The 128,686-nt window shown below is 43.8% G+C and overlaps 3 protein-coding genes across 5 annotated transcripts; 1 reads left to right on the top strand and 2 right to left on the bottom strand.

Moving 5' to 3' along the window:
• Window positions 1-19,619: 19,619 nt before the first annotated feature.
• Window positions 19,620-25,608, bottom strand: LOC128571728 (uncharacterized). Its single transcript, XM_053571357.1, has 3 exons — window positions 25,595-25,608; window positions 25,220-25,399; window positions 19,620-21,295 (listed from the first exon to the last, which is right to left on the bottom strand). The coding sequence occupies exons 1-3, from the start codon at window positions 25,606-25,608 to the stop codon at window positions 20,800-20,802; spliced, it is 690 nt and encodes a 229-aa protein (XP_053427332.1). The 3' UTR covers window positions 19,620-20,799.
• A 24,870-nt stretch (window positions 25,609-50,478) lies between these two features.
• Window positions 50,479-58,036, bottom strand: TIMM21 (translocase of inner mitochondrial membrane 21). The gene is made up of 6 exons (XM_053571951.1): window positions 57,449-58,036; window positions 53,614-53,676; window positions 53,418-53,515; window positions 51,190-51,263; window positions 50,999-51,104; window positions 50,479-50,891 (listed from the first exon to the last, which is right to left on the bottom strand). The coding sequence occupies exons 1-6, from the start codon at window positions 57,753-57,755 to the stop codon at window positions 50,787-50,789; spliced, it is 753 nt and encodes a 250-aa protein (XP_053427926.1). The 5' UTR covers window positions 57,756-58,036; the 3' UTR covers window positions 50,479-50,786.
• Window positions 58,037-58,661: 625 nt separating this feature from the next.
• FBXO15 (F-box protein 15) lies at window positions 58,662-109,631 on the top strand. Of its 3 annotated transcripts, none has more exons than XM_053571925.1 (10): window positions 58,662-58,837; window positions 71,821-71,925; window positions 75,953-76,057; window positions 80,100-80,342; window positions 81,205-81,414; window positions 85,568-85,709; window positions 87,164-87,246; window positions 88,181-88,323; window positions 105,017-105,141; window positions 109,262-109,631. In XM_053571925.1, exons 1-10 carry the CDS (start codon window positions 58,701-58,703, stop codon window positions 109,526-109,528), a joined length of 1,560 nt encoding a protein of 519 aa, XP_053427900.1. In that variant the 5' UTR covers window positions 58,662-58,700; the 3' UTR covers window positions 109,529-109,631. The 3 variants fall into 3 exon arrangements, with proteins under 3 accessions (XP_053427900.1, XP_053427904.1, XP_053427901.1); XM_053571926.1 differs by lacking the exon at window positions 58,662-58,837 and adding an exon at window positions 70,861-70,929; XM_053571929.1 differs by lacking the exon at window positions 80,100-80,342.
• Window positions 109,632-128,686: the final 19,055 nt, after the last annotated feature.

Genomic DNA, 128,686 nt, shown 5'->3' with positions numbered 1-128,686 from the left:
AATTATGATTCTGAGCAACACCCAGCTCAGCTCAGCAAATAGGAGTGGGTAAAGCCTTGGTGCCCACTTCATGTGGGCTGTTCCCTTATCTCAAACATTGTATGACCTAAAACTAATGCCTTTCCATAACTTTATTAGGTGGAAAGGACCTCAGGTTGCAAGCAAATATTTACTTTGTTTTTTCTTTAAACTTTGTGTTGGGGAATGGCTAGAAGGGATTTGGCTGTGATGAGGGGAGTAAGGCTAATGTCAGTTCTGTAGGCCAGAGGGTTTTTCTAGGTTAGAATATATGAGATTTAAACTGTTGATCTTACCTCCACGTGTTGCTTAACTGGTTTCTCTTTCTTTAAAAGAACTGTAGGCTAAGCTTGAAGCCATAATTAAATAGTATTAACACATCGTGATTCATCAGGCTTCTGCCTTCCTGAGAGAAGAGGAGGCCTGGTGGAGTCTGTGTGTGGCGTGGATACCAAGAGCCTCTTTCAGGGAGCTCTCGGGCAGCACAAGTCCCCTGGCAGGTGGCAGGGCCCCACGGCCCTCTCCAGTCCCTGCTGGAACAGGCTCAGTCCCTTCACTGGAAAACCACCTGCCTCAGGCCCCAGTAAAGGGGAAACTCTGGCCTTTCTGATTTGGACAAAGGTCAGCAGAGGCCTGTAGGCGTCCTGCTTTCCCAGTCTTCCCAGGGGTCCTTAGGGCCCAGGGGTCCTCAAATTGTGGCCCACAGGCCACATGAGGCGGTGTGATTGTATTTGTTCCCGTTTTGTTTTTTTACTTCAAAATAAGGTATGTGCAGTGTGCATAGGGATTTGTTCATAGTTTTGCTTTTTTTTTTTAAACTATAGTCTGGCCCTCCAACGGTCTGAGGGACAGTGAACTGGCCCCCTGTTTAAAAAGTTTGAGGATGCCTGCTTAGGCAGTAGTGTGATGAAACGTGGGGACAAACTCAGAGGCCAAACCTTTTGAACCAATGCACCTGTTGTGGTTCTACTCTGAAGGCAGGAGATTCATCTCAGCTCTGCTAAATAGTTAAACATTGCCACTTCTGTTCTCCCACTGGTCTGTCTGTTCCAAACTCTGACCCCAGAAAAAAAGTTCACCTGCTTCTTCCTGAGCCAAACATGCGAAGGACTCCTGTGCTTGTTGATAGAACCACGTTAGGTAATCACCTTCGTAGCTACTATCCATGCCCCTCATTTCTCAGGGGTGCAACATAAAGGCTTGCATGGGGTCTTGCTGTGGAATCAGATTCTGAGAATCTCTTAGCATTTGCCTTTCTGAAGTGGAAATTAGATTTCCATAATCGTGATTGTGGTATTCATGTGAAGACAGCCACTTTTGTCCCTGTGTGCGCATGAAGGAAAGAGGCCACGTGGCCCCCAGCGTACCTTCCTTTAAGGGATAGCCTTAAAGTATCACCAAAGGATTACATGACAAAGATTTATATTGTCATTGTGCGTGTTGCCACCAAAAGTCAACATTATGACTTTTGCCTTTCACCAGTTGCTATCAAGATAGAACCTGCTGAGCTCTTTTTTGAAGGACATATGCTAGGAAACCCTTCGGGAGAACTTTTCTCTAGACCATGCACACTAGTGTGGCAACCTGGAGTCTCCTTTATTAGATGCCACCAGTTGGCAGTAGAAAAAGACACATGTAATAAAGTGGCTGATAACTAAGAAGGGCTGTGCTACACCCTTCTTAGTTGGGTGGATGGATTTAGTCAGGATGGATTTAGTCAGATGTTCGGAGATCTGAGTCAAGGCTGACCCATGTCACCGTCGACTTTCCCCTGGAACTCCAGGAACGGAGGACAAGAGGGCAGTGTCCGGTATTGTATTTGTTGACATGGTACACCGTGTAGTTAAACTGCAGTTGTTTTGGTCCACTGGTTACATGGGGTCAGAGTTTGCATCTGCTCAAAATATACTTGGTGGGGGCGGTGTCTGTGGCTCAAAGGAGTAGGGCGCCAGTCCCATATACTGGAGGTGGCGGGTTCAAACCCAGTCCCGGCCAAAAACTGCAAAAAAAAAAAAAAAAAACCCAATGAGCACATGGGGGTCCTGAGGTGTCACACCTCACTTCTGACTTGTCAGGGCCCAGGACTGGCCAGTTCTCAGCCCGGCTTAACTAAGTTCCTGACGCGGACTGCTAAGTTCCCTTGCTCAGGTCTGTTAGGTACCTTCACATGCTTTAGCTGGAGAGAGTGTCTTAGAGAGGGTAAAGCAGTCTTCTCAGAAAGATCTTAGTATTTAGCAGAGCTCGGTAATCTTCAGCAGAGAGACGCCATGCTGGCGTTCTGCAGGCAGGAGAGGAGACAGAGTCAGAGTCAGCGGGTCCGTGATAGAATGCGCATGTTCTCGACTGCCTTCTCCTCCAGCCTAATATAAGGCTGGTCTCGTGCCTCTCAACACCACAGGTGTAGAGACTGCCAATTCACCACTGCTCTCATCTCGTGAGCTCTCATGCTTGTTAGGAGAGCTAAATCCCTCTCTCCATGCCCTTTTCACTAAGGTGTTCCATTGAGCCGTATCGGTATTTCTTATAACTCTCACTCCTCCTAGCCATAAGCTATATGGGCTGCTACACTGGGGTCTCCCTAGAAAGGAACCTTACTGTGATGTATGAATCGTGGCTGGGGTTTCTGGTAAACGATACTCTCCTTTAAGTACAAGTTACAATCATTGTGGTGAGAAACGGCTCTCATTAGGGATTTTATACATTAAATATTAATAATTTGTTCTAGTTTACCAAATGGACAATATTTAAATTTTAAATTAAAAATTCTATTTAAAGAAATGTATTAGTCTGCTAGGGCTACCATAATAAAGCGCAAGGAACTGGGTGACCGAAACAGCAGACATTGATTTTCTCACAATTGTAGAGGTGGAAGGCTGAGATGCAAGTGTCAGCAGGGCCGGTTTCTCCCAAGGCCATGAGGGAGAATGTGTTCCTTTCTCTCTCTCAGCCTCTGCTGGGTGCTGGCAGCCTTTGGCACCCCTTGGACTATAGGAGGATCAATCAGATCCCTGCCTTCATCTGCACGTGGTGTGTCTGTGTCCGAATCTTCATTTTTTAAGAGGATACTGGTGGTACTGAATTAGGGCCCACCCTACTCCAGCCTGACCGCGTTTTACTGATTACACCCACAATGACACTATTTATAAATTGGATAATGTTCTGAGATCCTGGGGATTTGGACTTCAACGTGGGGTTTCTGGTGGGGCAGGGACACAGTGCAACCCATAGCAATAAGTATGTAGGGCCAGCTATTCAGGGGCAATGTGTCCCGAGGCCCACTTTTAAAATGAATTATTTTTTAAAGCACAAAGGTGCTGTTCCAGAATTGGCTCCACCACTAAAAGGGGAAAGAAAAAACAATGAGAATGGACAGGCCACCCTGACACACGATGATCTTTCTGTTCTGGCCAAGTGGTGTTGTACCAGCAATCTGAGCCTGCCCAGGCCCTGCTCATAGGGCGTCGTCTCCAAGGACACAGCACAGATCCACCTAAGAACAGGAGATTCGGGGGCCACTCAGCTCTATGGGCTCCAGGGGGGCCTGTGTGGTCCTCACAAAACACAGGTAAACGAGCAGGCGGGTATCCAGATGAAACAGGTTAAACACAGCTCGGCTGCCCTGAGGGTGTGCCTCATGGCTGCAGACCCGGAAGCCCTGGAACTTCCTTGACTGAAACCAGGACAAGATCCCTCATCTCTACACTGTTTAGGCTTTTCATGGAGATTTGGGCCAGAGGTGGTTTCCCCCAGCGCTGCTGTTCCTTTTAAGTCAGAAACTCCATACCTGCTTGGCAGTCTCCAAGGTGACTCAGCACCTTGGCTGGGAGCAGAGTGTTGTTAAATGTACCATGTGAAGAATGGGCAGAGTCTGGGGCCCTCTCTCTGTGCAGAGTGGGCACGCAGGGGGAAGCTGCTGCAGCTCCCAAGGTCACCAGCTGTCAGGTGAATTCAGACTTTCAAGTCGTTACATGAGGGAAGGTGCATTTGCAATGAATGGAATGTTATATGTGGTAGAACCTCCGTGGTAGGCCACCTCTCCACACTAACCACCTCCCTGCACTGACCACCTCTTTGCACGGACCGCCTCCCTGCACTGACCACCTCCCCACGCTGACCACCTTCCTATGCCGACCATCTCCCTATGCTGACCGCCTCCTTACACGGACCACCTCCCTACACTGACCCACTTTTCACAGACTAGACATGCACCACAAGACTAGTTGCTCATGTTGAGCTCTTGTACATGTTGACCAGCTTGTTACTGTCCCTTGAGTGGTCATCTTACAGAGGTTCTACTATATTTTTGCCTGTACTGAGTTTGTGAAAGGCAGAGAATTAAAAATCACAACTTTGGTGCCTATTTCCCTCTTGCAGTCACTTCTCAAGACGATGACGGGTCAACTTTCTAATAGCTTAAAAAGAAACTCATCAGAATTTCCTTTTCACTTCCAAATTTTGAACACGTTGATTCTACGGCACACAACTTGAATCAGGGCATCTCAAAGAAAAGGTAGGGAAGTGGACAGTGGGGAAGGGGGAATGGAACTGGACCTGGAAGCCGCAGGACCAGAGCCAGCTCTGAGCACGTCTCCCTGTTCGAACACCCTTCTGTCTTTACTGTGACACTGCTTCCTCGGAGACTTCCCCACCTCCCCCCTTCACTTTTGTCTTGCCAAGAGGGCTGTGCATTGTGCAGCACAGCTGCTGGCTAATTACCCCCTAGGTCTCTGGATGTGCCGCTCCTAGGCAGGGAGTCCCTGGGGCCCAGTCAGTGGCCTGTCCCCAAGCCCTGGGCTGCTTCTTGGTGGGGTGGCACTGCCTTCTAGAGGGTATTTTAGAAATGTGTGGTGACCTTTCTGTCTTCTGCTGAAATTGTATAAAAGCATTTACATCATGAAATAAATAGTATTATTTAATTACAAATTGCCTTCATTTTATCTTTTCCTTACATTAGATTTAGTTATTATTGTTTTGAAAAGTATATGTACATTGTATCATCTGTGAATCTTATTTTACAGGAAGCTGGTGTTCCAGACATTAATCTTGAAAGCATAGGCAAGTGGCCTCTCAGCCTTGTGAGAGTCCGTGACTGATGTTTCTGTTTTAGGTGAACAGGAAGTATTTTCTTCGAAGGATGACATCTTTGTTTTGGGTGTTGGCCCTTAGCTTTTTCAAAACCTATAGCATTACGAGAGACTCTTCCACTAGACTCCACGATAAACCTGTAAGTTACAGGTGCTGAGTGCAAGGTGAACTCTGCTAACCCCTATGCAAAACTGAACTGGGGAAGAGCGGCTGTGAGCTCAGGTGTGTGTGAAATTACTCAATACTGACTATCTGTTTTCTGGCTATTTCTTATCAAGGTAGTGGTTATTTCTTTGCTCCTGATTTCTGCACCGTAATTTAGACCTTTGATACAAAGGTTGGTCACATTATCGTAAACTCCAGTTCAGGGCAGGTGCAATTTGTTGGGCAGGGAAATAGCCCATGAAGAAACTGGTATAAAATTGGAAACAACTCTGTTACACACTGGCCTGAAATCTGTCATCTTCACAGCCTCCTGGCTCATTTCTGCATGTATGTGGGGCATTATGCTGCGGGGTGGTGTGCTTCACTGCCCAGAAATATTGAGAGTGAGCTTCCCTTTGTAGCATCCATCTGAGTGCACCAATGGCCAACCACACCATCCCTCTTTTCCTCATATACATGGCAAGTGTTAGTAAAGTCTCTTACACCTTCATATTTAGGTGACCAGGCGTTTTTCCTTTCAGAAACATCTTGCCCACACACTGGCTCCTATCTCACCTCACTCACGGATGCCACAGATGTACATCTGTGTACATCTTTGGTGGTCTTTTCTTTCTGTGTCTACCCAACAGAGCAGAGTTTAAGTTTAAAGTGAACTCTGTGAACACCTGAGTGAGGTGCTTAGGGCTATTAAGGTTCCTACAACAAACCCACATCAGAGTCCTTCTCTGAGCCCCTGGTGACGGCTCCTGCTCTCTGCTCTCCTGCGGCAGAGCTTCCTGCTGGCCCACCTGCAGGGCACTCGCCACCCAGCGAACCCAAAATGCCTGGGAGGAAGCAGGCGTCCAGACATACCCTGCGGGACTGTATCACCTGTGGGCCAGTCTCCAGTCTTTGCTCTGTGCCTTTCTGGGACTCACAGGTAGGCAACTACCTCCTATCTCCTGAGCACTATGTGCTGACATCATCACTGAACCCTCAAGACAGTTCTGCAAGGTTCATGTGGTTAGCTTGCCCTCAGAAGTGAGTGTGGAGAGAAACAGGATGTGTCCTCTCGGAAGCAGCTGGCCAGGGGGAGCTGAGCTGACGTTTTCCCACATAATCGCTGGGTCATCAGCCACTTCGTGCCTGTCCCTGAGGATCTCCCTTTAGCATGTCTAGATATTAAGAAAATAAAAAGATTAAGATAAAGGTGTAAATTAAATGAAAATGAACACAAAAAAGACAGGTGATTTTAAGACGTGTTTCATTTTGTCTAAAAGGCTGTAAAATGAAGTAAGGATTGTTTTTTTCCTTGATAGGAATGGTGGATACTGTTCAGTAACACGAATCATTGCAGAGAGAAGGTTTATCAATACTGAATGCTGGCCAGGCAGAATGAAGGAGGCCTCTGAGAGACTCTGTGAAACTTTCCCCAGCCTTGAAAAAGGATTTTGGTTTCCTTACAATAAATGTACACCGGCTCATTGGTGCCAGCCCATTACAGAAGCCTGGCCTGTGTCCTGGTCCTAGAGATTTCTCCTGGGTTAGAAATGCCATCTGCCCTGCCCTGTCTTTCTGCCCATTCCCTTGGATTTTTATCACCTGCTAAATGCCACCCTGGAATATGCCCTTTCTCTCAAATTTCTATTTTTTTTATTTTTTATTTTTTTGAGACCGAGTCTCATTCTGTTGCCCTGGGTAGAGTGCTGTGCTGTCAGCCTAGCTCCCAACAACCTCAGACTCCTGGGCTCAAGTGGCCTCCCGAGGCAGTGGGACTCTGAGCACCCACCACCATACCCAGCTAGTTTTTCTAGTTTTAGTAGAGATGGGGGTCTCACTCTGGCTCAAGTTGGGCTGGAACTCCTGAGCTCAAGCTATCCACCTGCCTCGGCCTCCCTGAGTGCTGGGACTAGAGGTGTGAGCCACGGTGCCTCATATTTCTCATTAATGCATCACCCCCCAGGTTCCCTGTGCATTGGGCACTGGGCACTGGATGATTTTTCCTGAGCGAAACATGCTTTGTATGTTGTGAGCTAACTGACAACTAGTTGCATCCAGGATGTGGGGAATTCCATAGGCAGCCCAGGCTCTTCAGGATTACAAACAAGGGGGAACTCTGGTGGGCTAAGTATTCTTAAGAGAGCTATTCATCAAGTAGAGTGCAAAGCCTTGTTGCTTAGCTCCCCATTTAAGCAAAGTATAAAAAGACATTTTTAAGATAATTGAAGAAAATTAAGCATAGGCTGGTTACCACAAGGTGATGATAGATAATTAGGTCATTCTTTTAAATTTCATGGGATGTGACAGCAGTGTCGTCCTTAGCTGTTAGATGCATATTGTAGTATGGTTACAATCAGATTTAGAATTTTCTTGCCAAAAGCATGGGGGAGCAAGGGGCGGCAGATGAAATAAGAATCATGGGTGAGGCCATGCAAAGTTCTTCCACGCTTGTGTATGTTTTAAATTTTTCACAATAAAATGTCTTTAAAAGAAGGAACATGGCTCAGCACTCGTAGCACAGTGGTTACAGCACCAGCCACATACCCCTAGACTGAGGGATTTGAACCCAGCCTGGGCCAGTTAAACAGTAACGTCAACTGCAACAAAAAATAGCCGTGTGTTGTGGCGGGTGCCTGTAGTCCCAGCTACTTGGGAGGCTGAGGCAAGAGAATCTCTTAAACCCAAGAGTTTGAGGTTGGTGTGAGCTGTGCCACCAGAGCAGGCACTCTACCAAGGGTAAAAAAGTGAGACTGTCTCAAACAAAAAGAAACCAAAAGAAGAAACAAAGGTGCTTTTTGGCACCATCCTAGCTCCAGGTTCAAGCCTGGGAGTGCGTTGGGGTACGAAGTGTCCTGGGCTGGCACTGATGTCATTCATCCACTCAATGGCAGATGGGGGGTCCAAGCAGCCCCCACGACTCCACGAGTGTCCCAGAAAGTGCAGTGGTCCATTTCCTGGTTTACATAACCTGGTGGCTTGCTGTCCAAAACCACCAGAAGGACGGAAACTAAGTAAGCAGGGCCAGGGATCAGACTTTGAATCCTCTGTCCTGGCAGAGCCTCAGCCATGTGGCCCCCTTCACAGATAGCACGTCCCTCTGTCCCACTTTGTGCAGGGAGCCACAGTCCCTTATCACAGATCTTGGTCAGTTTTCTTCACTTATCCCACTCTCTAACGCTCTCTGTTCTGGAGAGAGAACACAGAATCTTGTTTCCGAACTCTGGTTCAGATACAATTGAGCCTTGTAAGGGACATTTCTCTCAATGGTAGAAATGCACCAATTTTTCATTCATTCAAGAAATTGTTGAACACTGTGTCCCCTGAAGGGCCGAGGGACAGACACACCTGAGCAGCAGTGAGTGTGCCCAGCGCCCTGCCTTGGCCTCTGGTACTAATTCCTACTAACAGGAGCCAGGACTCCTCAAAAATGATAGAAGTGCACCAATTTGTTCATTCATTCAAGAATTTGTTGAACATAGTGTTCAACACAATGGGGCTAAGGGAGTGTAGGTACAGCATGAACATTTGGTCCTTATTAGGCCACAAACCAAGGACAAGGATGGAGCCTGTTGAGAGGGCACAGGGCCCAACCCAAAGGGCCTGCTGTTGACTAAACTGGCACAGTTTGAGCCTCTAACCATTTAAAGTAAAGACTATAATGTGCTGGAAAAAAATTAGGAATCCCTTGGCTTGAGCCCAAGAGTTTAGGCCTGTAGTGAGCTGTGATTGCACCACTGCATTGCAGCCCAGGTAATAGAGCAAGACCCTGTCCCTCTGAATGAATGAATGAATGAATGAATGAATGAATGAATGAATAAAAGGAATCTTTGAGTCCAAATATGCTTTATGGGCACATAGCACACGACAAAGACAAAGGGTAAAGCTGCTCAGAATGCACAAAATATAAGAATACACGAAGGAAAATACATAAAACAGCTGCTGTAAGCGGGGCGCCTGACTCCAGCTCAGGTGCAGGCTCCCACACCCTCACACTTGCTGCAGTGGGAAGAGAGGGACTGGTGGTGGGGTGCAGGCCTGCACAGGCCCCTCCTGAGCACAGTCAGGCTTCTCCCTTTGAGGTTACCTTCGAGTGTCAGGAGATGCAAAGTGCTCTTTCCCGGCAGGCTGGCGCACAGGAGATGAGATATTTTTTCTAGTACAGTTGACATTATTTGCAGCAAGTAGGTAATGAGCAGCTTTTCTTGTTTCCTGTTTGTAGGAGTGAGCCTCTTCTTTTGATGTCTTACATTCTCAGTATATCCCTGTTCCTACAATTGCATTTCTGATAGAGAAGTATATGTAATTGGGATGCATGGCTTTCATTCATAATAGCATTGCAAGAACATTGTGAGACCATGACCCATCTCACTCGGGTGGCCAGAACCATGTGGTGAAGCCGAGCCCCATTTAAGTCCTAGAAGAAAAAGCCCTGGTGCAGTGCTGTGTTCTGGATGGCTGGATGACGCCTGAGCTTGTGGAGCTGCTCCGGCGCTCCCAAGCCTGGTTGGGCGCCCCAACCATGTCCTCTCTCAGCCAGGAAGTCACCCTGGGCCATTCCTGTTGGAACCATTGCCTTCTCATGCCTCTGTCCCTGCGGGTATTCTCTGATTCTGCTTCACTAGTGGGGCAGGCACAAGCACCAGGGAGGGGACACTGGAAGAGACTCTCAGTTGGTGGGTAAACACCCCAGCTTCCTCCTCTCTCCCAGGGCACTGCTGAGGATCTAAAGCCCTCTCTGGAGCTCCTCTGCCTCTTTAACACAAACTTGATTGCCTCCTTTCTTTCCCCTGCTTCACTTCCCCACTCTGGGGTCACCTCCAAAATAAGATATTTGTACTTGTAGACTTGCCCCAGGGTCTCCTTTCAGGAGACACTTAGCTGGGGATGCTCAGATTTGTCTGGCACCAGCTCCACCTCATTTATTTAGGCCCCTGAATTCTGTATTGGTGCTAGGGCTCTCATTGACATTTTTTATTTATTTTAAAATAATTTTCTAAATAAATTACTTAATAACATCTTAGTAAATTGAAAACAGTATATCAAAGGTCATACTAACATACTTAAGAGAAATTTCAGAATTAAAAGCAGTAAGACTTTATTCTGTATTAAAACCATACATATTGTCCCCCTTATCTTGTATCTTTTATCCATGAAACCCCAGATAAGATAGTATCAAACCATACATATGCTGTGCCTCCTTCTCACTCCAATAAGCAAGACAGCAGCTAAGTGACTAGTGGGGGCAGGTGGGTATACAGCAGGCCCGTGGGGCACAGAGATGAGTCACATCCTAGGCAGCACAGAGCTGGATGGCCAGAGATTTCATCACACTCCTCAGAAGGGTGTGCAATTTAAAACTTGTCAATAGTTTATTTCTGGAACTTTTCATTTATTTGCAGGCCATGGTTGACTGGGGGTAACTAAAACCACAGAAAGAAGAACCATGGATGAGGGGTACTAGTGCACAGAATGTCCCATAATACTTTATGATGACAAACCATCTGTAAATGTGCTTCAAACAGGTATTTTAGGAAGTATACGTGTCCGTTCTTACCTTATTGGAAATTTGTATTGATCTGATTTGTTGCTGATTTCACCCGGCTGATGGACTCTATCAACACAACAGGTGCCCATGCTGTGTCCCACAGCCTCAGAGGTTCTCAGGAGTGATCTCTGCTCGTTGATTTCTACACATTCTTCTATTCATTTATTGAGCAAATATTGATTGGGTGCTACTGTGTATTAGCATCTGTGTTAATTACTAAAGATACAGAGTTGTGAGCTTGTGGGCCAGGAAGGCAGGTGCATAGAGAAAATGTCAGGTGGGCTATGGCCCAGGCTCGCACCACAGTCTAGGAACGCCCAGAATGAGAGGTAGTATTCAGTAGAGTTAGGGTCTCCCTTTTTTTTTTTTTTTTTTGAGACAGATTCTCACTCTCCACTCTGGGTAGAGTGCTACGACATCATAGCTCACAGCAACCTCAAACTCTTGGGCTTGAGCAATCCTCTTGCCTCAGCCTCCTGTGTAGCTGGAGACTATAGTCGTCTGCTTTCTAAATTGCGTAGAGACGAGGTCTCACTCTTGCTCAGGGTGGTCTGGAATGCCTGAGCTCAAGTGATACACCCACCTCGGCCTCCCAGAGTGCTGGGATTTCAGGCCTGAGTCACTGCTTCCAGCTTAGAGGGTTAGTATTAAATGTAATGTGGTTTCTTTGCAAATGAGAACTGGAGTTGGCTGGACTCAGATCTTCTCATACAAATTTTTTATTTGAACTGCAGTGTCTTACAATTTTAATTGCTAGTTGAAGCCATCTTCCAACATAGGTTTGATTGGTCAACCATTGGCAGGGCTGACCTCAAGGGATATTTTGGAAAGCAACATGCAGTCACCTCATGTCAAGGTGATAGCATATCTCTCATTCTTGGCAACCATCACTTGTTGAAACTGAAGGAGTGCTGGATTAAATGCTGGGAAACAGGTTTTAAATTTAGGTTTTGCCTTTAATTCACTTTAATTCACTGACGTTAGGCAACACATCATGTAATGTCTTTGAGACTCAATTTCTTCAAAGTAAAATATTGTACCAGGGACAAATAAGCAACATTTTGTTGGCTAAGAGCCAGTTTAAGAAAAACAAGGTTGATAGATCCTTAAACAAAAAAAAAAAAAAAAGGAAAGAAATGCCAACCTTTGAAATCAGTAATTGCAATACTAAATCTGCTCTTGAACTTCAATTAGTGATCTGTTTCTCCTAAAATTAGTGCGTTGTATTTAGATGGCTTGTTAATAACCAAGTTAATCTCTAAGCCTTCTTCCAGCTTTGTAAGTTTGGCTTCAACTCTTTTAACCCAATATAGTACCTAGGGTTTAATTTGACACATCTCAAGATACTTGATAGGTCTTGAAAATAATAAAGATGTACAGTGTTGCAGAGAGGTGTTTCAAGTCTGTGATCTGTGTTTACCTCTGTGCAGTTCTCAGTATAACCACCAGTCCTCAAAGGTGTCTTCACATGAGTGAAACCTGCTTTGCTCGAAAAGGAGAAAAACCTAGCAACACAGGGTTGGCAGAATGGGAATCCGGTTTCTAGACTTCATGGAGTTTCTTCCAAGGTCTCTTTCCTAAGTGCCTGGATTCCCTATCTTCACCACTTGTGCCACAAACTTAACATAGGAATTTAGTAAAGTTGACATTTTTATATAATACATAATTATCAATTGAGCCTGAGCCCCAGCCACATCTGCCTTGGGGCTATAAGAAGTAAATAAATGTTTCAGGCTGATTTATTTTTGGCCGAGGCTGGGTTTGAACCCATCACCTCCAACATATGGGGCTGGCGCCCTACTCCTTTGAGCCACAGGTGCCGCCAATATCTGGATATATTTTTATCTTGAAACACAACTTCCAGCTCTGAGCTTATTACTGTCTTTCTGAAAACCTTCCAGTACTATCACCATCAGATACCCCACAATCCTTGCAATCATTATTACTGGCTCACCAGTCAAGTCCTTCTATTTAATGTCCTATAGCCTTGAACCTGGGCAATACTTCAGCACAAACAGCAATGTGTCCATTTAGCAATCTTGATGCTACTTCATGGCACAGGGGACTAGCATCCCATCTCCATCTGCACGACAACAGTCATTACTATGTGCTTACAGATCGGAATCTCTCCTTAAAGACCTGATTCTGACACTACTTCTCTCATGTTAGTCTGCTGGCCTCAAGACCTCTCATTGTGAACCCAGAATCAGAATTATCATTTCTCTTCACTCTCTGAGGAGGATGGGGCAGGGCGAGGAATTTGAATCTTTGCTTCCTGAACAAGCAGCTTCTACCACAAACAAGCCTGCTAAACCCTAACCCTGGGGTGTGTGTGAGGAGTCTATGGGTAGTGCCCAGGGTAAAACAGAGTATGACTTGGGGCTGGGCCACACAAGTTCCATGACTGGGTGCATTTACTTAAGACTCGGGATTTCACATGTTGGCTGCAATAGCTGGAGATAGTTGTCACTGCTTCCTCGGTTGGGGCACTAAAACTTGGTCATGGTGGTGGCAGTGTTCACTGAGCTCAACAGGGACTGTTGCACCATTTAGCCCCACACGGGGAAGTCCCTGAAAGTTAAAGGTAAAAGGAAACCCTCCCAGGGCAGTGCTCCAGGGGAGTGTATCTGGTGGTTCACTTTGCACAGTAGGACAAATACACAGAGGTATGAGGAATTTTTCACGATTCAGGGCCGTGGCCCAAAGCCCTGTAGTTTTTATAGATTTTCAAAGAAAAAGGTTAGCGGTCAGAGAGGGACTATGTGGGAGCCTTTTGGAGTGGGCACGGAGGAGTGAGTATTCGTATTCCACGTGGATGCCCAGCAAAGACCCCCCCACCCTGTTCCCCGCCGAGGATATGGCCAGTGGACTGGATGACCCATTCTGTGGAGGGCAGCGTCTTCTACTGGCTACCACGGTGCTTGTGCGATGGGCCACAGTGACAGGCTGGAGGCCATCCCCAGGCTCAGTAGTGTGGACATTCCCTATCTCAGGTCAATCTTGGTAGCACCATAGTGGAGGACCCACTCTGCCAACAGCAAGGCCAAGGCCAGGCCCTGGAAGGATGCTGCTGCCTAGTGGCCCCAGGTGGGGTGGTGCTTCCAGAAACCACGTATTGAGTTGATCACATTGCTCTCCTCTCATCATGAGTGGAAAGATGTGTTTTCAGTGTAGGGATTTGCCCTCCCTAACTGGAAGCTTCTGTGGACTTCAGGTGTGCCTTGTCTGTGGCAGTGGCACCTGAGCAGGGAGCCAGTCTCTGCACACTCAGAGAAGTGCAGTGCCAGGCTGAGCAGATCATGCCACACACCCCTGGAGGTGGTCTGAGAGAACAGAGGAGCGGCCTGTGCTAGCTGGGAGGCACCCCCCTGAGAAGTTGGGGTGCTGTCCACAGGGTCTATGTCTCAGGCCAGTGACACACTGACGGTGCTCCTGTCACCACGACCGGAATTCCTGGACCTGGAAGCCATGGGGTGGAGCCTGATAACACACTGGAAGGGATTTTGCTGTGACTCTGCTGGCTTAGATTCTTAGTTCTCATTTCAAGAGAGGATTCACGGGGGACCACAGCAGTGGTCCTGAGGAAGTGCAAGTTAAGAGGACGCTGGGCTGTCTGGTTCTTTTACAACTATCACAAGTCGTTGTCATGACCTCCTCCATCTGGGAATTCTGGCTCTCCCTGAAACCAGTATTCAAGATTTAAAAAATTAAGTAAAAAAAAAATTTATTAAGTCACTGATTTCACAGCCATATTACACTATCTCCCTATTTTCAGTTAGGCAGCATTTTCCTTCTTATTGAGCTGGGAAACATTTGCTGGGTTAGCTCTCAGCTCTAACTTGCATGCCTTATTTGCTTCTGAAAATATGTTTTGAGCTCAGAACAAGGCGTTTGTGTTTTATGAATCCTATGTGTGCCAATTTTCAGTCTCTAAAGCTCTCAAATAATGTTTTGTTTTTTACCTTTCAAGAACACTCTATGTCAAAATAAAAACAATCTTGCAGTTACCAGATGTAGCAAATTAAAATATAGCCTTCCAGTCCAAGTTGAATTGCAGATAAATAAGGAATATTTTTTAGCATGTTATATGTAATGTTTTTCTAATATATAGTATTAGGGAAATACTTAAAATATTATTTGTTGTTTTTCTACCATTAAATTAAACTGAGCTTCCTGTATTTTAGTTTAATCATGCAAAAATCATCCCAAGTTATTTTTTAAAATTATTATTTCTTCATTGAACAGGCCTCTCAATGATAGAGCTAATAAGAACTGTTATACTCCATTGAAGATGCTCTCTTTTAATTTCTTTTGTTCATTCTCTGATTAAGAAGGTTTTGGAGACCAATTTCATGGCCAAAAAAGTCTTCGTAAGGCAAGTATTCACAATTGCATCACTTTATGTAAGGCAAAAGAGATTTTGCTAAATTAACAGTTTTAGAGCAAAGGGTCAACAGTAAATCAAGAAGGAAAAGGCAGTTTCCAACCAGGCTCAGTAGCTCACGCCTATAATCCTGGCATTTTGGGAGGCCAAGGTAGGATTATTTAAGGCCAGGAATCTGAGCCCAGTCTGAGCAATATAGGGAAACCTTGTCTCTCCAAAAACATTTAAAAATTAGCTGGGAATAGTGGCATGTGCTTATAGTCCCAGATGCTTGGGGGGCTAGGATGAGGCAGTTGGTTGACTTGAACCCAGAGGTTTGAGGCTGTAGGGAGCTCTGATAGTGCTTACAAGCTGGAGCTCCCTATTGTTCTGCCCCTGGGGCCAATGGCACGTCCAGTACTGCTGGAGCCAGTCTAGTGTGTGGTCACTCTGGAGTCAGGCAGTGCTCGACATTGGTACTGGGGGCCTTTGTACAAATTCATCTGCTACAGGGGCCTCAGACCTGTCTAACCCTGGAACAAGTCAGTCCCCTGGAGGCATTAGGGGTATGAGATGTTAGTGAGGGTAGTGGCGCAGCTGTCCTGGGGGCCATTGATCACGCAGTTCGTTTTGCCACCTAGTTTATGGTGAGCTTTGAGAGGGCGCGCAGTGCTGCAGAGACATGGCCAGAAGTCCACTGAAAGGCTCCAGGAGGGCTCTGATTGGGGTGACAGAGTAAGCCCAGGCCCTGGGCCTTTAGTTCTGGGCTGCCTTCACCCAGACCTGCGCCTCAGTAAGTTCTGCTGACTTGTGTCTTCACTTGGAGCTGCGTTTCCTGAGCCCCGACCCTGGCTCTGCCCCTGTGTGACCTCTGACAATTTATAGAAATTCTGTGTCCTGGTTTTCTTTTAACTAGAGGAGAGAAAGTAATGGTATCTACTTCTAGGTCATTGCGAAATTAAACGAGTTAGTTTATGCAAAGGGTTTCGGAAATTTCATGGTACTCAGCGTTCAGTGAATGTTAGCTGTTATCAGGGTTTTGGTAATAAGCTGGTGTTTATCTAGCTACATGTTCTGTGCCAGGATTTTAAAATGTTTGGGTTGGTGAAACCTAAATAATAATCCATAGTCTGGGAACACTCTCTGAATTTGACACGCTTTATCTGGGACTGTACATGCTGTACTTTTATTGAGATACGTGTATAGTTCATATAGCAATAAAATGCTCTGGGGAGTGGAAAATATTATAAATCTGGAATGCTGGCTAAACTTGAAATAATACAACCATTACTGGATGTGCAAATCTAAAAATAGGATTTCTTTAATACATCATTTCCCATATAAAAACTATGTCTGTTTATTTCGATATAGCAAATGAATTATACAAGGGAAATTAACTCAAGGTAAATATTTTGCAATAATTCTATTATTGGCTTATGCCTGTCCTATGGAGATACCAGTATTTAATTAATTCTTAGTGCACACGGCATAATAAAATCATATCACCTTACTGATGATTGTTTACAAGGAAGTAAAATTATTGCAAAACACTGAACATTTCTATTACCTATGTGAGTATTCATTATCTTTATCTGCTGTTGCTTCCAAAGTGGAGTCTGAATGGGCAGCTGTGAATTTCACTGCTCACTGAGGTCCTTCTCTTTTCCAGGCCTTTAAGTTCTTCCGTGGACAGCACAGATTCTTGGATCACACAAATAGTGTAATTTTTCTGGCAGAATGCCACTTCTCATTTGTTTATACTAATTAATTTCAGGTTGACAAGACTCAGAAAGACCTGAAAATATTTATTCTTTGGGGGAAAAGGAAAACACAGGCCATATATCTCACACCTCACTGTTAGCACTGCCTCCTGTAAACGTGTGCTTGGCTCTCTCCAATCCACTCCCTCCCACGCTGCCGGCCCCAGCTGCCACTCATTGCCGCTGCCTGTCTGGAAAGAGGAATTTTCTGTAAGAGGCTCCCAGGTGCTCAGTCACAGCTAGGGAAAGACCAAGTTCTTACCAGTTTCACATTCCTGAGAGAAAGTGAGTTATTCTCTCCCCTTCACACTGAACTGTGACAGCTTTCAGTCTCCAGGAAGTTCAAAGTTTGCTTAAAACCTGAAGTACATGATCAATCACACCTCTAGATTTGATTAAAATCTATAATAAAATAAAAATACATCAATAAGGTCAAGGTTTACCTCCAAGTATCTCAAGTAGATTTTCTCATATGTGAGTGACATTATTCAAATAAAAATATTTTAAATATTACTTTAAAACTCCCATTTTTTTTTTTTTTTTTTTGTAGAGACAGAGTCTCACTTTATTGCCCTTGGTAGAGTGCCGTGGCCTCACACAGCTCACAGCAACCTCCAACTCCTGGGCTTAGGTGATTCTCTTGCCTCAGCCTCCCAAGTAGCTGGGATTACAGGCACCCGCCACGATACCCGGCTATTTTTTGGTTGCAGTTTGGCCAGGGCCGGGTTTGAACCCACCACCCTCGGCATATGGGGCCGGCGCCCTACCCGCTGAGCCACAGGCGCCGCCCAAAACTCCCATTTTTTAACTTCATTTCTAAGGACTTAATTTTTCTTGCCATGCCATAATTATAATAAGCCCCTAATTATTCAGAGTGGTTATGGCATGATATTTTTGATGAACTATTAACCACTTTAATTAGAAAATGTCCCAAACTGCTAAGGGCAATTCAAATTTATGTATTGTGATTATTGCTGTGATAAATTAAATATTGAGAGTGAAAGTAAATGATATTTGTCATAATTGAGTTTCCAAAACTAAAATAAATTAGGGCAATGCACGTTTTACCCTAAAACATGTTAAAGTCATGTTTAACACTGAGGAGATGAGACATAACCAATCTTAGAGATTTTATTGACAGAGTCTCACTTTATCGCCCTTGGTAGAGTGCTGTGGCGTCCCAGCTCACAGCAACCTCCAGCTCTTGGGCTTAGGCGATTCTCTTGCCTCAGCCTCCCAAGTAGCCGGGACTACAGCACAACACCCGGCTATTTTTTTGTAGTTTGGTCGGGGTCAGGTTCAAACTCACCACTCTCGGTATATGGGGCTGGCGTCCTACTCACTGAGCCACAGGTGCCGCCCAATCTTAGAGATTTTAGAAAGTGGCGGGTACTAACCCTGCTGTGTCCCCTTGCAGTTGGCAAGGTGGGTGTTAATTATCTCAATTATTCTAATGAGGAAACTGAGGTTCTAAAGGGTGTAGTGATGCGCAAAAGGACATCTTAAGAGGGCTCCCTCAGAGGAGATGGAGAGTATCTGTCCCTGAATCCTCAGCCCTCGTACCAACACTGAAATACCAGGCATCACCTTTATGAGCAGTGGAAGGAAAAATGTTTGTGAACAGCTGGTCTCAGAGTCAGGTACTCTTGATGAAAAAGGCACAGAACACAAAGTTATGCATGTTCTGACCCTGGGAAGTTGTCTTTAAAGTTAAGCTCCTCAAGCCAGTGTACTGACTTGTCATTTGGATACAGAATCACAATGAATTTTTCACTTTTGGTGGTGAAATTGGGAGAAATGATATTTGGGTAACATATGACAGGCAAGGCTCAGAGGCATTCTGAGACCGATTTGGGTGATATATTGTTCCCTGGGAGATTTGACATTATCCAGAGTCTAAATTTTTAGTATTTAAGACCTGTGACATCACTAATTAGCTTCCTCGGGCTTTGAGGAAATAACTTGAGCTACCTGAACCTCAACGCAAGGGATGTCTCTTGTGTTATTTGCTGGGAAAATTCCCCGCTCCTGTCCTGCCTTCCTCTGACAAGGAAGGATACCTCCTTGGGGGGATACCTCTTGTCCTCTGCTGCTCCTGATTCTAACCATGTGGCTTCCCGGGATCTCAGGGCTTCTGCTTGATCCTACGTAGACCACAGCTGGCCAGTACAGGGTGGCGTCTCCTAGGACCGCCTGCCCCCTATCACACAGGCTGTGGGTGGTGAGGCAGAGCTTCCCAGCCTTGTTTTGGGCCCACCAAAGGCGCCAGCTGCACTGACAGTGAAGGGGGCTCAGGGAAGATTCCTGGTGGGGCCAAGGCCAGCTGTCCTTGAGGGTCAGCTGCCTCTGCAAACTTCTCACATTTGGCTTTCAACCTTTTTTTATTATTTATTTATTTATTTTTAGCTTCCAGGGGCTGTTATATTTCTTTTCTTTTTTTTTTTTTATTAAATCATTGCTGTGTACATTAATGTGTTCATGGGGTACCATACACTGGTTTCATAGACCGTTTGACACATTTTCATCACACTGGTTAACATAGCCTTCCTGGCATTTTCTTAGTTATTGTGCTAAGACATTTACATTCCACATTTGCTAAGTTTCACATATACCTTTGTAAGATGCTCCGCAGGTGTAAACCCACCAATCATCCTCCCTCTGCCCACCTCCCCCCTCCCTCCCCTCCCTTTCCCTCTTTCCTCTATTCTTAGGTTATAACTGGGTTATAGCTTTCATGTGAAAGCCATAAATTAGTTTCATAGTAGGGCTGAGTACATTGGATACTTTTTCTTCCATTCTTGAGATACTTTATTAAGAAGAATATGTTCCAGCTCCATCCATGTAAACATGAAAGAGGTAAAGTCTCCATCTTTCTTTGAGGCTGCATAATATTCCATGGTGTACATATGCTGCAGCTTGCTTGAGTTGGGTTTCTGACACTTGACTCGTATGTCGAGTTTTCAGGGAATTGCATCCAGACCAGCTGTCTGCTGTGTTTGACCTGAGAAACAGAGTTGGCAACTGGAAGATGAGAAGGGGTCTGCGCTCTGAGGGGAGGCACAGTGCTTGTGTGTGTGTAGGGGTGTGTGGGGGAGCGTCTCCTAGCTACTGTCCCACCTTCCTGCGAGTCTCCCTCCTGCTTGGCCCACAAGTGTCTTCCCAGGAGGGTGTGCTCAACACTGGCCATTCTTCATCTTCTGGTTGTTTTTCCTTCAGATTCCATGTATTCACCACTTTTCTGTACACAACATGGCTTAGTCATGTTTTTAAAACATACATTTTTTTTACACTTAACGATTTAACCACATTTCAGGGTGAGTTGATTGTTTTCTGAGAATACAGGGAGATATGAAGCTTATCTTTCTTAGTTTGCTTTCTAAATCTTCTCAGAATGTCCTTAAATCGCTTCCTGGTATGCAGATTCACCCTGACTTTATTCTAAAACGCCAATAACTTAATTAAACCATGTAAAAGCTTAAAAGGATTTAAAACCCCAACTTATGTTGGTTTTTTCCTTTTATAAAAAACTGGATTGAACAACTCTTTCCCCCCAGCAATGCCTGGACCCTACAAAGCTGAGGAGCTCTGATGGGAATGTCTGCTGCCCCCAGTTTCAGTGAGTGATCAGTGTGTTGCCCTCCCGAGTCTCCCGTACGTGGGGCAGATTTCATTTCTGGGAACATCTCACCACTTTACATTGTTTAACTATTCAATTGTAACAAACTAGAGTTTTTCCTTGATATATTAATTTGCTTCACGAGTACCTTTTACACCTGGATATGCCTCACGTTTTCAAATATGTGGTAAGTTGGCTACTTTCCCTTTAAAACTGGAGGTTGATGTACGTGACTCTTGGAAGTCCTGTGCTCACATGGCTGTGAAGTTCACAAAGAAACAGTGACAGGAAGTAAGAACTCAGGGAAGCAGGCACAGTTCCTACAGTGGGACCTGAGTTTCCCACACTGAGCAGGACAAAAAGCTGATTCTGTCTGGTCAGAGCCCGAGCCCCTCCTGCCTGACCCTGCAGCCCACCCCAGGCCACCGGCATGGTTCTGCCTGTACCCTGTGAGTGACCTCTGTTCATACTGCATGCACGTCCCTCCACAGTGGCTGTTATAACAACTGTCTCTGTGGGACAGCAGTGCCCAAAGCGTGAGCACTAGCTGGTGGGCACCTCTCTGCCTGTCGGCCCTCGGGTGCTGAGGGAAAGGACGCAGCAGGCCACGGCTGAGTCGCAGTCTCCAAAGGGGTGTGCACTTCTGTCCCAGCACTTGAGAAGTGGAAGAAACAAGATCCTTGGCGTTGGCACTACTGGTCGGCCACCTGCCCAGGTGTTCCCACGTGCAGGGAGAGTTTAGGCTGTCTGAGCAGAAAGAGAATCTGTTTGCAGGAACAAAAAGACCAAAAGATTGTTAAATCAAGATCCTTTTGTTGTGTGTTATGTTTAGCAAAGTAGGAGAAGAAATTGAAGGGCAGACTGTTTAACTTACTTTAAAAACTGCCTTAGCCAGCTCCACTCTCTGAGGCATCCTCAGCTGCTGCAGAGAAGCCCCATGACCCTCCCCGTCGGGAAAGGCAGCAGGCAAACTAAGTTTTACTCCAAACAACAAAGTAAGCAGGGGTTCCCTGATCAGCTTCCCATTGATTTTTCTGTTCCTCATGGCACTAATCTGATCAATTTACAGATACCATATTATTACATAATGTTTCTTTTCCTATGGATTTTTTTTAAAAATTATTTTCTGGCATGGGTTGTGGCTAAACTGAACATTCTTTATCTCTTGAACCAGTGTAAGGAAGGAGAAATAACCTGAGTGGAAATGGTGGGAAATTAGAGAGAAAGACAGACAAGATGCAGAAGATAGGATGGGGTTGGGAAGCTGATGGCTGCACCAAACAGTGGAAGCAGCTTTATTTATAAAGCATCTTTAACACGGTAGATCTTAATACCCGGGGTAATGATTAATGTTAAGGAGGAAAAGCTGTAATAAGGAAAGTATGTAGGGGCCTATGTGACTTCTGGCAGGCGAAAAGAATGTTGTTAAAGGACAGCAGCTGGGGGGTTGCTCCCCGAGCATCTCCCAGGCTGTGGGGGCCCCTGCCACCTCTCAGCCCGTCCCCCACATCTTTACATCAAGTACTTATGAAGAAACTGAGTTTTGTGGGCAAAGACAGAAGTGCTGCCTTTTCTCCATGACCCACCCTCCCAGGCCTAGCCCCCAGGGCCCAGGGAACACCCTGCAAGCATCCGGCTCCCACTGGACACAGGGCTGCACCTGTAAGCCTCTGTCTAGACAGAGTTTATAGGGTTCTTCTTCGTCCAGTCTACACATCTCGCACCTGCCCTCCCCAAGGACAGGGGCTCATCTCCCTTACCACCTTGCCGAGGGAACAGGGAGCCTTGGCACCATTGGCACAACCCCCGATGGCGGTGAGACATGATGATTATACCAAAACATGTTTTTCTTGTTGCAAAGTCAATTACTAATTGCACTAACGTACTGTGTATAACGGGCCTGATTTGACCTCCTTTTCTCAGGGAGAAGAGGTTGCTAAGAACAATCTAGCATGTGCTAGGCTGTGCGCCTGGCTCAGTCTGAGTGCTGAGCATCTGCTAACTCTTTTCATCCTTTCGGTAAGAGCCTGAGGAAAGGAATGTAAATATCTTTGGCTACACACAGAAAACAGAGCTATAACATCCAGCAGTGAGTCTAGAGCCCCAGAGTTGTAAGCACTCCAGGTTTCGTGGTCTCAACCACTACTAGGCTGTGTACATAGGAAATGTTCTGGTTTTTCTTTTCCTCATCACCCAAGTGAAATAATTACGAACAAAATATTTGAAAGTGTCTGTAACTCTCAGACCTCCTGGGATGGCTTGTCAGCCAGGCTTGACAATCCCTGGGCCGTGAAAGCAGTTTCTTGCGTCTCTGCAATGTGGCCAGAGACGTGTCCTGAGGATGGCACCCGGGCCTCCCTCGTCCTGTCCCTGTGTGCAACGATGTAGGCCCTCCAGCCCCTCAGATCACCCAATCCTGGGGGCAGATCACAGTCCTGTGGGCAGGCTGGTGACCGCAGGGGAGCCCTTGATGTCTTCCTTCCTGGCTCTGCCCCTCTCGGCAGTGTCTGCTGGCAATGTGGTCACATTTTCAGCATCCACCCAGGAGCCACTTCCTGACAGGCCCAGCCTCTGCTTCCTGAGCACGTCAGTGTTCAGTGTGTGTGGAACGGGGGCCCCCTGCCTGCTGCCACCACCCCCCCACCCCCGCCATTGGCTGGGCACTGACATGCTGTTCCCTGGGATTTGGAGATAAGGCCTGGAGGTACTCTTGGGGTTGGGTGGGTCATCCAAGTCTCACCTGGGGGTACCCTCATTCCTTGTTTCCTCTCTCTTCCTGGTCGTCCCCCTTCCTGCCTGAGAGCTGAGCAGCACCGCCTGGCCTGTGCTCTCAGCCTCTGCCCCCCCTGCCCAGGGGCTATGCACGTCCCCGCTTGGCCAGCCCAGCAGCTCCCAGACATGTGCCTGTCTTCACCCCACAGCCTGGATGGCTCTCCCTCCCTCTGCCTGAAACCCCCATGATGCCCAGGGACAAGGAATGGAATCGTGACACTCCCCTGGGTAATGCTACCTCTCAGCTCTGACTACTGAGACCAAAACTTGGATGAACGTCACCTACAATTTTCCAAATGACAATCTCAGGAAGCTCCTGGGGCAGAAACAGCTGAGCCAAGGTCCAGCTCAGGGAAAGTCCCAGGAACTTCTCCCTGATTTGAGTTCGGTTAATTTAGTTTGAGTTCAACACCTAGGGCAGAGGAAAGTGGCACACAGGGCAGCCTATAGATCTCTGGCCTGGCAGGAATGTCCACATGTACAAATGGTCTTCCTTTGTTTAATGTCTTTTTCAGCTCTTGATTATGTAAAACAAAGTGGGAAGACCCACAGGGCCATAGCTGTCTTGCCTCAGATCGTACTGGCTTCTCAGGGGGTGGGGAGGCACATTTCCTGTACCAGGCTGCACAACAGGACTTTTGGAGAAAACAGACTTTTAAAAAACTCTTTTCAAATTTAAGAATACCTTTTGAAGGATCTTACAAAATTAAGTTTAGGCACGTGCAGTGGCTCATGCCTATAATCCTAGCAGTTTAGGAGCTAAGGTGGGAGGATCATTTGAGGCCAGGAATTTAAGACCAGTGTGGGCAACCCAAGAAGTTAAAAAATTAGCTGAGAGTGGGAGTGTCACCTAAATCTCAGCTACTTGGGAAGTTGGGGCAGGAGGATCCCCTAAGCCCAGGAGCTCGAGGCTGTAGGGAGCGAGGAGCCTACTCTGGCCTGGAGACAGAACGAAGCCTTGTTAAAAACAAACAAACAAACAAAAACCCAAACAATTAAAACCAAATAATAAAGTTTCTGATGGGGGCGAAGCATTATGGTGGAGTTCCATAGGTGCCGTTAGATGCTGAAGGCAGTTAGGTCTTGCGGCTTCTGTGCCCCCTTCTTTGCTTTGTTCCTCTGATAAATCCAATGATGAATAAACTCTTCCTCTGGCAGAGTGTGGGGTGATTTCAGACTTCTTAAATTTCGAGTCTAAGCACTTTGATGTACAGCCTGCCTCCCTTTTGGTTTTACACACGGGTTACTCCACACCCACAGCCCCCTGTGCTCAGTGTCTGGCCCACCGCCCTCCTCCGGGCTAGACCCTCCCCACCGCGCTACCTTCTCTCGCAGGGGGTGGCTCTCAGCTTGTAATTTGTTTTTTTTGTGTGTGTGTGCTCCCAATTTGTCTCTTGGAAGGACTGAATCATTAATTTTGTGGTTTCACTGTCTACCACAGAGGTGTTACAAAATGCATGTTGTTTATTTAAGTAGTATTTGTTGAATACATGGAAGCTATGTAAATAATTGTGGAGAGACCTGTAAGACGACAACGGCCGCTGGCCTAAAATGGGGGAGGGTTGGGAAAAACCTAACCTGTAGAGATAGCTGCTCCCCAGAAACAGATGACGCGCTAACTGCTTGTACTACATTAGGAGCCCCTTCCCTAAGCCCGGGGGCCCCCTCCTCAGCCGGTGAGACTCAGTACAGAGGCGTCCCTCCAGGAGGGTTTTAGACTCTGTAGGGAAGATGAGACAATTAGGCTTTCTCGCCTGAGGGCCACGAGGAGCCAGATTGTTTTGAGTAAGGATGATTAGTCAGGCAGGTGTCCGTGCTTTCTTAAGTAATGGTCATTAGGCGTGATTCAGAGCCACTGTTGTTCTGGCCACTACTCAAGGCTTCCCACCCGGGGGGACGCGTCGGCGCTTGCTCACCTGTCCTCCGCAAGCTGCCTGCAGGGCGCCCCACGGGTCTGTCCGAATCCCGTGTGAACCTTCCTGCACCAAACCCTGGCAGTACAGATTCCATTACAGGAGGAAGGAAGAGGAGAGCTTGCTTTTTTCCGAGCTGTATCATTTCTACAACAAAGTGCCCTTGATCCTTCCGTTGGTGTCCTCGTCCCTGCTGGTCAGCGGCCCTGCGACACCGACAATAATTTAGGATTTTGATTGGACTTACTAGGGGATCTTGAAATGTAAATACATACTATATCAAACGAACCTTAAAGAAACAAAAATATTTAAAAGACTACTCTAAAGAAACAATTGTCTTAATAAAGAATGCCTTTATATCGTTGAGTAATGACCAACTTACTGAATTTCATAACTCTGGTGGGTCAATGTATTACGCTGGAGTCAGTGGCCCTCTGGTGGTCACGAGGGCTGAAGCAAGAGATTTAGGCTCCGGAGACGTGAAACTTCTCAGGACGGCAGAGGAGAGGAAGAAGGTTTTCACCTTTCAGAAGAAAATCAAGTCAACAGGACTTCGGCCCTTCATATAGAATCTTTAATACCTTCTTCTATTTACAAAACAAAACAAAATAAATCCCGAAGGGCTTAGATGCTGAGGAAACAAAGGCTGGAGCTCCCTCTTTTGGTCAAACACATTAATCTGAGCTCCTGAGTTTGTTTGGCATCATTTCTGAGACAGTTAAACACCCAGGATGAGCCCATCTTCTCCATCTTCATTGCACATCCTTCCTTTGGACCAATGGAAAACAAACAGGTAAGATTCTTGACTCTGCACATTGCAGAATATTACGCTCAGTTTAGTTTCCATTCCCCATTTTGAGTCATGGGGAATCAACTTATTATTTTAAGCAGCTCATGAATCTGGATGTGGGGAAGTTGCTTGTATACCTGGATTCACTCAGCGATGGGCTGCTGTCTTTTAGGAACCAAGAGAGGAGACAGAGGCACTCACTTTGGACACATAATTTAAGGGATGCCCCAAACCCAGCTATCAAGATAAGTAATATTTTTACAACATTTTTTTAAAATCAAAATTAATGCAGAATATCCATGAAAAACAAAAATGTCAGCACTGCCAGCAAAGACAGGACGTGATGCTGGTTTCTCCTCCGCCCATCTCCAGCCAGCTTTGCACAGCAGCTCTGTTCTTTTTGCCCACAGTGAGATTTATAAGGAAATCAGTGTCTCTGAGGGGTTTGTGGACCAGCCTCTATAGCAGGAGAGCCTGGATTTCAAATACATGCTGTTTACAAGGTACCTGACACTTGGCCAAGGTCTCACCCTGCCTCCTTAGAAGTAGAGAATCATTCCTGGCTGGGTCAGACAGAAGAGATGGAAGGAGGAAGGAGATTTGAAGTGTGAGCGACTCAATCTCTGCTGTTGGCTTTGATAGTGGATGAGGGGGACCCTGAGCCGGGGATGGTGGTGGCCTCTAAGAGCTGGGAATGGCTCTCAGATGACCATCAGGGAAAAAACAGCCACACTGACTCTACAGTGTCACAACCCCTATGGTCCAGTCTCGGTTGCCGCTCGAAGGAACCAGGATTAGAAGTACAAGCTTGCAGGAAGCAGGTTAACCTTAAGTGCAGGGTAGCCCAGAGCCTCCTACACAATGGCTGTTTATTAAGGTTACACACAACAGGCGTGGAGAGTTAAGGTAATTACACACGAGGGCTACATGCTAAGGATTGCCATGTGCTCTTTCCCCACGTGTTCTTGCCCCACAACCCTCACGAAGATACTAAGCATCAGTGTTTAACACATGCTTACTAGTGAGTGACCGATCTTAGCTCATTCCAGAACACTGAGTTACTTGGGGGACTGCCCCCAAGTCACAAAACTTAGGCTGCCAGGAGACTGTCCTGTTCTCAGCGTTTCCTTTTCATGTGATAAGAATCAGTAACTATGCTTTGCAAGCCTAGTGTCCATTCCTCTACACTACAAACTTGAGGAAATGAATTTACCTCCTATCCAAATGAGCAAGGAAACGGATGAGGTCCTTCCCCAGAGCCTACAGAAAGGACCCTGCCTGGTAAGAGCTGTGCAGGGCTTTGGACCTACAGACCTATCTGTAAATGACAGCTCTGCACTGATGTAAGCACCGAGTTTGCAGTCATTTGTTTCGGCAGCAACAGAAAACAAACACCGTTACCAGGGGGCAGTAGAGGAGCACAGGTCACTGGTGGTTTGCCAACTGACATGTTCCACAGGGAGCCCAGCCTGACAGTGGATACACAGATGGGCTCACTTAGCACACACTCCGCCCAGGGTCAGGCTGTCTGGTTGGAATCACATGGCTTGCTTTTGGACCATCTGTTTAAAATTCAATTTATCACTTTCTTCATCTGTAAAATAAGGTAATCATGTGGCCATTGGGCGCCTCTGTTTTCTCACTGTGCTGGTGGAGGGTCTCTCAGCTTCCACCCCCCTCCCACCCTCAGCTGTGTGACAATCATCTTTGTCAGCTGACTCTGAACTCAGTACTGATACAGTCAAGCAGGAGACTGGGGCTGGGACACGGTCCTCTTTCCTCCATGGTCCTCTGGTGTCAGGACAACACCACTTCACCTCAGTAACTTCCAACATGGAGTTCTCCTCCACGTAACAGCACTTGGAGGTGGTGCCCCATGAGGGAACCAGCACACAGCCAGCCTTGCCCTCTTCCCAGAGCTCTGGGTCCGGCCCAGGGGGTGTCTTCCCCGAGCTCCTGCAGGAGACCACAGTGCTGTAAGGTTCAGCTCTGCAGCTTCCCACCTCCCAGCCTCCTCCAGTCAGTTCCCCAGTGTTGAGGGGAGTAGCTGTTGAGTGACTGTGTGCTATTTTCTTTTGCACTGTTATTTGAGACCTGGTTTGTAATTCTGTATATGACATCTATGTGTTCTCTGTCTTCTGACTGGACCGAGGTTGACACAGTCATCAATAAATGACAGCACACGTATGTTCCCTAGCCAGTAAAGTGTGTGGCAAAGTCGCCTGCGTCTGCTTTGTCTTTGTCCTTGTTTTGGCTGTAACTGCAGTCCTGATGCCAGAGAACCAGGAGGGAACTTGACACAAGCTTACCTGGGAGGTGAAGGCAAACACTGGGAGGGCAGTGGGCCTTTGCCATGGGACGAGAATGCTATCAGAAAAAGAGAATGCTAAAATCAGTGACGGACCCCTAGAGTAGCCTGGAGCCTAATCTTGCCAAGGAGACTCTGGGAGCCAGTGTAGACATAAGCCTCGCCAGTGGGGAGGCAGCTAGGGCTTTGATACCCTAATCCCCATCAATCCGTGGCTGGGGCTACTCTGGGGGCTAACTTCTGACCATGTCAGACTTGCCATGTGGGCAGCACAGGAGGTCCTGATAGCAAGAGACAGATCTTGTACGGAAAGGTTGGCAGGTGCCAGCAGTTAATATCCAGTTGTTAGCTGAATCGGTGTGAGCTGTGGACACCAGCAGTGTACACCAGAGTTCTGGATGGATAGGATGGAAAAGCACACACCCAGGCAGGCAGGGACTCATGTCAAGCAATCAAACACGTTCTTCACAAGGGAAACCAACTAAGAATGATTTCAGAATTCACAATGGACCACAATAAATAGATCTCTTGTCTAAGCCCCTAGGATGTGTTATGAGGGCGGTTCCAGCAGCAAGTGGGAAAGGGTGGCCTCACAGACACCCTGCCTCGCCTATGTGCTTGACTGGGCCAAATTCCAAGTGTCGCCTCTGTAAGACATGTGCAGTGATGCTAAATAATTTCATATTGATTTCTTTCTCTGCCTAGAGGTGGAAAGTTTGATCTATTTTAAAGAGTTGAAGAAACTGACAAAATAGAAATAAGAGCAAGAATAAATCTTTACAGTTGTGAAATGGTAGTGCCAGACACCAGCCTGGAAAGAAACTTTCTATTTCCCATCCAGAAGCTCCAGGTCATTCAGTATCTCGCCCTTATTATTTATAGGACCTTCTCTTTTTCTATTTGATCTTACTCTTTTCTTGCCACCATCTCCATAAGTAGTCATCACTCCCATAGTGTTAATATTTATATGCCTTTCCCCAATATTTTTGGAAGAAAAGATTCTCCTAATCTGTGTCCAATCTATGTATTGTTCTTTATTCAGTATTTCTAGCTGGATATTCTATATGTATATCAGAAATTTTAGGTCTTGATAAAAATGGAAAAAAAAAATTAGCCAGGTGCAGTGGCACATCCCTGTAGTCCCAGCTACTTAGGGGGCTGAGCTGGGACTGCAAGGGGGCTTCGGTCTAGGTCCAGTTGCTTGTCCCACAAAGATCTAATTATTGTAACAATAAGGATTGCCAAGGAAGAAAGGAGTGTGTAATACAGGCATCCTATCAGGAGTAGACAGCTCCCTCAGATCCCGCTCCTCACCATGGGCTTTTGAAGGAGGGGCTGTGCCTTGGGGCAGGTCCTGCTGTAACTAACCAGGGGCTGCCAGCACTGGGGGCAGGTTGTGGGGCATGGAGACTCTTAGCATCAGGAGGGCTGCCCAGGGGCCTTCAGAATCTCTGCTCCTTCCTCTTGCAGAAAATCTACCACTTCTGGGAAATAACTAAAAAGGTCAATAAATAAGAGGATTATATAGGGATCATTGCAATTTGTTCAGTGGGGAGCTGGTTAGCTACTATGATCGTTCCACTGCACTTCAGCCCGAAAGCAAGACCCCTTCTCAAAACAAACAAACAAACAAACAACCCCACAAAATTCTGTTATATATTAGCTCTTAGTTCTGCTTATCTCCACTGGCCCACCTCCCCCTTTCCTTTCTATCATTTGAAGAAAGACTTAAGTCACTTTACAAAAATACCAACCAAGGAGAAAAGTAGACAGTTGGATGTGGTCTTGTTGAAGAGGGTCCACTGCCTGTCACTGTCAGCTAAATGCGCAGATGGGGCTCAGGTCCAACAAGCGTTATTATCAGAAGGCCGGCAGTTCTGGAGAACAGTGAGAGGAGCGTCTCCAGGACAGTTCTGCATAGTAATGTTTCCACCTCCAGGCTTCTGTGATCTTGGAAACAGAAGCATCTATTCTCCACACCACTGCCCAGCTCTGGATGATTTATAATTCAGTCTTGTGGATAGTGTGCGTGTATTTGTCTTAGACATTTGGGATGTGTGAGTTGTGTGTGTGTGTCTGTGTGACAGGCACGGAGACTTTCTGCAGGCATGTGTGCTGACATTGTTGCTGTAGACACTGGGACACTTCCACACAAGTCCACCAGCGAGTGTGTCTTTTGAAACATAGATTTAAAGGTCAGAATGACTTTAATTTTTTAAAATGCAGTGGGTGTGATCAGTCTGGTTGAAGGCATGGTGTTCTGGGATGGAGAAAAGTGAGTTCTACTGAAGGGTTAGAGAGACCCCTGAACACAATGCTTCATGCTAGCTGGCTCAGAGGGAGGGTATTATGGGAAATACACAGGTGTGCATGGGAGAAGGTGTTAGAGATTTTAGAATTATGAGCTAAAGGGTTGCAATTTGACTTTGAGAGGCAATCTGGAACCACAGCATATTTCTGAGCAGGGTAATTACATCGTCAGAAAGAAAATAAGCAAGTTGTTTATATTTTGGGACCCACCAGAAAATGCTTAAAGTTTATAGATTCAATTACAATCATACTGAAAATTACCAACTCCTGAGGCTCAACCAATAATGACAGTTTGAATCTGAGAATATTGCTTGAAGGTAAATCTCCACTCATAGAAAATATTTTGTTTTGTTAGATACAGATAGAAACTCAGAAGTAGGTCAAACAGGGGAAAATAACATACAGCCAAGAATTCAGTGGAACACAAACCTGGATGTTTGACTTGCCCAAAGCTGCACTAGGAATAGGGTTTTAGCAACTTAATTTTTACCTAATGAGAACCAATTAGGTGCTCCTCAGAGAGGGTAAGGAGATAAACTGTAAATTTGCACAGGGGGCTTGTGGACAAGTAGCTGGTGATTAGGATGCTGAGCTGTTACTCTGAGTCATTACTGAAGAGATCTGTCCAAGAATTTTAAATCATCACCTGAAGCTCATCAGAGAGGCAGACAGACTGTGATTTCTTTAGTTGTTTCTGTCTTCTTTAAGTGGAGAGTGATGAGCTGATTCACATTTTGAAAATATCCCTTCTGATGTTGTGTGGAGACAGATGATATAAGGGAAAGAGAAGTCAGGGCCTGGGGAGGTGGGGTCCCGGCAGGTGGGGGCCATGCAGAGGGCAAGGGCTGCTTTAGCTGCAGGCCAAGAACATTGGTAGTTTGGCCCAGAGATGTCACAGTGGAGGTACTGAGAGGGGAAGATATTTACAGGTGGTAACATTTGTTGAATAATTAGATCCAAGGTATGAACAAGGGAGGATGGTGAAGTACCAATGCAGGGAAGGCTGGAGGAGGAACTTTTTGAGTGGTAGAAATTCAGGAATTTTGTCTTGCAAAATGTTAAGATTGAAGATGCTCATTAGATATCCAAATGGAGATGTCATATAATCTCCTGAAAAAGATGTCCTCAGTGCTGAAAGTAAAAAAGATTCATATACTCATGTTATTAAGAGCCATGGGACCAAAAGAAGTCAACTAAGGAGAGAGGGCAAGCAGAAAAGAGAGAGTGGGGTGCTGGCCAAAGCATGGGCTTTTCCAGCTTTTAAAGGTCAGAAAGAAGAGAGTAAAACATCAGAGGCAATGAAGAAAAGACAGCAGAGAGGTGGAAGCCAGTGGTGAGGACACACCACGGAGACCGAGAGAAGACAGTGTTTCAAGAAGTCATCCCCAACCGGTACCATGACCAGTAGATGAAGTACAATGTGAACAGATGGGTGACGAGTGAATTTCTCTATGCTGAGGGTGGTGACAACCCTAACAGGAGCTATTTCTGGATGGGAATGGCGAGGAAAGAAAACTAAATGGAGTGGGCCAAGAAGAGAAGGGGCTCAGGAACAGTTTTCTTATTTTTATTATTTTATTTTATTTTTTTTGCAGTTTTTAGCCGGGGCTGGGTTTGAACCCGCCACCTCTGGCGTATGGGGCTGGTGCCCTACTCCTTTGAGCCACAGGCGCCACCCTTATTTTTTTAGTTTTATTATTTCTTAAACTGGATGATGGGCACGTTGGGTATTTATTGCAAGAATATTTTTGTATCTCTGAAGAATTTTATAATGAAATCGTTTGAAAACAAAGACTGTATCAATCACCTATTCTAAAACTTTATAAAAATTGTGTGAAATTCCAAGGGTTAGAATTAATGTAAAAATGTATACCATGAATTTCCCATCAGTGAAACAGTGAGATGAGGATCAGAGGAAAAGAAGTAGGGGGTGAGAGAGAGAGAGAGGGAGGCAGGAGGTGAGGATGTGGAGAGAGCAGCTATGGGAACTCTGAGACCAAAGAGAATGTGTTTGGCAGCCTATAATGATTTTTTTTTTTTTTTAAGAAAACATAAATGTGCATAGGTGGAACAGCAGGGCTAAACAATGGGCTCCTTATTTAAGGTTATTCATATTATAACCAGGTTATCTGCTGTGAAGATGGTCTCTACCCTTTAGAGAATCGACATGTTCATTTTATGACTCAACTTTAATGGGCTTGAGCAAATTCTTGAAAGCTGTCAAAATAATCCCCAAGAGTTAGGACAGGAGAAACATTGGAAACAAAACCAGGAGAGATAAATAAGAAGACTGGAGTGGATGTATTAATGTAAGACAAAGTGAGGCTTGGTGTCTGTAGCTCAGTGAGTAAGGGTGCCAGCCACATGCACCAATGCTGGTAGGTTCGAGCCTGTCCCGGGCCTGCTAAACAACAATGACAACTGCAAAAACAACAACAACAACAAAATAGCCGGGCATTGTGGTGGGCACCTGTTGTCCCCGCTATTTGGGAGGCTGAGGCAAGAGAATCGCTTAAGCCCAAGAGTTGCTCTGAGCTGTGACTCCACAGCACTCTACCAAGGGTGACATAGTAAGACTCTGTCTCAAAAAAAAAAAAAAAAAGATAAAGTGATACAATTTCAAAGCAAAATGTACCCCAAGGGAAAAAAATAAAGGCACTTGATGAGAAAAGGGTGAATTCAGCAGGATGTTATAACAATATGTGCTTGATAACAGAGCTTCAAAATCCACAGGGTGAAAACTGATAGAATTAAAGGGAGAAGTAGACAATTCCACAGTCATAATTGTAGGTTTATTTGTTTGTTTATTTATTTAAAATTTTTTGTAGGGATGGAGTCATGCTATGTTGCTCAGGCTGGTCTTGAACTCCTGGGGTCAAGCAATCATCCTGCCTGAGCATCTCAAAGCTAACCTTGGGTTTTATCCCTCTTCTCTCAAGCAATGGAAGGAATAACTGGACAAAAGTTCAGCAGAACTCACTGCACTGTCAGCACCTTGGCTTATTTGATTTTTATAACAATTGTGAATGCAACAAGGTTGGTTCCTGGCCCTCTGTGACACAGCCATTTTAAGGCCCTGGGCTATGTTCTGAAATCAATGCCCCATGACTTTCTGTGGCTGCCTCATCACCCTGCACCTCGATTTCTCCTTTATAAAGTGAAAAAGACCATGGTGCTGACGTCAACTATTTTTAAAACATATGAGATGATGAATAGAAACTACATTAACATAATGCCTAGATTATATTAAATGTTCAATACATGCCAGTTATTGAGGTAGAATCAAATAGATACCCTTTGGCTACCTGGCAGAATCTGAGGGGATTTTAAAATTATTTAATCAAGACCTTTACATCAACCTGCTGCGGGAACATGTCCCTCCCAAGCCTCATTTGAAAGCTTGTCCCTGATCCCTGCACGTTGCTGTTTCAGGTTCCCTTCCAAAGACAGGGTAAGCTCATGAAGGTGCAATATTTGGAAGCGGCATAGGTACTCCAGGCCAAACCTCAGACATTGCAGCTTTTCTAAATTTAATATCCCTCATAGGTCATGCCTGTTATTCTAGCATTCTGGGATGCCGAGGCGGGTGGATTGTCTGAGCTCACAGGGTCGAGGCCAGCCTGAGCCAGAGTGAGACCTCATCTCTAAAAACAGCCGGGCGTTGAGGTGGGCACCCGTAGTCCCAGCTACTTGGAAGGCTGAGGCAAGAGAATCGCTTGAGCCTAAGAGCTGGAGGGTCCTGTGAGCTATTACACCACAGCACTCTATCAAGGGCAACAAAGTGAGACTGTCTCAAACAAAACAAAAAAAAAAATCCCTCAAAGAAGGGAACATGTTTTCCACCTTTCCCACCCTTATTCTCCCAGGCCTGAAAGGGACCCTAAATCACAACCCCCAGACCCTTCTCAAGTTTTCCACTGCTGCCTGTACCATCTGGATGATACCAGGTCAAACTGAATTTCCTGCCTTTCATGTTACTCGGGCTTTTAAAATTAATACCCTGCCTCTGTATGATTATTGTTATATAATTAATATTACTCCATGGTATAAAAATCATAGCTAAATTGAGTCCAGGGTCTTGCTCTTTAAAAGAAACTAAGATGAAATCTTTGGCGAAGAAAAGATTCCTTCCTGTTACAAATCTTCTCTCCCTAATTGGCCCATTTGTATTCCCATAGAAAGAACAGTGAATAGAAGTAAATAAAGTAGCATATGTTGCCCTTTTAGGTCTGCCAGCTGTCAGCATCCCACAGAGTGTTTTCTTCATGTTCTTCTAAGAATCAAGGCTCATTTACTTGTGGGTATATGCTAAAGAGTAATGAGGCAAGCTGGAAAAGGTCTTCCAAAATACTACCAGTAAAACAGAACACATTATTGTTATCATTACTAAAGACTTACAAAAATTTAAAGCCATTTTCTTTCATTGGAAAATATGAGCAGTGAAACCTGCTATATTGGCTTTCCACAAGCCAAAGTGAAGAACGCTGCTCTGCTACGCTTCCGTAAGACAGAAAATGCCTGGGAGATTGGCCTCATTAAGTTGGGTGGCAGCTTGGCAGGGTGAGCCTCTTACCCCTTTGGAGGTGGTGCTGGTTCCCACATAGCCCCAAAACTTCCTCCCCGAGGGCTTGTGCCTTAGAAGCATGTATCCCATACACTAAGCTCCAGCTCTTTGGTTTAAGACTTTAATTTCCCAGACACAAACACTATAGTCTTCTTAAACAGAACTGTCAATACAGTTGACTATGGAATGGTGACTGATAAGTAACATGGAGAAGGGGGTATAATTATAGTTGTGAAGAGGGATTTAAAAATTAAAAACAGGTTTCAGAGGAAATAAAATAGAAATTTTAAAAATTTAATTATTTAATTTAAATTTGATTTTAATTCATTTTATTAAATTTCAACTCAATTAAGTTTACTTAATTTAACTTCACATTATGACCTTAAAAAGAAATACTTTCCCCAGTTTTATCAGCAAATGTGCCCTAATAAGAACAGCAGCATCACCAGTGCTGCCTCCCTGTTTTCCGTATGTACCCCACTGCCCCCCAAATAGTGCTCTGTGAATGGCAACACGTTCCATAGCTGGGGCCTTTCAATGCTATCAGGACAAAGGAACTAGCATAAAGGGCCTTCTGATGGTCTAATGATTTGAACTTGAAAGGAAAATGACAACCTTAATTTAAGTAAAAGTTTTGAAAGCCTACGAATTTGTAATGCTGCTGCAGAGGAAAGGAAATCTAATGCCAAATGTACCATAAAAGTAGTGTGAATGCATCAGGGCATGCCTGGTTTTTATTGGTTTTGAAAAGTAGAGGAATGTTAGTGTACACATACACGTGGGGTTTATCATTTTATAATAAGTTCATGACTATTTATGAAGTACAGATGTGTTAGAAAAGGAGGCTAAGAGTCAGGGCTGAGACCGAGTGTGGGCGCTGGAAGATGAGGTGCAGGTGTTAAAACAAACAGCTCTTAAGCAGAAGCTCACTAAGCGGCTGATACCCTGACGTGAACCAGCTTTGACCGGCTTGTCAGCTCTCTGCCACCTTATGTGAACTTCAGCTATTTACAGTGTCATTACACTGTGGTTTTAACATGTCTCTGTCCTTGAAATCACCATGATAGTTCTGAGACAGCTGTATAAAATATGAAAATAGGGAGGGAACCCAATTCTAGGAATTACTGCTCAAATTATTGTAAAAGCCAACCCCTTGGCCTTCAATCTCCTTCCCCTCAGTTGGTAAGATTACAAAAGATCCAGTTCAGCTGCTCTCTGTGGGGCCTGCCACGTTCCTCCCTCAGAGTGGACTTTCACCTTCAGTAAAAGCTGCTGCTTGCTTAGTTGGTGGTGTGTCCTGAAATTCTCCCAATAAACAAGAACTTGGAGAAACCTCCACTTGGAGGTCAGTAACAGGCGTGTTCTTGTTTCCTCTGTGTGAGCTCAGGATGCTCTAGTGACCGCAGGACCTGTGTGTGGAAGCGGAAGTATGGCCTGGTGCAAGGGTGCAGCCTGGAGGGGTGTGGTGGGGACAGGGGGGCAGGGAGGGGAAGCGCAGGGGTGAGGGTGCAGCATCCTGGGCATTGGCACCCAGAAAGATGGGTGGGCAGAGGGCCTGCTGGTTGTCTTAAAGCAGAAAGTGCAGACCCTTCTCCATTACCACACGGATCGTAAGGAGATGGTGACGAGGCCATCATTAACCCCTACAGGGTGACATGCCAGGACAATGTATAATGGTGGCTGAACCAAGTATAAGCAGGAAATCTGAGAGTAAGCCCACGTCATCACCCGCTCAGTCCCCAGCCCGGTGGAGGCAGCTGGGGCCAGTGACATTGGGAGCGTTGAAGGACACGTTCCCTGGCTGTGCCCTGGGCGGGGGCACCTCTGAAACATGAGTGGCAGCCTCGTCTCTTCCACACCCTGGGGTGCCCTCCCCTCCTTTTCGTTCTCACTTCCCTGCCCTTGCTATGTGGGATCACCTCCCAGATAACCTTAGGACCTCTCTCAGAGAAGCTTGTCCATGTGACAAGTCACGTTGCAGAACACAAGGACACTCGTGGCAGGTTTGAAAGGCGGTCCCTGTTCCCCCACCTACGGGGAGGCGTCGCCAGGTGGGTGAGCCTGTGAAATCCCCAACGAAGCGCGTGACTGGGGAAGATTGCCGTGGGGCCCTCAGGTCAGAGGGGCCCAGGAAAAAGAGAGGAGGAGGAGGAGGTCTTAGAGCTGGGGTGTGGACAATTCCCAGACCGAGGAGGGAGAAGAAGCCTGGGGCGCAGCTGGACGTTCTCCGAAACGCGTGGCCTCTGCGCTGGAGTCCGTTTCCCCTGGGGTGCAGGAGCCGGATCAATAACGGCGCGAGGACAGCATGGGATTCTCACGAGGACAGTATGGGATTCTCGCGAGGACAGTATGGGATTCTCGCGAGGACAGCATGGGATTCTCACGAGGACAGCACGGGATTCTCCCGAGGACAGCACGGGATTCTCACAAGGACAGTATGGGATTTCCCGAGGACAGCAGGGGATTCTCACAAGGACAGTATGGGATTCTCGCGAGGACAGCACGGGATTCTCTTTGGTGGCCCCCCCCAGGAAGGTCCAGCTTGCGGTGACTGGTTGTTTTCCAGGTAAGGAGCGCTGGGCAGGGGCGGAAACCAAGAGGAGTAAGGGACGGACGGGCTGAGCCTGCGGGGTCAGTGGGGCCTGCGGCGCAGGGACAGGGACGCACCCCCACAGGGCGCTGGGGACGGGCCTCGGCTCCGCTTCCTGCTGTCTCATTTCTCAGTCTTTTTATTACTCAACACCATCTGTTCCCAAAAGCTGAAGAACATTTGTGTACAGATGAGAATTTTCCTCAAGTGAGGCAGAACAGACAGCAGGCTGTAAATATTTTATACTTTCCAGGATCATTTTCTTTCAGAATATTAAGAATTCATGCCAGCATTTGGTAATGGATCATGGGAGGAATGCCTCGCGCAGTGAAACATTTACCTTGGATACAGGCAGAGAGCAAAAGCTCGAATAAATTCAGAGCTGAGATTTCAAAGCTGCGCATCATTTAATTAAGTGTGGTTGAATTACTTACCCAGGGACAAAAATTTTAAATGCCCCTCGCTGATTATTTTGCTTTAACAGTTTTTTGGGCAATAATCTTCAACTTACAGAAAAACTGCAAGTGCAATATAAAAACTCTTTTCCTATACCATCTAGGAATAAGCTCCTGGTATAAAGCCATATTTGTCCCCCCCACTCACTGTTTCCTGTGACCAGGGCTTCCCCCCACTTTCCTCACTGGCATTATGCCCCCCCCCCCTTATGTGCGGGAAGGTCTGACCCTCAGTACCTTGTGACTGTCCTTAGAGATAGTACTTTAAAGAGGTAATTAAGTTAAATTGACTTTAATATGTACAGTGGGAGTCTTTTTGTTGTTGTTGCAGTTTGGCCGGGGCTGGGTTTGAATCTGCCACCCTCGGTATATGGGGCCGGCGCCCTACTCACTGAGCCACAGGTGCCGCCCTACAGTGGGTGTTCTTAAAAGATTAGGACACAGATGCGTGCAGAGGGGGACCATATGAAGGCACAGCGGGGACATCGCTGTCTACAGCCAAGGAGAGAGGCCTGGGAAGAAGCCCACGCTGGTGACAACTTGATCTCGACTTGTAATCTCACTGCTCACTACCAGTGGGTCTGCCTTCACACTCCCTTCAGGCTTTACCGTGTTCCAGTATTATCTGTCATAATCAGACCTCCCAGTTGGGGACCAGGTGCTGCACTGGTTGTTGTGTCTCTTTAGTTTTTTTCAGTCTGGAACAGTTCCTCCGTGTTTTTATTTTTCGCTTTTTCCTTAACATTTATGACCTTGATCGTTTTGAGGATCACAGGGCAGTTACTTCATAGGATGTCCCTCACCTGGGGCTTGCCTGAGGTTATGATGCTGTGTGTTCCTTCTCCATCCAGACTCCGACACCCTTGTGCTCAGTGCACGCTGCTGCTGCTGCTGGCTTGAGCTGCGACACCCCTACACCCCTACTCCATAGACACTCTCCCCATTCCGCCTGGTCTCTGCCCTCCCCACCAGGCCACATGGGGTCATCCTGCTCACCGTCACCCTGCTACAGGCCACACCACTCTCTTCCCCACCCCAACTCATGGAGAGGCTGCTTTGATTGGTCACGGTCAAGGGCTCTTCCCTCTACACTGATTTGGTTCTGCAATAACAGAGCTAAGCTTCCTTGCACAAGAATCATGTGTAAGCTTGTGGAATTTCGCCTCCCCACGTCTCACTCAGAGCCGGGGCACTCAGAAGGTGTGAATTGTTAGGTGGCATCCATAGAGCGCGCTGGAATGCACCTGTCAGAGGCTCCTGCAGCGGTAAGGGCTTCCTCGCTCTCCACTGACTGCAGTTGAAATAAAGAGCCATGAACACCTTGTGGGCAGCCTGACCTTATAGGTGAGAGGTCAGCACTTCAGTGTAACCCTTCCGGAGACTGAAATGAATACCTGTGCCCACTTGGTGAACTGAGCTCTTGGTTTATGACATATGGAATTTAAGTTATAGTAGAAAAGTGTAAGTTGATCTCTGCTTCATTGATATAGTCATCTTAACCACCAACTCTGTGAGTGCTACAATCCTTAGGGCAGGTATATCTGTCCTTTGCTGCCTACAAACATACCAAGGTCTCCTCTGCCTTAATATTCCATTCCTGACTCTCCCAACTATTTCTGCAGTGTGTGTATGCCCATTCTACTTCCTCCTTGTCGTTGCCTCGATTGTCAGGAATATGGTCTTACTGGGCTGGCACCTCTGCCCCCATCCCTCCTACCAACCTCCTCCTCCCCTGGAAGAGCCCCCTTGCAGGTCTGCTGTCCCTCCTGCTCTTCTCTCCTTGATGCCTCTGGGGCATAACCCACTGCCTGATGTCAAGCCTGTTTCCGTTTCTGTAGGAGTTTACTGCAGCTGCTGTAAGAAAAATAATGCTTGAATTTGAAGAAGGGTCTCCCTGGAATTGTAATGGACTCTTAGTTTTTATGAATACTTAATTTCACAAATTTCCATAAAGAACCGAAGGGTATTCCAAAGTCTGTCTCAGGTAAGCAGAAAAAGCACATATAGGATTTCCTTATGGTAATGATGTCAAAAGGAGTTTGTAGCAACATCTTTAAAAGGCATTAAGTTGAACAGAGATATGAATTATCTTTTTGAATAAGAAATTTACTGAAGTTTCCACTCTGAGCAGGTGGTGACCATGGCTGTAACAGACTGATGAATCCCTTTGGTCGTTTCTAACCAGGCTCCTAATGTCTCATCAGGTGTCGCAAAGCACCGTATTTGTGGAATATTATCAGCTTTGGTTTTATGGTTTTCAGGAGAAAAAAGGAGCAGCTCTGTGAATAAGATTTTTTTTTGTCATACTTTGTGAGCTATAGCCTATTCTCTTTTACTTCTTAAGACTTGTCTGGAGATGGCTTTTCTGTGCCTCTAGCTCAGCAAGAGATTAGCTGGAGAAAGGGGAGTCTGGTTTCCTTGCCCTCACCTTCACCTGCCTCCTCCCTTTGGGACACTGGAGCTCAGCAAAGCTGCGTTAAGGGCATCTTTCTTTGTTCTCACCAGGCAGAGTCAAATAATTTACCCCTGCAGCAGGTTAAACATTCTCTGGAAACGGAGCTGCCTTCTGTGTGCCTGTGTTTATTAAATGATTGTAGATGCCATGGGAACAGATGGGAGGGGCCCTGAGCAGCGTCGCCATGGAGGGGAGTAGAACTGACCAGCTGGATTCTGGAGAAAGAGTAGTTTCTGCTCAGCGTGTGTGGCGTCCTTCAGAGCCGGGGCCTTCTTGAATCCCTGCTAGGCCCTGTCCCTCCTGAAAGGACAGTCGGATGGAAGCCGAAACCAGCAGCAGGGAACAATGAGAGAATGAGAGTTTGCTGAAGCAGTTCACAGTCATCTGTATTACATGAGGAGTCCATTAAAATAGAGATTCTTGGGCCCTGTCATGGGTTATAGGCTAATATGCTGTAATATCCCCACCCTCTGTGAATGTGACCTTATTTGGAAAAAATGGTCTTTTGAGATGTAATTAAATGAAGGATCTTGAAATGGGATCATCCTGGATTGTATGGCAGGCCCTAAATCCAGTGACAGGTGTCCTTAGAACAGAAGTGGTAGGGGAGACAGGCTGAGAGGAGACAGCCACGTGAGGAGGGAGGCAGAGACTGCAGGAAGGACCCTCCCCTGGAGCCCTCAGAGGGAGTGTGGCCCTGCACACACTTTGAGCTCAGACTTCTGTGCTCCAGAACTGAGAGGAAATAAATTTTAGTGTGAGCCAGGCTGTGTATGTTTCAGTAGTCTCAGGAGGCTAATGCAGGCATTGCTCCAAGCCCACTGAAATCCAGTTTTAGAAAGCTCTTAAGCACTTCTGATGATCAGAGAGGTTGGGAAATATCACCCGCTTGCTGGTCTGGCTTGGAAGTTTTTGACCAGTGCACACTGAATTACTTGGGGAGCTTAAAAAGTACGGATGCCCAGGCCACATCAGAGGTCCTGCCTCAGTGACCTGGGGCAGATGATTCCAGCTGCAGGAAGTCTGAGAACCACCTGAGGCTGGAGGGCTAAGCTGACAAGCTGTCTATCCTTCAGGCAGAGTGCTAGTTCTTCTTGGTCCTTGACCCTGACTTCTCCAGAGGTGAGCACTGTCCTTTGCCTCTGAGGTTCTGCCCACGTTCCTCACTCCCTTTTTCTTGACCTTTCCCCTTCTGCTGATACCTTGTGATTTAAACCGAGGCATTTACTACTGAATGCGTGTGTCTTAGGGATGCACTGCTGTGTGTGTGTCCCTGCCATCACCTTGGAAGGTTCCCCCTGCCCTTCTAGTCAATTCTCCAGCACACAGATGTGAACAACCTAGTAATTTCTATCACTAGGCATTAGTTTTGTTTGCTTGTTCTAAGTGGCTCCTCATCTTAGCCCTTTACTGTCTTTTTTTCCTTTGGCTAAGACTTCTTTATTTTTTCGTTTTCATCAGTTTGACCCAGACATGCCTCGGTGTGGGTTTTTTGTTTCTAATCTCTTATACCTGGACAAAATACAGGCTGAGAGAACAGAGGTCTTCTCAAGGAAACCCCAAGAATATACCAGCAAGGTCCTTCCCATGGTGACTCAGCTGTTAGGAATTTGTAAAAACTTAACTTCCTGGGACCTAGAGCAACTTTCATTTGCTTCTGCTTCTATGAAAGCCGTGGTTCTGTCAAAGCTGGAGCCAACTTCTCCAGCTTGATTCAAACTGACCAGTGAGACAGGGACCCTGGTCCAGAATTTTTTGACTAGGGATAAAAAGGAGAAGACGGAGCCAGTCGGGGAGTGCAGCCATTGAGTCCTTCTGTGCTGTCACTTGGCTGGCTGAAATAAAGCCCTTCCTCTTTTAAACAAGGTGTTTGGGTGTTCCTTCTCTCCATTGGGCCTCATCTTCCTGCAACATCTCCTTTCCTGACCTTTCCTCTGAGTTCTGAACCTCCTCCTGAGTGTGGTGAGTCAGGGCTAGTGGCATTTCAGATTCCAGAACTGAACTTCAGGGTTCTGCTTCTCACACCTGTCCCCGCTCTGTCACATGCTGCTACAGTCACTCTCCTCACCTGTGACGTGAGACGTGGGAAGGGGGTACTTTCCAAGCTGCACTCCTTGTGCTTAACTCGTGGGGTATAAATACAGATTCTGTGTGTGAGGGGGTGCTGGGGGGGCAGGGGAGGAAGGTTCTGTGGTCAAATTAGGCGGTGTCTGTCCTCACTCCCCAACTTGGACGCTGACTGTTGTAAATTGCTGCGTTGGTCACCTCGAAACCCTGTAGTCAAGAAGCCTTTTTAACTTAAAAATTAAAATATGATTCCATGTTTTTAAAAATTATTTGACCACAAAACTTTTTTTTTTAATGGAAAGTCAAATAAAATCCATGGAGTGAATTTTATTATAGGGAAATACTACCCTAGACCCGCCTTTGGCTAACTTTTCTCCAACACGTCCATCCAATCAGTTTTCACCCACATGGATTCTACTTTCTCACATCTCCCAAATGTTTCTGCCTCTATCCCCATTTCCACAGCTTGACCCTGAAGCCTCCATCCCCTTTCAGGATAGTGCGTCGTCTCTGGGCTGGCTTCTCTTTTCTTAATTTCTTGCCTTTTAAATCCAGTTTACAGTTGGCTGACCCATAATAATCCTCTTAAAGTCATTTTCCCTCTTAAACCTTTCTGTGGCTACCCACTCCTTGGAGCAGGAAATCCAGACTCCTCAGTGAAGGATCGCTCCTGAGGAGGTCGTCCACAAGCAGGAGGAAGGAACTGCAAATCTCAGGCAGGTGAGGTGTTGGTGTCACCTGGAAGGCCATCCTTGGAACTACAGAGCAGGGCTGAGAGGAGGAAGGGAAGAGCAGCTCCAAAGCTGGGAGCTGAGAGGAGCAGCCCTATGGCCAGTAGTCATGTGCCCAGCAGCCCTGAGTCCGGCAGTCCTGTGTACATCCAGCAGCCCTGCTTCTGGCAGCCCTGTGTCCCGCAGTCCTGTGTACATCCAGCAGCCCTGCTTCTGGCAGCCCTGTGTCCGGCAGCCCTGCGTCCAGCAGCCTTGTGTGTGGTAGCCCTGTGTCTGGCAGCCCTGTGTCCAGCAACCCTGTGTGCATCTGGCAGCCCTGTGTCTGACAGCCCTGTGTGTGGCAGCCCTGCATCCAGCAGCCCTGTGTGTGTCCAGCAACCCTGTGTGCGGCCAGCAGGGCTGGATGGGCAGAGAAGGGGGTTGGGGAGGGAAGTGGGGTGGACAGGCTGTTGGGGAGGCATAGCCTGGCTGGGAGGAACTGAGTGCCCTGCTGGGCACTCCTTGGTGCAGAATTCAACCCTGTCATTGGGCTGTAATGTGGTGGCAGGCCAGGCATTCTCTGCCTCACCGTCAGCACCTTCCTGCCGTGGACCTCATGGTGTAGCCTGGGGATGGCTTAGATCTTCCTGCCTCCCACACGGGAACAATCCTGACCTGCAGTAAGAGCTCCTTCTTCTTGGTTTCACAGAATTGGTCTTCTCTGTTACTGAAATTTCCAAACAGTACTCTGTTTCTATTTTTGTTTCTGCTTGTTGGACCTTGCCCTGGGGCCACCCGGGATAGTGGGATCTGCTGCCTACGATCTGCTTTGTTCTCCAAGCCTCTCTTACTTGCTAGGTGTGTGCAGGCACAGGGGGTGATCTATGCTAAGGAATTCATATTTTTCCCCAAGAATAGCATGTGCCTTTTCCTTTATTCAAGTCTTTTTTTGGTCTTCCTCTATAGAATGCTCTTTATGAAGTTCTTGGCTGCTTCTTGATAGGTTTCCTCCAGGGCGTTTTATCTCCTAAGCACTTTGCATGCCATTAATTCTCAGAAGTAGGAGATAAGTACTACTATTATCCCATTTTAGAGATAAGAAGAGAATCCTAGGCAATTTACTGAGAAGTGAATTACCTGTCCACAGTGGTAGTCTGGGACTTTAACTCAGCTAAAGCTGCCTGGGTCCTGATACCAAATGCTCCCTGTGAAGCCCTACTGTTTAAGAAAGGTTGAGTCTTGGGACCTGTTCATTGCAAATAAAAAAAGGAAATATGAGGAGCTTGTCTGAGAGTGAGATGGGGCCCAGCTGCCAACAGTGGAGAGGCGGGGGAGTTTCTGGCCCCTTTATGTGACTTGATGAAATGGTGGTTCTCAGTCTGTGCTTCCTCCAATTGGTGAGGCCCAGTCCTACCGCTCCTGATCCTGTGAGACCTAAATTATTTACCTTGCCTGATTTTAAATAAAGAAGAAGGGATGTAAACTTTTGTTAAACGGTCTGCAAGTAGGCATCAGTTTTTTTCAGTCTCTAAAGGAGAGAAAGGTGGAGGTGGGAGGAAGAGGGGAGTTGACACCAGTGATTCAGGATGGCAGGACTTGGCGGACCCAGGCTGGATAGGGTTTAAACGGCTTAGTCAGAGGCTATACTCTGCTTTTTCCTTGGGACGTGAGCGTCTGTGAGAAGGCACTCGGATTTTGAAGTGCTCTGTCTCATTTTAACTACTGTTCAATGCTTTCTACACACTGAAACCCCCATTCCCTAGTAGGCTCTAGAAGTTGGCAGGGGCCCTTTGCGTAGGAGGAATGCAAGTTACTCACTTGAAAAATGTCCCCAGGGTTGCACCACAGGAGCCAAGTCAAGAACATGTCAACACTGCATGCAGTCAAGCCAGGCGGTGAGCTTGTTTCCTCCACCAGACTGCTTCCCTGTCCCAGTGCAAGGACAGCACTACCGCGCTACGGGTGTCATCATTAATGACAAACTTCTGCACGGGTCTCAGCAAATGTGTCGGGGGGTTCTGGATTAGATAAAGTAGAAATAAATAATGAGGCAAAACATTCAATAAAGACAAAAATGAACATTTCTAATAATTCTTTGTTATGAAAAATGAGTCTATTAATATCCAATTATAGTAACTGAAGCTACTTGGAATGACATTGTTATTATTTTATTCCATTTCATATATCTATAGGCTAAATAAAAATTGATATCAATGACTGGGTTTAGCTTAATCATCTGAATCTGAAAGTTCACGACTTTCATCTGAACTGTCCTTAAATAAAACTGGCAGCATTTTCTGTCCTATAACACATAGCAGCCAGTGGCTTCCAGGACAAGCAAGTTATTTTTGTTCACTTGTGCTAAAGACCAGGGGTCCTGTTTGGTTCATCTAGAAATCAATACAGATTCCTGTAGAGTTTCCCCCATGGGCAGAAAGCCATGCGCCCCACTTAGCATTTATTTGGTAACAGCAGTTACTTCTCTTTAAAACAATGCTGACAATCCTGCTTAAATAAATGAACATTCCCATTTCCACCTTCTCTGTGGCAGGAACAATAACTGACCATAGTCCTCATATGTTTGGACTAGAAGGTCACATCACTCTTAACTCCTCCACATTGGCTGTCTGCCCCCCACCTCCCACCCGAGAGTCCCCACCTGTCAAACAGCAGTAACCGCGAGCAGGAAATGAGCTGTTGATACCAAGCTTGAGAATGACATCAGGACTCTAGTTAATGGTTTACTCTTTTCAGCCAAGCTTTAATTTGGGGGTGCTTTTCTAAAAGTTTTTATAAATTCCTCAGATCTGAAAATAATAAACATGTCAAGTAAAGCCTGTTATGCATCTTGATATATTCGCATTTCTGTGAACTGTTTTTTTTTTTGAGACAGGGTCTCAGTCTCTTAATGCTGACATCTCAGTGAAGGTCAGTGACACTGAAACTCAACATTCTGCTGGAAAGGAAACAAAGTTTAGGAGACAAAGCCCAAGTTAAAAGTCACTCAGTCACCTGACGTGTGTTGCTGTAGGGAGAAAAGGGAATTTATAGTGGTATTTTCTACATGTCCTAAATGGTTAACATTTTTGTAACTGAAATTAAAGCAGAACAGGCTGTTAAACCAAAACATTAACTAAATAAGCAGGGAGATAAACTAAACAGGGCAGACTGCTTTTGTCCTGTGTGGGGTGAGAACTCTGGGATTGGAAGGCAGAGTGTTTAGCGAGTTTGCCAGGGTGGGGAGCACCTTTCCGACCAGTGGCACTTGAGTGAGGGACTGTGGGCAGCATCATGTTTCACCCAGGGAAGAGCAAGGAGGGGTCGAGACACCACGGGGGATTAACAGAAAATCATGGACTATCCGGTGCATCTGATGAATACAAGTGGTCATTTTGAGCTGTTAACGGCATAACTTTTCATTTAAATGGTTACACCACTTTTACTGTAGTCCAAGAAAAGTTTTCTAAACGTGAGCAAAATCTCTAGGATCAAATCAAAGCATTTACTGTGGTTCTAGTAACTATTTGATCAGAATATGAGTCTCTTCTCTGCCTTCTCACCCTGACTCCATTCTCCCAGGCAATCCCATTAGCCCTGGGGCTCCGCGGGGGACTCCTACCTCTCCTGGGAGGGCTCCTCCTCTAGTCCAGGCAGCCCCTGAACCCCAGAACTTCACCTGACTCAGAGGCACCTTGAGTTCAGTGCAGAACTTCAATGTTCTCGTGGTCATAACCCAGTCCCTTCCGAATTTTAATACTGTCACTCTGATCCAATGATTTTCAGCCTTTTTAATCTCATGGCATGCTTGAACCCATAGCTAAACTTCCGTGGCACACTTCAATTGTTGATCAGGAAAAAAAAAATAGTAAAAAGAATATACTGTGCTTTGAACTTCTTTTGAAAATAATTAATGATCTTTAAAAATATTCCCCCTTGCACACCTAAGATCTTCTCAAGGCACACCAGTTGAAAATCACTGCTCTGATCAGAGGCCTGAGTTATTCTAAAAGCCTGTATTACTTCCCATGCCCACTGGTTACACGTTCCCCCTGACCCCCCGGGTATTTACCACACATCCTGCCTCTTCCCCAGCTTCATCACCTCTCACCTGGACTTCTGTCCTGACCTCCACCAGCTCTAACCTAAGCCATGCTTCACACAGCTGCCACACATGGTAGCTCAGTTCCCCCTCGAAGTCATGCTGCTCAACAGTGCCTACAGGATAGAATCTTAGCCTTGTGACAGGACACACAGCTGCCCGTGCCCCACATCCCTCCTTCCACTCTGAGCACTTCAGTGGCTCCGGCCTACTGTCTGACAGGAGTACAAAGTTGCTAAATGAAATGAACGACATGTAACAGGAAGTATAGCCTGGACTGGAAATGCAACCCACCTGCCTACGCCTCCCAGAGTGCTAGGATTACAAGCCTGAGCCACTGTTCCAGCAAAGTAACTTAGTTTTATTTCTGATTATAAAAGTAACTTACTGATAAGCTCAGATCTTAAAGGGACATGGGTATATCATAAAATGGAAGGTACATAAAAATGAATATAGAAAAAGCAAATGGTCTTAAATCAAGGAACAGGGTCAGAGAGGGCGGCTACTCCCCGCCTGAGTCCAGATGCCAGGTTTTCTCGTGGAGCTGCAGTCCCAGCAGGCCCTGGGAGGGGGCGGTGCTCTTCCACGTTTAGGGTGGCAGGGACCTCTCAGTCTGTTAATGGGGGACATCTCAGTGAAGGACAATGACACTGCAACTCAACATTCTGCTGGAAAGGAAACAATGTTTAGGAGACAAAGCCCAAGTTAAAAGTCACTCAGTCCCCTGAAGTGTGTTACTGTAGGGAGAAGTTGGTATTTATAGTGGTATTTTCTACATTTCCTAAATGGTTCACGTTTTTGTAACTGAAATTAAAACAGAACAAGCTGTTAACCCAAAACATTAACTAAATAAGCAGGGAGATGAACTAAACAGGGCAGACCGCTTGGGGGGCTTTTTAGCCTGATATTCCGAAATTTCAAAAACACATAAATTCCTCTAGGGACAGTTCTGAGCGAGAAGGAAAGAACACTTTCTAGGGGCCCATACATTCAAATGCCTTGCTTATTCCCGAACTGAGGTTATTTTGGCAGTGTGAGGTACCAGCGCAAACTCCTAGGACAGGGCAGCTCCAGGGTGCCTTCCAGGGCGCAGACACCCGTCCTTCTCACCTACGGGCTGCCTTCCAGGGCGCAGACACCCGTCCTTCTCACCTACGGGCTGCCTTCCAGGGCGCAGACACCCGTCCTTCTCACCTACGGGCTGCCTTCCAGGGCGCAGACACCCGTCCTTCTCACCTACGGGCTGCCTTCCAGGGCGCAGACACCCGTCCTTCTCACCTACGGGCTGCCTTCCAGGGCGCAGACACCCGTCCTTCTCACCTACGGGCTGCCTTCCAGGGCGCAGACACCCGTCCTTCTCACCTACGGGCTGCCTTCCAGGGCGCAGACAGCCGTCCTTCTCACCTACGGGCTGCCTTCCAGGGCGCAGACACCCGTCCTTCTCACCTACGGGCTGCCTTCCAGGGCGCAGACACCCGTCCTTCTCACCTACGGGCTGCCTTCCAGGGCGCAGACACCCGTCCTTCTCACCTACGGGCTGCCTTCCAGGGCGCAGACACCCGTCCTCACTTACGGGCTGCCTTCCAGGGCGCAGACAGCCGTCCTTCTCACCTATGGGCTGCCTTCCAGGGCGCAGACACCCGTCCTTCTCACCTACGGGCTGCCTTCCAGGGCACAGACACCCGTCCTCACTTACGGGCTGCCTTCCAGGGCGCAGACACCCGTCCTTCTCACCTATGGGCTGCCTTCCAGGGCACAGACACCTGTCCTTCTCACCTCCCGGCTGCCTTCCAGGGCACAGACACCTGTCCTCACCTACGGGCTGCTTTCCAGGGCACAGACACCCGTCCTTCTCACCTCCCGGCTGCCTTCCAGGGTGCAGACACCCGTCCTTCTCACCTACGGGCTGCCTTCCAGGGTGCAGACACCTGTCCTCACCTATGGGCTGCCTTCCAGGGCGCAGGCACCCGTCCTTCTCACCTCCTGGCTGCCTTCCAGGGCGCAGACACCCGTCCTTCTCACCTACGGGCTGCCTTCCAGGGCGCAGACACCCGTCCTCACTTACGGGCTGCCTTCCAGGGCGCAGACACCTGTCCTTCTCACCTATGGGCTGCCTTCCAGGGCACAGACACCCGTCCTTCTCACCTCCCGGCTGCCTTCCAGGGCGCAGACACCCGTCCTTCTCACCTACGGGCTGCCTTCCAGGGCACAGACACCTGTCCTCACCTACGGGCTGCGTTCCAGGGCACAGACACCTGTCCTTCTCACCTCCCGGCTGCCTTCCAGGGTGCAGACACCCGTCCTTCTCACCTACGGGCTGCCTTCCAGGGTGCAGACACCTGTCCTCACCTATGGGCTGCCTTCCAGGGCACAGACACCCGTCCTTCTCACCTCCCGGCTGCCTTCCAGGGCGCAGACACCCGTCCTTCTCACCTACGGGCTGCCTTCCAGGGCACAGACACCAGTCCTTCTCACCTCCCGGCTGCCTTCCAGGGCACAGACACCCGTCCTTCTCACCTCCAGGCTGCCTTCCAGGGTGCAGACACCCGTCCTCACCTCCAGGCTGCCGATACCAGTCCTCTCACTTCATTGCCATCCTGACACCCCCCACAGCAGGGAGGCTTGATGAGGCTGAGGCTCCTGCACAGGCCCACACACCTGCTGGAAAAGGTGGGGGACAGCACAGGCTACCTGCCTAGAGCATACACTGCACCCACCATGGGATGGACGCCTAAAAATCACACCTCTGCATGATGATGGACACATATACCACTCGGTTTACTACGGTTTCCAAATATGTTCACATGTTCACCTCAAGTCAGATTCCGAAGTATATGGAAGAAAGCTGCTTCTGACACTTTTTTCTTAGTTTTAATTTTACATTGCAGGTTTCGCATATAATATAAAAAGCATCAAACACTAAGATCTATTTTATTTACATGATGTAAAATTTCCAGTAACAAAAATTTCTCATCATGAAAGAAACAGAGCATAAATGTCACGATTAACAATTCAATGAGTAAAAGATGCTTGATTTCACATTTTTTCACAAGAAAATCTCTAGGTTGTCTAAATTCCACAAATACTCTATTATGTTCACTTTTATAAGCTATGCACTCTTTGCATCTTATTCTTTTGAATAGCTTCTGGAAGACAGCTGTGAAGAGCAGAGCAGTGGGTTGGCTCCAGTCCACATCCATCTGGAAACAGCATGATCTCTTTTTAATTTTCTTGGAATCGATTATCTTCAATGACAATAGTTCTTCTAGGGTAAGATTCAACCTCTACAAATATATATCGAAAATCACATTTGCCACTTTCTGGGTTCTGAAAAAAACGCAGTATTTCCAGTGGTTACTTTCCTTGCCAGCCTGTAAGCGATCCCGTGCCCAGACCCAGCAGCTCCCCCAGCGCCCCACACCCTAAGGTCCTACCTCCTTCACTTCCACGTGCACCGTCCCCTGCTTTCCTGGCTCAGAGCCCTCGATGTAGAATTTCACACGTGTGTGTTTCAGCCCATCTTTTACATATTCAATGAAACTGTCAAGAAATGAATGAACACAAGTCTAAGTCCTTTTCATCTGAGAACTGCCTGCCCTGTCTGAGATCAAGGTGCCTGCGGTACCTGACGTGCTGTCTCCGGCCTCGCCTTGTTGTCTCCCCGTAGCCTTTAACAGGCTCGCCAAAGACGCCAATCACCTGCACAACAAAGACGGGGCTTTACTTCCTGTTATTTTTTCTAAGTTTCCTAAGGAAATATTTTCTGACAATAGAATTTTTTATTTTAGGACACACACACACACAAAATCCCCAGTAAGCCTAACACCCTTACCAAAAAGGAAGATTCCAATAATGAGAAAACTGAAAAAAAAGATCATGCAAACATATCCATAAATAATTTAAACAAATATTTCATTCACATAGATTAAAACATGTAATTTTGTTTTGTAAACTTGCAGTTTCAGAACAATGTAAGTAGAAGTGTCACTGTTCCCACTTCCCTTACAAAAAAATAACACCAATAAACGCTGTGCTCCAATATTTCTCTATGATACCTTATGGTTTGAAGATAAAATGTATGAGCCTTTTTAATAAAATTTAACTAATGGTAACTAATACTAAAAGCTGAGATCAGAATGACTTTTTAAGTCATGAAAATAGGAAAAAACAGGCAATAATGACATTTAAAATAAATCAGGGTGGGAGGTGTTAGATAATTTTTAATGGAAAAATTCACATGAAACAGAAATGTAGTTTTTATTTCATTTAATATAGAAAACTGGAACTCTCTTTAAAAAGTACAGATCTAACATCAATTTAAAAAAATTTGAGTCACAAAATTTTTCTTTTTTGTATATTCAGAATCACATTTTTAGGGATAAATAAAAAGGAATAACATGTAAGGTGACAGGTATTTTAGAACTGTGAGCTGAAACAAATGAAACAAATGTCCAAATATAATTTAACAAATTAAATATATCAATATCAGGGCATTAGGATTTTCTATTAATATTTTTCAAGCAGGCGCTAAAGTTGGCAAAGAGAAAGCCTTTAAAAAATGTTGACAATTTTGTTAAAGTTTAATTATTATCTGTGAAGCTCTTTTAGGCAGCAATTTAAGTTATGACTTTAAACATTTCACTCTTGTTTATTCTATGGAATTCTATTTTGTTCAAAATGCTGAATAACCTATGAAAAGCTAAGTTTATTAATAACACAGTAACTTTCCATCTCTTTCCAGAGAGGCATCCTAAGATCTTGTGTCTAGTCTGTAGAGTTTTTCCGTAAGCTATAATTTGGATCTCTAGTAGCTACACTGGGAACCTTTCATATTTCCCTGATGATTTTCAGCTCACTCAGGAACATGATTCCCTCCCTGTCTCCTTCTCCATGGTTACCAGACTGCCCAGAATCCAATTAAGAGAAATCAGTGGATTTAAAGAGAAAGATGCCAGAGACTGTTAAGCTTTTGAAGTTTCCACTTGATTAGAGAAACCGATGGTGCATTCAGAGCCAGTGAATGTCCCTGGACAGCGGTGCAAGGAATCACACCGGCAGTGATCTGCAGGTTGACACCCTTCCCTTGCCAGGGACTCTGTGTTCCTTATTTCTTTGATACTACTCTTTTGGTCTGCATGAAGAATAGCCCTAATATTTATGATGCTGTCATTATCTTTCAGTGTGCAAGAATTTGTATTTTAATGAGTAGTATTTTCAAAGCTGAAAACGTGGCACTTTGCAGGCCACACTGGCTGATTGTGACTGGAGAGCACAGGCAATCTGTGCTTAAGAGCGTAAGATCTGGAATCAGACAAACTTGGATTCAGGTTCCAGCTCTTCCACTTACCAACTCAGTGGTGGTGGTGAAGTTCCTTACTCTCTTTAAATATCAGTTTCCCCTTCTGCAACTGGAGATAATCTAGTACCTGACACAGAGGCTTTTGGGAGGCTTAGTGAAGGTGAAGTACTGAGGTTCTTAGAATTTGGCATGTGGTAACACTTTCATGAAGTGTTCATGATCACCACCATGACCATAAGGCCACCAATCAGGTTTTCTGAAAGATGAGAAACTTACCACATGAGCTTGCTATTTTGGTTTATTATAAGCATTTAGTATCTGTGAAAAATCAGTAAAATGACGCTCACATAAAAACGCTCCTACACTGACCTCTGGGTGCTCTCAATCAAAGTGTTTCAAGAACAAAGCCCTAATCACATCATCACACCCAACCGGGGCGGGTTGTCACACTGATTTCACAGGTTCCATCACTCAGGTGCCTGAACTCTGCCCACTTCCTCCTCCCCAGCATTTTCTCCCTATTGTCACAGATTCTCTTGATCTTGAGAACTCACCTCGGGATGTGTTCTGCATTTTTCTAAGGCTTTCCCATATATCTTATTAGGACTGAAGGAAGAAAAAAGTTCTTTGAAAACGGTGTAAAACAAACCACCTGAAATCACAGAAAAAGAAGATAAAGCAAAGCAAGAGCAACACGAAAAGGGAAGGTAAAAAACTTACAGGGGTTTTATACTTGCTGTGTTTTGCAACCTGTAATGCTGATTCCAATAAGCACCACTATTAAATAGGTAAAATCTCTTCCGGCTTCCTTCACTGTGAAGAGAAAATATCAGTCAGTTACACGCCCCCGCTCTTACCTGGTGTGTTGCTGCTTTTGTGTTTCTCGCAGTGAAACACACACAAGGGGCAAGGCCAGGTCTGTACGTTCTGCCTGTGCACAATGCCCTCTCAGAGCAAGGCTCAGGAGCCTATTAGTAATCTAATCAACACTATAATTTTAGTACTGCCTTAACTTCTATTATAGATGGGGCAGCACCAGACAGATCTGTCGTTCACAGATGAAGAACAGTGCTGGCTTTGTCACCCAAAGGGACAAGGGATCCAATCAGCCAAAACGGAGGCCAACTCTTAATACTAATGTTCTCAAATGCCACCCCCTGGCCCTGGCACTGACTGGTGCATAATATAGACACAGAACTGAATTTAGAACAAGAGTTTGGTTCACCAGAAAGATTCACGAATCAAACTTAGAAAATGAAGTACTTCCGTAGTGAATGCCTTATTTTTGTCACACTAATAAAAGATGTATGTGTATTAAACAGAAGTTCTGAGAGCTAAAATAATTCAATTAAGACATTTGTTATGGGACAGAGTACACACTGGAGCTCAACTATGTGTGTGTATTCACATGTATGCAAAGAGTAGTCACACATTATGATTATGCCACCTTCACACGGAAATTACAACTGTGCTTTTTCACTGATGCTAAAAAGAATGGATCATCTCCTGGTATTATAGTTATAGATTAATTTGTTCACCACATTTGAAACTCAAACTTCTTAAAATATAAATCTCTTACAATTTTGACAACAAAATTTAACAGACATGATTGTTCTTACCATTTTTAACCCCTTTTTCCTTTTGCATTAGTTTCTTTTATAAAACAACACTTGTGGGCGGCACCTATGGCTCAACAGAGTAGGGTGCCGGCCCCATATGCCAGAGGTGGCCCAGCCCTAGCCAAAAACTGCAAACGAAACAAAACAAAAAAACCCACTTGTTTAAAAGTAGTCTTTAGGCCAGACGCAGTGGCTCAGGCCTGTCATCCTAGCATTCTGGGAGACTGAGGTGGGTGGATTGCTTGAGCTCATGAGTTCAAGACCACCCTGAGCAAAAGCCAGACATTGTCTCTGCTAAAAATAGAAACAAAACAAAACTGAGGCAACAGGATCACTTGAGCCCAAGAGTTGGAGGTTGCTGTGAGCTAGGTCTCCGCGACACTCTACCCTCTACCCAGGGCTACAGCTTGAGACTGTCTCAAAAAAAAAAAAAAAAAAGAAAAAAGTAGTCTTTAGCACAATCTTTTAAAATTTCAGTCTCAGGGAGATGTGATTAAATAATAATTCAAACTGCATGTGTTAAAATTTGTGTAATTCACAGAATTGACTCAAATAATAATTACTGCCACAAATGTAATCTTCTTACCAAGATCCAGGAGTTGAGGTCTACATGACAACATCTCATTCCATTCTCTATTAATGTCACAACATACATTTCAATAAAGAGGGTGCCAAAAAAATGTATATATACATTTAAGAAAGGAAAACAACTCTATATATTTGTAATATTCAAGTTAAGTTTGATTTCTGCAATTACAAGGTTTTTCAACGTGACTTGTATTCATCCTTTGTTATTATATGTGGACTATTAACACAATGCAAAACCAGCTACAGCACAAGGGCACTTCCTGTGCTAAGAATTCAACCACCAGGCAAGCACTCACAGCTGGGTTTGCTCTTGGAAATTTGGTGACAGTGGTGGTTAAGGGAGTGGCAAACTGTGGAGGAAAGGCTCCAAAGGTCAGAGGGTAAGTGTGCTGGGGGATATAAGATATTGTGAAAATAAGTTAATTAAAAATCTAAGCTGTTGGAACTCTGAATTACTTTGAGCCTTAAAGGAATGTGATGTTGGGGCCTGAGTCAGGTGACAGGCAGCTGTAACCTTTGTTTTTCTGACTACAGAAACTTTGTTTCTCCTTATTTTATATTGTTTTGTAAAACAGTGTAAATGACTAAAGGGCCAGAGGAAGAAGGCTCCCCTTGACAGGGCTGGTCTTCACTGTAGGTTAACCTCCCTCTTACTTTTCTCACAGGAAGATTTCATGCCATCACACTGTCTTAAGATGGAATGTTAAATATATTTGAGGAAATAAAAACAAGCTGTAATTAGACTGTTTTCACTCATTAACCAGTCTTGTACAGATGTTATAAACTACTAAACTTCTTTGTTTTCTGCCCATATAAGCAAGAACTTAACTTTTAACTTTGGGACACTGAACCCATTTTTCTGGAGCCTGTCTCCTGGATGGCTATCCCCAGCTTTTTGCCTCGATAAACTCTTTATAACTGGATTCTGATCCTTTCAATTATTTCAAGTTGACAATATAAAGCCTGAAAATCCACCAAATGCCAGTGTTCCATAGAAGGGCCTGAAGAACACTTTTACGAAAGCCGTAACAAAGCCATAGTTACATCATTAAAGAGCAAAATTCTCTGACAGCAATGAAAGAATCCTGAAATAGAGACCAGTTCACGGTGTTTAATCATCAGAAGCCAAAGTCTGCACAACTGTCATAATGAATGGTAAGGATGGAACAGCAGCCAGGGGCATCTGACCTGCAGAACCACTGAGATGATTATTAGAACTCGATGATACTATGGGTGAGACTGTGTGCATCTGACAAGGATAATGCTCAATAACATATTCATGAAAAATTAATGATGATAGGAGGCTGAAGGCAGCTGCTTTAATTCAAAGTCCTGATCAATGCCTCAGTTTCTGGACCTGAACCACTTTTCATTCCCGGAACATATTTACTAAGGGAAAAGTAATGTTCCTCTGAGGGGCCTGAGCAGGTATGTATAGTCACCCTGGTCCTTCATCAAAGGGACGTATAGCTATCAACATGGAGGAAGAATCTGTGCTGATGATACCAGAGGATTCAGAGTCATCATGTTCCCAAACCCCTCATTTGCTGCATATGAGACCAGGTAAAAGAGTCTAACTTATAAGGTTAACATCTGGGGTGGCACCTATGGCTCAAAGGGGTAGGGTGCAGGCCCCATATGTCGGAGGTAGCGGGTTCAAACCCAGCCCCAGCCCCAGCCAAAAACTGCAAACAAAACAAAACAAAACAAAAAAACCTTATCTGATAGTCATTTCCCTGATTTCCAAGTGTGTAAATGAAATGCATATACTCAGTAATTGGCAATAACAACCTTTACTTTGGAGATGGGCTAAGAGCTATCATAGTGGAAAAAGTCAAATGGAAACCTCCGAAACTGCCCAATTTCTAACTTTCCCTCATAAAACTACATTCTATCTTTCCTGTTTTATATGTTCCTTTTCTGTTACTGTAGGTAACATCTGAGGCCTAGTGATGTTTTGGACATCTTTAATTCTGTAGTCTATATAACCTAACTCTGTATCTGAGCATAACAGCAGTTACTCAATATAAGTGTTTATTGAGTTGAACCACATAAAGTTTTCTCTATTGATTAGGGCTGAAAAAACCACTTTTCTATTTATTCTATCCAATTATTCTGTTATATGCACCAGAACTAATAGAAGGTGATAAGAATTTCCTAGGCATAATGCCAGTTATATCAAATTCAATATCAAATCTGAATTCAAATTTGAAAAGAAAATTGTAGGTCTATATTTTCTGATTCTAAACTATTTAAACAGTTACATCTTTTACATAAATTGTTTTTCCATTTTTAGCAATGAACAGGGTGTAATTGGGCATTGGTAGCTCTTGCCACATTTGTCTAAAGACTATCACAGCATAAGTATTTCTTTTTACCTTTCTGTGACGTTGAGACAGCAGTTTCCGCTCTCTGACTTCTGTGCACAGACACTTGTTTGCTGGTATCCTCCTTTGTTCTCCAGGGGTTCGATCCCTGCGTCCAGATATTTTTCTGGGTGACCCCAAGAATACGTCTAGGAGGCACCGTTTTCTTCTGCTCTTGAAGCACCCATCTCAAATTGGACTCAGTCTTCAAGCAAGCCTTGCTAAGCACAAAGTGTGGCGAAAATAATCGCCTGCCTGAGGGCCTGTGCAGCTTCTCTGCATACTGTATAGCTCGCAGAAAAGTACAAATCATGTTCATAGAAAACTGCTCCGCTTCGGGACAATGTTAACTACAACCAGCAAAGCTTCACAATCCACTACACTCTTAGCCGGACACGTTCTCAAGTCTATACATTAACATTACAAAGCATGTTTGACAAAAACGTTAGCTCCAGCAGCGCATATTAAGACAAAAAGTCTACTGGGAGAAGCTGATGTCTACCTTCCTTTGACACCTCTTTCTACTTGAACTAAAATGCACTGAGTACAGACTACACTGACTTTTGCAGGATCCCCGCCATGTCTTGGCAAAGTACCCTGGGAAACCCTGCGGAGTTCTGGGAATAGTAGTTTGACGACTTTCCTTTTGACTGAGTTGCAGCAGTGGAGAGATCACAAGGGCCTACAACTCCCACAATGCAAGGCGACTCCGGGCCTCCCAATTCCTCCGCGCGGGCTGCTGCGCATGCGCCACCAGTCTTCATGACGGCAGCAGGAAGGCGGGGTCTTACGCGCGGGGGAATTTGTGCCTTAGATCCAACGTGAATCAAAAACTTGAAAAAAATCAAAATAGCAGTTTAAGCTGCATGGTTTTGTGGCCCTTCTAGAGAGGAATTCTTACGTGTAACTATGGTTTTGCCATTCCTTATGAGCAAATTATTGTTCTTGTGGTTCAGTGCCCAAGAAAACGAGACAATAAAAAACTAGCAAGTGGAGATGAAGGACGCCTCCACAAAACAGGCGTGTGTCTTAAACTCCAAAAGACAGACCTGCAGGCTATCATTTTCGGCTTTTCTGGGGAAAGAAGCTGCGACCCTCGGGAAATTTCTAGAATGCCCTCAGGAGTATCTGTTAAGGCGCCGGACAGTCTGGAGCGCAGGCGCACAGCTGGCTCCGCGTCTGCGCACGCGCGAGAGCGTGGCTAGAGGGGTGTGGCGCGCACGTTTCAGCCGCAGAGTCCGGGAGCGGTCCCTGCCAGGTCTCCATGGCGACCGGACGCGGTCGGATCCTGCAGCAGCACTTGCCTGGCCTCCAGCCTCTGGGCTGGCCTCTCCGCGGCGGCGGCGCGGGGCGAAGGAGCGCGGGCCCGGCTGTGGGGCGCGCCGGGGCCTCCGGGTTCAGGTGACGGTTGTGGGACTGCGGGTCGGGTCCGCCTGGAGAGGGAAGCGCCTCCCCAGCCCCGCCCGGCCCCGCCGCTCTTTCCCGAGTATTCGTTCGTCCAGCCTAGTCGCGCCGCTGTTTTTAATGTGGGAAGGATCTGGAAGAAAGACCAGAAATACTTTAACCATGGAAACAGAGGCGTGGTGTAATACAAGTTGGTACTCAAGCGAAATAGTTTCCCAAGTAAATTTCTCCTCTGTGCGTTCAGTTTGTGGGCGCTGTGGGAACGCGGGGAGCCCCTGCAGCAGGGGGTGGGGGGCAGGGGATGCGCCGCTCTTGCTGGCAGGTGCTGACAGGTGTCTTAGCTCCTCTGTACCCAGGAATCGCCTTTCGTGTCTTTTATGATCTTATAACTTATGGACACAGAATCTAGTTAACAAAATCTTAATAGTTTTTCTATCCCGCTCACAAAACATGGGCACGCCACCCCTACGCACACACCCAGGGTGTGGTCTGGGACTCCTCCTGGGGAGCACCTTCCACACCCCTGAAGTCAGGGCCGAGTTGCCTTCTGGGCTACCACGTCTTGGTCCTCAGCTTCTAATCCAGTTCTGCTGGTCTTCCTGCTTAAATGCAGGAGCTCGTGGTATTTTTGTTTTGGTGCCTCAAATACTTAACTCTCTTACATTTCTCTGCTTGCAACTGAAGAGTGATCCTCCCCAGCAGTGAGAGAGGCAATTTTGAGGAGAGAAGCGGGGAATAGGACGCTGCATCTGCTTTCCACAAGTATTTTTAGTTTAACTCAGAGAAGTAAAAAAAGTTCCTTATCAAATGCCACTCATTTTATCATAGTTCCTAGCCCCGTGATCATCGCTATGTTAATTTATTAGGCAGAGGGGTAACGCTAAGAATAATTTGCATTCTTGAGAATTATCTTTTTGCTCATACACCTGCTTAGTTTACAGCTATGGAGATTCATGCATATTTTGCCTTTTTTAAAATTTTATTTTGTTTTTCTAATAAACCAAATGTCTATGTTTAAGGATTAAGAAAGGATTTGATTACTTACTAGTTAAGCCATGTAAGTTTTGATCCCTTTCCCACTCCACCCCCCCCCCCACTCTCTAGGGCTGTGTGTACCTCTACAGGGTACACACTACCCTGTACAGAATACATGATTAAGGAGTATTTGTAGAATCTCTAGGGCTGTGTTCCATGTCCTCCCTAAGCCTGCAGTGCTCCACTTACCCTGGTGTCAGAAGCATGCTCTCTTTCTTAGTGCCATGATAATAGTAGTCTTGCTGGAATAGCTGTGATACTACACATAACACAAGCCTTGTGTCAAATAAAATGATGATAATGCCAGTAAAAATTCTATTATGTAAGCGAGAAAGTAGAAATTTGAATAGGGAATTTGAACTTTTAATCTGTTTGCATCTATTACTAAAATACAGAGCACTGTTAGTGAGAAGCAGAATAGTTTTTATATGATGAATATTTTATTTTTTGGTAAAACTTGCTGGTGGATTAATATAATTAGGATGCCTATCATTATGCCTGAAATGGGAACCTGGATTTCAACCTGTGATTTGGTCATTCACTATGGTCACTAGCTGGTCCAGGGGAGTATTTCAAAGGTGACCATAGTGCTGTTCAGCAATGAGGTATGCACCACTTTTTCTGAGATCAGTTTGCATACTTAATTCTCCAACTTCCTACATTCCTTTGGTAAAGAAAAGACAGCTGCTAAGATAGAGTGATTGACCCTGGTCTAAGCAGATGGTTATTTTTATCATCTTGCTGTGGGAAATTAGGTATTAGTAAGGAACCAATGAACATGTGAGTGTGTGTAAATATCACAAACTCTAAGCAGAAAGCCTATCAACTTGACTTAATTTGTACCTTGTGTAATCTTCTGGATTTACCAGGTATTAAAAATCAGGCACAGAAATTAGATTGTTAAAATATTGGACTTACTCAAAGTTATTAGGCAAAAAGAAGCTGTCACATGAAAAAGTTTTTAAACTAAATTTGTCTTACTAAATATGTCAGTACATGTCTATACTTAGCCTTGTAGACATGAAGATCGGCTTGAGGACATCGGGGAACTTAATGATTTGTTAACTGGCCTTTAACAATGTGCAGTTGGTTTACTTTATGGAGAAATGGAGATGTGCTTTCAGGAGGGCCCGAAGTTGTATTGATGAGCCATACAATTAACACATAGTAAAAAGAACAGTCAGGCGATGAGGGTCTTGGAGGCTTTCTCCCTCTGTCTTGGAACCTTGAACAAGTCCCTTTAGTTGACCAGTTAGAGTCTTAGTCTTCTAACCTGCGAAATGAGGGACTCTATGAGATCTGTTTTAATTGTGAGAAAACAAAACTGCAACAAAACTTTTTTTTTTTTTTTTGAGACAGAGTCTCACTTTGTCACCCTCGGTAGAGTGCTATGGCATCACAGCTCACAGCAACCTCCAACTCATGGGTTTAAGTGATTCTCTTGCCTCAGCCTCCCAAGTAGCTGGGACTACAGGCGCCCGCCACAACACCCGGCTATCTTTTGTTGCAGTTCTCATTGCTGTTTTAGCTGGCCTGGGGCTGGGTTGGAACCCGCCACCCTTGGTATATGGAGCTGGCGCCCTACCCACTGAGCCACAGGCGCTGCCCATGGCTTTAACATTTTTAAAGTGTGAAAACATATTTATAATAATACAGTGTTCATATTCCAATTAAATAAAGGAGGACAAAATAAGTTTTAAAGCACTTAACACACTACCCTGTACAGAATACATGATTAAGGAGTATTTGTAGAATTGAACTGAATAAATAAACCCAGTGAAATGTTTTCATTACAGATAGAGGCATATCCATTTTTTACAGAATTAGGGATTCAGATTAGGAAAGCTTTTGGTACTTAAAAAACTAGTACCAAACAGGATTTACTGGCTTATGTGTAACTTGAACTATCTTTAAGTGGGAGAGTTGTAGCATGATTTTTTGAGGAACCCTCTAAGATTATTTTCTTTCTATGCATACACATTTGCAAACCAGGTGACTTTATTTAATTCATCAAAGTTTTCACCATGATATTTCATAGGTTCTGGACGCATAGGTTAACTTTTTCCTTAAGAACCTGTGGGTGAGTTGAAGTGGTCTGTGTTTATGAACTGTCTGAGCACCTTGGCACTGTGATTCTCAAATGGGTGGGTGCGGCTGCCAGGGGATGTACAGGGCATCTTTCTGGTGTGCAAAATTAACACACAGGCTTTGGAGGAAAATGTCAAATAACTGGTGAGTAATATAATACATTTTTTTTTTTTTTAATATAATACATTTTTATGATAACACAAAAATTATCCAGTAGAATGCAATTATTTGCTTTAATTTTTGGATTGAGTGAGAGACTTCTAAGAAGTTTTGAGTTTGCTACAGGCTGTGCTCCTAGATTTTGGAGGCCCAGCTTTCAGCTTCTTTAGAGGGTACTGTTGCTGAGAATGTCTTTGAGAACTTGCTCCAGTCTAAAAGATTGTGCTGTCAAATTGTGATTCCTAGCTTCTTGTTAATGTGCAGTTTTGAAATTAACTCCTCTATAATTTCATATTCAGTATATGAAGAACAATTAGGAAATACAAGTTTTGTCCCTTCAATCCTCCAGTCTCCTTTTAACAATACTACCACCAATAAATCTTGTAATCCTGGGAATTGGCTGTATTAACTGTTCATACTTTGTTGTTTTCCTTTCCAGACCTCTTTTCTTTGTATGCATGTGTTTACCTTTTCTCTTAGAGAAGTACAGAAATGAGGTTATATAGTGTATACTGATAAAACCTGCTACTTCAATAAGCATGTTATTCATGCAGCAGATGTTTATTGAAAGATGTCTGCATGCCAGGCATCTTGTGGGTGCTGCAGGCTCCCCCGTGAACACACTCAGCCAGTGCACCTGCCTGGTGGAGCCTACGTTCCACTGACAGTAACAGGTAGGTAAAATGGGCAGTGTTGGATGGTAATGTGCGTTGAGGAGAGAAATAGGGAACGGGAACAAAGTCTGTATGTGCGTATGGCCTCGTTGCAGTTTTAGATAGATGGTCAAGAGAAGGTCTCAGATGATGACATTTGGGTAAATGCCTGAAGGAGGTGAGGGAGCAAGGCCTAGAGACACCAGGAAGATAGCACGGACCTATTTCTATTTCTGATGCTTAAAAATGTACATTTTAATTGACTGAACATTGGTAGCCCGTCCCGATACTGTTTCTGGTATTTTGACCCAGTGCAGACAACTTTGAAATGGACGTTCTGGAGTGAACTACCTGGGCATATTTTTTTGCCTTAGGATATGTTTCAAGGAATTGGAATCCTGGCTTCCGTGAATGTATGTCCTTGTAAGGGTCTTACTTCACATTACCAGGTTTGGCTTTTCATAAAGTTTGTACCACTTTATCTTATCCTATATCCAGCAGCAAATGAAATGCCAGTTTCTTTGTAGCATAACCAGCATGAAATGCCAGTTTCTTCTTATCATTTATTTGATCTTTGTTAATTTGCTAGATTAAAATCGATAACATCTTATTTGTTTACTTTGCTTCTCTTGGAAAGGCCTACAGTAATAGTTTTTATTTTTCCGGCATCTTTAATTGAGGAAATACCTAATGACAAAAAGCCGTTACCAGTTTAGTAATGCTTTTAAATAAATTTATATTTGATTAACTATAACAGTATTCATTTAGATTTAAAAATACATAGTAAGACATTAGTCTTGATAATATGTAGTGCGTGTGTGGACTCGTAAACTTCTTCACATGGCCACCCTCTTACGCTCCCATGGGATTGGGCATCATCAGTTGGAAACTCATGAAGGAAATTAGTGTTTGATGGAGGAATAATAGAAATTTCTTTTACTTAAGTATTAGAAACCATTGTCAATTGAAAATATTTTATCTTTGAAAATGTAATACAGGCCAGTATAGACTTTATAAGAACAATTAATCATTTAAAAATAAATAATGCTTTTAAATAATTTTAGAGTGTGTTCTTCATAAACTTTTTACTAATGTCCTCCCATCTCCACCCCAAATTTATGTCTATCCAAAACCTTAGGATGTGACTTTTTTTTGGATACAGGGTCTTTGCAGATGTAATTAAGACAAGGTCATCCTGGAGGAGGGTGGCCCTCAAGCCAATATGAATGACGTCCTTATAAGAAGAGCCATGAAGACAGATATCCTTGGAGGGAGTGGAGGAGGACCAGACAGGCTCAGAGTGGACTGCTGCCGAAGCACTTTCTTAAAGTTTGTACCTCTTCATCTTATCCTATATCTAGCAGAGAAAAAAAATGCCAGTTCCAGCAGAAGTAAGGAAGGATTCTTCCCTGAAGCCTTCAGAAGGGAGCTTGGCTGACACCTTTGAGTTTGGACTTCTGGCTCCTGGGGCACGAAACAATCCATCTCTATTGATCTAAGCCCACAGTTTGTGGTGCTTTCTAAGGCAGCTTTAGCAAACTGACACTGAGTACAATCAGGAAATTGTGCTTTACTTCTGATGCTGTGTTAGGCCACGTTAATGGAGTTGAAGTTTTCTCTTGTGGAAATTTGTCTTTAAAAATTTCAACAGAAGTTTAAGAAAGTGCAGGGAAAACACTTGAAGAAGTTGGCCTGGGTGAATATTTTATGAGGAGGACCCCCCTGGCAATTGAAGCAACACCAAAAATATATTACTGGGACCTGATCAAACTAAAAAGCGTCTGCACAGCCAAGAACACAGTAAGTAAAGCAAGCAGACAGCTCTCAGAATGGGAGAAGATAATTGCAGGTTATGTCTCCGACAAAGGTTTAATAACCAGAATCCACAGAGAACTCAAATGTATAAGCAAGACAAAAAATGATCCCATCTCAGGGTGGGCAAGGGACTTGAAGAGAAACTTCACTGAAGATGACAAGGGCACGGCCTATAGACATATGAAAAACTGCTGGGTGGGAGGCGGGTCACGAACCTGTGTGTGTGTGTGTGTCGCTTGCTTCAAGAAGCAGCTTCCAGATCTTCCCAGGACAAGTGGCATATCCACTTGGTGCTGTCTGGATGAGCTGAGGCTGACTCGTGGAGCTGTGGGCTTTATGGCTTCCTGGGCATTTGGATCCCTTCCCAGCTGCTATTGAGCAGTACTGGTTTTAAGGACTGATTTATTTATTTATTTATTTATTTTATTGTTAAATCATAGCTATGTACATTAGTGCAATCAAGGGGTACAGTGTGCTGGTTTCATATACAATCTGAAATAATCTCATCAAACTGTTCAATGGAGCCTTCATGGCATTTTCTTAGTTATTGTATGTAGACATTTGTATTCTGAATTTAGTAAGGTTCGCCTGTACCCATTCTAAATGCACTATAGGTGTGGCCCCACCTATTATCTTCCCTCCACCCTAACCTCCCCCTTCCCTTCCCCTCCCTTGGGCCTTTCCCCATATTCTTGTGCTATAGTTGGGTTATAGCCTTCATGTGAAAGCTATAATTTAGCTTCATAGTAGGGCTGAGTACATTGGATACATTTTCTTCCATTCCTGAGATACTTTGCTAGGAAGAATATGTTCCAGCTCCATCCATGTAAACATGAAAGAGGTAAAGTCTCCATCTTTCTTTAAGGCTGCATAATATTCCATGCTATACATGTACCACAATTTGCTAGTCCATTCATGGGTCGATGGGCACTTGGGCTTCTTCCATGACTTAGCAATTATGAATTGGGCTGCAATAAACATTCTGGTACAGATGTCTTTGTTATATTGTGATTTTTGGTCTTCTGGGTATATACCTAGTAAAGGAATTATAGGATCAAATGGCAGGTCTATTTTTAGGTCTCTATTCTCCAAACATCCTTCCAGAAGGAACGTATTAGTGTGCATTCCCACCAGCAGTGTAGAAGTGTGCCCTTTTCTCCACATCCACACCAACATCTCTGGTTTTGGGATTTTGTTATGTGGGCTACTCTTACTGGGGTTAGGTGATATCTCAAAGTAGTTTTGATAAGGATGATGAGCTTTTTTATATGTGTTTGTAGATCCTGCATCTGTCTTCTTTAGAGAAGTTTCTCTTCAAGTCCTTTGCCCACCCTTAGATTGGATCACTTGTTCTTTTCTTGCTAATACATTTGAGTTCTCTGTGGATTCTGGTTATTAAACCTTTATCAGAGGTATAACCTGCAAATATTTTCTCCTATTCTGAGGGCTGTCTGCTTGCTTTACTCACTATGTTCTTGGCTGTGCAGAAGCTTTTTAGTTTGATCAGGTCCCAGTAGTGTATTTTTGATACTTCTTCAATTGCCTGGGGAGGCCTCCTCATAAAATATTCACCCAGGCCGAGTCCTTCAAGAGTTTTCCCTGCACTTTCTTCAAGTATTTTTATAGTTTCATGTCTTAAGTTTAAATCTTTTATCCAGTGAGAGTCTATCTTAGTTAATGATGAAAGGTGTGGGTCCAGTTTCAGTCTTTTACAGATCGCCAGCCAGTTCACCCAACACCATTTGTTAAATAGGGAATCTTTCCCCCACCCCGAATGCTTTTAATTGGATTGTCAAAGATCAGATAACAGTAGGTGGCTGGATTCATCTCTTGGTTCTCTATTCTGTTCCAGACATCTACTACTCTGTTTTTGTGCCAGTACCATGCTGTTTTGATCACTATCAATTTATAGTACAGTCTCATGTCTGGTAGTGTGATTCCTCCTGCTTTGTTTTTATTGCTGAGTAATGTTTTGGCTATTTGAAGTTTTTTCTAATTCCATATAAAACAAAGTATTATTTTTTCAAGGTCTTTAAAATATGACAATGGAGCTTTAATAGGAATTGCATTAAAATTATATATTGCTTTGGGTAGTATTGACATGTTAACAATGTTGATTCTTCCCAGCCAGGAGCATGGTATGTTTTTCCATTTGTTAACATCTTCAGCTATTTCTTTTCTTAAAGTTTCATAGTTCTCTTTGTAGAGATCTTTCACATCTTTTGTTAGGTATACTCCCAAATATTTCATCATCTTTGGCATTACTGTGAAAGGAATAGAGCTCTTGACTGTTTTTTCGACTTGGTTATTGTTGGTATATATAAAGGCTACAGATTTATGGGTGTTGATTTTGTAGCCTGAGACATTGCTGTATTCCTTGATCACTTCTAAAAGTTTTGTAGTAGAATCCCTAGTGTTTTCCAGATATACGATCATATCATCTGCGAAGAGTGAAAGTTTGTTTTCTTCTGACCCTATGTGGATACCCTTGATTGCCTTTTCTTCCCTAATTGCAATGGCTAAAACTTCCATTACAATGTTAAAGAGCAACGGAGACAATGGGCAACCTTGCCTGGTTCCTGATCTAAGTGGAAATGATTTGAATTTAACTCCATTCAATATGATATTGGCTGTGGGTTTGCTTAGATGGCCTCTATTAGTTTAAGAAATGTCCCTTCTTTATTAATTTTCTTAAGTGTTCTGATCATAAGTGATGCTGGATATTATCAAAAGCTTTTTCTGCATCAATTGAGAGAATCATATGGTCTTTATTTTTTAGTTTGTTTATGTGAATTACATTTACAGATTTACATATGTTGAACCAGCCTTGAGACCCTGGAATAAATCCCACCTGGTCATGGTGTATAATTTTTTTGATGTGTTGTTGGATTCTGTTCAATAGGATCTTATTGAGTATTTTCGCATCAATAGTCATTAGTGATATTGGTCTATAATTTTCTTTTCTTGTTGGGTCTTTCCCTGATTTAGGGATCAAGGTGATGTTAGCTTCGTAGAATGTGTTGGGTAGTATTCCTTCTTTTTCTATATTTTGGAAGAGGTTTAGTTCTACTTTAAAGGTTTGGTAGAATTCTGACGTAAAGCCATCTGGTCCTGGGCTTTTCTTTTTAGGGAGATTTTGCATAGTTGATGCTATTTCAGAACTTGATATAGGCCTGTTAAACATTTCCACTTCGTTCTGGCTAAGTCTTGGTAGGTGGCGTACTTCCAAGTATTGGTCGATTTCTTTCAGATTTTCGTATTTCTGAGAGTAGAGTTTCTTATAATATTAATTAAGGATTTTTTTAATTTCTTTTTTTTTTTTTTTTTTTGTAGAGACACAGTCTCACTTTATGGCCCTCGGTAGAGTGCCGTGGCCTCACACAGCTCACAGCAACCTCCAACTCCCAGGCTTAAGCGATTCTCTTGCCTCAGCCTCCGATTTTTTTAATTTCTGAAGGGGTCTGTTGTTATTTTGTCTTTGTCATTTCTGATTGATGAGATCAGAGATTTTACTCTTTTTTTCCTGGTTAGGTTGGCCAAAGGTTTATCTATTTTATTGATCTTTTCAAAAAACCAACTTTTTGATTTATCGATCTGTTGTATAATTCTTTTGTTTTCAATTTCATTTAATTCTGCTCTGATTTTAGTTATTTCTTTTCTTCTGCTAGGTTTGGGGTTGGAATGTTGTTCCTTCTCCAGTTGCTTGAGATGTCCCATTAATTTATTAATTTCCTCTCTTTCTGTTTTCTTGGAGGAAGGGTTGCAGTGCTATAACTTTCCCTCTTAGGACTGCCTTTGCAGTATCCCAGAGGTTCTGATAATTCGTGTCTTGATTGTTGTTTTGTGCCAAAAATTTGGTCATTTCCTTCTTAATCTCGTCTATAACCCATGTATCCTTCAGCATAAGGTTATTTAGCTTCCATATTTTTGTATGGGTATGCAGATTCTTGTTGTTATTGAGTTCAACTTTTATTCCATGATGGTCTGAGAAGATGCAAGGAATAATTTCTATTTTTAAAAATTTGCTGAGCTTGGATTTGTGGCCTAGGATGTGGTTGATTTTGGAGTATGTTTCGTGGGCTGATGAGAAGAATGTGTATTCAGTTTTTTTGGGACGAAATGTTCTGTAGATGTCTGTTAAGTCCAGATGTTGAATGGTTAAGTTTAAATGTAAAAGTTCTTTGCTTAGCTTCTTTTTGGAGGATCTATCCAGCACTGCTAAAGGGGTGTTAAAATCTCCAACTACTATGGAACTGGAGGAAATCAAGTTGCTCATGTCTGTTAGAGTTTCTTTTATAAACTGAGGTGCATTCTGTTTTGGTGCATAAATATTAATAATTGAAATCTCATCATACTCAGTATTGCCTTTAACAAATATGAAGTGTCCATTCTTATCCTTCCTTATTTCGGTTGGTTTAAAGCCTATTGCGTCTGTGAATGGGATTGCAGCACCTGCTTTTTTTCTGCTTTCCATTTGCCTGGAGTACAGATGACCATCCCTTCACCTTGAGTCTCTATTTGTCTTTTAATGTAAGATGAGATTTTTGTATGCAGCAGATATCGGGCTTGAGTTTTTGTATCCAGTCAGCCAACCTGTGCCTCTTTAGAGGACAATTTAAACCATTAACTTAATTGAGACTATTGATAAGCCTTTCGAGGGTCTGATGGACATTTTTAGTCCTTTTGTGACTGTGGAAGTTGGAATTTGATCAAAATTTTCTGGGTGGGTTTACTTTTGTGGTGGAGGATTACGCTGGTCTTTGTGGAGGATAGGTCTGAGAATATCCTGGAGAGCTGGTTTAGTTATGGCAAATTTCTTCAACATGTGAATGTCATTGAAGTATTTAATTTCTCTGTCATAAATGAAACTCAGTTTAGCTGGGTATAAAATCCTGGGTTGAAAGTTATTTTGTTTTGGGAGATTAAAAGTCGATGACCATCCTCTTCTAGTTTGAAAGGTTTCAGCAGAGAGATCTACAGTTATTCTAATATTTTTCCCCTTGTAGGTGATGGTTTTCTTACGTCTGGCTGCTTTCAGAATTTTCTCCTTCATATTAACTTTAGTGAAATTGATTATGATGTGTCTGGGGTATATCTTATTTTGGTTGAGTCGTGCTGGAGTTCTGAAACTGTTTGCTATTTGAAATTCAGAATCTCTTGGCATGTCTGGAAAGTTCTCCTTCATAATCTCATGTAGGAGAGACTCTGTGCCTTGTGAAGCCACTTCATCACTTTTGGGGATTCCTATAAGACAAATATTGGTTTTCTTCAAATTATCCCAGAGCTCTCTGAGAGAGTGATCTGTTTTTGCTCTCCATTTCGCTTCCTCTTTGAGAGTTTGGGAGTGTTTGAAAGCTTTGTCTTCAATGTCAGAAATCCTTTCTTCTGCTTGCTCCATTCTGTTACTGAGGGATTCTACTGTGTTTCTCAGATCTTTGAGGGCTGAAACTTCTTGTCTCAATGTGTTGAAATCTTTTGTCATTTGGTCTTTTTTTTTTTGTAGAGACCGAGTCTCACTGTACTGCCCTTGGTAGAGTGCCGTGGCGTCACACAGCTCACAGCAACCTCCAGCTCTTGGGCTTATGTGATTCTCTTGCCTCAGCCTCCCGAGCAGCTGGGACTACAGGCGCCCGCCACAACGCCCAGCTATTTTTTTGTTGCAGTTCGGCCGGGGCTGGGTTTGAACCCGCCACGCTCAGCATATGGGGCCGGTGCCCTACTCACTGAGCCACAGGTGCCGCCTGGTTATTTGGTCTTTGAATTCATTGAATTGTTGAGATATCTTTTGGGTTACTGATTGGAATTCTAGTTTGATCTTATTTGCTATCCATATTCTGAATTCGATTTCTGACATCTCAGCTATTTGTTTGTGCATAGGATCTTGTGCTGTGTCAGCCCCATTGATCCTTGGGGAGTTGATCTACTCTTATTATTTATATTGCCAGAGTTTATTTGTTGATTTTGCCTCATGATTGTTTTTTCACCATTTCTTCTAGCTGTCCTCAGAGTTGGGGAGGTACCTTTCCAAGATTTGACCCCAGTGGGATCACTGTATTGTTGCTGGATCTTTGTAGGGAGTGACCCTGTGTAGCTCCTCTGGGGCTGCCCCAGCCAGGAAGTTCTTGTTGTGGGAGCAGCTCCAGAGTGTGACACACCCGGATCCAGCAGCAGGGTGGGGGGTCGTGCACATGGTTCTGGGAGTGCCTGGCTCTCAGTGACTTTGGCTCTGAGAGCCCAAGGCTCCAGCAGTCTGTGGCCAGGAGAAGGGCTCTTCACAGAAGCAAGTGGTCTCCCGAGGGCACGCGGCTGCCAGAGTCCCTGGCTAGAACGAACAGGCCGGTGTGGAGGCAGGGAGGGTACAGAAGGGAGGATGCGGGGTTGTGCGGCTCTGGGAGTTCCTGATCAGGGCATGTGGAGGCTCAGCGGGTGCAGCTTTTACCAGGGTCGGGGCAGGGGCAGATTGCTGATCATGGCGCAGCTCTTACAAGGTCCGGGTGCTGATCGCTGATTATGCAGCTTTTGTTAATGACTGATCTTAATGGAAACTTAGGAACCTCCAAAAAGGACTCAGCATAAAATGTTATATCCTATTTCATTGAATCTAAAAAACCATTGATTGTAACATATGCTGTTATTTTGTGTATTAGCAAAATAAAAAGGTGGACAATTGAGGCATATTTCATTGACTGTGAGATGTTAAAACGTGAACAAATTTGTGGATGAGTATTTGCTACTCTGAGTCTGTGACTTGATTACAAAAACTAGAGTTGAAACTCTTCATTATCCCTTCAATGTCAGCAAAACTGTAGATTATGTTGATAGCTCTAATTCACCAGGTTTCAGTTTTAAAGAAAAATCTCTTGACACTATCTTAGGTTTCTGTTGCATTATCAAAACTGGCTGATCAATACTATGGACATTTAACTTTATCAATTTTGCTTCCACTAAATATATTTTATAGCACCTCTTTAACATGCCACAGTCTGTAATAGAGAGGTGTTAGTCACCCTTTGGTTGGAAACACCTCCAAGTAAGTCCAGTCTTTGGGGAGGTCCTCCACCCCTCCCCTTTTCCTTCCTCCCTGGCCCCTATTCTGTTTTTTCTTTACAGAGATGTTATTCCGTGAGTAACCTTTGAAGTTTATAAGTCCTTTAGAATTTTGTAGAAGGGAACAGATAATTCACCTCATTTGATAATTACATAATTTGAATTTCCCACGTTTATTTTCAGAAGGGGACCAGGGTTCCAGTTTGCAGGCCGTCCTGCCCTGTGGCAGCCTCCCAAAGATGGGCAGCGCCATGGACACTCCTGCAGCCACTCTGCATTCCTGGATAGGTAAGTGGCAGAAAGGGGCTGTCATCTTGGTGGGGGGTGTGTGCTCTAGGCATGGGGTTATTAGAGAAAATTATAAGGCGGTATATGCCATGTTGCCATTTTGGGCTTTCTGAGAATAGGATTGTGTAGGAAGAATGTACAGCACCGGGAGTTTGATGTGAGTCATGAGCCTGTCGCCACCATCTTTATAAGACGAGTTTATGAACTGAGGCTTCTGAAAGTGACAACTGAATTGAATTTTCCTTTTATTCAGATGTTCAAAATTATTTACTTTCTAGTTGATAAAGACCCTCAAAAAGGAGAAAGAAGATTAAAGTATATTCTCCTAGAAGCCTCAGAGTTCTTTGAATTTCTTAGCTTCAGTTTTTGGGGAACTTCATTTGCTGTGGCAAGATTCTGTACTGTGACCCTTCCCACCAACATCCACGGAAGCTTTTTAAAAAGTTATTCTTTGAAACTGGGGATTAGATACCTGTGGATTCATACTGTGGAAGCAGGTATGGAGCAATGGCTACTTGCCTAGTGTTGTGCAGAGCCCTGGAAGCTCACGGTTATTACAGAGGCACCCTCCACATGGCGGGGGTCCAGCCCACATAGTCTGGGCCATATGTGAAACTGTGATTCCAACAGATTTCAGTTTCTGGGCTATTAATGCTAGATCACAACTGGCTCAGCAGCACATATTTTTATGTACATATTTTGGTGTATTTTCAAAAAAGAAATTAAAAGCTAAAAATATATTGGGAACATTAGATTAAGCTTAAGAGTCTGTACTCTGGGACTAGAGTCTGGCAGGAGACAGCACAGCACATGTTCACCCTGTCATCTGTTTGTCACCTGAGGCCTCTGTGGCAGATGCTGAGCTGGATCTGCAGCACCGTTGGGGGCCCCTCACGTGTGTTCTCATGAAGCTGAGATCTTTGGAGAGACAGATTGAAGATAAAGCAAATTGTAGTAAATTGGGATACGTGCTGTCAAGAAAACAAATAGATTCCATAATCCAAAATTATGAGGGGGCTGGTAAGCAAAGTCTTCCCTAAGGAGGTGAGGTTTGGGTGAGAACTGGATGTTGAGAGGAACAAGCTGGAGAAGAGCATGGCGGCGGGGGGGGGGGAGCAGACATGCAGGGGGGCCTACAGTGGGGCTTCCAGGGTTTTATTCACAGTGTGACATCATGTCATTTGGTTTCTAAAATTCTCTTGTTTCCTTATTCACATGTTATTTTCTCTAGAAGTGGTGGTGGTGGGGGTGGCGAGACACAGGCAAATGTGGGATTTAGTTGGAGGCCCAACTGACATGACTTCTTTGTATGTCGGATGGAGGTGTGGGGGGAACAGACGTGGAGTAGGGACCCAAAACTGGTGGTGAGCAGATGCACAGTGGAGGTGCTGCTGGTTGAGATGGATGTGGGGGGTCGGGCAGGGGGACCATGGTGACGACTCTGGACTTGGCACAGCCAAGTTGCTGGGACACGTGCAGAGGAGGGTGCCAGAAAGGCAGTGACTGTGGTTGTCTGGTTCCCGGCTGAGACTGGGCGGGGCTGGCAGCCTTGTAGGTGCGGGGCCAGGGTAGAGTAGAGCAGAGGTGCCTGGGGAGCAGGCCCCAGGACCTGGGGTGTGGAGAACTGCCAAGCAGCCAGGGAAGACCTCTGAAGCCAAGAAATCCAGGAAGGGGGCTCCGTGTGAGCCAGAAGAGGAGAGGACTGCAGACGGGGTGGGGGTTTCTGTGCCACCTGGAGCGCTGGGCAGAGGGTGGGGGTGTGTGGAAAGGAATGGGCTGGATACTTCTTTTCGTATGTTAGTGTTGTATTTCACACTGAAATGTAAAACAACACTAAGGAGGCATGGGAGTGGAGGCAGAAGGTGCAGACATTGTTTTTGTTCTTTTGGAGAAGCTTGGCAATGAGAGGGAGTGTAGAGTGTGTGGTAGCTGGAGAGAGAGATGGGGATGGGAGAATCAGAGGAAGAGAATAATTTCAGGATGCAGGATTTGGGGGAGTGAGGCAGGAGCGGAAATGGAAGGTGACATCCTTGAGGCTCCGGGTGGGCACCTGGAGCACGGCTGCTTTGTGGGAGGACAGGATGTTCTCCACTGGAAACTGGTGGGGAGGAAATTAAAATGCAAGAATAATGGAATAGATCCACAGTACGAGAAAGGGACAAGGACCCATTCATATCTGAACTGAGAACGGACGTGGGAAGCCGGTTGGCCTGAACCAGCTTCCTTTCTGTGATGTTGTGGACACTCCCTCGTTCTTCTTTCCTTTCTTCCTTTCAACCGTCAGTCCACTACCTCTACCCCATACAATCTAAAGTAATCGGAATCCAACAAAAAGTAACTCAAGAGGGTACAAGCACCGACTGTGCCAGCTTTGAGCAAACCCTATAAATCGGCAGTTCTCAACCTGTGGGTCGTGACCCACAGAACTGTATTAAAGGCCCGCAGCATTAGGAAGGTTGAGAACCCCTGCTATGAACAGTAGATAATTGAGGACATCTTTGATTTCTATTCTTTTAACTCTAAAGCAGTGGTTCTCAACCTGTGGGTGGCAACCCACAGGAAATGTATTAAATGGCTGCGACATTAGGAAGGTAGAGAACCACTGCTCTAAAGTAAGGGTTTTCTCCTTTTGCTAGAAGCACACAGATAGGATCCTCTTTTTATTATGTTAGTCTGGTGGGCAGAAAGGTAAAAACTTGTCAAATAACTGTTTTGATTGGGACTTTATTCTAATTAAATAATTCTTACAGTTTCTGGTTACCTTTCTAAAATGTTGTCTTTAAGTTTTATTTTTTTAATTGCACTGATGTAAAAAACAATAGCTGTGAACTTTTATGAAATATAATAGTTAAAGTGTAAAGCTATATGCAATGGGTGATCTAGACGTTCACATGAACCTGTTTTCTTGCATCTTTGCTGTCTCTGCCATTACAGACCTTTTCTCATTCAAAGGGTCTAATTTATTGACTCTGAGTGTAAAGGATTTCATTTAGGGGATTTAACTTGATACTTAAGTAAAGTTTTTTGTTCACTTTAGACTCTCAGCAGTCTCTGGCTGGATTCCTGGGAAGCTTTGAGCAGTGGAAGCACATCTCACATGTTCATGGTGCTAACTGTCTTTTTTTCTGAGGATCCACTTAATTCTTTCTCAAATTATTAGAATTTTAGGACTGATTACTTCCCTATGAAACATTTGGTAACCTGATTTTCATTTCAAAATGAAAATATTTTAAAAATATTAAAATCACAAATAGAGAGCACAGGCAAGTCATTTTGAGTTGGCCCAGAGCCCCTCCCCACTATCCCTCATCTCTAGACCCTGCACTCCCAGCCCTCAGCACCACCTGCTGTGGCTCTCTTCAGAGGTTCATAGGTGTCCCTAAAGACCCATTTTTTACCTGACACTAGTCATGCTTTTTAGGCCCTTCCATTGTGTTTTGTAGAATTCTAAGATCATGGAAATAGGTGGAATATTGAGAATATATCTCTATGTCAAATTTAGGCATATAAATGAAAATGATACTTTAAACAATTTGATGGGCCTTGGTGTCTCCTTGAGGCCCCAAAGGCAGCGATCAGAGGGTCAAGGGCATTCTGGACCAGGGTGTGTAGGAGTTACACGGGCTGATGTTTCTTACACTTTTATTTTTTGGGGAAAGGAGACCCTGTTTTTCTTGTTAATATCTAAGAATAGGTTCTTTGCCTCCTCTCCTTTGATCTCACCAAAGAAAAATATCTATCTTGATGGGGGTGGGGGGCAGTGAAATCCTGTCTGCTCATTCATAGCTTGTGAATCTGATTAACATGCTGAGGAAATTAGCTCCTTGTGCCCTCGGGTCTCTTTGTTGGTTTATGCCATGAGAATGCTAATAACTAGAAAATTTCAATCAAGAGAATAATCGACAATGTCTCTTGTACGGGAAGGGTCTGTTTGTGACTTTCTATTTAGAGATGAACAGCCAGTTTCCTGGGTAATTTGTTGCTCGAGCACTGGTCCATTTTCCTGATCCCCCACCCTTTCTCTCAGAATGCCTTCAGAAATTTTGCTGAAGATATTTTCCTACTTGGATGCTGTGAGCCTGCTGTGTACTGGATGTGTAAACAGACGCCTTTATCATCTGGCCAATGACAAGTAAGGACAAAACCAAATCTCTCTGTTATGGTTTGATGACAGTTTGAAGGGAGTCATGAAAATAGTAAGAGCTTTTAAACCATTTTCTAAACTTTAAGAGAATTAATTTCAAGGGCATTTTTAAATACACAGAAACAATCTAATGGTTTAAAAAGCAATCATATGATATTTTCAAATATTTGCATTTGTCTTCTTAAAGGAATTTTCTTTGTATGTACCAAAAACACCACACTTGTTGTTGCTGTAGCTGCTGGCAAATATAGCTTTACCTGTGCACTGCAGGTGGGCTTGGCAGTCTTACCACACCATGTCAGGCAGCACCATGGGGCCTGCCTTCCCCTCTGGTCCTGAATTCTCAGGACAGAGGGAGTGGTCTTCCTGCAGGCAATCAGGGAGGTCCTAGGGAAAGAAGAAGAAGGGGCCGCTTAACTCTTCCTCCCAAACTTGCCAATCAAGTGGAGAGAGTGAGAGGGAGGAGAGAGGCTAGGCTGTCCTCTCCTGGAGGGGCCAGAAGAGAAGGGTCGCCTCCCCTTACTTGGGCTCACAGGATATCTATGCAATAAAGAGGAGAAACTCCTGTTTCTGTTTTGTCTTAAAGCATTAGCTCGCAACTGAGAATTGTGTGTTGGAGAGCTGGTGGAATTCTAACGTCTGGTGAGAGTGACATGGCTCACAGCTGAAAATCATGGGATTTGGGGGCCTCTGTCTTTCAGCATCAAAAGGTCAGACAATTATTGATCCTACATGGAATCCCCATCTCAACTAGGGAAGACATCAAGATAAGAGGGAATGCAGGTTTTAACTGAAAGTTTTGTTTACTAGATAAGGAAATGGAGAATGACAGAAGGAGGTCTGTCATATTATTCAATCTGGGACCGTGGTAGGTAGGAAACATCATCAAAGGCCCGTCCACAGAAGACTTTACCGGAATAAGCTGGGAAAGGTTCAAAAGTTTGCATCCCTGTTCTGCATTTCTGGAGAGTGTTACTCAGTGCTCTGAAATCTGTATTTAAAACATTTTTCCAGGTCATACTAATGAATAGTCAAGTTCTGAAATGACCAATATAAAGCTTCCTTGATGGTGGGTATCTTCAGATCTCATTAAAGCTATTCTCCACCATTCTCATACTTAGAAAGGGACACAGACCACTCCTTGGCTGGGAAGGGTGGGCCTTCTTTTCTTTCAATTTGCAAAGATGTTTCCTGTATGGAAGAACATATGTCTCTGTGTGTGTGTGTGTCTTTATATATGCATATATATAGATACACACATCAGTGAATGAAATGATGAATAATTTCTTGAAGGTAGTTGTAGAATGAGTGTCGAGTAATCGTTGCATGTCTCTTTGTTAATGACCTAATAAGATGTGAAGGTGTTGCGAAAGCAAAGTACAGTGAGGCATGCTTCCGGGAAGGAGTCAACTGTGTGTCTAAAGCTGCAGTGTAAGGATAGAACTCAGAATTTTTATATAAGCTGATAACTTGTAAATTTTCTAGTTTCTATACATTTCACCTCCCTTTACTGTACCCTGATAGGCCCAGATGGTACAGGAATTGGGCCTTAATATTTCTAACAATATTCTTTGCATACTTTTATTATAAATTATGTGCCCATACCACTTTCTTAGAAGTTGTTCTTTATAAACCCGAGCTTCTGATGAAATTGCACTCATATTTCTTTTCTTTTTCAGGGGGTAAGTCTTAATTATGTTAAGTTGAGATAAATTTTTTAACAGTCAGACTTCTATATAAAACGATCTGTGGGTAACCAATAGTGTTTTTGAGAAGTTAACAGCATTTTCTAAGCAGCGCTTCTGAGGAGCGAACAGGAGCACGTGTGGTAACCAATTATGCTGTTGACTCATGGACAGACACACTTGCAGGTCCGTTCCATCCCTGGGGCTGCCTCCCTCCTCGGGAGCACAATCCCTGCCTGAGAACCAAGGGAATGTATGTGGGAGGCCATATCTGGATCATCACGCAGGGGTTTTATTTGCCAGGTACTCTGGGAAACTCTCTGAAGGTTAAATTAACCTCATTTCCTGAATAACTTGTTTGATGGAACTTTTTCTGGGCCATATTGATGATCAGTCATATTAAGTAGATACGCTCTTGTCTGCAAATCTGCCTAAGCTTTCTAACACGATGGAGCTTCTGGGAATTAAGAAATAACATGTGTCTGAGTTTAGGAGACTTAAACTTAACATTTGTATTTTAATAAATGAGGGGAACAATTTAATAAAATATTTTAACTCTGAAATATAAAATATTTTATTCAGATGCACTTATGGTAAATTAATTAAGACAGTGTGTGTGAATGCAGCTCATCATGGAAACATGGGTGTAGTTGTTAGTGAAGGTGTGTGGGCTTTACACTGGTGTCCTCCTCTCCACAGCAGTGTTGAGTTTTGTAGTTTGTGATTACTGAAGCACGTATAAAGTAGCATCAGCAGTCGTTTACACAGTGCTGAGGTGAGAAACTTGAGGTTTCATCGAGTTCTTGCCAAAGCAAAGGAACACTTAGTAGAGTGATATAGATGAGTAAACTTGAGCACAAGGCAAGCTTTTATGCAAAGGAAGCTTTTCAAAGAGTCTATGAAGGGGGATTTGGGTGAATCAGTTTCAGGTTTATCTAGATGTACTGAACTCATGATCACTTTGCATCTATTAGCACACATGTGAAAGTGCAGAAGTTTCTGAACTGAAGACATAAACACTTCAACATAAAAGCTTGATGGTAAATGATTTTGCAGGTGGGAAATGACTTTAGAAAGAGATGGCAATAGGGTCAGATGTGTGAGTTTGTGTTTGGTGGTGAGTCCACTCGATGTCTGAATTAGGGAGGTGTGTTGTGGAGTCATATGCTTGAGAATGGTCTGCTGCAGTTGATGAACTAGGTGTGCCTCCCTGGAGCACCGTGGTGTCTCCACCGGACCTCCTGTGGTTCAGTTCACTGCTTGGCCTCTGACTGTTTTATCCTGTGGTGCTCTAAGTAGACGCATAGAGGTACAAACTAGCAAATAGTTACATTTGTGTTATTTATTTATTTTAGCCCCTGCTTCTGTTTTCCCTGAGGAAATGCTGCTTCTCTTCCCTGCTGGAGAGTTTTGGTCCATGCCAGGCCCCTGCTAATACCCACTGTGCAGGTGGCTTCTCAGGGGGGCTCTTGGTACCAGTGAATGGAAGACTGTCAGAGCTAAACTTGAATTTCAACATAAGGCTTATTGGCCATCTGAGTTTGGACTGCTTATTTATTTTCTTTGGCCTCATTTCTATGTTGCTTAAAGACAGTGAAGCACCAGGGGTTAAGAGTGTGACCTCTGGTTGAGGCTGCATGGGTTCAAATCCCAGCTCCACCTCATGCTTACGTGCATAGACCTGGGCCAGATGCCTTTGCACCTGAGCCTCAGTTGCAGCATCTGTACAGTGGGGACAGTGAGGGTAGCTACGGAATGGGTTTGATATGAAGATTAAATGAGTTAATGTATATGAAGTGCTTAAACAACTCTGGACTTTCTAAGTGCTCGAAGACCTTATGTTAACAGTCAGCATTAGTTGTTATTACAAGTAACCTCCACTTTTTTCTCTTTATGAAAGCAATGCATGCCTTGTTGAAAAATTAAAAAACAGAAAACAAAAGCACCATTCACTTTTTCAGTGTTAATATTTTTGTGCGTATATACCTGTTATGAGCTTTTAAAAAGCATGCATATGTTTAAAAAAACAAGATAAGAACCACACTGTGTATATGTGCCATTATTTCTTTATAGTAGGCCTCCTGGTCAGTTGGCAATGCGGGAAGGCCATGGTTTGGATGATCCTGAATAATGCAAGGTCATTCACTTTAAACTTGGGAAGCAGGCTCTTCCTACATTCGTGTTTTTGATGATTTTTGAGTCTACAACGCTAAATCTCAAGCTTGACTTGTTCACAGATTTGGACTACTTAAAAATGATTATGCATCTCTAACTTAACACATTACTGCTACAGGTACATGACAGTGTCTCTTAGTTAATATCTCTCTCTCCCCCTCCACCACCAGTTTTATTTGGATCAGAATCTACTCAGCTTCATTTCCACCTAAAAGATCTAATTGGAAATTTAACTCCATAGAGGAAACAGCTGTGTCTATGAGTGCACTGTCAGTTGAGGATAAAGAAGCTGGCTATTGGAAGACGGAATATATTGCGAAACAAATGGCATCTGTAAAAGCCACACTAGCTCAGGTTCTCAAACCTGTCGACCCTTACACAGGCCTTCCTGTGAAGACCAGAGAGGCCCTCAGGTAGGCAGTGTGTTCTTGAGGAGTGGCCGCAGGTGACCTGACAGCACTGTAAAATGTTTCCTCTGAAAACCAGAAAGAATGCTGGTGTCATCTCAGCATTGTGTGCTCAGGACCATTTGGACTGTGGAGGACTGTCTCTGATATTTTTGTGTTTTTGTGCATCTATAACATATTTTCCTATTCCATATACGGTTAACCTTCTATATCCATAGATTCAACCAACTGCAGATTGAAAATATTAAAAAGAAATCAAGCAATAACAAATAACTATACAACAATAAAAATAATAATAAAAAACCAATACAGTATGATAATTATTTACATAGCATTTTCATTGTATTGGGTATATGCATTATCAATAATCTAGAGATGATTGAAAGTATAAGAGGGAATTACATAGGTTATGTGTAAATACCACACCGTTTTATATCAGGAATTTGAGCATGCATGCGTTTTGGTGGTGTGGTGGTCCTGGAACCAGTCTTCTGAGGGTTCTGAGGGACAACTGGCATACAGCCTAAACTTAGTTTGTATGAAAGGCAGAAAAAACAAACCCTGAGGATCTGCTCTAGTAAGGCGAGAATGTTCAAGGTGCGCTTTCTTCTGGGCAGAACCTTTGTGGTATTTACATGTTGTCAGTATCTGGCAGCATATGCATCCTGTGCGTGAGGCGAGGAGGAAAAGTCTCGGTAAAGAGAGAACCATTGATGGGATGAAAATCACACCAGGTGTGTTCTAAGAACTTTAGCTTTTAAGGCACTAGATGCTTTACAGATATCATACAAAATTGCTTTCAGCGTTTTTTTTTTTTTTTTTTTTTTGCAATGAGGTAAGCATTTTTATCTTTCTTTTCTTTTGCCAGAAAATCTGGTTTAGGTTGGGCAATTATATTGAAAGAAAAAAATGGAAAGGAGTATGTCATAAAGCATGTTGATCTTTCCATCAATGACACCTCAGTGACCGTGGTGTGGCATGGCAAAAATTGGCCCTGTCTAGCGTCCTTGTCAACCTTAGAGTTGTATGGTCTGACACCAGTTTTTATGGACTGGTCTAAAATCCCCACCAGAAATAGGTAAGTACTAATTCAGTGGAACTGTTGGGTGACAATGTCTCGTGTGTAAATATTCGTTGACTTCACTTTTTTTTTTTTGGCAGTTTTTGGCTGGGGCCGGGTTTGAATCCGCCACCGCTGATACATGGGGCTGGCGTTTGACTCCTTGAGCCACAGGCCCTACCCCATTGGCATTACTTTTGTAGTTCAGAAATACTACCTAGGTTTTTTAATTTGATTATTTCTTAAAGACTTGCCTGTCACTCTGCATCCCCGTAGCCTGGGAAAAGGCCAGGTTTACTGTGCTCCAGATTGGTCTCAATTCAGGCCCTTTATATTTTGGTTGTCTGTAATGGTAGAGAATGATATTTTAGTTAACAAAATTTCCTAAACAATTGATGGCTAAACTTTTGAGGTTTTTAGTTTATCCATTTTAACAGGTATATAAAACTAGTATATTCTCTTCTTTAGTAAATGTACATTAATTGTGGTCTACATCTGAGGTCATAAATTTGTAATTATTAGTTAGTTTATCCTTCTGTTAAACTTACTAGTATGTGGGACTGATCTCGGTGGCTCACACCTGTAATCCTAGCAAGTTGGGTAGATTGCCTGAGCTCAGGAGTTAGACACCAGCCTGAGCCAGAGCAAGACCCTATCTCTAAAAATAGCTGGGTGTTGGGCGGCGCCTGTGGCTCAGTGAGTAGGGCGCCGGCCCCATATGCCGGGGGTGGCGGGTTCAAGCCCAGCCCTGGCCAAATTGCAACAAAAAAATATCCGGGCGTTGTGGCAGGCGCCTGTAGTCCCAGCTGCTCGGGAGGCTGAGGCAAGAGAATCGCGTTAAGCCCAAGAGTTAGAGGTTGCTGTGAGCTGTGTGATGCCATGGCACTCTACCTGAGGATGGTATGTGAGACTCTGTCTCTACAAAAAAAAAAAAAAAAATAGCTGGGTGTTGTGGTGGGTGCCTTGACCTCAAACTCTTGGGAGAGTTTGAGGTTGCTATGAGGCCTTGGCACTCTACTGACATTTTTCCTGTCCCTACCCTCTGTCCGTGTTAATAATAATAACAGCTGTGAACACCATTTATTGGGCCGTAATGTACTTTGAGGGCAACAAAGTGAGACTCTATCTCAAAAACAAACAAACAAAAAAACTTAGTAGTATGTGACCTTATGCAAGTAATTTACTCTTCTGTACCCCCAGTCTCTCATCTGTAAGATGGGTTGATGATGGTGCTGACATGGTAGTTAGCATGCGTGGCTGCTGTGAAGAATCCCAAAATGTCAGGGTAAAATGCACAGGTCAGATGAGTGTGTACCCACCGTTAATGCTTACTAGGCCCTTTGTTAACAGTCGTAAGGTGGCTGTGTGCTAAGTTCATGCTCGAGGTAATGCCCACGTCTGCCTTTCCCAGCACATCTCTCATGCTCATTTTGGTCATCCCTGGTCTGTTTTCTCCTGAAAGCTGGATCATGGCATGTGTAACTTCCTCCCCTCCCCAGCCGCTTATGTTTCTTATGTAAAGTTTGTTGCAAATGTGAAGGTGGCATGTGCTTTCCGTGGCAGGGCTAGTTTCCCACCCTGTCTCCTGTCTCCTCCACTGCCTCGGTGTCCCTGACTGGTGGCATTTCCCATGTCATTACCATCCCTGTGTGCTCTGGCCCTGTCTGTTGGTTTCTCACATCTGTCCTTGCCGTGGACAGTGTTGAGACATCTGGCATCAGTGTTTTGGAGGGACAGGCTCTTTCACGGTTTCCCTGGGTACATGCACGATTTGAGACAACTCTGTAACTGGGGCCCTTGTTTGAGGCTCCACTCTGGGATACAGGCTTTTTGAGGGTTGTCAAGTGACCACTGAACTCTCTCCATGCTGCTAACATGAGAATATTTGGACCTCTTCATTCTGTTAAATCTAGGTCTTATTGTATTCTTAAAACATTGTTAATGCCGCAATGAAAAATTTTTATTTTCCCTAATTCATTACTGAAGATGTTTTTGGAAACAGTTCTCTTTTTAAAATGGCTCTTTTATTTATATAAATCTTTGTAATTCATATGGTATTATGATGGATACCAGATTTTTCTAATGTAATAAGTTTTATGCAATTTTAAAATTGTTTAGAAAATGAGCCCTCAAACTCTGTACTAGTTTGAACAGTATGTTACTCTGTAAATCATGGAATGTTTATGGATATTAGGATAAATAGTTAATATTAATTAAAATAACCATGAGTGATTAATTTAAATGGATAGAGTTGAATTGTGAAACTCAGTCAGAGGTAGTATATTCTTGAAAATTGTCATCAAGACCAGGAATACTTAGACACTATATGGTGACAAATGCTAGAATTCTTTGGAAAATTAATATAATTTATTTCTAAAGCTCAATAATAGACTTCAGCCAGGCTTTGATGAATTGTGGTGTAAAAAAATCCCCCACAACCAAAACAAACAAACAAACAAACAAAAAAAAAACCCTGAAGTGTTTTTTGGGAATCTCTTACTGCAAGTTTGCAGGGGAATGCTTTATATATATGCTGGAATATAAATCCTTGTATGCATTTGTGTGACAGCCAGGAAGAGATTTTGTGGAATTTATTTGGGTCTTTTTTGTTGCCTCTGTGAGAATTTTTTCAAGAACAGTGAAACCTTCATTGATGTAATTTGCAATTTGAATTTCTGTGTAATTTATAACTTTCTAGGCAGCTCTAAGTTATTCTCCTTGCTGGCATCTTCTGTTCTGTAGTTTATGCTTTCCCTTCCTCAGGTTGGTGAGCACCTTTGGGGAAATGTCAGCCTCAGTGCCTCTGCCAGTGACCCATAAGGCCGGGGCACACGAGGCTGCAGCACGTTCTCAGAGTTGACTGGGGTGTCTCCGTGGCCATGAGCGTTTGCCAATTTTGGACACACTGAAAAGAAAGAAGACAATTTTTCCTGTCCCTACCCTCTGTCCGTGTTAATAATAATAACAGCTATGAACACCATTTATTGGGCCGTAATGTACTCAGCCCTCCGAGGATGCTGGTGATCTCACATGAAAACACTGATTTGGTCCTTGACAGCCTAGAGTCCCTGTATGCTGGGGCCAAGACGCCCCTCAGCTTTCCCTTTGCCCACAATACATTTCGTAACCCTGTGTTCATCCTCGCCCCCGTGCATTCTACACATCCTGAGTTTGAGTTCATACATCATGCATATGGTCACCGACCACTTCTCCTTACCCAGTTGTGGTTCTTAGCATGAGAAGTTTTTTGAAAAGTTGGACAGGGGACTAGGATGGTTTGGTAGTTGCAGATTCTTCTCTTTCTACGTATGTAAACATTATTTTGCTGCCTTACAGCCCTCGCTGCTCTAACACAGAGCCACAGCTGCTCTCCTGCCCAGTGCCTTTACCTCACGCCCATTGAACACCTGCTGCTGGCTGCCTGGGCACTAGGTGCGGCCGAGTCTGGAAGGAGGTGTGGCCCCAGCTCCTTAAACATTTTAGTCTGAGGCCGTGCTGTGCTTACTGACCATGGATATCTCACCTTCCTTACAATTACCCAAGTTATATCTGGGTTCCTAGGCCTGACAGCTGTCGCTGTAGTGTAGAGCTTGGAGATACTTCACTGTGATTGCAAGTCTATCCACGTTGTCGGTTCTTGGACACCGGGTATTTACTCCTAGGCACTGAGAGTTCACAGTGTGTGTCCTTGTTAAAACACTCATGTTTTTAGTTTATTTTCTGATGTTTCAGTTTTCCTATCTGAGTCACCCTTGATAATAACTTTAAAAAGCACCCCTGCTTTCAGACAGCCTACCAATTCCACCTGCTTTCATGGCATGCAGCATGCGCTCACGTGGTTAGGAAGAGACCACAGTGTTATGTGGGGCGTGGAGGGAAAGGACAGAAAATAGTTCTTCAACTTCATCCCCTTCCTCTCCTTCAGCTTCCTTCTGGCTGGGCTGTGGAGTTGACGACAGTGAGAGTGACAGGGAGGGAAAGGAAAACATAGTTGGGTGAGAATTTGAGTGTATCTGTTTTGGCTGTATTTGTACCGGGCCCTTGTGTTCCCTCGCCTCTACATGCCACTTAGTGGAGCACGTGGTTAATGTTCTCTCCAAACGTGTTTTTAGATTGCTGAAGAGAACTGGCAGTGCACAGAAAGGCTTGTTTTTCCATCTCCTCTCTTTAGCACGGATGGTCACAGACCTCGATGGCACTCCCTGATTACAAAGTACCACCTGAGCCATTTAACTGAATCCAACCTGATTGGCTGCGACAGACTCGTCCGGGTCTTCTGCCTACACCCTGGCCTTCTGGTGGGGCTGTGGAAGGTGAGCAGCAAGTCCCTGGGCTCCGTGCGAGCTGTCGCGTCCCCATCACGGCTGGCAGGGTATCAGATATAAAGTCCTCCAGGTGTGGCAGTAGCCGCATCCCGTTCACCGTCCTACTGTCCTTGCTTTCTAGCTGACTCCAGCAAGCGCCTCTGCTCCACTGAGGCTGCTGGGGTTCTGCCCTCACAGACGACTAAGCACCCCTTCCTGCCTTCCTGCTTTTGCTCACAGTATTCCTTTCATGTCAGGGCATGTCCCCCTTTCTCTTGTCAGTCAGTGCTGGTCCTTATCCTGTTTCTTTCACATTCTTTCTCTGACAAAGCCCCTGTTGTTGTGTGTTCAACATGCTGGTCTCCTGAGCACGTTTTCAATCCTGCAGATGTGGTGTTGAAGATAATGTGCCCTTTGGGGTAAAGGGGCTAAGAAGTTATCCCACCCTCTGTGTAGGATCCCCTGTCTCAGCAGATCAGGCTGTTGGCCTGGCCAGCTCCCTCCTCTGGGGCTGTTTTCGGGGCAGTCATTTCCATGAAAAGCAGAACAGTACGGTGTCCCTCTGTACACTGTGCCCACAGGTTCACGTCTGTGGCTTGGCCTGCAAATGTTTAAAATAGCGGTTCACAGATTTGACTCTGAGAATGGCAGTCTGCACCACAGACAGCGCCTGGGCAGAGCCAGCTTTGCAGCGGCACCCAGCACTGTCCTCTTGTACCTTTTCCTCCCCCAGCCTACAGTGGCAGTCTGCTTTCTCCCCTCCTGCCCTGTCTGCATGAAGTAACTTGCTATGCACTTGACTACTTGAGTTCCTTGGTCTGCGCTGACCTGAAGCATTATGAGGACTCTGGTAGATCTGAATGGCTGGGTGGAGAATGGCACCTTCCAGTTTGCCACTCAGGGCCACCTGAAACTAGGCAGTGTCAGTTGTGAATCTGGCAAGAACTGGGTATCAGCTCCTGAATAGTTAGTTTCTGCTATTCACCTGATGGACAGGTAAAGAAGTTGAGTCTAATTATTACCCCCTGCATTTGCCACATAAAGTGGTTACTGGATAGAAGAATGGTATGTCAGTAGAGTTCAGTATTCGTGGAATTAATCTGGGATCTGTGAAGGTCTGGCCAGTATTGTCTTTATTTTTGAAAGAAATTTGAAATATCCTGGAATTAAAAATGTGTATTTTTGCAATCATGTGTATAATACAGTGTTTTGATATTTTGCAAATACTAGGACATTAATTCTTCTGGTGCTGCCCTCTCTGCGTATTTGGGTGAGTCGTGTTCTGCCATCAGTGAAATGCAAGCCTCGTCAGGTGGTAATAATGGACGGGCTCTGTGGTGACCTCGTGGTTGTGAAAAACTGCATCTGTCTGCAAGATGAATGTGCTGCTGTCTTCACAACTATCTCGTGAAGAATTAAATGATTTCACTTGAAAAATATATTCTTTTTAATTAACTTTTCAGAAGGAGGAAGAACTGGCTTTTGTTATGGCAAATCTTCATTTCCATCACCTTGTGGAGAGGAGCACATTAGGCTCAGCCGCAGTGTATGTATTTGTGGGTGTATTACATTTTTGTACAGTCAATATAAAGGATTAGGAGTTGATGCCATGTTAATATCCCGAGAATAGCTGCAGAGACATTCTGTTTTTAATAAGTAGACACAAGCCAACAGGCATAATTACTTAGCTGTTGCTAAAGTAATTGGATTATTCATGAGTATATATTTGCTTTGTTTATCTGGGTGAAGGGCTTTCTACCTAGTAGAATATTGTTTCTAGGGCAGGACAGCTCCATTGCTGTGACATGCCAGCGCTGTCCCTGGGTTGCACACGTTTTATAAGGCATGCAGACTCTTGGCCCTCTGGCTGGTTCTGGCCTGTGGATGAGTTTTGTGTGGTCTAGACGCTGTGTGTGTCTTATGAATCTGAGTGTCTAGGTGCGAGCGGCTTCCCATTCCTCTCCAGCTCTCACCCTCCCCTGCTTACTTGGATGCTCCCTTACTCATTTTTTTTCATTACCTGAAAAGCTCCTACATGCTTTTGTGTTTGTCACCTTACTAGTAAGGTTTTTTCTATTGAATAAAGCTTTGTTCATCTTGGCCATGAGTCATCTGCCCAGGTTGCTAACCTGCAGATCTGTCGCGTGGTGCATTTCCCTGCTGAGCCTGGCTGTCCTCTCGGTCTGGAGAACGCTGCGGCCCAGAGCTGCCTTTGCAGAGCTGTGGTCCTGGGCTCCGTCTCAGGAACTCGTGCCCCGTGGTGGTCTGTGGCTGCCTGTGGGCTCATACCTTTGCCTATTTTTTATAAAGGAACGTGGAACAATCCCCTTGAGATCAAGTATTACCTATTTTTGGGAATCCTCTGAGTCTCATTTGTAGGATGTAGCACTTTGAGTGGATGTTAATCTCTTAAAAGTATTTTACAACACGTATCTTTAGCTCTAGTGCTAACAAATCCGTGTGTGCTATTTGCCTTCTAGCCCCTTCGAGCCGCCCCCTCACAGCCCCTACCTGGACGACAGCCCCGAGTGTGGCCTGCATGGCTACCAGCTCCACGTCGACTTGCACAGCGGAGGGGTCTTCTTCCTCTGTGGCACATTCCACAACCTCTTCATCAAGAAAGGTGAAATTAATTGAACTTTTATTTCATTCTGAAATAAAAAGGTTGGGATCAGGGAGTGGATGTTCATGTCTGAGTTAAGGACTGTCCTCCTAGGTCTCTCCTCCCAGGCCCCTGTTTCCTTCCAGGACTCGTGCGGTTCCCCAGCCGGCGTGTGTGTCTTTAGCGCTGGCTCGGCCACCCCCCGTCACTCTCTAGCTTCCCAGTGCGGGCTCTGCTCGCTTCTTCTGCCGATACTGCCTTACTGTTTCTCCATGCACCCTCCTGCCTCCAAACTTCTTCCCTTTTCTTTCAAAGCAATTTGGTAAATTTTCCAACAGGGCTGGCGGAGCCCCTGTCCAGGCTGTGAATAAAGGGAAACCAGCCTTCCTCCTGTCTGTGAATAGGAATATTTTATAGGGAAATTAGGTCTTTGTTTTGCATCATACTAAGAGGCTTCAGGTCCAGCTATGTCAGCAGTAATGCCAGACCCTCACTGGGTCCCGATGGCGTCTGCTAGAGGTCTTCATTACAAAGGTTTTCTTTTCCAAATACCCTATTCCTCAGAAGTCTTTCACCTAATGGGTTTAACATCCATGAATGATCTTTGCCTAAATAAAAAATTTTTGTTTGAATTTAGAAAATGATTTTCTAATTGTCATTATTTTTACATTTATTAGCTAAGCGTCTGTAAAGAACTTTCTCTTATGTCCTGGGTGAACTCCCATAAATGCATGGGAAATGTTCAATTCTTTCCCATTTAACTGCCAATTCTCAAATTAGTATGTTAAAGTAATAGTCACCTCCTGTGTTGGAAATACTTTGAGCTTTCCTTTTCTTTGAGATCGAAACCACAAAATCTTTCTCCTTTTTCTTTTCTCCTTCTTTCTTGCTGAGTGTCACTTTGGGCTCCTGGATATGTATTTATTTCATCATTTATGATAAAGTTATAGACATTCTTCCTGAAGCTACTAACCTTGCCCGCCTTGGTCTGTGGTCGACTTCAGGCTGGTTCTGTGCCCTGCAGGTACACTCCAGAGGCTTCGTCTTTGCTTTGTGGCTCAGGAAGATTTCTAGGTTTTCATGTGCTTTTCTCATTTTTTTTTTATTAGAATTATGTCAAATGTACATATTAATCTCAGGTGAATCAGCATCTCTGTTGTTGAATTGTCCCATCCAAGAATGTGGAATGTCTTTCAACTTGTTGAAAAGTACTTTGCCTCGTTTAGGGAGTTTCAAAATTTCCTTTGTGCTGGTTTTGCACATTTCTTACTAAGACGTTTATTAGGTGTTTAATCTTATTCCTTCTCTTCCATTATATCTTCCCGTTGTTTTATAATGTGTTTTTGTGGTTTTGATCTCAAGCCACTGCTGATCTTACAGAATGATTTGGAGAGTACAAGGTCAGACAATTAAGTTCGTGAACTCGTCCTAGAAAAAGTGCTACACACCTCATTGCTGAATATCAATCACTATGGTCACCTTTGAAGTGCTCTCCTTGGGAAGCTGTGCACAGACGCCAGCACATAATCCACCTTTCAAAGCAATTTCAGAACTCTTTTTCTGAATTATATCAGTTGTGCATGTGAATCTTAGGTGAAGCTTCCTGGCTTGAATTTCCTCCATAGCACTGCCATACTGTTCAATCTTATTTATCATATTTAAGGAAAGTAAGCTCTGCAAGGCAGTATCTTTGCCTGTTTTGTTCAAGACTGTCTCTGAGAATGAGAGAATCAGCACCTGGCACATAATAGACATGCACCTGAGCCAAAGAGCACACGGTCAAAAGGCTCTTAGCTAAATGTTCCATTTCCTTAAAGTTCTCCTGTATCCTTAGCTGAAGGATTCTCAGCTGCATCAGTCCGGAGCTTTCTGGTCAAAGCTTTCACCATTCTCTGTCGCCTCTAGAGGAGAAGGCGCAGCTTGGATGCTGCAGGGCAGAGCTGCAGGGCCATCAGTCTCCTTGCTGGATGAAGCTAGTGGCTGGACCTCTCCGGGGAGGAGAGTGACAATTTGCCCTCATCTTGTCTTTCAGGGTCCGGGAGGCTTCAAGGGCTGCTCAGGCCTGGGTCTCAGCTGCCTCCTAGACTCAGAGTGGCCTCTGCAGCCCCTCCTCACTGCTGCCTCATTTCCTTTGCTTACAGCTCAGAAGAGGGGTATCACAGCCCCCCCTTCTAAAGTTATTCAGTGTGCACCTGTCGCTCTACAAAGGAAAAGCTCCACAACTTTGTTCTTTGGCGGAGTAGGTTTTTCTGTACCTGTAAAAGTTCCTTGAAATCTGAATATAGATACTAAGTGTTTATCTCATCCTTTCATTACAAGGTAGAAATCAGGAACTTCTTATCTGACATGGTTTATAAAAGATAGTTTTCCCAGTTTACCAAAAAATCTGTAAAAATTGCTTTCAAGACACTTGTTACATTTAAAATGTAAAAAAATTTTCTTTTGAAATAATTTCACATTGCAAAAATACAGATAATTCCTGTATAGCCTTTATGTAGAATACACCAAGTTATAACATTTTTGCCATGTTTGTCTTGTCACCTCTCTTTCTACGTTTGTTAACATTTCTACACATACAGGTGGGATCAGTCTGGTTGCTGTTTTTGAGGGTTAGTTGCTACCCTGTTTCCCCGAAAATAAGACATCCTCCGAAAATAAGACCTACTCACAGGAAAGATAAGACGTCCCCTGAAAATAAGACCTAGCGCATCTTTGGGAGCACACCTTAAAATAAGACACTTATTTTCAGGGAAACAGGGTAGGTCTGTCTGAGGACTATTTAGAACTGCAGAGAAAATGACCTACTTTTCCTTGTTCTAAACAAACACAGCCTAATCTTGATTAAGTTTTATATTGCATCCTTCATACCTAAAATATGCTGTTAATAATGATGATAGAATAGCAATAGAGAACATTTATGAGTGTCATTATGAGTGCTTGTCAAATGTTTCATACTTATATTAATGATTAAACTTAATCTTCACAGCAAGCCTTGAGATAGGTGCTCTGATCTCTCTCCCCTGTTACTGGTGAAGAGTGAGGCTGCTGACGTGACTCCTCGCTCCCCTCATTCTGCAAAGCCGGCATAGGCAGGTCCAGCCTACACTTGGGCCATGGAGCTCTAGTGCTGAGAGTGTTAAATGCCTGGATTTCTAAAAAGTGTTGTCCCCAGAATTTGAACACCTCAGAACTTGAACAACTTGGAATCTGAATGAAAAATTCCAGAACATTTTACCTGAAGTTCCAGCACTGTGTTGGAATCTGAGCACCCAGCATGTTGTTGGTGTGTTTTGTGTGTACCTTTTCCCAGTGCTCGGGCCGCCCGTGCACCCCATTCAGTTCATTGTGGGAAATTGATTATAGTGAAAACATCTTATGTGATTTTTGCTGCTAATTTTATGCTTTTGTGTCTTGTGTTTTGCTGCTAATTTTATGCTTTTGTTTTGGATGTGTGTGTGTGTGTGTGTGTTTTTAATATAATAACAACTAAGTGTATTCACCCTGGGTCTTAAAATGTGTGGTGAGGAAAATAAGAGTAAGAGAAAGCTGTTAGACCTGCGGGTGAAGTGAAGAAAGGTCTTATCGTGAAGCAGGAAAGTGGTACACGTGTGGCTGATCTTGCTGCTATGTTGGGGATGCCTACATCGACTGTAAGATTTTGAAAAATAAGGAAGCTCTCAAAGCAGCTGATGTGGTGAAAGGGGTTATGATCTTGACCTCTAGGACATAGAAAAGTATAGAAGAGATGGAAAAACTCCTCTTAGTTTAGAATAATGAAAAACAAGTGGCTGGTAGTGTGATTTCTGAGACGATAATTTGTGAGAAAGCAGAGGTCCTCCACAATGATTAGTGTGAAGCCTTCCTGATACTAGTGCTCAAAAGGAGGCATTGAAAGCCAGTAGGGAGTGGTTTGAAAACTTTAAGGACTGGGATCAATAATTTGGAATCAGCAAAAAAGATTTTTTTTTTTTGTTAAGTAGGCCTGGGTGACTATGCAAGGCTGGTGCTTTAAACACTGAGCTGTGGCACTCAGCCCAGCAAAAAAGTTTATAAAGGAGTTTAAGGAATTTATGAACAGTGAGGGATATGTTTCCAACCAGGTGTTCAATTGTGATAAAACAGGCCTTTATGTTTTTAGGTTTGTATATTTTTAATTTTATTAATTTACATTTTTATTCAAATATTATTCGTTAATATTTTACCTTAAAATCCAGTATCTTTACTGTTAAGATCATTTTGAAAATTTGAGTTTGTGGGACCCAAGAATGAATTAATATAGTTTTTATTATTTTAAAGGAGGAAAAATTGTCTTAGAACTTGAATGATTTGGAACTTGAACGGGGTTCTGGAATGGACTAAGTGTGGATTCCAAGGTATCACTGTACACTTCCTATATTTTTGCGTTGTAAAGATGTGCTTTTAGAGTATGTCTTCTTGTATGTGAGACTAACTGTCTTCACAAAGTGTGGGCGTTGTGAGTGTGGGCACGGCTGGGCTTCTCTGATGACTTGTCAAAGTACATTTAAACCACTTTGTGTTAATGCTGATAATCCCCATCGAAGGTTATGTGATTGTTACGACGTGTAAGAGCTTAAGTTAGATGAAGGAGGATGGGAAACTGAGTCTTTGGTTTTTTTCCCCTGTAAGAAGACTTGATAACAACCCAGATGACCTCTCAGGCAGACTCCAGCATTTCCTCTTCACATAGCTTTGCTATTGAGAATCAGCAGAGGGCGCTGTTGTCATCAGAGTGTCTTTCTAACATCTTGAAAGTACAAAGGGAATGTCCTCTGCAGTTTTTGAGTAACTAACTCTCTTGTGGTACCATGTGGTATATTTAGTACATTTCAGCTATGTCATTGCAGTTGGGGAGGACAGCACTTTGCCCCTATTTTTAAAAACACTTTCTCCCTATCAAGAATAAAATGTTTTATCATCATGTCCCTGGAATTTAGGCAGCCCCATATTGTGTTTGTCCTCCATGAGACCTGAGGACTCTGGCCTGACGCTAAAAAGCCAGTCTGGAGGGCGGGGCAGGAAGGAAAGGGTGGTTCATTTGTTTGGATCACTCATGAACAATGAGTTACTGAATGCAGGAGACGTGCCTCAGGCACGGGTTCTGCCCTCCAGAGGTTGAGGGCAGAGAAGCTTGGAGAGCCGGGCAGGGGCACAGGCTGGGAGGAGCAGCACTCGGGGTGCTTGGGGTCTCTGGGGTGGGCATAAAGCGGTGAGTTGCAGTGCCCAGACAGGTTAGTGGGGGTGGTCCAGGCCAGGGTGGGGACCATGTGGCATGGAAGGAGAACACTTTAAATGGCACACAATTTGTAAACAGAGCTGCATTTGGTCATTTTGTAGAGCCTTTTCCAGGAGTGTATCTTTGAGTAAGACTTCTGTGGATGTACCAGTTTAGTCCACAAAGCCATTGTAATCCTGTTACAAAATTCCAAAGGGAATTTATTATTAAACTTGCAAAGTCGATTCTCAAATCCAATTGGAAACATAAATATATATGCATAGGAAATGGCTGAGAAGATTTGCTTTAAAATTTTAATTATGAGATAATCTTTTCTGTGTGTCATATGTATACAGGTTATAGAAAAACAATAAAAAAAATGCAACTACCACAAAGTTTAAGAAATAGACCATCGCCTCAGATTTTGGGGCTGCCTCTGTGTCTCTTCCTGCCAGAGGGAACCACCATCATACACGTTGTACTGTTCCCTTGCTTCTCTCTCTCTCTTTTTTTTGTAATTAATCCTCTTTGTATTGTATAATGACACTCATCAAAATGCATAAGACAGATTATTATAAAGCAAACACCTGTGTGGTCACCATTCAGGTCTTGATTGACATTTGAAAATGAATAGTGGGAGGGGCCTGGCTCAGCAGGTGTTAGACATGCTCTGAACTTGGTAACAGAGAAAGTTACTATTACCTGGTGTCATCGAAGGGCTACATACCTGGGAGAGTAGCTGGAGCAAAACACCTTTGCATCTTATGCAGTTCATATTCTTCTGTTAAATTATCTTTATATGCATAAATCCTGTATTTATATTCTGATAAATGTTCAGACTCAAAGAAAAGCAATTAGTAGCTATTTTTTAATTGCATCCTGATTTATCCGTACATCTGTGTATGTCCTTATCCTTTAAAAGGTATTTATGTATTGTTCAGAGTGTTAGGATGTATTATAATGCATCATGTAGAATGATTAACCTGACATTGACTGTAAGGAGTTCTCAAATAGAATACGCAGGAATACAGATAGTGAAAGGATTTGTGATATGTTTATTTTCAGACAGAACAATCCCAGTGAGGTATTCTGAGTAGTTCTGGCAATTTAATGCTGTCTACCTCTTGGTCACAATATTTTCTCTGAACAAAATATCCCTTTGTTCTATTTTCTTAACTCTGTCCCCTGTACTTTTCTACAAGGTCGTTTGATCCTCCCCCCCATCCCCCCACCCAGTGTCTATTACTAAAAACAAGCCAAAAGCACCTAGTTAGTTCTGGGTGCCTGGGGTATGGTTCCCGAGTCACATGTGCTGACTTGGTGAATACTCGGGATGGCATCACCTCCCTGGCTACCCGGCACACCTGCTCAGCCAGGGCTGTGGGGTGCAGGGAGGCTCCTCCTGGCCATGAGCTGCTCTGTCTCCAGTGGGCTCAGCTCCCGGCTGTGGAGCTATGTCCTGTCTGCTTCTGTCTCTTCCTTGCTTTTCAGACTGAGCATGTTCTCTTCTGGTGGAGAGGAGCCCAGGTCCGCTGGTTTCCTAATACATTGTCATGTTTCTAGACATTATTCTCCCTCAGTGAGAAGCAGTGTCCAGGTTTTCCTGCCTCTGTGCCCTACCTGATGGCGAATGAAGAGGATGTGTCTCCTTTCTTCTTTCCTCACAGGTTTATTTGACTCCTTCTTCTCGGAACCCGGGAAGTTTTTTCTTTGTATTTTTATGCCTTCTGCCACTTTGACAGGTCCTGGCTGTTTTGAGAATTTTTTAAAAGGATCCATCTAATCTGTTTTCAAAGAAACATTTTTGATCTCTGAACCTGCACCTATTTTCTTCCTGCCTTTTTGTGTATTGCCACTAACATGAGGCTAAAAGGAAGCTTAGGGGAAGAAATATTTTGCTACCGTGAACTTGATTTATGATGAATAAGGAGGAGGAAGGGATCAACTGTAAAGGAAATACTGAAGGAGTAATTTGTAAATGGGAACTCAGGTGCGTTTGAAAGTGCCTCCTGGGTTTTCTTTTCTTTTGGAAATGTAAGTGAACTGTTGGCTTTCGGTCCCCAAGAACTGACTCCATTTCAGTGACGCACTAGGACTTCAGCCCTCAGAATGGTGGTGTATTCATGGCTCAGACTTAACATGGAAAGGAAAAAGTCAGCAAAGAGAAAAAGTGCATGGGCTGAAGTCACAGGAAATCCACGAGAGCTTCCTGGAGTCCTTTCCCTGTGGTGTCACACACAATGCACTTAATTTCTCTAGGAATGCTCTGGCCTGTCACCACACAAGTGAAATGTCTCATGCCATTAGGTAACTGTTATTAGAATTTGTGAGAGACTCAGCGCCTGGGGTTTTTAACTGCGGGCTGGTCACATGGGCAGTCTCGGGTTGGCATTACCAAGATTCCAGACTCCAGAAGGAAAGAGGCTGTTCAGCACTGACCTCAAATCGTGTGCTGTTTAGGCAGAAAGAACCTCCCTCATTGGTTAGGGAGTAGTGGGGTAGAGAAAGCTCTGGAAATCCAAGATCCTAGACCCTTCCAAGTACATGCAGTCTCCAGCCCACTGTGTGAACACTTCTCTGCATAACTGTCCATTAGTGCTGTGATGTGATTATGATACAGCCTAGTGACAGAGAAGACAGAGAACATTCCAGTGTAAGTCAAGCTTGCCGAAGGCCCTCATCAGCAATGCAGAGTATGAAGAAATGTATATTTATTTGATCTTTGTATCAAGCTAATTATTACCAATTTCAGAAGCTGAAGGAAAAAGGTTTTGCATAGTGTGTTAGTGTTTCAGTATCAGTACTGAAAGGGAGAGTAATATTAATATTAAAAGAAAATAATATTTAAATAACAAAATACGCTACTGCTGTCATTTGAACTCTTTTCAAAGTAGGCTTTGTTTTATAGGGAAGTTTTAGGTTCACAGCAAAACTGGGAGGAAGGGACAGAGATTTCCCACATAAGCCCTGTTCCACACATGCACAGTGCCCCCAATTATCCATATCTCCAACCAGAGGGGGATGTTTGTTACAGCCAGGGAACCTGCACTGACACTTCATAACCACCCAAAATCCACTGTTGAAGATTCCCTCCTGGTGGTATACATTTTAAGGGTTTGGAAAAATTTTAATGAAATGTATCCACCATAAGATTTAATAGTGTTATATCAGAATAGTTTCTCTACCCTAAACATCCTCTGTTCCCCATCTGTTCATCTTTCCCTCCTTCCTAAACCCTGGCAACTGGTCTTTTTACTGTCTTCATTGTTTGGTCTTTTCCAGAATGTCGTACACTTGGGCATGTACAGTCTATCGGCTTTCAGACTGGCCTCTTTCAGTTAGTGGGACCATTTCAGTTTTCTCCATGTCTTCTCGTGGCCCGATAGTTCAGGTCTTTTTAGTGCTGAGTAACATTACATTGTCTGGATGTAGTTTATTTGTGTAGTCGTCTCCTGAAGGATAGCTCAGTTGCTCCCAAGTTTTGGCCATTATGAGTAAAGCTGCTATAACATTTGTGTGCAGGTTTCTCTATGGACATTCGTTTTTAACTCCTTTAGGTGAATGCCAGGGAGTGTGATTTTTGGATCACAGGTTTGCTACCTGCTGGATCTATTTCTGATAAAGGGATATTGAAGTCTCTGACTATAATAGTGGATTTATTTATTTATTTATTTCAGTTCTATTAGCTTTTGCCTCAGATACTTCAGTGTTGTCTGGTTAGGCACACACACATAAGGGATTGTTATATCTTTTATTTATTTATTTATTTATGTATTTATTTGTTTTTTAGAGACAGAGGTTCACTTTATCACTTTCAGAGTGCTGTGGTGTCACAGCTCACAGCAACCTCCAACTTCCGGGTTTTTAGGCAATTCTCTTGCCTCAGCCTCCTGAGTAGCTGGGACTACAGGCGCCCTCCACAATGCCCGGCTATTTTTCTGTTGCAGTTTTGGCCGGGGCTAGGTTTGAACCCACCACCCTTGGTATATGGGGCTGGCACCCTATGCTCACTGAGCCATAGGCACCGCCCAGGGATTGTTATATCTTTTTTGGAGAATTGATCCCTTTATCATTATCAAATGCCCCTCCTTATCCCTGATAATTTTCTTTGCTCTGAGGTCTGGTGTGTCTGAAATGAATATAGCTAACCTCCACTTTTGTTTACTTGGTGTTACCATGATATGTTTTCTTCAACTACTTACTTTTAACCAATGTGTGGGTTTCTTGTAGACACCATATAGTTGGGTCTTATTTTTTCACCAACTCTGATCATTTCTGTCTCCTAATTGGTATATTAAGACCATTGATGTTTAAAGTGATTACTGATGTAATTGGATTGATATCTACCATATTTATTATTGTTTCCTATTTGTTACCATTGTTCTTTATTCCTATTTGTGCCTTCCACTCTTTCTCTGCTTTTTGTGATTTTAATTGAGCACGTTATATGATTTCATTCTCTTCCTTCTCAGCACATCCGTCTTACTTCTTTTTAAACATTTGTAAGTGGTTGCTTTAGAATTTGCTATACACATTTACAACTAATCCAACTCCACTTTCAAATAACACTGTACTATTTCATGGGTAGTGCAGGTGTCTTATGATAATAAACTAACCCTAATCCCTTCCTCTCATCCCTTGTATCATTGCCATATTTTCACTAATACATGAAGAAAAATATGTACATTATTATTTTGTACAAACTGTTATCTGTCAGATCCGTTAAAAAAAGTGAAAGTTTTTATTTCACTTTCACTTACCCCTTCTATATTTTTTATTTCTTCAAGTAGATCTGAGTTTCAGACCTATATCATTTTAATTCTTTTTAAAGAACTTCTTTTAACATTTTTCGCAAGATCTACTGGCAACATATCCCTTCAATTTTTGTTTTTCCAAGAAAGTCTTTATTTCTCTTGCACTTTTGAAGGATAATTTTACAGAGTAGAGAATTGTGGGTTGGTGGTTTTTTTCTGTCCACCTTCTTCTTGCTTGCATAGTTTCTGAGAAGAAGTCAGATATAATTCTTGTCTTTGCTCCTTTATAGGTAAGGTGGCCCTTTTCCAGAATTTTAAGGTGTATCTTTGATTTTCTGTAGTTTGACAGTCGCGCGCCTTGGTGTCCACCCCTGCCGTGTTCTCCAAGCAGGGTATCTGTGTCTGCTGTCTGCCTTTAATTTGGGGAAATCCCCAGTCATTGTTGTTTCACATATTTCTTTTGTTCCTTTCTCTCTTTTCTTGAATATTCTGTTCTTATTTTTTCCCCAGTATTTTTTTCTCTATGCTTTTCAATTTTGGAAGCTTATATTGAGATATCCTTAAGTTCAGAGATTCCTTCCTCAGCTGTATCCAGCTGCTGACAAACCCTTCAAAGGCATCCGTCATTTCTGTTACAGTGGTTTTAGTCTCTGGCGTTTATTTTTATACTCTCTCAGAATTTCCATCGTTCTGCTTACATTGCCCATCTAGCCTTGCCTGATGTCTTCTTAATTCAAAGATCCCTTAGCATATTAATCACAGTCATTTTAAACCCAACTCTAATAACCCCTCCATCTCTGCCGCAGCTGAGCCTAGCTGCAATGCTTGCTCCATCTCCAGCTGCCTCTTCGTGTGCACGGACATTGTGCACTAGGGGAAAGGAACTGCAGAAAATAGGCCTTTGTAAGTGTTCTCTGGTCTTATGATGAGGTCTCAGTCTGTGAGTGAGTCTGTGACCCTGGACTGTGAACTTCACAGGTGTCTTTCAGCTCCTTCCCACCACTTGGGTGGTGCAAGATGGCCGGAAGGGGCTGGAGTTGGGTTTTTCCCTTCAGTCAGGTAGGTCAGGCCTGATAGAGCCCAGGGAAGTTAGGCTCTGGTTAGTTTCTTTTCAGAACAGGCCTTGTTAAGAAGAATAGAATGCTCAGATATATTTCAAAACGGTTCCTTCTCCTTCTCCCTGCCAGGAGAAGGAGGCAGTTTTTCCCAAGATTCATTGTGAGAACCGCGTCAATCTCCTAGAGATAAAACTCAGAAAAGTTTGGGTTCCCTCCCAATGATGAGGCCTCGGAAGGTTTTAACTCTGAGCCTGGTCCACCCTGAGCCTGGGCAGTGCCTCCGTAACAGCTCAGGTCCTCTGCCTTGCATTTGTCCCGTGGCGCCCTCTGCTCCTCTGAGCTGTGACTCCCTGTATCCTCTCGTCTGTCTCTGTAATTGGGGGTAAGGGTTTGTCCTGTGGCTCCACTTCTCTTATGGATCTAACCGGAGTTGTTGACTTTTGAGTTTGTTCAGCTTTTTACTAGGTAGGATGAAGTGGTGACTTCCATTGCTTTTTGCGATAGAATGAAAATGGGAAATGACATTTGCCTTTTTGAGTTGCTATAAAAATATTTTCTAAAGCAAATATCTTTTATAACTTCAACTTTTAAAGATTTCACATGTGAGATCTTAAGATATTTTTCTCTCCTTGCCTGGCTTATTTCACATAACATAATTTCCATGTTGCAAATGATAGATTTCCTGTTTTTTTTTTTTTTTTTTTTCTTGGAATATCACCTTGTCTTCTACATAGGTAGAGGGTCCCCAAAACTATATACACGTTTTGAGAAAGGAAAGCTATACTAAAATTGTAATACTCAAAATGTACCATGGACGAAAGGCGAACACAGGTCACATTTGAGCATCTCTTATAATTGCAGAAATCACACGTGACTCGAGTGTTACAGTTTTAATGCAGTGTTTTTCTTTCTTAAATCGTGTATGCATTTTTTTGTACCCTTTGCATATGCGGTTATTGTTTGCCAATTAAAAATGAAACAAAACTAAAATAAACTAATGTCTCTTTTATTATGAGATTTGAAAATTGAAGATATGTATGTGTTTATAAAGCAACAGATTATCACCTAAAGACATTGTTTAAATTTTGGTCTTTTCATGTCTGTGGAGAACATTATGTAAACAATTTTATATTCTTTTTCCTTTCCATATTACATCATGTTTTCCAATGTCACTACATAGTCTTTGAAAATGTGATTTTGCAGAGTTGTATGCTCTTCTGTTATTTTTTTATTAAGATTTATTGACCCACTCCCTATGTTGCACATTTAGATTTCCGTTTTCCACAATTGTAGCATTATATTTTCCCCAGAATATTATGGGGGTACAAATGTTTTGGTTAAGTAAATTGCTTTTATGCGGTTTGAATCAAAGTTACAGGCATGCCCCTCACTGGGACGGTGTGAATTTACCTCTCCTCTCTTGCCCCCTGTCACCTGCTCACTTTCTTTTGAAGTTTACTACCAGATGTGCACATGGGTGTGGATCAGTTAGTTCCAATTTACAAGTAAGTACAGGTGGTGTTTGTTTTTTCAAAAACAAACTTAGAAGAATGGCCTCCAGTTCCATCCAAGTTGTTATGAAAGGTATTAGTTCACCTTTTTTTTTTAATGGCTCAGTAGAACTCCATGAGATTGTAGCACTATTATCATGAACACTATTTTGAAAAAATATCGATGATCTGAGAGGTGAAAATGACATCTGTTATTTTAAATTTTCATATGTCTTTGTAAGTTAGGTTGACTATAAAAAATTGACTGTAACAGAGGTTTGTGGGCTACTCGGGAGGCTGAGGCAAGAGAATCACTTAAGCCCAGGAGTTGGAGGTTGCTTGCTGTGAGCTGTGTGAGGCCACGGCACTCAACAGAGGGCCATAAAGTGAGACTCTTTCTCTACAAAAAAAACAAAAAAACAAAAAACAGAGGCTTGTGGTTACTCAGTGACCATATCTCCAGCTGTTAAAGGTGCATCTCCTTAGGATCCTACTTCAGCACCACCTTCTACTATCTGTGTGTCCTTGGTCACTTACCACAGTGCTCTTGCTGGTGAAATACGGATCATATTAAAGCCCACTTTGTAAAGCATTGCAAGAGTTAAAATGAGGTAATAAAAAGCGCTTGTAACATGCTTGGTGCTATGGTGCTGCAATTGTCCATTTTTATATTTCTTCTCTAATTGAATATTCAGTATTCGTGCTTGATTGGTTCTGTTATTTTAAATGTTTACAAGATTTACATGTGCTGTATTTGTTATAGTTATTTTCTCCATTTTGTCTTTTTGCCTTTTAACTTGATTATATATACCATATATTGTTTTGAATCTCAAAGGTTTTAGTTGTAAGTAAGCAGTTTTTCTTAATGTCTCTTCCAGTTGTTTTAAAATATAGGGATTATGGTTGTGATCTCATTGACTCTAGCCATCAGTGTGGGTAAATGGACATCTTAACAATGTTGAGTCTTCTGGTACAAGATGGGCTTTTTGCCTGGCAGTGGACTTGGCTCAATACGTACGGGGAATGTTACTGAAATGATGCCTGTGGAGTGCTTAGCATGTATAATCTTCTGTTCTGTGGTGTTAATATTTATGCAATGGTACATTTCAAAACTATTAAGAATAAGTATAAATGTCTTACCACAACAAATTAGTAAGCGAGGTGATGGTTATGTTAATCCGTTTGATGTGAGCATTCCACATTGTTTATCAGATCAGCACATTGTTCCCCATAAATGCATTAAAGCACAGTTATGATTTAATACAGAAAAATATACTCAGAAAAAATTAAACAAAAATAAATGAAAACATTTTAATTATTTTATGTAACCTAAAATAGATAATAAAGTCATCTGAGGTCAAAAAAAATTATTATTGGTACCTTTACTACTCACAGAGCCGTATCGAGTGCTATTTGTATTCATATTTTACTCAGTTTGGAACTTGACCATGGTTGTGTAGCCAGTAGATAGGTTTGGAATGAGGTCTCTGTGAGGCTAAGGCCATGCTCATAGGTAGTGTCACCAGGAGCCAAAGATAGTGAGCTGCACATTGATTTTGTTGCATTTTGTGGATGGTCTTATTGTATTGGTAGGTTAAAGTTAGAGTCTCCAAGGGAAGAATTCATTCTGAACAGGTTAAGGAGCACCGGAATCTGATAAAGACAGGCTACTTTTACGAGTCTCCTCAAGAGAGCCAGACCCTGTGTTTGTGTGTGCATGTGGAGAGCGGCTCTGTGTGGCTTCTCGTGTGAACGCTCACTGTTCTGTACACAAGGGTGGACTCCAGAGCTCTGCCCCACCAGCCCAGGCGACAGGCCCTCTGCCCCTGCGAGTGTCAGCAGAGGGCTGTGCCTGTGTGCAGTGCTCACTTCTGCCTCTGGGTTTCTGGGACAAGTGAGTCTAGAAATCTGGTCACTCATGACCTGGTTATAAGGAAGGTTGGAAGGAGAGACAGTGAGCATGGGACTCACAGACTGAGACATTATCCAAAATTTTGGGAAGCCTTAAGTGGTTGCCCAGTGTATCTTATTTGCTAATTGGTAAATAGGTTTTTCTCTATTGGTAGTAACATGAAAACGAAGCTTAATGAGTTCAAATCTACATGATACATTGCTAGTGTGTAAACTCACAGGTGACTCTGCTCCTCTGCTTTGTGTTTGTTTTAATCCGTTATAACACAGACTCCTGACACAGCACAGGCAGGGTTGCACTTTGCTTCTGCTTAGTGGTATACCCTCGGGCAAGGTACTGTTGCCCTCTCTGCGTCTGTTTTCTCATCTGAGAATTCACAAAATTTTAACACCTAGTTAAGTAGTATTATTTTAATGTATTTTTAAAAAGTATTCTTCTAAGCTGCTGTACCGGATGCGTGTAACCCAGTGCGTGGTGTGTGGGATGACTGCTCAGTAGTGCCCGTGGGTTGCCCGTGCACACTCCCCTGCGTCAGCCGGGTGCAGGCTGCTTCAGTGCAGGAGGAGTGGAGCCTTTTCTCTCTCTCAGATAGAAGTGGCTGGAGAGGTCGGCGGAAGGAGCTCCGACCTTTTGAGATGGAAGTGTAATACTTGCTCTGAAGGGGAGAATATTTGGTCATCACAGAATGACAACAGTTGTTGCTTCCTACAAGGGTCACATGTTTATTAGCTCAGACAATTGCCATCAGATTCTGTTGGTTTGCAGCAGTGTCCTGTGGACGAGCCGCGTGGACAGTGATGTCCTGCTTTCTGTGCGTGCCGTTGGCTGTCTGCACACCCATCTGTCTTTGCCCTGCCAGTCGGAGGTCTCTCTCTCTCAATGGTACACATGACTGTGTGCCACGCCCAGCGGAGCAGTCACATCTGGTCCATGCGGAATGTCATTACCGCGCCTCCGCTGCAGCCTGGCTTTCACAGACTTCCTCCCTGTCTCTGTCGGTCCCTGCCGGGGATGGTAGAACAGTTGCCTGGGAAGGGCTGGTGGCATTTGGCACTCATTTCTACTCCCAGGGAGAGTGGAGAGAGAGCCACACAGTTCTTGCTAATTACTCAGCAGCAGAGAAGAAAACGTGGGCTGCCTGTGTCCTTGGAACAAAAACGAGACTCAGAGGGCAGCAGTATGGCGGTGGGGGCTGGGAACCCTTCCATTAGGGCTGGAAACACTGCCTCTGATGGTCTGTCTTGCTTAAAGTGCATCATTTTGTCACAAAATAGCCCCCCCGGGAAGCATTAGCTTTAACCTTTTGGCTGCACCGAATAGGAGCACACTGTGTGGAATTTCTGGAACAGTGTTTTGGCTCTCAAGGAAACTTCGCTTTGGTTTGATTTTGTGCCATGAAACAACCAAAATAGGGCCAGAGTGCATTGCTCTTCTCCACTCTTTTTCCATCTCTTTGATGCCTTAATCCTCATTCAGGTGTCTGTCTCCAGAGAAATCTTGCATAGGTGTGAGGATGCCACTGTGTTACCACTCTTGATAGCTGCTTTACAGAGTATGCTAAAGTGGGACAGGGAGGCTGGACAGTGCTGCAGGTGCCCCCTCCCCAGAGGCCTAAGCGAGCAGGGCAGGTGCAGCGTGGGCATCCAGGGCCTGAGCAGCGTGGGGTTGCTGATGCCAGCTCTGAGCCAGGCCAGGGGGAGGGCCCGGGTTGGCTGCAGGCTGTCACTCACTTGTAAGTGCGTGCAGAGTGGCTGTGCAGCGGCGGGGCTCCTCCCACACCTCCTCCAGTTTGCCTGCTCTCTAATCCCGCACTTCTTGGGGCAGCTTTCTTCTTGCTTCCTCCCATTCTGTTTCCTTTTTTGCCATTTCTGTCTCTGCTTTCTTTAGTTTGGTAATTCTGGTTTTGTTTCTATTGCTGTTGGCTTAACCAAGTCAGAAGAACCTTTGGGTCTGCACAGTTTTTCCAGCATGATGGGGGCTATGCAGGCTGTCCCCTGCTGTCCTCCCCACTCACCTTTGGTGTCGTTTTGCTGGAGCACATGTTAATTTTTCTGTCTCTGGGGTACAGACCTCATGCTCTGGCCTCAAGCTAGAGGGCATCTCTCTGTGCCAGCGTTGTCCCCCTGTGGTGAAGCCAGTGCTATCCCCTCCGGTGAAGCCAGTCCCTAGCAGGTAGAGCCATCCTTCCACAGCTGCTGCCCTGCAGAGGGTTGGTTGTTTCATACTGGTATATATAGTTAACTTAAAAAATCTTACTTTCCTTTCAGGAATCATTGAAAATGGATATGTGAAACTCATTATCATAAATTTTAAAAATGACAGAGAACACTTACCTCTCATTGGAAAAGTTGGCTTCTCTTGGAGAACTAATATTTTTGATGGCTGTATAAAGGTAAAAAACAGTTTTCTTCAAGCAACATGGTTTCTGTATAATAAAGTCTTTTGTCTGGCTCATGCCTGTCATCTCAGCACTCTGGGAGGCCAAGGCAAGAGGATGACTCCCTTGAGTTCAGGAAAACTCCTGCAGGACTGAGACCCCCCATCTCTACTAAAAACAGAACAATTAGCTGGGCTTTGTGGTGGGCACATATAGTTCCAGCTACTCGGGAGGGTGAGGCAGGAGGATGGCTTGAACCCAGAAATTTGAGTTTGCCGTGAGCTAGGCTGATGCCACAGTTCTGTAGCCTGAGTGACAGAGTGAGACTTTGTCTCAAAAAAAAAAAAGTCTATTGATAATATCTATATATTATGCTTCCCTTAAAGTTCAGGGTTTATCTTCCTGGTTTCTGAAGGACTGTGCACCTGCTCTCAGCCTTTGACAGTGAATTCATTTGTCAGTGCTTATTGATTGCCGGTTGTTTTCCCTGCGTGTGGTAGAGGAGGAGGGGAAGGGAGCCTACAGCAGTGTTTCTGGACAGTGTCCCCCCACCAAGGCCTTGTGTGTGTATGGAGTTGAAGGTGGGACCAGGCAAGTAGCATCTGCTCAGAACATCTCCATCACTCATATGCCAATTTAAAGTTTGTTGCAGTTGTAAGTTCTTGTTCCAAGATATAGGTATTTCCTTGAGCAGCTAAGTATAATAAAAACTAGCCACCAGGTTGGGGGAGTTGATTTAGGGGTTGGGAATTAGCAGGGATGGGGGAGGGAAGAGAGGAGAGATGTTCTCACACAGTTTGTTTTCTTCTGAGGACCTTGTGTCGGTGGCTACACCTGGTTCTCATCATTCTCCGTCTTTGTTTTGTGGGATGAAAAGGATTTTCATAGTCATAGGAACCTGTGGAATCAGCCTCCTGTGACATGGCTGTTTGATTTTATCCTGGACACTACCTATTAGTGGTGTTAGAGTTGAATAAAATAGTTCATGGAAACTTCTTAGATTAGTGTCAGGTGCACATATTTTTGGAATATTTTTGCTTCTAAATTTTTCTAAGGTATACCTTTTTTGAATCAAGACGCTGTGACTTGTTCATACTCAGGTGCAAATGATCAGCACTTGTGGCTATAGTGGTTAGTAATCACTTCTAAAAGCAAGGATATACAGATGCTCAGTTCATCCTGCTATGTAGGAATGAACATTTAAATTGCAATAATGGAGCACTAATGTAGGGCATAAGTTGTGGCAAATACAGGTAAAAGAGGTAAATGGAGAAAGATTTTATCCTGGACACTACCTATTAGTGGTGTTAAGAGTTTAATAAAATAGTTCATGGAAACTTCTTAGATTAGTGTCAGGTGCACAGAACATGTTAAAAGATAGCTCACATCGGAAGCATTATTCACAGTGGCCAAAAAGTGAAAGAAACCCCAGTGTCCTTCCACAGATAAATAAAGTGCCATTGTCTGTCCATACAATTATTTAGCTTTAAAAAGGGAAGACATCCTGATTCATGCTGTAATATGGAAGAACTTAGAGGACATTATGCTAAGTGAAATAAACTGGTCACAAAAGGACAGATATTCTGATTTTACTTAAATGAGGTCCCTAGAATTGCCCTCAAGCTTCCGAGGTGCTGATATCTCACTGACTCTGAATCCAGAGATGGAGAGAGAGAAGCTGGAAAGGAGCACTTTCGGACTGGGAGACTGGGCAGTCTTTTGTCAGGTGGGAATGTGGCATGTTCAAGGGAGTGAGTGGTCGGAGTGGCTGAAGCACAGATGGCAGAGGGCATCACGTGTGGTGAGGAGCACAGATGATGGGGGTAATGTCGTGTGTGGTGACATGGGACAGGCAGAACAGTGGGAAGCTGTCATAGGGTTTCAAGCTGTGGATGACATAATCAGACTTGCACCAATGGTTTGTCTTCTGAATATGGAGAATGGATGAGAATGGTCGGGGAGGACAATCTGACGGCTGCGGTCATGGCTCCTTAGGGAAGAAAGGTAACTTGGTGTTTAGTCCATGTGGGCTACTGTGACAGAATACCATAGGCTGGGAGGTGCCTAAATAACAGAAACTTACTGCTTGGAGCCTGGGGGCTAGGAAGTCCAAGGACAGCTGCTCTGAGTCTGGGGGCTGGGAAGTCTAAGGATAGCAGATGCTATGTCTGCCGAGGGCCATCTTCCTGGTTCATGGATGGCGCCTTCCAGTTCTCTAGGGTCTCTTTCATTGGTGCATTAACTCTGCTCATGAGGGTGCTTTCCCATGACCCAATCACCCTCAAAAGTCCTCTTCTGACATCATCACATTGGTGATTAAGTTATAATACATTAATTCTGAGGGGCACAAACATTCAGGCCCTGGCACCTGGAATCTGACAGTGGCAATGGGAATGGGAAAAGGTAAGTCAACTGGAAGGACAGTCAGGAGGTGGGAGCAAAAAGAATCTGTGATGTCTTACATGTGGAGGGTGAGCAGGAGGAGGGGCCTGGGATGACACCCAGGATTAGGTGTATACAGCTGGATGGTCAACAGGGATGACATCAGTCCCTAAAACAGGAAGTCCTGGGAGAGACTCTCTGGGGTGATTAGTCATGCTCAACTTGGCTGCTGCTGACACCCAGGATGTGGAGTAGGCACTTGGAAAAGAGGTTCAGCCTAGAGATATGCTTAGATATACTTCTGGGAATTGCTGGCACCTTGGTGATAGCTTACGTTGTAGATGAATCCCATTTAGGCAGAGTCCAAGGACAGCTGCTCTGTCCATTTAGGCAGAGTGATTATGCTTGGTGAAAATGGGCTTAGAACCAAGCTGTGAGGAAGCCAACAGTGGGGGTGGTAGAAGGCTACCATGTGGTTTGGTCTGGAAGCATTTTGGGGAGACAGTTTTTCAAACCGTGGTGAGCAATGTGAAAAGCTGCTGAGATGGAGGCTAACAAGTGTTCACTGGATGTAGTGTCCTACAAAGAGACCTTTGAGTCAAATGTTAGAGCAGGGGTCCTCAAACTAAGGCCTGTGGGCCACGAGGCGGTGTGATTGTATTTGTTCCTGTTTTGTTGTTTTACTTCAAAATAAGATATGTGCAGTGTGCATAGGAATTTGTTCATAGTTTGTTTTTATTTTAAACTATAGTCTGGCCCTCCAACAGTCTGAGGGGCAGTGAACTGGCCCCCTGTTTAAAAAGTTGAGGACCCCTGTGTTAGAGGAAGGGTATTGGGCTGGAGTGGAGTGAGGAGTGGTTAGGAGTTCAGGAAATGGACGAACAGGTGAGGACAGCTTGGGAGGGGTCTGTCTAGAAAGGGAGGAGTAAGTGAGGGGCTGTGGGTCTGAGGGAGGTTGTTTCTCCCCTTCTGTGAAAATACTGAGCAATCCTGAAGTGTAGGCATAGAGGAAGTCATTGAATGAGTAAGTGGAAGATGAAAAGCCATGGTTAGAAAAGAGGGGCCTGAGGTGTTGACTTTGGGAGCCGTGTCTGGAGATCTCACTGGAACAAATGACTGAGGAGAAGTTGAGGAGGAGAACATGAGGTTGTGTAGCTCAGGAATTGTGAGTCCAGGGTATCAGTGGCTCCATGGGGGCTCCCATGGGTGTTGGAGTCACTCAGATTTGGTGATCTTTGGGAGCAGGTAAGAGAGAGACAGCGAGACTGGGCCAATGTCTTGGAAGTAAGGGGTGGGCAGAAGGTTGGCATATGACAGCAAGGGGGAGGGGCTGAGATTCTGCCCCTCGAGTGAAGCAGCTGGTTTTCTACCAGATGGGCAGGGATGGGCTACTGGTGGCAGTGAGGAGCCAGCTGGAGAACTGGGCCACAGTTGGTGTATTTTTGTGGCACCTGCCGCCTCTAGACCAAATGTTAGTTCCATGTTTATTATACACTTCTCTGCCATCTTGGCTCTGAATTTTAAACTGTATTCAGAGAATATTTGAATGAGAATGAATATTAGGTGATAAGATACATGCAACCCTAATCGTAGTCTAGAAGATAAGATAGACCATGAAATACCAATAATAGTTTTGTGGATTTTGATGCCTCACGCAGTATTTCAGTTTTACACAGAGTCCTATTTTTCTGTGAAAATCAGGTCGAGTTGGCCATTTCTCCTTACACTTGTAAATCTCTGTTTTATTTTGTAGAGCTGTTTCATAATGGACATAACTCTCTTGGATGAATATGGGAGACCCTTTTGGTGTTTCAGTTCCCCAGTCTGCATGAGACCTACCACGCCCTCTGATGGCCCCCGTTTCCTGGGGCAGACGTATTGTGTGGACTATGTGGACACGGAAGGACGGGTGCATGTGGAGCTGGTGTGGATCGAGGAGACGGAAGAGTTCTTTGTCGTCAGCCTGGTCCTTTACCTTAGCATAGGGAAAATAAACCACTGGTTTGGGACAAAATACTAAAAGTTAGCAGTAGGTGGCAAGTTAGTGTTGCTATGTAGCTGTTTATTTTGGACTGCCTAGCTTTGTTCTTGGTTAGAAGTTAAAATAAAGTATATGCTGTTGTCTGCTTGCTTCCTTCTTATTTCATATTAGAAATTATGATTTGTGGGTCATTTTTAAGTTGATGTTTGAGTGATTAAGTTATTTTTAAAAACCACATGAATAGTGCAGTCCAGTGCAAATTGACTCTCCTGGCACTTTAAAATCACAGGATGATGTAAGTTGGTCTTTACATTCATTATGAGTCATTTTAACCTAAGAATTTTCATACATGAGTTCTGGATTTTGTTTTTAATCTGGCAGTACTTTCTCTGTTACTAATGAACTATTGTTTTTTCTGGATTGATTCTCTGAAATCTCATTTTTTCCATCTTGTTTTCTATCTTTTAGTCTTTTGTTCTGCTTTTTGGAATATTGCCTTCAATTTTGTTTTAAAGTCCTATTGAATTTTTTTTATTTTAATGATAGTGTTTTTACTTTAAGAACTCAATTTTTTATTCCTTATAAAGCATTTATAAAAATACAAGTTTTGTTTTATAAATGGAAATGTAAATAAATATAAATTTTGTTTTATAAACATAAAACAAATATAAAATTTTCCCTGAAGCAGGTGTTAGTACCCTTTTCTATAAGGGGCCTGATAACAGCGTAGGCCCTGTGGGATATGTGGTGTCTGCCGTAGCCACTCAGCTGTGCCACTGTGGTGTGAGGTCGGCTGTCGAGGATGCACAGAGGAGCAAGCATGGTTGTGTTCCCTCTGCACTGCAGCCTGGGCGACAGAGCGAGACCTCATCTCTTAAAAGAAGTTTTACTTTCTTTCTATATACAAGGTGATAGATTTATATAAGTATACGTAAAGCAGAATATAGATGAAAAACTTCTCTCTAACTGCCCCTACTGTCATTAGTGCGCATGGCCTGTTGGATGTGTAGTTTTCACATGGAGGAGGGGCTGGATGGGAGCAGGAGGATGGGGAGGTGGGGGCGTCCCTGTGGAAGCACAAGTGTGTTCTCTTGGCCAGGGGTTGTTGGAGGTGAGAGGAAGAGAAATGGGCCAAGATATGCAGGAAATAATCTTTTTTTTTTTTTTTTATACACCATTTGACACATTTTCATCACACTGGTTAACATAGCCTTCCTGGCATTTTCTTAGTTATTGTGTTAAGACATTTATATTCTACATTTACTAAGTTTCACATGTACCCTTGTAAAATGCACCGTAGGTGTAATCCCACCAATCACCCTCCCTCCACCCGTCCTCCCCCCTCCCTCCCCTCCCTCTCCCCCTTCCTCTTATTCTTAGGTTATAACTGGATTATAGCTTTCATATGAAAGCCATAAATTAGTTTCATAGTAGGGCTGAGTACATTGGATAGTTTTTCTTCCATTCTTGGTATACTTTACTAAGAAGAATATGTTCCAGCTCCATCCATATAAACATGAAAGAGGTAAAGTCTCCATCTTTCTTTAAGGCTGCATAATATTCCATGGTGTACATATACCACAAGTTATTAATCCATTCGTGGATCGATGGGCACTTGGGCTTTTTCCATGACTTAGCAATTATGAATTGGGCTGCAATAGCAGGAAATAATCTTACAGGAAAAGGATTTACTCTGGTGTAGATGTTTTGGTGAGCAGAATTTTCTAATCATTAGCAGTTTAACCAATCTACCTTGGTATTTCAGTTCCCCAGTCTGCATGAGTCGTACCGCACCCTCTGGTAGGCCATTTATAATGCCTTTCTCCAATTTCCTAAAGGACAACACACTTTTTAAATCAAGGGGGTCAGTTTGATATTCATTGTTCATTTTTTAGCTTTTGTCTTTTAAAACATCCTTAAAGAATTATACAACTACCGTTCAAATAACTGATGTCCATTTCCCTGAATACCTTTGATCATATTTCTTTTCTTGTCATACCGCAGACATAGCCGTTGCTATTAGGGGATTAGCTTTGGTCAACTATTATCCCATTATTTAGACTCCCATTCAAGTTTTGCCCATTGTCCCAATAGCCACCTCACAGTACAGGGATCAGGACTGGGGTCGCGTTGGCTGGACTTCCTCTTTAGCCCTGGACCAGCTCATCGGTCTTGACTATTATGACCTTGGTCCTTTTGATCATGACAGGCAGTATTCAATAGAACACTCCTCAGCGTGGGCTTGTCTGCTGTTAGGCATCTTTGGCAGGAATGTCTCAGGGGTGGTGCTGTGTTCTGATGGAGGGCACATGATCTCAGTTTCTCCCCTTACTGAGCTGTTCCCCTGCAGCCACTGGATAGCAGGTGGCAGACAAGCTCATACCTGGGACCCGCCTCCTGTGTGTGCCTCCTCACTCAGGTCCTGATACCTCACACTAGTTGTAGAGTGTAAAAGATTTCATTGAAGCCCGCAGCATACTAACACTTGGTGGACAAAAGCTAGAGTTCTGGTCTCCTCACATCTCTGGACGGGAGGAGGCTGCCAGGCAGGGGCACGCAGTGGTTGCCCGCAGATGGGTGACAGCAGGCTGGAGCTGTAGAGGCAGTTACATATGGCATGCAGGATGGGTGAGCTGGGGTTCCCAGGGCCCTGGGATGGGCTAATGTGAGTAATTCTGTGGGTTAGAGGCACATTGTCCAATGTTGGGGCCAGCACGGCTAGTGCAGAGGGTCCGCAATACTGAGCACCGATAAGGAAACAGTGGGGTATAGAACTGAAAGGCAGCGACTACTCTCTAGCCTTAAATGGGGTCAAGGCAACATTAAGAAAACAGACTCACAGCTGCTCCTCATCATGGGTGTCCTCACTCCCTCCCTGGGCCTGGCTCCCAGACCAAGCCTACGATCTGGAGCCCTCATCACCCCACGGGCACAGCTGCCTGGCTCTGCCCCACTTCGGCAGCTGTAGGAACTGGCAGTGGGGCAAGGGGACATTTCTCAAGGATTAAAGGTAATTAACATTAGTTCTGTGTCTCATAAATATTCACAGATTGTGCCTGACAAAGATAGTAACCCTTTTTGGAGCTGGACCTCTTAATATCAGATGTATTGACGTTAAAGCCTTTGTTTGCAAAGCAAAGAGGAGTTCTGGTGCTGGGGTGTCTGAATTACAGAGAGAACCACAAAGCAGCTTTGCTGAGTTCAACCAATCTGAGCAGAGTAACAGGTGCAAACTTAATTATGCAGCTGGCAAAGAAAAGTTTGAATTGCACACAAGAAAGCATAGCTAGCACTAGTGTCTACTACAGGGGTATATTTTCATTTTGAGTATTCACCAGATACAAAATCTTGTCCGACTTAAAATTAGGTCAAAGATCTGACTAGCCTTTACAAAGCTGATTTTTGTGGAACTTGATAGTTATCTCTCTTATTTTCATTAATATCTACTTATAAGTCTAATATTTCATAATCAAAATGATTACACAGGAAAACCTGTGGGAACTGTTTTTTCCATGCCGGTCATGTGAAGAAAAGGGTGCCCTTCACACACCGGACGGAAAAGTGCTGGTCTTTAGCACCCGTGTGCCTTTTGTGTACGGAACAATATAGCACCCACCTTCAGCCTCCCGAGGGTCTTTTGTGTGGTTTCCTGTGGCTTCAAGAAATAATACCCGGGGCAGCGCCTGTGGCTCAAAGAAGTAGGGCACTGGCCCCATATGCCGGAGGTGGTGGGTTTAGGCCCAACCCCAGTCCAAAACTGCAAAAAAAGAAAAGAAAGAAAGAAAACCCAGATTCCAGCGAGCCCTGGCAAACATGAGCTGGATCTCTGCTAGACAAGTCTGCAGAGGGCCCACGGGCTGAAGGGCAGCTCCCTACGGGCAGCTCGGTGGGGTTAAAGACGGCACAGGACGTGGAGAAGGTAGGACCCAGTGAGACAGGGGCTGCATCCTAGAAATGCACGTGGGAGGGCAGCGGAATGGCAGCCTGGCCATGCCTGGGGAAGGTTCTAGAAGAGCAGGCTGGTCTGGGGCAAAGTAGGTTGAAGGTGTGACATCCAACCCTGCAGCCAGCCGCAGAGGAGCCAGAGTGCCCAGGCAGGGCCGCGAGCGCGCACCCATCGCTGTAGCTGTGCAGACGCCCAGGGGGTGAGAGGAGCCAGAGTGCCCAGGCAGGGCCGCGAGCGCGCACCCATCGCTGTAGCTGTGCAGACGCCCAGGGGGTCAGCTTTGCTCCTGTAAATGATGTGTGGGGATGAGCATGTGTTCTGAGAAATGCTGGGAAGTGGGGGACTCACCCACGGAATGTCTGGTTTTAGAGCCTCATGGAACCGTGAGCGACAGGTCCTCAGCCTCTTTCCACCGGCTCAGCCAAGATGGCCTCTTTGCTGACCTTTGACCTTCTGGCCTCAGTGATCATGAAAATGAGCTCTGGGAGTTGCCCCAAAGGCAAATGTGTATCTGCCACTTGCCATGTAGTCAGGGTTGGAGTCACAGTGAAATGGGTGTAGAAAGCACATTGATCTTTATGTGGCTAATTCAGAAAAGTGCCCAGACGCAGGAGGAGACACCTGCGATTTCTCGTTGACTTAATATTGCTTGAGGAGAGAGTAAAAAAATCACTATAAAATAATAATAGTAGCTAATAATGGTAGCTTTAATTTAAAAAAAAAAAACAGGGAACATATTGTGTGCCAGGCTTTATGCAGCAAGTTGTACCTGTGTGTCTTTTAAAATCCTCAATAACTCTGGGTAGACCGCATGATAGTGATGTTTACAATGGGGAGCTGAGCTCAGAGAGGTTCAGAAACCTGCAGTGCACAGCTGGTGCTAGACTGAGCCAGGGTTTGCCTCATTCTGAAGCCCCTGGAGCCTGACGGCTGCTCCCCATCAACACGGGCACCACAGTGTGGGGAGGGGGGATGTCCATTCTGCATGTTTGACACCTACAAGAAAGCGTGGTCACAGAGCATGGACAAGCGTGTGTAGTGAAGCACATCCCGCCTGATGCAGCACAGCTGCTTGCAGAAACTGTCTCAGATCAGCGGCACTGGCGTGTTCTGCCCAAAGGACCGAGAACAGCCAGGTCACTTTGAGTAAGCACCAGCGTGAGGACTGCTGCATCACACGGGGAGACTGCGCAGCACCCTTGGACCTGAGTGTGTGCCCTTTGGTGCCACAGAGAAGTGGACACGTGGAGCAGAAAGAACACGGCGCTGGTGACAGACCCACACAGACGGACACTGGTCTCATGGCAGAGGCCTCCCAAAGCAGTGGGGGAAGAATGGACTTTTTCATAATGATGTGGGGACAATTGCATAGCCATTTGGAAGAAACAAAAGCAGGCCTACTTCACATCGTGCCAGAAACCCTCCAGGTGGCTTATAGACCTAATGTGGAAAGCAAAGTTTCCAGACGATAACGATAATGGGCCCCCTACCACTCGGCAGCAAAAGGACAAATAACCCATTAAAATGTGGGCAAAGGACTTGAGTAGGCATTTCTTCAAATAAGGTAACAAATGGCCAATACGTATATAAAATCCTTAACTTTACTCATAATTGGGGAAATACAAATTAATACCACAACGTTAGATCTCATCATGTTTAGGATGGCTATTATCAAAACAAAAAAAGACAACACATGGTGAGGCTGTGGGGAAACTGGAACCTTATGCCTGGGAGACAGCGCCCCTCCCTGGGTCAGGACGTGCCCCCTGGGCAGGGGCTGGTGAAAGGCTCAACTCACTGCTGGAACTAAGGCCTCTGCTGGCCCCGCCACAGTCAAACAGAGCAGCACAGGTGGCTAGATGGGGACTATCCTGCCTTGGACCTGGGAATGTGCTGCCTGCTTGGGGCAAGGGCCAGGAGCGAACCTCCGAGGTGCTCAGTGTCAAGAGGTCTCTGCTGTTTGTCTTGCCATCCCACACTGAACAGCGACACTGTTCTCAGAGCAGGCAGCTCCCCACTTCTAATAAGTGAGGATACCATGCCACATGTGACCCCAGGATGGAATTCTGCAAAGAAATGTGCCATGAGAGCAACACGACCAGAGGTGGCACCAGCCCTGTGGCAACCGGGCAGAGGTCATCCCGCTATAAAGTGTGCAGGGAGGTAGATGCTCATGTGGGTTTTAGTCAGAGACGACAAGCACACGGTAACACTCTTAATGTACAAAGATATATTGTCTCTGCACGTTCTCTCTCCCTTTTCTTCCCTCCAGAAACATTGACAGGTTTAATTTTCTGGGAAAATATTCCAGGAGAGTTCTAAATCATAAATCAAGGCCAGCAGGACTTCACCCTGAGCTAGATAATTGTGTTCTTACTCCCCCATTGGTGCAGAGCGCAGAATGACAAATCACACAGTAATGAGAGCAGAGTCCCTCGTGGGCTCATGGACGTCCTTAGACAGTCTGGTGGAGGACAGGGTTCAATACTGAGAAACAGAAAACAGAGGGCAAAGAGCTGCTTTTATTCAGGCTCCTTCCCAAATTATTAAATTCAATTCAACAAACATTTACTGAGTACACAGCAGGTGTCAATGATTGCCTGTCTCTGCAATATTTGCTCTATCACACTCTGTAATAAGATTCGTCTATGATTCAGCAGTCATTGCCATGTTTTCAACCATCAAATGTGTATTTAACTTGAAGATATGCCTAAATTTTCAGAGCCCAAATTAAAGTTCCCAGGCAACGTTTTCTTTAAAATGTCACTAAAAAAACTCTTAGTGACTGGATAGGCAACTTTCTACGAGGAAATAGACACTCCCCATGAATTAAAAATGGGTTCATAACTGTTTGTCACTTGCTGTGTTAGAGCCTTAGAGAAGGGTTCCGTGTGAAGGAAGCCTGGCCGGGCAGTGGCTGTGCAGTGACAAGCCACGCGGCTGGTCCTGGGCCCTGTGGTGTCATTCTTCCCCTTGCCAGCAGCTCCACTGGAGTGCGCCTAGAGGAAGACTCTAGATATGTGGGTGAGGGAGGCAGGATGCAGCTGAAAATGCTCACTTTTAGAAAGTTCTGAGCATTGTGGCTACATTACAGGGTTTGCTGTAACCGTCTGGGCTTTTGGAGGGATTAACTGTGCCCTGGTTCTAACTTGGAGGTTCACTTTCAGAATGACCTTTAGGATGTCAGTTAGCAAATCTTGCTGATCAAGTTGGCATGCTAAATAAAGCCTGCCAAGGAAACAGGTTGACTTGACAAAGCTTCATACTTCATTGAAGTTTGCCAAGGGAGAGAGATGGCAGAAATGGGTGGATGTCATCCTGCATCTACAGCAGTACGCCGTCAACACACGTCACGTCCATGCGAGCTTGTTGGAGGGAAGGTAGTTAAACATCTTGATTTGACTCAAATAATGAAACCACTAGGAAAGAGGTGCTTTGTTTAGATAAGAAGGCAACTTATTTTTAGAGGTAGATAAATACTAGAAATTGTGCCCAAGTCTCTGCCCATACGTCATTTTACAGCTGTTTGTGTCCGGAGAAGTTAATAGCTTCACTCTGGGGATGTACATCAGTGGAATTCCTCAGCCAGAGCCAGTTTCTGGAAGGTCTATATAATTAGGATGAAATTCACCTAACAAACATTGGGATAGCCCTTGTCTACCAATGTGTGAACCTTCAAAATGATAACTCACCACTTCTGTCGTTTGTAGAATTACCTTCCAGTCTGCCAACTCTGCAGACAGTTTGAGAGAGGAAAGAAGAATTTATTAGTTAGAGAGCTTATCTGTCTTGTGAAAAGTTAAAAAAAAAAAGAATCTGAGAGGTTAAAAAAAAAAAAACAACTCCTGACTTTTAAGGATGACATTTTCATTCATGTTTGCTCTATAGTTTAATATACAAGATAAAGGTAACGTGAGACCAGGTGGTACTGCTATGCAAAATAAAAACTGAGATGCAGCTATGACAGATAGAAAATAAAATATTGATAGATGACGCTTGGCCAAAAAAGCAAATTAAATAGTTTTCCTAATACTTTGCATTCCTATAATCTCTCACAGAATATTTGAGTTTAGTGAAGATAGTTTAATTCACTTTCCATTGGGGAAAGTGAATTTCTAAATTTGTCCCCTTAAATCTCATCCCCATAGCCAGTCATGATGGAAACAAGGAAGCACTTTGTCCTCAGCAGACTAAGAGAGTGGGTGGTGGGGCAGAGGCTGGTGGGAAGTCTTCCCCTCCAGCACCAGTGACAACATTTATTATGTTAATCAGCAATTCTCAAGGATATCACATAAAAAATATAAACAGTTAGGGGTCATTACCCTTGACCTTTATCCAACTTCCTCCTTAGACTGGCACTCACGATGCCAATCACTTATCTCGAAGGTCTAAGCAAAGGAAACTGAGCACAAGTGAAGCCTCCAGTAGGAAAACTTGACTTAGGACGTGTCTGTGGTCTGAGTTTCACAGTGTTAAGGTATCAAGCCAAGAGATTAATGTCATCACTTTCTTTGATGCCTTGTTTTTTATACACTAGGTTACCATATGTTAGACTACATGAAAGAGAATTACTCTGCCTAGTTCTAGAATGAATGTAAAACAATGTAATTTCTGCCATGAAAAAAAAATAAGCAGTGGTTACTGAGTCTTTCTTTCTCATAATCTAACCTCTGTTGTCACTTCCAGGTTAACTCTACTGTCTTAGTCTTCTGGGACTATTATAAGAAAATGCCATCATTGAGTGGCTTGGACAGTAAAACTGATTTCTCACAGTTCTGGAGACTGGATGTCCAAGGTCATGCTCTGGCTGAGTTGTACCTGGTGAGGGATTTCTTCCTACTTTCCAGACAGCTGCCTTCTTGTAGTGTCCTCACATGACCCAGAAAGAGAGAGAAGTCTGGTGTGTCTTCATAAAGGGACACTAATCCTATCAGATCAGGGCCCCACCCTCATGACCTCATTCAAGCCTAGTTACTTCCTTACTTCAGTACAGCCACATGAATTTTGGAAGGTTACATACATAGGTCCATGACATCAATGAAGATGATCATTAACTTTGAGTCACCCTAGGGCCAATTATTAATATGTACCATTTTCAGAACCATCGAGGTAATGGATATATTGGCTGGGGTTGGGCTGAGTGCCAGCCTGGCCTAACTTCCTGCTGCTCTCTTGTTGGAAATATACATCAAGGACAGGGGCAGGGCATCAACTTTGGTTTCTCTAAAAGAGGTTTGAAAATAGGACTATGCTGCCTTACAGCAAAAAAGATGGAAATTTAGGTGAAAATTTTGTAAAATATTTGGCCCAATATCTATTATTCCAACTGTTGGATGAAAGATGATGCTGAATAGTGGAGATGGATAAGATATTGGGCTTTTTGTTGCCCTCAGGAGTGTGGAGACCACAGTGCCTAGAACATATTGGATACCCAATAAAAATATCATTAACGTAATGAACAAATAAACGAAAATCTGTTATTGGTGTGCCACCGTAGTCCAACTTGGCTTAGTGGTGACTGGTTAATGGCTTTTATCTCTGCCTGTTTACTATGTTTGGCAAGTTCCTTAACATTCTTTCATTTTTTTGTGGGTCAAGAAGATAATTGCTATTTAATATTTGAAAAGCAAATACATGTCTTGGGTAGTAAAGGACAGTCCTAAGGCTTTTTATTTATGGCATTGTTATCTTATGTCCCCATTTTACTCTTCAACTTGTCCTTGTGGTTCTAACCTATGTACTCGGTGTGGCTTGGAAAGCCCGAGGGACCCTGGAAAGAAGACATTAAATGACGTCTCCAATGGGCAAGCGCTTTGGTGATGATGAAAACTTCTGTAAACAAAAGGTTCGGCCTTACACATCTTTATCCATAGTGACCTATTTTGTTAGTAGTGACAGAGAATAGGGAAGGACCACTGTCATTTGTTAGTGGTTGCAGGCCAGGCCCTGCAGAGGCAGGTGTGAGGAGGAGGAGGCAGGGTAGGTGTGGGGAGGACCCGGCCAGGAAGGATTCTGACCCGGTAACAATTCAGGAGCTTTGGACCTCAGAGGAAACTGTCTTTATCCCCCACCTTTGCACTTTGGCTGTGTCTGTTTGGTACATTAAAATAAATCCACTTTAATAATCTGAGTTTATGAACATAGTAGGGTAAGGATCATGACCTGGGAATCACACACATTGGGTTTAGACCAGTCTGGTTTCTAGACATGCTGTCCCCCAGGTTTGGGGGCCATGGATGCTGACACTGCAGTGAGGCCGCAGAGTCATGCAGCCGCCTCCACTAGCTGAGCTCTGTGATAAGCACGCTGGGAATTTAAGAGGCATATTTTCATGACACATTGCTTAAAATATATTTTATGAGTGCTGTTTATGTGGTGGTTTTTTTTAATTAAATAATAGCTGTGTACATTAATGCGATCATGGGGCACCATACACTGGTTTTATAGACCGTTTGACACATTTTCATCACACTGGTTAACATAGCCTTCCTGGCATTTTCTTAGTTATTGTGTTAAGACATTTACATTCTACATTTACTAAGTTTCACATATACCTTTGTAAGATGCACCGCAGGTGTAATCCCACCAATCACCCTCCCTCTACCCATCCTCCCCCCTCCTTCCTTTCCCTCTCCCCCTTCCCCATATTCTTAGGTTATAACTGGGTTATAGTTTTCATATGAAAGCCATAAATTAGTTTCACAGTAGGGCTGAGTACATTGGATACTTTTTCTTCCATTCTTGGTATACTTTACTAAGAAGAATACGTTCCAGCTCCATCCATGTAAGCATGAAAGAGGTAAAGTCTCCATCTTTCTTTAGGGCTGCATAATATTCCATGGTGTACATATACCACAATTTATTAATCCATTTGTGGATTGATGGGCACTTGGGCTTCTTCCATGACTTAGCGATCATGAATTGGGCTGCAATAAACATTCTGGTACAAATATCTTTGTTATAATGTGATTTTTGGTCTTCTGGATATATACCTAGTAGAGGAATTATAGGATTGAATGGCAGATCTATTTTTAGATCTCTAAGTGTTCTCCAAACATCTTTCCAAAAGGAATGTATTAATTTGCATTCCCTATGTGGTGGTGTTTAGAGTGGTCTGCCTGTCATAATTTGGTGCAATACTTCTCATTTCTTTTTAGGAGATAAGAAAAAAATATAGAGAAGTAGTGGCAGGTTCTGTGTATGTGTGTGTGTGTTTCTGTGTGTGGGGAGTGGGGAGAAAGAGGGAGAGAGGGAGAGGTAGAGGGAGAGAGGGAGAGGTAGACGGAGAGAGAGAGAAGGGAGGAAAGAGAGGGAGAGAAAGGGGGAGAGGAGGAGAGGGAGGAAGAGAGAGACAGAGGGGGAGAGAGACCAAGAGAGAGACAGGAGGTGAAACAGAGAAAGGGAGAGGGAGAGGGAACTTAAGAGAAAACACGTCAATGCCTTTGGAGAAGAGAAGGAAACATTTAAATGTTTTGAGAGAAAAAGACATAATAAAATTGAAAAAAATTGTCTCAAACATTTTTTCTCTGAGTTTTTAGAAAAGTTTTATTATTATCATTGTAAGATTATTTTGCAGTCTTGATGTAGTGATTCAAATAGAACAGAATAAAGAAAAATGTGATAGAGATCAGATGATTAAACAAGCTGAAGAGCATCTCTCTCGAGAGAAGTCACTGATGGTCTTTCTCTTTGGATGCTGCTGTTTGTCATTAGCCTTCAGTGTGGCGCAGGCTGGCGCAGAGCATTGCTTTTGGCATCTGAGCAAATTAGCTTCAGTTCTACACTCTGCCGCCCATTAACCGAGTAATCTCGTATATATGATTTAATTCTCTGAGTCTCACTTTTGTCATTTGTAAAATGTCATCTGCGTAAGGACAGAAGATTTCTCACATAATGGCTGTATTAGCTGCTGTGAGCCGTATCTGCCAGAGCGAATGAGCAGTGAATACAGTTTTCATTTCTCCGTGCTCGCACTGAGCAGGGACTGGAAGGATCGCGCCTGTGTGTTACTGCTGAGCAGCCTGGCTGAAATGTGAAAGAAAGGTGGCAGCGCACGGGAGGACTCAGGCGCAGGGGCTTGGACTTGGCATTGCTTCTTGTTGCTTGTTTTTTTCTCTCATCCTTTTGAATCATGTCCTTGGAAACTGAAAAGTAACCTTTTCTTAAAACCTGGGAAGTGCTAGTGTAATGCACGTAAGATAAATACTTTTCTTGCACTTTGCATTCCTTCGGATTTAAAATAAGTTATCATGGAAAAATTTGTTCATTTTTTCTTTTTTCAGTTCATTTATTTGGCTGCCCCGGGAGTGCACCTGTCATAAAGAAGTCCACCGACCCAGAGTCTCTAACGGCAGCCACCTCCTCTATCTGACTCTCACTCCCCACACCAGTATTTCCAGCCAGAATTATCCCAGGGCCAGAACTGGACCACCAGAGCCCCCCACAGCCCAAGAGCTGTCACCTCACATATGTGGCCCTGCAGGGCATGTTGGGCCCCTGTACTAGGGAGCTGTAAGTAAGAAAACTTCCTTCTCCGCTGTGCTCAGTTGCCTCCCAGAACTAAAGCTCAATCTGTTTTCCTGCCCACCCACCCCCTTCCTTCTCCACTGTGACACCGGCCCTGGCTGCTCTCTATCTGCTGGGTGGTATTTCATCAGCTACCACCGTGTAGCTGTAGCTCCTTTTCTGTTTGTTTGTTTTTAATTCAGATTAATATGAGGGTACAAATGTTTAGGTTGCATCGTTTTCATTTCTAAGGTAAAGTTCAAGTTGCAGTTGAGCCCTTCACTTGGAGGCGTGCTGAACGCCCTCACAGTACACACAACAAGTGGATCCCACCAATTGCCCTGCCTCCTTCCGCTCTCCTCCTCCTTGTTAAACTATACTTGTTTTTTCTTTTCTGTAAGCATGTAGTTGTTATATATTGCTGTCATATCTGTGTTGAGTACACTGGATACTTCCCCCTCCCCCCCATTCTTGAAATATTTTACTATGAAGAATGTGTTTCAACTCCATCCAGGTAAACGCAAAAGATGTAAAGTCTCTATCTTTTCTTATGGTCAAACAGTACTCAATGAAATACATATGGCAGTTTGTTAACGCAGTCATGGGTTGATGGGATTTGGCAAATGTGAATTGAGCTGCCATAAACGTTCCGGTTCAAATGTCCTTGATGGTAAAATGCTTTTTGTTCTTTGGGGTAGATACCTAGTAATGGAATTGCAGGATCAAATGGAAGGTCAACTTTTAGTTCTTTGCGAATTCTCCATACTTCCTTCCATAAAGGCTGTATTAGTTTGTAGTCCCACCAGCAGCCATCTCTCCACATCTGCACCAGCATCTGCAGGTTCAGGACTTTGAGATGTGGATGCCAGCCCTGGGTGCTCACTGTCTGGAGGGTGGTGCCTCACCAGCATTCAGCAGGGTAGCTCTGGCTCCTTGACAAACCCTGATGTACAAGAGCTTTTCAAGCCTCTGCTGTGTCACGTTTGCTAATACCGTGTTGGCAAAAGCAATTCAGGTGGCCAGGCTGGGAAGGGTAAGGATGGAGAGCGCACAGATGTGTGTTTGCACCTCGGGAAGCAGATTCCCTGGGAACCGTTGCTAGGACAGCTTAGGCACTGAGGGGCCTCTGCGTCCTGCTCTCCTAACAGGTGGATGTCCCCGCTCGTGAGTTGTACAGATTGGCCTGAGTTGTTTTTCTCTGTAGAATGTAGCCAGGAGTGGGCTGCTGGATCCTAGGGTATCTTTATGCTTTCACATCCAGAACTGCAGTTCTAGTTTATGTCCACCAGCTGTGCACCAGGGTCTCTGCCTCCTCACTTTCTCACCAATGTGTATTATCTGTCTTACTAAAACGTTGTCAGTTTTGATGGTTGTAAAGTGATACACTGGTTATACCACATTTCTTTGATTACCTGTGTAACTGTTCATATGCCTATTAGCCATTCAGGCTCTCTCTATGAATTGTATACTTGTGTTCATATCCTGTGCTCATTTTTCAGTTAAGTTTATTTTTCTTGTTGATTTTCAGGTGCTCTTTACATATTCTAGATGTTTTGCAGTCTCTCATCTGCCAACTTTTCCTCCATGGTTTGTGTTTTTGGACATTTTACGGTTTCTTTCTCTTCACCTAGATCATGAAACGATCTTGGAACATTTACTTCTGTTAGCCTTTTCGTTTTATACTTTACACATAAGTCTTTAATTTATATGTGATATATAATAGTAATCCAACTATTTTTTTTTCTTAAGAGTACATGAGAGTTTCTTATTAACAATTCTAAAAATCTGTCCTTTATTAGTTTTCCCTGTAAAATAGCAGGCAGATTCGTGAGCTCTTTTCTGTCTCACGGGAATATTTGTCTGTTTCCACACTAGTGCAATTCTGCTTTTGTCCCACCAATTCCTGCTATGTTTTAATATCTGGTAGGGAAAGTTCACTGTTGGCTCTTAGTTTTTGAAGTTTATTTAGCTATTTGGGGATCCATATTATTCTTTATGTGTCTTAATTTAAGTTTGAGGAATTCTTCAAAAATCTTCTTCTGGAATGTTAATTGGGATTATATTGAATTTATAGGTTATTTTGGGGGCAAATTAACATCCATACAAGCCCATAATAATGAAAGTAAAATGGTAGTAACCAGAAAGCATGATATGAATTTAGACTGTAAATAAAGCCATTACCCCTAAGTTCCAGGCTTCATAAGTGAGTTTTAGCAAACTTTCAAATATACATGTTAAATCATTATTTCATCATGCACCAATTTTGTCATTTTATACTTTTACAAGAATTTATTCATTTTTCTCAGTTATCAAATTTATTAGCACAAAGTTGTTTGTGATGTTCTCGTAATATGTCACATACACAGTGTAGCTTCTCTCTCTAGTCTAAATCTTATTGGCTTTTTATCTTTCCTTTAAAAAAATAATCTGGCCGGAGTTTGTTTTTTTCTGTGTTTTAAGTAAATAGGTCTTGCCTTTGATAATCCTCTCTACTGCTTTTTATTCTGTATATCATTGATTCTGACCTGATTTAAAAAAATAGCCTCTAACATTTATTTTAGTTAAATGATCGTTTCAAAACTTTCCATTTTTTCCTGTTGTTAAGGCAGTGCATGGTGAGTGCATCCATCATGCTTTCCGTACTGTGGAAAGTCAAACAAACTCAAGGTCAGAAGATTTTCTCCATTGTTTTCTTCTAGAATTTTTATAGTTTAAGCTCTTACATTTAGGTTGATGAGGCATTTTGAGTTCATGTTTAAACATAGTGTATGGTAAAGGTCCAAGTTCATTTTTGCTTGTTTTGTATATTCCTATCTAATTATCCCAGCACCAATTGTTGTAAAGACTGTTTTTCCTTCCCTTTAATTCTCTTCACACCTTTGTCAAAATTAAACACCCTTACATAAGGATTTATTTCTGGATTCTTAATTCTGATTTACATGAGTATCCTGAGCCAGTGCCATACTGTCCTGATGAATGGAGCTTGTTAGTGGGTTCTGAAATCACACGGTGTAAGTCCTCCAATGTCATCATCTTTGTCAAATTGGTTTGGCAACTGTAGGTCTTTTGCATTTCCATAATTATTTTACAATCAGTTTGTGCACTCTACACAAAAGCCTGATAGGATTTCATCTGGGATTGAGGTAAATTTACAGATCTATTTGGGGAGAATGGCCGTGTTGACAATACGTCATCTTTTAATATTTGCACATGGAACATCTTTTCATTACTCAGCTCTGCTGTGATTTTTCTCAGAAATGTTTTCAGTCTTTCATATACCAGTCTTGGATGTATTTTGTTAAACTTCCTACTTTGTTTTTTGGGATACTATTGTGAATAAAATTGTTTCTTAAAATTTTATTTTCAAAGTATTTGTTGCTAGCATATAGAAGGATAGTTAATTTTTTTATATTGATTTTGAGTTCCATGACTTTGATAAACAACTCATTTATTTGTTCTAGTAGAGAGAGTATAAGAAAGAGGGAGAGAGAGAGAGATTTCCTTGGGATTTTCTACATCTAAGATCACAAGGTAGTTTTCCTTCTCTGTTTCCAAACTGGATGACAGATTTTTTTCTTTCCATTTCTTTTGTTTCCTTTTCCTCTGCTCCTCCTCTGTCCACACCTCTTTCCTCCTCTCTGTCTTCCTTCTCTGCCTTTATGTCCCTTCTAGAACCATTCAGTTCAATGTTGAGTAGAAATTCTGATCTTGTTCTCAAACATCGGGGACAAAGCATTAAGTGTTTTTCCAGTGAGTATGAGATCAGCTGTGAGGTTTTCATAGACAGGCTTTATCAGGTTGAAGAGCTTCCATTCTATTTCTATTTTGTGGAGAGTCTTTATGATGAATGGATTTTGGATTTTGTCATATGCTTTCCTCATACCTATTAAGATTATTATGTGGTTTGCCTTTTGTTTTATTGATATGGTTTATTATAGTAGTTATTGTTCCAATGTTGAACCAACTTTGCTTTCTTGGGAAAATATCACTTTATCAAAGTGTATAAACCTTTCTGAATGTTGCTAGATTTGGTTTGCTATTGAGTTGTTCAGCATTTATTTGTCTGTGTTCAGAAGTAATATTGATCTGTAGTTTTCTTGTCATATGATGTATTTTTCTGGCTTTGTAATGTTACTAGGTATTAGTAGTTAACTAAGAGACTGCTAGTGTCATTGAATGATTTGAGATGCCTTCCCTTCTCTATTTTCTGAAATTGTGAAAGATTGGTATTATTTCTTTCAATATTTGGTAAAATTCACCAGTAAAGTCATCTGGGCCTTGGCCTTTCTTTGTGGGAAAATTTTTATTAAATTCAAATTCTTTTCTCATCATAGGTTTATATTAGAATATAAATTTTCTATTTCTTGGAGTCAATTTTGATAGTTTGTATTTCTAGAATTTTCCCATTTCATCCAAGTTGTCTCATTTGTTAGCATGTTATGGTACATAAGATTTCCTTACAATTCTTTAAATTTTTCTAGGTTCGTTATTACCCCACCCCCCACCCCCTTTTATTCTTGATTTTGCTGATTTGTGTTTTTGCTCTTTTCACTTTTCTAGTGGAGGTTTGTTAATTTTTTTGATTTTTTTCAAAGAACACACTTGTTCAGTTTCCCATATAAGGATGTTCCAGATTTTCTTTCCATTGTTGATGACTAATTTGTATCCAATTTTAATACAATCGTTGTTTGAGAAATTACCTTGTATACTTTTAAACTATTTAAGTTCTTGGAGACCTATTTTGTTCTACTCTGGAGAATGTTCCTTTTGTGCCTGAAAAGATTGTGTGTTTTGCGATTGTTGTGTGGCATGGTCTGTAAATGTCCCTGGGATGGAATTGGCCTATAGTGCTTTTGAAGTTGTATTTATTTTGATAATTTCAGTCAAAAATCCAACCTTTTGGCCAAGGCATCACTAAAACATTGAAAATGTACTACTGAGCCCAGCTCCTGCAGTGGGGTTGTCACTAAAACTCAAACCTGGTGTCGCCTGTGGGAGCTACTTCATCTGCTCTGTCAGTTAATTCTCTGGATGCTGTCCTTCAGATTAGGTCCACTTGGAACAAGGTTCAGCCAGAAATGAGACAGAAGTGTTTTAAGAAATTTGGTTTGTCACAACCCAAGAGCATGATGTTTTGGCCCCATCTGTTGCTGTAAACGGTCTGGGCTGGAGTCGCAGAGATAAGACCAGCAGTCAGAATTGTGGAGAAGCAGAGGGCTGCAGCTCGCTTAGCCATGCAGCCCTTAATTTTATTTCTTGACAGCTTATATACTCTTAACAACACTAAGTTCTCCACGTACACATTCTAATAATAAAACCAGTTGGCAGCAAATGGTCTATACAATAAGAGTACAAGGAAACCATACAGAGCAACCACAAAAACTTATTCAGACATTTGTCTGAGAAAACAGGTGCAACCTGTAACTGAGATGCACATTAACTTATCTTGTTTTCCACTTCCACAATCCCTTCCAGGACATTCCACAGACAGCCAGAGTGCCTTCAGGGCCTGCCTCCTACATTATTAGCTTTCTAACCACTTTGGAGGGTTTTAAAGGAACATCCCTTCATACGGACTCTGAGAAAGCTTTTTCAAACATAAGTCAATAGCACTTGAAGTCACATTGAGGTTACACCATCAGAGCAGACAGTCCATCTTCCATGACAGAATTCAAAGGAGCAGATTTTGGAGGTTTTTTGCAATGGAGGATGAGGTATCAACCTGTAATGAACCTGACCCAGAAGCAGTTTTCCAAGCGACATTGACCAAAGCACACACCAGTGTAAAAGTGCATGAAACAGCTGATGAAGTGGAAAAAGGAAGTGAGGATGATGCAGAAGTTGCAGAGACTCCAAAAGAAGAGGATGTTGGGCATCTGATAATGCAGTTGGAGTCATTTGCTGTGAAAAAATGCCCAGGTGTGCTGAGTGGTGTGGCCAGCACCGAGAGTGCTTTCTCCACTTACGTTTGTAATAAGAATAAGAAACAGACCAAGATTGGCTCTTTGCTCAGATTGACTAAACCATGAGAAAATAGTAAATATATTGATTTTATACAATACTGTATGTATGATTTTACCATTTTGATTATGTATGATTTCATATGATACTGTCTAATAAAAGGTATACAAGAGAGTAAAGTACCCATATGTATCACTACAGCAGCCTCGCTCCTTGCGCTGACCACACCCCACGTTTGTGCATCGATTTGTTACAGTTGGTCAACTTACAGAGGTTCTACTGTATTTTGTTGCATCCTCAAATATACTCACAGATATGTCTTTTAGGAGTATTTTAAAGTTTTTGTACAGTAATCCCTCTGAGTCTTCATGTGTCTGAGAATATATTTATTGCTCACACACATTTAAATAATGATTCAGTTGTATAAAAAAATCTAAGTTTTCAATTCTTTTTGTTTAATTCAAAATGTAATTTCGAATTATTACCAAATACCAAAATATAATTTTGAAAAAGCTAAAACCATTACTCTCATGTAAATAAAAAATGAACACATGCTCGAAATTGTGTTCCGCTTCTTAATCAGTGAGTTAACTATTAAGATTCAAAGGAGTATTTGAAGAACATACATGTATTTTATTTATTTATTTATTTTTTTGCAGTTTTTGTCCGGGGCTAGGTTTGAACCCACCACCTCCGGCATATGGGGCCGGCGCCCTACTCCTTTGAGACATAGGTGCTGCCCTACACATGTGTTTTATTTATTCCATCTTCTAGGTTTATTGTTT

This window comes from Nycticebus coucang, chromosome 19 (genome assembly GCF_027406575.1).
Source record: "Nycticebus coucang isolate mNycCou1 chromosome 19, mNycCou1.pri, whole genome shotgun sequence".
NCBI lineage: Eukaryota > Metazoa > Chordata > Mammalia > Primates > Lorisidae > Nycticebus > Nycticebus coucang.
The sequence above is the reverse complement of the archived record's forward strand: the minus strand, read 5'-3'. Positions and strand labels throughout refer to the sequence as shown.

What these genes read in the sequence shown, in the direction of transcription:
- LOC128571728 (XM_053571357.1), bottom strand. An exon ending in AGGCAGCTTGCGGAGGACAG is followed by an intron (nt 21,296 to 25,219) that starts GTGAGCAAGCGC and finishes TCCTGCAAACAG; the next exon opens with ATTCTCTTTCTGCTCAGACA.
- TIMM21 (XM_053571951.1), bottom strand. Translation starts at nt 57,755, where the DNA reads ATGAACATGATTTGTACTTTTCTGCGAGCTATACAGTATGCAGAGAAG. An exon ending in GGCCGGAGACAGCACGTCAG is followed by an intron (nt 51,105 to 51,189) that starts GTACCGCAGGCA and finishes ATTTCTTGACAG; the next exon opens with TTTCATTGAATATGTAAAAG. An exon ending in TGCACGTGGAAGTGAAGGAG is followed by an intron (nt 50,892 to 50,998) that starts GTAGGACCTTAG and finishes CGTTTTTTTCAG; the next exon opens with AACCCAGAAAGTGGCAAATG.
- FBXO15 (XM_053571925.1), top strand. Translation starts at nt 58,701, where the DNA reads ATGGCGACCGGACGCGGTCGGATCCTGCAGCAGCACTTGCCTGGCCTC. An exon ending in CAACCTCTTCATCAAGAAAG is followed by an intron (nt 88,324 to 105,016) that starts GTGAAATTAATT and finishes CTTTCCTTTCAG; the next exon opens with GAATCATTGAAAATGGATAT. An exon ending in TTTTTGATGGCTGTATAAAG is followed by an intron (nt 105,142 to 109,261) that starts GTAAAAAACAGT and finishes TTTATTTTGTAG; the next exon opens with AGCTGTTTCATAATGGACAT.